The sequence below is a fragment of the Gymnogyps californianus genome, chromosome 5 (assembly GCF_018139145.2).
Source record: "Gymnogyps californianus isolate 813 chromosome 5, ASM1813914v2, whole genome shotgun sequence".
In the NCBI taxonomy this organism is placed as follows: domain Eukaryota; kingdom Metazoa; phylum Chordata; class Aves; order Accipitriformes; family Cathartidae; genus Gymnogyps; species Gymnogyps californianus.
Window position 1 is genome coordinate 15,645,800 of NC_059475.1, and position 136,532 is coordinate 15,782,331.

The 136,532-nt window shown below is 38.8% G+C and overlaps 3 protein-coding genes across 5 annotated transcripts; 1 reads left to right on the forward strand and 2 right to left on the reverse strand.

Annotated features, from left to right (window-relative positions):
* Positions 1-2,414: 2,414 nt before the first annotated feature.
* On the reverse strand, positions 2,415-6,846 carry RPS13 (ribosomal protein S13). Its single transcript, XM_050898211.1, has 6 exons — positions 6,790-6,846; positions 6,282-6,330; positions 4,687-4,765; positions 3,652-3,821; positions 3,181-3,281; positions 2,415-2,493 (listed from the first exon to the last, which is right to left on the reverse strand). Exons 1-6 carry the CDS (start codon positions 6,810-6,812, stop codon positions 2,460-2,462), a joined length of 456 nt encoding a protein of 151 aa, XP_050754168.1. The 5' UTR covers positions 6,813-6,846; the 3' UTR covers positions 2,415-2,459.
* A 353-nt stretch (positions 6,847-7,199) lies between these two features.
* On the reverse strand, positions 7,200-84,681 carry PIK3C2A (phosphatidylinositol-4-phosphate 3-kinase catalytic subunit type 2 alpha). 3 transcript variants are annotated; one of them, XM_050898198.1, is made up of 34 exons: positions 84,624-84,681; positions 80,354-82,074; positions 50,380-51,554; positions 44,438-44,538; positions 42,571-42,728; positions 39,409-39,529; positions 38,581-38,692; positions 37,898-37,977; positions 37,730-37,793; positions 35,038-35,181; positions 32,815-32,857; positions 32,514-32,727; positions 32,307-32,429; positions 30,485-30,652; positions 26,996-27,104; positions 26,079-26,221; positions 25,238-25,426; positions 24,661-24,754; positions 24,303-24,397; positions 23,801-23,981; positions 23,093-23,197; positions 21,954-22,046; positions 21,485-21,614; positions 19,796-19,932; positions 18,944-19,113; positions 17,669-17,825; positions 17,135-17,244; positions 15,658-15,865; positions 12,516-12,640; positions 11,992-12,109; positions 11,814-11,895; positions 11,249-11,358; positions 10,884-11,009; positions 7,200-10,307 (listed from the first exon to the last, which is right to left on the reverse strand). In XM_050898198.1, exons 3-34 carry the CDS (start codon positions 51,487-51,489, stop codon positions 10,125-10,127), a joined length of 5,103 nt encoding a protein of 1,700 aa, XP_050754155.1. In that variant the 5' UTR covers positions 51,490-51,554; positions 80,354-82,074; positions 84,624-84,681; the 3' UTR covers positions 7,200-10,124. The 3 variants fall into 3 exon arrangements, with proteins under 3 accessions (XP_050754155.1, XP_050754157.1, XP_050754156.1); XM_050898200.1 differs by lacking the exon at positions 84,624-84,681 and adding an exon at positions 51,788-51,830 and having other exon boundaries at positions 80,354-80,365; XM_050898199.1 differs by lacking the exons at positions 80,354-82,074; positions 84,624-84,681 and adding an exon at positions 63,414-63,450.
* A 3,180-nt stretch (positions 84,682-87,861) lies between these two features.
* NUCB2 (nucleobindin 2) lies at positions 87,862-114,966 on the forward strand. The gene is made up of 13 exons (XM_050898207.1): positions 87,862-88,000; positions 99,420-99,563; positions 100,231-100,338; positions 101,664-101,790; positions 105,101-105,204; positions 106,900-107,085; positions 107,735-107,825; positions 109,380-109,438; positions 110,963-111,055; positions 112,098-112,187; positions 112,769-112,939; positions 113,267-113,348; positions 114,814-114,966. Exons 2-13 carry the CDS (start codon positions 99,420-99,422, stop codon positions 114,924-114,926), a joined length of 1,368 nt encoding a protein of 455 aa, XP_050754164.1. The 5' UTR covers positions 87,862-88,000; the 3' UTR covers positions 114,927-114,966.
* The last annotated feature ends 21,566 nt before the right edge of the window (positions 114,967-136,532 follow it).

Genomic DNA, 136,532 nt, shown 5'->3' on the forward strand with positions numbered 1-136,532 from the left:
TGAGCTGCCCGGGGCAGTCCTGGTGCTTGGCTAACGTGGGAGGCGACTTCAGAGACTACCTGAAAGAGTTTCACTCTCACCCAGGCACAGTCCTGTACCACAGCCCCAGATGGTAAACTTACCTGATACTTCCACAGGACCACGTTCCTCCTGGTCCCACACTCCTCTCTTCAGGCACACACTGTAGGACCGCATCCTCCAAATGCGTTGCTTGGTATCATGCTTCGTAGGGGTCCACTCCCCAGGGAGGATTTACCCCTGCCAGTGCCTTGGCTCCACTGTTCCCACACCTGGCCAGGCACCCACTGCCCTGTGGCATACCAGCTGCTCAGCAGACAACCCGCATGCCCTGGGGCAAATGAGTTCAACTGATGGTGTACCTCTTCTAGCAATCAAAGGGGTAAGGGACTGACAATAGTAATGAGAACAGACAACTTACTTAACCTAGCCTATATGATTTACAGGAAATACACAATCTTTAGCAATGCAAGTAGTAGAAATACATGTGCGTAACAGTACAATCACAATACCGTTACCTTTCTTTGACAAATGATTGCCAAATTCTACAGGCAGTAAATACAGTGTACCTCTTTCTCTCTGTCCTCAGGAGTACCTTCAACACCTGGATCTGATCTTACTGCAAGCCCAGGATCTATCCGTGGGCAATTTCATTCCTGACAGTACACCACAAGGAAATTATTTACATGGTACTCCCCCTCTCCTCCATTCCTGTGAGGCAGGCCCCATCGCTGTAACAACGCCTGCCCTTCCCTCTTCTTCTGGCAAGGTCAGGAGCTTTCAGCACCACTGGATGGGCGAAATGCCACGAGTACAGCACAGCCTGCTTTCAGCCTCTCTAGCAAACCAGTGCTCGAAAAAACACAGTACAGAATGTGTTCAGACCGGAACAGCCCAGTAGCACGAAATACAAGAACTGTGTAAGCTTCAACACGCCTGTGCTCAAAACCATTGTATCAGTTGGCACCACATATATAGTACGACTACAATTCTAAATATATCCTCTGTTCACTGGCTTGGACCGTCAGCCTTGACACTTGACCTCTAGGTGGCACCATTTGCAAGAGAACTTTTTAAAAACACTAATGTTTCAAAGTGCCATCTGCTGGTACTTTCATTATTTACACATAGCTATTTCAGAACGAGTAGTGAAAGCGTCCGTGTGCTTTTCAGTTGGCAAGACCTCCAACCCCAAACTCGCAACAACTTTTTTTTTTTTTTATATCATGAAAGTGGTTTATTGCATCTACATCCCAGAACACTTAGCATTGTGAGAGCCTGGCAAGTAATCACCAGAGGCTTTCAGAAACGAAAGCAAGTATTTTGACAGCATATGGAGGCTGCTAATTTAACTTTTAAGGTGGACCAGACAGTAGCACTGTAGAGTTCAACTGGAATACAGTGCTTTTCTTTTAAAACTCTTAATCACAAGTCTATATTTAGCTTCATAATCAGGGCAGAGGAATCCTGTCTTTCTGCAAAATTAAATCCAGAAATTACCAGGTTCCACTGGTTATTATCTAGAAAGTAGCTACTACACTTCACAAAAATGTTAGGGCTTATTTAAATTTACTTAACTTTGTAATACGGTAAAAGTTAAGTAATGCACCAAGACTTAGAAGCAACAGTCACAACAGCTCAGAATAACTCCATTTATAATCTTCTCCTAAAAAAGGAAAAAGCTGTCAGTCAGTTCTCCACACTTCTCCAGCAGAAAGAGGATTCTTAAGGTCAAAGCTATTTAGAACCTGTAGGCACAACCTCAGCAATAGTGACCACACAATAGCTACTGCCCTTTGGGTTTAGGGAAAACTACCTAACTAAAGATGTAACATCTGAGGAGAGCTAAACTGTTGTCTGCGTTTACCCAAATCTCAAAGATTATTCTTAAAATTACTTACAAATGACAGCAACAGTTACTGTCAGGAACTGGTTGAGGTCTGCTTACGCTTTCTGCACAAGGAACAGACCCACATTACCTGCAATGAATTAATCAGCCTCTCCAATTTTGTTTCCCTTTCCCCCCCTCGTACTGCCTAATCCTTTCTGCATTTTCTAAATTTCCAATTCTTCCTCCTGTCATCATTTTCTTCCCCAGTTCTTCCTGCAGGACACACAGAGGCACAGCCCCAGAAGAATAAAATACATTTGCTGTGAATGACTAGGTCACTTTACTAACTTGAGGCTATCAGATCAAAAAAACAGTTTAAGCATAGACACAAACTGTACAGCTGGCCTAGAACAGCAACAACCACTACCCAGATTTGATACTGTAGGATAGCAATATGGAAACCATGGCCCCACGTCTGCTCCACCCCAAAAACTTCCCATTTACATGCAGCTTCCTGAAACAAGCAGAAGTTTCTAAGACACCAACCATTTAGAGACAACACAAACTTAGTTAATGAAAATTTATTCTTTCAGTAAGTCATAGCCAGCCCTTATGCGACCAGGGCAGAAGCTGTCGATGATTCACTAAAAAGAGAGAAGAAAGAGAGAAGAAAGAGAGAAATATTAATTGCAGGGGCAGTTTTTCAAACTAGTTGTCAAAAATACTTCTTCAGTTCAAAGCTTTAACTACCAGTCCTGAGCTTAATCATTACCTGTTTAAAATTTTTTATGGCATAAAGATTTCACTCTTCCTTTTAAAATACACATACTAGGATAACAGCACAAAACCGTATATTCAAAAACCTGGCTAGCTGCACTTGAGTCTTTTCAGAAAAAGCAAAGCTAACCCTAACATCTATGGGAATTCTATGTTGGCTACATTTTCCTAGAGAAAAACTACAAATTACTTTCATTTTTGCCACAGATACTAAGCCCTCTCAATGAATTTTGAAAGTAACATGAACTATAACAGTATCCGAGTGAGCACAGAGACTGCAGTTTCTATAAAGTGTTATAAAAATTACCTAGTAGATAGTGACTTCATTTGTTGAGACAAAGATTTTTTTCTAAGTGTTGTGACAGTCATTTTACCCAGCAATAAGTTTCATTAATTTATCAGTTAATATTTATGAAAATACCTATTCTTTGCTGCCTGGTTTACCTATATGCCTGATCATAATGCACTCTTCACCCTCTGAATAACAGCCCCAGCATATTGTTTACAAAACCTATAAGACTTCAGTGAAAATAGTAACATAAGAGAAGACTTACTACTTCCAATTGGGCGGCAGCACTCTCTTAGTTTTGTAGTAGCGAGCCAACCTATGGATTCTGCTTTCAATCAGAATCAGGCGGAACTTGGCATCTTTATCCTTGAAAAGACAGTTACATTACAACCAAGCACTACTTTGACTTCTCAATGATGTACAGTTCAGATGAGCTTTAGTAAAGTAAGATATTCACAGCTACTGCTACAAACTCCACATTCCCATTACCAAAGTCTGATGAATCTGGTAAAATCAGAACAGGACCAGAAATACATAGCTTAAGCAATGCTTTTAAGATCCTCTTCACAAAGACCATTCTCCTTTATCAAAATGCCTCCCAAGCCCCTAAGTTTACTCAAAAGGGGTGGCTAACAGGAAGTACACTAAGAGTCTTTGCTTTGTCAAGTTGTAAATAAACTACTGTATTATTTGAAAAAACAAACATCAAGAGTTACCTACTTAAATTAGCACTCACCTTTCTATTTCTCTCAAGATGTTTGCGAACAGCAACAGCTTTCTTAATCAAGTGATAAAGATCCTCTGGAAGGTCTGGGGCCAGTCCCTTTGATTTAAGGATTCTCAAAATTTTGTTGCCAGTAACAAAGCGAACCTGGGCAACACCATGGGAATCCCTCAGGATCACACCTGAAACAAACATTTACACCTCACACTGAGAACAAAAACCTTACGCAAACAAATCTTGTGAAACCAACCTTACAGTTACAAGATATCCAAAAAAGGTCTTCTCTAAATTAAAAACCTTTCTGGTGGAAACTATGAACAAATGGTAGAGAATGAGTGAGCAAAATACAAGTTGCAGAAGCTGGAACACTTTATCAGTGTGCTACAATATTATTGGGAAATTTTCAACAGGACTCACTAAGGCTAGGTATTCAATCACCCTTTTCTCTATGGTTAACAAAGATGTCATAGACAACTTTACTCTAAAAAACTGTACTGTACCATAGGGATCATTAATACTTTCAGGATTACAATTAAAAAAAAAAAATCATTCACACAGCACATAATTACACTGCATAGCTCATGACCACATAAAGTTGTAGCATGCATACACTTAAGCAGAGCTCTAGCGGGGTCCAAAGTACTGAGAAGTAGTCTATTATGCAGCTACAGCGCCTGGCTCATTAAGCTCCTAAACACAGGGCTGCCGATATTTGAGATGAGACGTCAAGTTTTTCTCCAAGAAACTGGGCAGACTAAACTTCCCTATAACATCTGTTAGTGGCCATTCCTAAGGACAGGTTATAAGATTAAACAGATGCTTCACATTTTCTGCTTGAAAACTACTCAACTACTTCACCAAATATGCTTCTTGCAAGAATGAGACATATTACATTTTTAGTGGTATCCACACAGTCAATACATAGGTACATGAGAAAAATCTGTATTTTCTTAGCATGTTATTTAATATAGGTTCAAGGAACAATTACATTATTACAGTCAGAAAAATGTGTTTTGTCTCCATTTAGGAGTGATTCGTAAACCTTACCAATTTGCGAGGGAGTCAGGCCTTTTTTAGCCAGCTTGTAGATCTGTTCCTTTACATCATCAGAAGTAAGTTTCAGCCACTAAAGAAAATTAGAAAAACAACAACCAATGAACACTGCTTAATACAGAGGCATAGGCTAGCTATATGAAAGGTTTTTATAAATGGTAGAAAAAGATGCTTTGCAATACTTGAAAAAAACAATCAGGAACTGAAATTGTACTTCTAACGATACAGAAACTTTTTTACATATTATGAACCTATACAGCTAGTGAAATATGGTGGGGGAATGCAGAGCTGAAGGAAGAAAATCTCTTTAAAACATCGCATATAGCCTCCAACCAGCTGCTTTATCATCAGTTTACTTTAACTGCCACACTGGAAACATGAATACAAATTTACAGAGGAAAAAACCACTGCCATTGGGAAAGAAGTCTTTAATTGGGCCTTTGACAGAAACATGAAATTGAGAACCATTTAGCCACCTCTTGGTAAAGCACCTACAGAGATTAGTGAAAATCTGACCTTAAGTACACAAATTAATTAAAAAACGAAACAAATGGATCTCTTCAGATAGGACTGTGCCTCTTCTATTACTTCTATTTTAAACTGTGCTGACAGAGCAATTGCTTCCATAATTATTAAGGGGAAGACAATACCAACAAGCTAGGTAATCCTCGCTCTTTCCACAAGCTACAAAAGCTCATTTTTTTCCCCTTTTTTAATACTGTCACAGTATGAAATAGAAAAGCACAGCAAAAATTAGATTTGTAAGTGCTCTTTAGATTACAATTCAAACCAGAATACAAATAAACCTAAGCAAAAAACCCACAAGGTTTTTAAAAATAAGTATAGCATTTGAGCATCCTAATCATTATTAAACTGTTTAACCATCAGCAGTACTTCAAACAACTTCACATTACCTTAAATTGTATCTCTTTATTTTTATATTTTGTGCTTTAATTTCATGTTTCCATTTAACTGTTTTTCAGTACATGCTTTTCCACATGCACCACAAATTGATCTTTCTGCCAACACACAGATCCTCCAAGACATAGTCTTGCAAAGCAAGATAGATTAAGCAGCTGCTCGTTTAGCTGACAGGTAAGCCTTTTAAGTGGAAGTGTCCTGAATGAACTAAGGCCATGCTGAAATTACTTAAGTTAGTGCTCTGACCAGCGAATTACTGTTGTAAATAGTTTAGAAAACAGTCGGTTTATTTCATAATGGCAAGGGCCAAACTCGAGTATGAACAGAGTAATTTAATCTCTAGGAATTATCAGCATACAGACTAAAAATAATTAAAGTAGCACTTAAATAAAGGGAGATACAAAGAGGAAAAGATACTTTTTTGCCCAACAAATCATGTGGCCAGGAAGCGATACTTGCTTCCTCAGTATCCTAAACACCATAGGCAAAGGTCGTATTTTATCAGGCCATAATTTAAAAATGATGATACAAAACATTACTGCTCTCTTCGTTTTGTTTCTTTTCCTGGGCACTGCTAAGCTGCACTATAGGAACCAGACCCTGCACTGAACGCCACAAGGCAGCCGCCCGGGCCTCCGAAGTGCGCACGGAGCATGGAAGTTACTTACCGTAGGCACGCTGCGTCTGTAGGGCAAGGCTGACTGGGACAAGCCCTTTCTGTGTGGAAGAAGCAGATCACATGCTAAGCGGAGCCGGACAAGCTAGACTGCCGCCCTGACCCCGCTACAAGGCAGCCTGCTACCAGCGTTTCCTGCAGGGCCATATCCAGCCTGCATGGCCGAGGCCTGCGGCCTCCCTCTTCGCCTGGAGACAGTGTCACCACCAGTACAGGCCGCACCGGGACAGCATCGGGAACAGGAGCCCGGGCACCACAAACATAACCCTGCCCGGGGCCGGCCAAGGGAACCCGCACCCCAGCACCGGCCCGAGCCTTTCCCCACCCTGCCGCCATATCTCCACCGCCGCCGGCACCCACCCCCCCCATCCCCATACACGCTGCACTGCTCCCACAGCAGCCTTTCTGCTCCCACACCCGTCTGCGGCACCCTTCTAGCACCCACAACAGCCCCAAGCCGGCCCCATACCCCAACCCCGGCCCCTGCGGCAGCCACTTACCCGGGAGCGTGCATGCGACCCATGATGGCGGCGGCAGAAAAGAACGAGCGACGCGAGGCAGCGGCCCTTCCCGCCCCACTTCCGCAGGAAAGGGCGTCCGCGCACCTAGCCCCGCCCCACACCCGCACGCTAGCCAATGAGTGGCGCCGAGGCTGCGCTGCGCACGCCTCCACCCGAGCGCCCGGCTTGCACCGCGCTCCCGCGCACCCCCCCCCCCCCCCCCCCCCCCCCCCCCCACCCGAGCGCGGCGGGCCGTTGGCGAGCGGTGGGAGGGATGAGGTGGTGAGGGGGCAGCGCTGGGTCCGGCCCCCGCCCTGAGGGCGGTTACCGGCGGCGCGGGGCGAGCCCCCCCCCCCCCCCCCCCCCGGCCCCAACGGACAATGAAGACCAGCACACTTTTTTTTCCCCCAGAATAGTGTTTAATGTAGTTGCAGGACAGTTACGGAGTCACATTTAACCCGTTCAGTGCGGGCACGACCGAGGACAATATTGTACATCTTTATTAACGAGCTCGTTTAATTAAAGTATTTGGTTCTTACAGATATATAGACACAGGGAGGCAAACTATTTGCTCTCACTGAATTTCATCACCTGTAGTACTATCTTAGTCACAGTGTCCGAGTAAGGAGCACAAGGGAGGGGAAGGCGGCGGTGCGGCCCTGCCCTGCCGCAGACGGCGGGCCCGAGGAAGAGCCCTCGCGTTAAGGCAGGTGACAGGGATTTCTACGCAACCCTAGCTGTAAAAATAGAGAAAAGAACTTTTATCAAAGATCGCACATGCTTCCAGAGACAGGTAGCTGTAAGATCGTAAAAAGGCAGTAATAAAAATTTCAGTGCAAAGTTCTAGGTTAATAGAGAAAAGGAAGAGGTCTTAGCGCAAGCTGTTACTCTGAAATACCAAAACAAGGTCTATACAGACAATTACATTTCTGGCTGCGTGTCAGATGTTGCATAAAAGATTTTTTTCTTTTCATTAATCAAGATATAAAAAGCTGTTAAAACTATGTTTTCAAGCTACTTAGTGTACTGGTAAATTCCACCGCAACTGAATATTTTCCTCTTTCACATCCATCTGGTTTTTTGTATGTAGTACATTAAAGTCTTATTGCAACAATCACTTTTTTCTGAATTGATAATAGTGCAAAGAGGTGGAAGCTTGGTGCTGTTCCTCTACGTGTGAGGAGAGGCCAAGGCTAGATCCCACAGACAAAATCCATGACCATAAAAAGCTTCAGCCAGTGACTATTTTGAAAAGGAAGGGAAAGGCACAAAATGAGTTAAGCTATGAAGAAGATTAAATCAGAAGTCAGGACATGTGCTAACAATAATACAGTACTATACATTTTTTTCAGAGTCCAGACAACTGTTAAAACTGCAAATCATTTTTTAAATGATTTTAAGTTTATTTGTATTTTGTGCTGTAAGACACTGTGCTTTAATAGCAAACTGCAAAAAAGGCAGTACATATTGCTTTCATTTTATTTCACAATGGAACGTTTCACAAAAACAGTAGTCTACTTTCCTGTGTTTAAGTGACTTGTGATTCTAATGATGGAATGGAGTAAGTCTCAAAAGCATCAAGTGAGCAGGAAATATATCTAGTTAGTTATACAGTTATTATTTACAGGCTATATACTAAATGAAAAATATGCAGAAGATGCCTAGTAAAACTGGGATTTGTTAGCGCCCATTAGTATCAACCCAGTTTCTAACATTCAAGATATTCTTAGCTTTAATTGTAATAATTGCTACGAAATTGGACCGTGAATATTTTAGGCACCAGGAGATTCAAGTTTACTTCTCTCTTCTGTATTGAAGGGAGATTGGTCAGTAGCAGGGGCAGGAAAACCAGATTATGAAATAGGTTTTTAGTGTTGGGTATATAGAAGGCTTTCCCCATATTGCATCTGTGTTCATAGTTGCGTATTTTACTTTAAAATTTCGCTCTAGTCATAGTCAGTGGTGATAGTCTGTCTTGCTTCAAGATTTGGTACTGAAGTGTGCAACTTTATAGTTTTTTTTAGACAACATCATCATCCTAAACACCAAGTAAGGTGAATAAAAGGCTACACCTTTAGTGCAGAAACCTAATTGAGTAACCAGTGGTATTAATAGGAGATGGTAAGTGACATTTGTACTGCACTATCACAATATAGTTCAAATCTAATGTTCCTTGGAATGAAGTATTTTTAGCGGGAGTTAATTCTTACTGGGAGTGAGAAAGTGTTGCTGTGTACTGTTAAAAAAAAGTGACCAAGTTCCTCTCTCAACACTCTGTTATTGCAACTCATTTCTGGCCTGCAATTCATCCAGCAGTTGTGTTTTTTCACTAGAGGCCATCCTTTACCTGGAGGTACAGGTTCAAATGCCACTTGGGATTTAGTGTTTGACTCTGTTCCACGTTTAATCACTGCAGTATTTAAAAGTTCTAGAAATTAAGACATTTCAAAACACTGAGAAGTTGGGCACATTTCCTACAGCACCACTTTCAGCCAGTCTTCATTCAATTTTTGGAGATCATGGGTAGAAGATGGGGTAGAAAAAATTAATGTAAGTTACACTAACTATGAAGATCAGTATAAGTAATGTTATTTGTAAATAACACACCTCAGGAAAAGACTTCCAGTAGGACCTGCAAGGTATCAAATATGAGAACGTTTCCCCTTTTTAAGGAGCTGAAAGTTAACATGTATACATATTTAAATACCAGAAATGAGGTAAAAGAGAAGCATTTGAATTATAAGGCACCATTATTTACAACTCCCATTATTGGCACTCACTCCAATAAGTCTTAGAGAAGCATGGATCTGGGATTAAATGCAATGCTAAGTAATTTTTCCAGCCCTTCAACCTTCATTTCTACAGGTGTGTGTGAAGCCACCAAAATTTTACCCGTTGCTGCTTCTGTGATGTCTAGTTAGTAGTGGGAATGTAATCCTAAAATGTGTCATTTCTTTGATGTTCTCCAGCATCATGCCATGGATGACACAACACAGGTAACAAAAATTAAAAGCAAAAATGCACTATATCCACAGGCCTAATGATTAAGTTATGGTTTAACCAACCAGCATGGTCAAACTGTTCATCTCACTTTCATGGATGGTTTAAAAACCCCTTCCTTTACCCACAACTCTTAAACATTTACAGTGATGCTTTGAAAATATTGCATAAGCATAAACCAGGTTTTGTAGAAATCCTCCAAATTAGGCTACATGAACGTTGGTCCAAATGCAGAGTCTCTTATTTTAAGATGTACAAGTTATCTTCAAGTAGGAAGATGCACAAAGCACAAGTGAATACAATTGTTCTGGTCTTACTCAGGCGTAGAAATGAGTTCACAGATAGGGTACAGCAGTTAGTCGATACCAGTTAACAGTCTCCTTGCTCAAGTTGAAGTCCTTTAGTGAGAGTGTAATTCCACCCAAGAAAAAGTTCTCACGTAACGATTCTGCACTGAGCACACTTAACTGAAGTTCTCTCTGTTTCAGAGTCTCCATGCTATATCCACTGTACACAAGCTAGAAGGTAAGAAGTCAAGAATTTTTTGGTTATCCAAATGAAGTTACACAGATTGCCCTTTCTTCTGACTGCCTAGCCACTGATAGCTGTCTCAACTGCACATTATGACCATTCAGAACGTCTGTTTTCCACAGGATGGGCTGAAGTACATCTGTATTTTATTTTGTGCTCCCAATGTTAAGTGTTTAAAAGGACCAGTGTTTTTAGATGGAAGTACCGTTTACATGCCAAGACTTCTCAATTCATTCTTCTCCACATTATGAATCAGTGAATCCAGGGCAGGGGAATCTTTAGTTTTAAGATTCCTTTCCTTCTCCCCATCACTCCTCAGAGTCAGTCTGAGAAATTTCTGCTTACTTGTAATAGTACATTTATCTACTCAGTTGCTTTGGGCTTTTTTGGGTGGGGTTTTTTTCTGGTTTTTTTGTTTTGTTTAAACAGGGCACAAAGTTTCTCAAACAAGTTCCTTTTTCATTTATATATCTTCACAGATTTTTTAGACAATGTTTTAATTACTGCTTAGAATAAGAGACAACAGCAAACCATAGGGAGTTACTACATAAGTTTTAACTTGCCATTTCATTGAAAGTTGGATTTCTTGTCTTCCGGGAGATTTTGGTTTTGCGTTTGGATGTTTTGTGCGTATCTGGAAGTAAGTATGTTTTTACATAGGGATTTGGATCTGCACCATCTTCTGTAACCTACAACCCAAAACCAAGACAAGTTAGAAAACTAGTTAGTGCATACCTATTTGAATATTTATTTTCAAGTACCTAGACTTTGCAATCAAGCTAACCAAAAGCAGCAGTAATTAAGTTGGCAGTTGGAAAATTTGGAGGAAGAGAGAGAGAGTTCCACCATTCCTGCATCAATCTAAGTCACGAAGGTAATTGACAAAACAGAAACAGTTTTTGGCAGTGAGCTCAGTATCTCTACTTACCAGGTCTTTAATGTGCATCACCATGATAAATAGAGTGCTATTTCTATATGATATGGATAGCTTCACTTCTCCTCCCACTTTGCCCGAGGTAGGACTTGATGGACTTGCATCTGAAAAAACATACAATTATTTCCTTTGTAATATTTGTACATTTACATCAGTACTACACTGACTTATTACATATGGGGAAAAAATACAAGCCTTAGACCAAGTTCAGTTCCTGATTTTATTTCTAGTTCCCTAATAAGAGGGCAAGGCCATAGGTTTTAGAGAGTTTTACATTCTCTTGTAAGAACCAACTTGGAGGTTTAGAGTAAAAACTTGAATAATTTAGTCAAGCCATAAAAAGCCCAAGTGATCACATATATTGTTGCAATTTTTGGTATGTTTTTATTTCCTTGAAACTGTATGCAGGCACATTTGGAAAGACAGTGATGCAGAGTTTTCAATGAGGGAAAACTACAGTTAATTAAAAAAGGATATTTTTTTTTTTAAAAATCACATTGTAAAAGGTGTCGTACTATAGCCATCCAATTTATAAACACCACCCAAAAACATTACCTACCTGTAGGCCTGGCTATTCCATCTATTCCTTCCACTTTGTCATCACGAAGTAACGGATGGAAAAAAGTATAAACAAGATCACACTAAATTTGGAAGAAATGTTACATATTAGTTTAAGTGTTAACAAGCACCAAAATCTGAAAACTTGCACTGGATTTGCTTAAGTTACTTGAACTCACTTCTGCCACCTCTGAAGAACTGTTCATCAGACTCTGTATGTAGCTGTTGAGCTCCACTTTTCTTTTAGCTGCTACATCTTTTATATGTGTTCGTCCCAGAACCATCTTATTAGGAAAGCTACAAGGGGAGAACAAGATAGAGTTTTCAGTTAATTTCTCTGAAGTAAGAACAGTTAGATTTCATTGTCATTTCCATCCTGAAGTGCTGACATCCATTTTTTTAATGTCAATCATGAGTGGAAACACAGCATGCTAATAGGTAATGACATTATAGAAAGGCAGGGCAACATTTATAGGTAATTGTTGTAAGCAATACGACACACAGATTAAAAGACACCGAGTTGCTCCTCTGGCTCTCATCCTTAAGACTTAGAGACAACAGTTTTCTCCCTTAATTGCCAACTTTGAGGTCTAGTTTGCCCCTCAGCAGTTTTGTCTCCATTTCAAGGTATTTCTTCCTCCACCCAGCTGGGAGCAGTTTTGTTGCTTCCATTGTAATAGTGATGAGTGAGTTAGGAACATACCCTGGTAACTTCCAAAGAGGAAAGAGAATGCCAAGTTTGTTGTGGAGCTCCTGGAACTCATCAAATGTTCGGAAGACAAACGTTGGCTCAACTTGCCCTTCTCTCAGAACTCTCACTACATAGATCTGCCCAAAACACAAAAAACCAAAGATAAAGGTAGTAACAATATTATAGAACTGACTTAACGATATAATTTTCTTAACAGTTAACTCTTTCTACTATGGTAATCGTTCTCCTGCATACATATCCCAGTAACAGCATTTGCATTTTATAGTAGAGTTCGAATTATAAATAGCCCTACTGTAATGCAAAGTAACATCACATGATCTTCCCATAACACAGATCCACATCTGACGGGATAAAGGTAGTTAAGGCTAAGCTGTCCGCATTCTCCCTTTTAAGCCTCATTGTAAGTTCATACCATATAGCAGGTGTACAACATTTTAACACATCAGTGCGGGATTACATCTAGACATGTATCTGTGGGGCCAGAACTACCACAAAACTTTTCAGGTGTGGACTATAGAGGAAACTAATGCCTAATTTTTTTCAATCTAATTCTCTCAAGATTCTAAAGGATTCCACTTTTAAAGTGATAATTTGGTGGGCAGATGCAAGTGTACTGCATTATACAAAAGGAATTTTTAAAAATACTGAGGGTACAGTCCCAGGATGCAGTTATTCACATTATTATGAAAAGGAAATGTAGGCTGAGAAACTGCACAGAAAATTCAATTCAGTGGACTCATTTTATGGGCAGATAAGTTAAATGTATATTTAAAAAATGTGCAACTGAGAAGAGGTTTAAAAATCTAGACAGAGGGAGACTACATCATCTTAACAGTTTCCTGGAAGATAAGAGGCTGTTTTGGCTTAGACCAGGAGTGCTCAAATACACTTATAATATAGTGATTCAGTACAAAGCTGCTCTTCACTTCTAGCGTTATTTAGCTTTGTTCTACCTTCCCTAGCTGGTGTCTTAGAGATTAAGACATTTACAGCAAATACAACTTGGAAAGAGATGTACATCTGCATATATCAATATAGCTCACTTTTTAAACAACTTGAGGAAAACGTAACTTGAGCTGACTATTCTAGGCCAAACAGCAGTAGAGAAGTAAAAAAAAAAAATAAATTGAAGATGGTTGCACATCTGCATAGGAATATGAATATTAATACTAGTCTTAAAGTGTAACCCAGGTCTCAAAATCCTGAGGGCAAATTGCAATGTTTGCTGCCTCTAGTAAGACTAACTAGGAGTGTAGGTGCATGTTCTGGTTTCAGCTGGGATAGAGTTAATTTTCTTCATAGTAGCTGGTATAATGTTGTGTTTTGGATTTAGTATGAGAATAATGTTGATAACACTCTGATGTTTTTAGTATACACACTACTTAGCAACAACTAAGTCAAAGGATTTTTCCACTTCCCATGCCCAGCCAGCAAGAAGGCTCGAGTGACACAAGAAGTTGGGAGGGGACACAGCCAGAACAGCTGACCCAAACTGGCCAAAGGGATATTCCATACCATATGACATCATGCCCAGTATATAAACTGGGGGGAGCTGGCCAGGAAGGGGCGGATCACTGCTCAGGAACTAACTGGGCATCGGTCAGCAGGTGGTGAGCAATTGCACTGTGCATCACTTGTCTGTCTTGAGTTGTATTTCACCCTCTTTTTGTTATCTTCCTTTTCATTACTATTATAATTATTATATTTTTTAAAAAAAAATTCTATTTCAATTATTAAACTGTTCTTATCTCCACCCACAACTTTTACTTGTTTTCAATTCTCCTCCCCATCCCACCGGGGCAGGGAGGAGTGAGTGAGCAGCTGCATGGTGCTTAGCTGCTGGCTGGGGTTAAACCACACCAGTGCATTAATGCAGGAAATGATGCTTTTACTTAGGAGGAGCAAATACAACTTTAATGGAAGGTCAGAACAAAAACAGAGTGTTTGACTTAATGACTCCTATTCAGGAAGGAGCCATTTTACAGAAGGTGGCTACATAAGCCCATAAACATGACTCAAATCCCCATTTTTTAAAATAGTCTCCACCAATACTACTTCTAGATCCTTTTCAAGAAGTGTCTTCATTTTGAAGAATATTATTGGATGCTAAAAATACCGATCTGTACTTTAGCACTCCTGTGGCTGGTTTACCCTGCGCAGCAGCTAAGCACCCACACAGCTGCTTGCTCACTCCCACCCCCTCACCAATGGGACAGGGGAGAGAATAAGAGCAAAAGTGAGAAGACCCATGGGTTGAGATAAAGACAGTGCTTGGGAGGGGAGGTGACGCAAAGACAATCTCTCACCACCTCCCACAAGCAGACACGTGCCTAGCCAGTCCCCAAGCAACAGCCACCTTAGAAGACAGCACCCTCCCGTCCCCCGCCTTCTTCCTCTACCCCCAGTTTTTATTGCTGAGCATGACATTATATGCTATGGAGTATCTCTTTGGCCAGTTTGGGTCAGCTGGCCCTGCTGTGTCCCTTCCCAACTCCTTGCCTACCCACAGCCTACTCACTGCAGTGGGGGCAGGGGCAAAGTGGGAGAAAGAGAGAGTCTTGACACTGTACAAGCACTATTCAGCAACAGCCAAACCAACGGTGTGTTATCAACACAGTTTTAGTTAAACATCCAAAACACAGCACTGTATGGGCCACTATGAAGAAAGATAACTCCATCCCAGCCAGAGCCAATACAACTCTGTTCTTCTCCAGGAAGCAAGCAAGCTGGCCCATTCCCAATAAGATCTAGATTTCAATTATGGGTTTTGTTTTTACTTTCAAGTCATCCACAGTGGGGCTCAGTCTTGGTTGTCAACATTGGTGTAGGTTTCTAGGCTCCCATTACAGTCAACGCAGGCAGACTTCAGAGAAGTCTTCAGCTCATCCTGAATCTGACATTAGTGCCTAACTGAACAAGTAAGTATCTATAGCTGTATTTACTAAGTCTCTGTCAATAAAGGGAACCTAGTTGTCTACCTCAAAGCCAGCTACTTAAGGCTAAACAAGGCAAGTCTCCCCTGGACTAATTCTCTGCGATTAAGTACTGAACTTATGGCAAGAAGGAGAATGTATCTTGTTGGAAGAAAATGCACAGTATCTTCACTGAGTGGAAACAGATTCCACATACTTACATAATGTTTATCTGGGTTATATCTCTTCTGATATGTAAACACAGACACTTGTTTAATTCGGCCATCTTGTTTAAGAGAATATGTTTTAGCAGAAAATGAGAGGATGGGCTCATCATTAGAAGGTAGACCTGAGAAACGCAGCTGAGCCAAATTGTGAATGAAGAAATTAAACTTTGTGGCAACACTTCCCAGACTGGATTCAATCAACCTAGAAAAGAAAAAAAAAAAGTCAAAAACCACAAAAGGGGTTCTGTCAATGAATCAGACTTCAGTCTAAGAAAAATAAAAACCAATTTCTTACTGACAGAGAAACAGTTCTTAAACTAAGTGTCATCAATGGGCTATATAAATAGCATCGTATCAGCATTTAATAGAAGATTCAGTATCCAAACTTTGGAATAGGTTGTTATCCGAGAAGTGAAGTTTCCAGAGTTGGTTAAAAATCCTTGAGTACTGTGTCCAGCTCTGGGGCCCCCAGCACAAGAAAGAGATGGACCTTTTGGAACGGGTCCAGAGGAGGACCACAAAAATGATCAGAGGGATGGAACGCCTCTCCTATGAGGAAGAGCTGAGACAGTTGGGGTTGTTCAGCCTGGAGAAGAGAAGGCTCTGGGGAGACCTTATTGCAGCCTTTCAGTACTTAAAGGGGGCTTCTAAGAAAGATGGGGACAGACTTTTTAATAGGGCCTGTAGCGATAGGACAGGGGGTAATGGTTTTAAACTGAGAGTAGATTCAGACTAGACATAAAGAAGAAATGTTTTACGATGAGGGTGGTGAAACACTGGAACAGGTTGCCCAGAGAGGTGGTAGATGCCCCATCCCTGGAAACATTCAAGGTCAGGTTGGACGGGGCTCTGAGCAACCTGCTCTATTTGAAGATGTCCCTGCTCATTGCGGGGGGGTTGAACTAGATGACCTTTAAAGGTCCCTTCCAACCCAAACCATTCTATGATTCTAAATTGCACACATACTACTGCAGTTTCCCCCATATATTTAAAACGAAGTACAGTAACACATAGCAACGACGCAGTTACACTACATACACACCCCCACTTGCTACAATGGGGCATCATCCCTCCCTCCCCAGTGTGCAAAAGCACTTCTTGAAAGAGAGAACTTCTTTACAATGCATTACAAGGTTCCCATCATATACACCGCTATTAAGCAATTTAGAAAGTATTCAAAATGCAACTCTCAAACAGCCAGACAGTTATCTACACTCAGTATTTCAACCAAATTTTTTGCACAAGGTTACTCTTAAAGGCAGCAGAGTATTTTAGCGCAAGCATTAATCTTATATGAAACTGATCTTATTTATGTAGTTCACTGGCTAACTTATATTTTATGATTGTACAATGTAACTATTCAGCTTCTACAGACATGTTTGTGAACATCCTTAGTACATTTTTTCATAGCAGAAAGCTCCCATTAAGAGGATGACGCTGGGAGATATTTTAGTTTTCACTTATCCAGTACCTCGTAAAGAAAATGGTAGCTTCTGCATCTGTTGTTTGCGGCTGGAGAGCATCCTGGACATACTTCAAGTCCTGAACCCCACTTAGTTCTGGTAACCCAGAAGAAAGCATCTGCAAGAAATTAAAATGTACAGTTTTAGTGCAATAAAACCCAATATGATCTTACATTGAAATGATTAAAACTTAGACCTTCAAATTCATTTGAAGCTGCACTAAATTGCTAAATGCTAACAGTGATAGCCAACAGTTACTTATAATCAGCAGTTATTCACCATTTCTGCTGAATTAAAAGCAGTTAAAAACATTTCACAGTGTAATTTATGGTATCATCTTAGTTTTAAATTTTCAGGGAACAGGTAGGTACTAAAAAAAGCTTAAAAAAATTCCAAATACAGCCTTCCTAAAAAGTAGATCTGGTGTTTCTGGCTTTTAAAAGCATGCATTAAGAGTTTCTGCAGCATAAGAAGCATAGCATTTAATACAACCCAACATGACAGATCTATCAAGTTTCAATTGAATTTAATAAAATGATTACCAATGAAAGTAGGTTAAGGAAGAGGCTTGCATGTTTTCTTATCAAATTGTAAGCTTGACAACAGAGATCCACAAACAACTGAAAGCGAATAGTGGGTTTTTCACCACCATTAATGACATAAGCCATATCCGATGTTAGCACAAAAGGAGCTCGATCCCTGTTCAAAAAGCACAGAATTCGTAAGCTAATTATAAGGTCTATTCACTTTGTTATGTGCTTCCTCCTCCCCTCCATCCCCACCCTGAGGTAATGATATTAAATAATCCATTAATGCCATTTTACTTTTTTGGGTTGGGTTCAGCTCCTTAGTCCTATCTCAGATTCCCAGCACATTCCCATGGTACTGGACCTACAGCAGATCTCCTGGAGCAACACTTGGAGGCCCGGTTACCTTACAATGCCTTCCATCCCTCATTTCTGGAAGCCATAACACACTAAAGCAAATCTAATGACTATATTATCACCCGACTAAAACATAACTCCTCTATCCTGGATATAGATTATCTTCCCCTACACAGAGGGGTAGTAAATACAAGCTTGCTGTTCACTCTTTTCTATAACATTGACATGCACTACTGTTTTTATGAGCCAGAGTCTGTTCTCATTTGTTTCACACTCAGATATTCAGATAACGTAAAGGTTCTGGCACTCAATTTCTCATTCATTGATACAGTTTACCTAACAAGCATGCAATATGTAATTGCATGAATATAGCTAAAAAGGTGAAACTACACTACAGTTTTATCCAATATTCCTGGAAAAGTATGGCACCAAGATTTGTTTTAGATGTAAGGCTCCCAAATATCAATAAAAAGTTATATGAATCTTCTCCTGTACCAAAATACTTGGTTTTCATAACTATTGTAATGAAATTCCCATTGAGATTTGCCAAGGGTGTATAGCACAAAGTCCTTAAGGAATGAATGCAGTTTGGAAGCACTGAAGTTAAATGATGTTTAGGAGACCAAATTCCTTATTTCAATCTACCAGTAGCTAGAACGGTAATTTTATTTGAAAGCTATGCCTATGTGCTTTGACTTAAAACAGTTCCAGAGTTCAGAATATGGAAATAGGAAGCTGGAGCCTTTTCAAAATTAATTTTATACAGGTAAGTTTGAATGCATTCTGGAAACTGTGGTTAAATTGGAAGATATTGGCTTCATAATGAGAACAGCAGATAACAGGAACTTAAAAGTTAATGCTTAGAATTATAATGCTTACAAAAATATACTAAAAATCACTTCACTCTCTACATTGCTTAGCTACAGAAAATACCTTTTAAAGCTACCAAACATTTGCGCATGACCCAAAAATTTTCCAAAGTCAATGTGAAACATATGCCCTGTGTTTCGGAGCATTATGTTATCATTGTGGCGGTCACAAATTCCCAACACGTAAGTAGCCACACAGCATCCTGCACAAGAGTAAATGAAGTTTTCTGAAGCCTGGGAGGGAAAGAAAAAAAGTGAATTGAGATCAAATATCAGTCGGAAAACAGCAATCATGCATTCAACAGTTAATCTTGACAAGTGTAAAATCCAAGCCAGACAAGACAGGCCGTAAAATTTGCTTTTTTCCAAAATAGTGTTCTTCAGATAGCTTTGCAAAAGTCTTTAGATATCACACTTTCCAGCAAAAAAGGTTGTTTTGTTTTTTTAAATAAATGAAAGAGAAAAGAGGACTTGGAAGACAAATCACAAAAAGAAATAAATATGTTAGCAGAGAAAAGAAAAGGGTATAAGACTTATTTTTCCAATGTGTTGTAACGGCGTTGTAGCCAAAAGAAAACATTTTTTGAATCCCATGTGCTTGTACAAGAAGAGGCCACTGCTCCTAAACCACAATTACGAGCAGCCACCATTCCTCCCTATCTTAAATTTGAAGTACATTTTTTCTATATCCAATAAAAACTCCTGATGTGAAACCTGAGAATCCATCTGGCTCCTTTTTAGTTATATAAGGGATTTTCATTTGCTTTTTTCCAAGTATAGGAAAAAACTAAGTTTCCTAAAGATATAAAACAAAAATTTCAATGGAAGATCTGGAATAAGAATTTCATTCTTTCATAAGATGGTATTTCTCCCTTTTAAAAGATCTTCAAAAAAGAATAACACTGAAAAAAGTTACCTTTTCATACTCCTCCTCTGTAGGATTATACTTTCGCAACCATTCTGCCAGAGGCTTGTCTTTAAAAGAACCTGTCACTCCATATTCCACTTGAATTTTTCTAAGCGTATCTGAAGCAGGAACAAGCTCTACCATGCCTTTATATAAAATATAACAAAGGGTATTTAACCATCTCCTTAAGTTATACTGCATTTTCATTATTCAGTAGAAACCTCCCTGACAATGACGGATTTTATAATCTTAGACTAGCCTTTTTCAAAACCCAGTTAGATGTAAAAATAGTGCTATCAGTCTACTAAGCATTTCCGCAGACTATATTACAAAGCATACCATGAAACGCATATAGCAATCCAAGTTAGGCTTACTTTACTACAATTAGTTACGGTTGCTAGAATGCACATATAAATTATACTTTGAATAATTACTTTCTACTACATAACTAGTATTGGTCTATAAGCAATAGCTGCAAAATATTTTGATGCTGACATTTCTCATAAACTGACACTTAAGTAATCTAGTAACTTTAACTGCTGTCAAGTGTTGAAACAGACCAGGCTGTTGCTCCAGAAATAAGGCAGTGGGCTTTACGGGTGGCCTTATTTTGGAGATACCATTTACTAAAAATATTTGTACAGCTAAATTATAAAAGGAAAACATTTATTTGATTAACAGAATTTTACTTCTATCTTGGCAAGAGCTACTAAAGGCAAAGCTGTAATTTACGTCCATTATTCTTTTCCACTTTAATCCGTCAAGTACTTTAGGAATACTAGTATCAGCGGCAACAACAAAAAAAAAAAGTAACATGCTATGCAATCAAGTCATCGTTCAAAGCAGGAAGAAAAGCCATCTGTTTCTCTAAAAAGCAAGTCTTACACAAATAGAAGCTTTTTGCTTAGTTTTGCCAACCTAAATTTCCAATGTTTCCATGTATTTAAGAGTTTTCATCATGCTGTTCTAGCATCTGACTGAAGAAATATTTAAGTTATTGTTCATCCTCTTAAAGATCTTGTGGTTCCTATTGGCTAGCTCTAGAGAATTAGTGAAAACTAGCAAAAAGCATGTTCAAGGTGCAGGGCAGTATTTTACACTCAAACTTAGAGTTCTGTGACCTAGTTTCAAACCTAAAAGACAGCCTCGTACTGCCAAGGAACTTTTACCAGCATATGACACTAATTCTCAGGGACAGTGTGTGTGTGTGTGTGTGTGTTAAATTCTTCTTCTTTTTGCATGTTTCAGTACATGAATGATACTCCCCGACTCAACTGCAGCAGATTCCAAAGACTTTAGAATTTCAGTTTTGACTTAAATACTTTCTTTCACCATAACTAAGCTTTCAGAATCAGGATTGCTATGACACCATTATTTTCTTGTGTTGCAGTAAGGACATCAAGAGAAACCTTAGCTTTCATCATTATATTTACTTGTTTGCACCACTGTTCATTGACAACAGAATGCATAAGAATCTTAGGACTCAAGAGAAGAAACACATTTAAATGCAACTCAGCCATCAGGAAATTTAGAGCAATTTAACTTGCTGTACTCTCAAGTACTGAAGTTCCTTGCATGGAAGGCTTTTAGCCTTCCACTCTTTCTTGGATGTGCCTCTACACAGAAATTTTTCACTATCAGTGTGACAAGAAATTGAAGTGGGGGAGCAAAGATTATAGGCAGCATCTGGTTTTGCACCTCGGTCTTTTCCAGTTGAGAGACACTTGAAGATAACCATCCGTAAATCCAGGCCCTCCTGCAGCCAGATCTTATCCATAATCTTAATCATTTGTAAAGCCAACATATCTTGTCTCAGATCTTCTCCAACCTTAAATGGAAAAATAAAAGTTAACTAGAGACATAATATGCTTCCAGCAAAACTAAACTTCACAGATTTTAATTGCTTTACATCTCTAGGAAGTGATACATTATGCTACTTCCTTCCTCATAGCTGCGCACTTAAAGAGAGAAATAGGCTACATTTAAGCTTTCACATGTGGTAGACTTACTTTCACATTTTGCAACCTGTTCAGATGTTGGTTTCTAGATACACAGGAGCAAACTCACAAAATAACTAAGCTTACTGATCTATGCTAAAGTTAATCACTATTTCATTGGTATCAATTATAATTCAACTTTTTTTCTCCAATACACATGTAAGGCCTACCTTAAACATCACATTAATTTCTTCTCCCAGAGGGTCTGCATTTATCAGTGCAACTTTCAGTGGTACGGCATTGGAGCTGAAGAAAGAACATGCCTACAAGTAGATTTAGTGTTAATACTGAAAAAGGACTGCTAGCCCAGAAAACAAGACATTCTGACAACAAGCAGGTTTGAAACACAATGTGTCTATTCAGACTTTTAGCATTGCGATTGTGGCGAATACGTGCTTCCTTTGAATAAAGAGCTCTTTGGCTGTTATTTGTTGAATTCTTGTACAAAAGCCAATAGTGCTGCACAGTGATGTTTTATACATTTTGAAGGGAAGAGTGAATAAAACATGGATAAATATTTTAGCAGCTTTTTTTGAAATCTTTGTATCTTCTAGATACAGAAAACCAGGTATTTGCATGTTTCACAGTATTTTCTCATTTATCTGCTTTCAAGTACATACTCATGATTTAATAGTTACAGTAGAGAAGGAAAGCAAGATGAACTGTCTCTCCACACAGGATTAAATCCAGTGTTCACAGAACTTTAGGTTCTCAGTCATGCATGATGATATAGTCAAGACTGTGGTTGAGCGGTATTGTCAAATCTTGCAGAGTTCTGGAAAAATAATTTACCTGCTTCTCCTACATTATTACTTGCTGGACCTTCACAATAAAATAAAGCTACTGTCTGCCTGCCTGGATTCAGTGCATCTCTTAGACACAACCAGTAACAGGTAGTTTCACCAATTTCACGGTATCTACTCATTGTTTGAGCTTTATAGCCTTGCCCAATTTTCTCTTTTGATTACTACTGCAAACAGGACTTTTTCATGCACTTTGAATAGTCCCCTGCTTTACTATAACCATGATTGTTGGTCTCAAGAGAGACAGGGTCTGAAGATATAGTAAGTTACTACAGATATATATATATTTTAATACAAGTACCTTCATTGGTTTTACACAAGTATTTGTATAAATTTTACCTTTGCTCAGCAAATTTCACTGCCTCGTTCAATCAGAATTTTTAATTAAAACTCTCCCCCTCAGCATAAAGAGGTTTCAAGCACCTCAATTGATTTTTTCTATTTGTAAAAGCTTTGCCTATATGTAATTTTTACAAAAAGGTTTTGAAACTCTGAATGTGCAGTACCTTAATATTTAACTCTTTTGCCACAAGACTGGGATTGAGAGGCAAACGGCATTTGTTCTTCAAGAAAAATAACTGCACACGTTCCATACCATTTTGCAAGGCAGCCTGCAGACAAAAAAAATTTCAGCTGACATTTTTCTAACTGGAGCATCTACAGAAAACTTCTGGACAAAGTTATCCTATAGCCAATGTTTTAACTCCTCAGTGTCAAAGGAATGCTAGAAATTATAACTGCTGTTTTAGCTGTTAAAAATACATAAGCCTAGCAGTACAACACTAATGTCACACAAGTTCGTGGGTTTTTTTGGATTTCTTTTGACTGAACCAGATGATAGCATCCTACTCTATCAAACTGTAAGTTCATACTATTAGCATATAAACAGATATCCCATTCTTTTGCATAATGGGATCATTCTTCAGCAGTAATAGGTTTAAACCCAATTCCAGTTTACTGTACACAGAAACCATCCTACTTTCTTACCCTATCACCTCACACAATCTTATGTTTCAGATGACAACAAATTTGACAAAAACATCAACTTCATTGAGCCATTAACTTGTTAAAATGCAGAACAATAGATCCATAGATCTTCCTATATATTACACATAACATTTTGTTGAACTTAGACTAAAAAGGCAATTAAGTGGATTGTTTTGAGGGTATACGCAGTCTTATCTTCCTAAAGAATATTAAAAATATATACACACCTGCCGAGCAGATCCACTCGTTTGCTTTACTCTTTCTGCTACCATTCCCAAAAGCTGCACTAGTCTGGTCTGCTTCTCCAGCTCTTCCCTCAGCCTTTTTCCACAGACTGAAAGAAAAGCTCCAAGAATTTGCTCATACCTTACACCAAACTTTGTATCATACAGTGTATCCTTAAGAAGCCTGAAATAAAAGGATTTAAGTTAAATTTTCCTAAGGAAAATACTGCAAACAATGCAATACTAAGACATTAAAGTATTTGAATGAATCAGTACTATACATATCTGAAGTTACTGATAAACAGGCTATAAAAGGCAAGAAGTTTGTGCCTCATGGAGGCACTGTCTGTTTTTTCATAAAAAAAACAGGATCTATATTTTGTATGCTCTCCGTTCATAACATTCATTGTTATGAACTATGATATTAAGAAAGAGTATTTTTTTCTGGAAATATTAATCTTATAGTAAACACATTATGTGAACAATGGAACAAAGAATGTCTCACCAATATAGGTAGTGCGCTATGCGAACACTTCCCAGTGCCCGAGCCAAAAGAAATTTGACAAGAGCACTGTCCAGGTAGGTTTCATATTTCAATGCCTAAATACAAAGAAAATGAAACAAAACGGGTCTGGATTTAATTCTAGATGAAGACTGAGATTTTATGACTAATGCACAGACAGAATCACCACAAATCCATACGACAGTCACAAAGCGATTATTTCCTCAAATTGTTTTCCCTACTATGCATTAAGGTTAAGTATAGAGGCATGCAATTGCACTTCTGTTACTCGTAATCAGCAATTCCTTTGGGTTTTCAAGAGCAAAAGAATTCAAACTTCAGTGTAGGCAGAAAGTCTTACCTGTACAAATTGAGGGAGGAAATCTGTTAACTCATCATCACTTAAAGTCTCTATCCAATTCACAGCTGTATTTCGTACTTCCTGATCAGCAAACCTAGAAAGTCACCACAAATCCACATTAAGTTTATTCTGTTCAGGTAGGATTTTTTTTTTTTCCCCCTTTTTTTGAGATCAGCCAGATATAAAAGAACCAATATAAAGTCTTTAACAGCTCAATAAAGGACCTACAAGTTTGAGGCCCTTCATTACCTAAGATGCAAACACATGTGTGTGTTTAGGACAAGCATACTAATCTCTCAAAACTTCAGTCTTGATAGCCTGGCTGTATAGCTTGCTGTCCTGTCACAAATTAGATTTCAGAATCCTAACCACTATTGCTACTCTTTCACTACACGACTTGGTTAATCCTACATGAATAAAGCAAGCACATGTTCTTTAAAATTCTAAGAAAATTTAGCTTTTGCTACAAGAAATTCAGCAATATTTTCCACAAGAATGTCATTCAGAATCTTCTACTGAAGAAGAGTCATTTAATGCACAACAGACACACAGAACTTATTTACGTTGTGTTTCTTACTTTGAATCAAGTAGTTCCAGTGCAGCTAAGGGTGATAAAGGAGGCCACTGCTGAAGTAACGAATATATTTCTGGAAGACTTGCCCAGTCCCAGTGAGGGGCACTAACCAATATTTTTGGTAGGCTACTAGTATGACTATGACAATGATGTCTCTTCTCCCACAAAAATTCTTTATCTTCTTTTGATAGCCTGCAGACAAAAGCATTTGTTTATAACGCACATTACAGACCATCACCTGAATAACCCCAATGCTACTGGTCCTTGTATATGTACAGATAATTTAACACACAAAATGGAATGACATTAAAATGGCTATTTCCTCCACAAAAGTCAAAACGAGAAGCAAAATAAAGCCTCAAACATTATGGAAACAGTTGTTCAAAGTTATAATTTGAGCAGGACAAAAGTAAGTTTTAGTATCATCTGAAATAAACCAAAACGTTAAATGTTAGTTTGGCACAGATGAGTGGGAAAGCCTGCCAGAAAAGCTTTCATGGCATATGAACAGCCACTGCTGAAACTGCCACTGCTCCCTGTAACTGAAAAACTGCCAAGCAGAAATAGGCATATATAACAGGCAGCCAAAAGGGTAGCAATCTTGTAACAGGAGAATATTATGACACCAGCCATGGAAAGCACAAGTAAATTCATTAAGTCAGCACCATTATTTCGCAAGCTTAATTCAATCTCTTGTTTAAGTCTCTACAGGTCTTCAAAATATACTAGAATCATATTAAAGAAATTTAAGAATAAATAAGCATTCCATACCCTAGCCATAAATTGTCACCTACAAAGAGACCATAGCTAGAAAGAGATCATAGCTAGAAAGAGATGAACGTACCCAATAGTGTTATCCTTGGAGAGAATGGCAAGGAGACGTTCTCTCAATGGTTTTTCTAATGTTTCTATGGAATGACGCACAGTAGTCTTTGCAGCTTGAGGAATTTTATATTCAATATCAAAAGCATGGGATGGAAAGTCAATCTAAAAAAAAAAAAAAAAGATGATGCAAGTCCTTAAGAACAGTACAGAAAGCTCACCCTTCCAGCAACCTCAGATGTTTAGGCATCTTAACTCTTTAGTTTTACATGTGTAACAGTTTTCAGATACTGTTTCCTGAATTTTTTTTCCATCTCAATTCTTCTACATAACTATGGTCCTTAAACGTATGACAACTGTGTTGTTGCACAATCCAGTAGTTGGAGTACTCCTCAGAAGTGAACTGAGAATGCTTAGAGTGGAGACTAATCACAGAACTATTAAAATCCACACCAGTGGTTTCAGGCCAACCACCAGCTCCAACCATGTTTTGGGACTGCTAAGCCATGCCTAACAAGATGCCTTCTCTTCGGAGAGAAATTTGGACTCCGGATTTAGAATGAGAGGTGCTTATGTTCTGTAAAGAAACTGGAATTGCTATTGTTTGGGTGTAGACAACTCCCATCTCAGCATACATTTCTATAAATTGTTTTTCAAAGATGTTCTCTCCTAGTGCTGATAGCATGTACTACCAAGGCATCTCCAGTTTCTCTTACTTCAAGATAGTGATTCAATAACTGACTTGTATACACTTACAGCAGCTTTCCGTTCTTTACCCTTAATGTTTAGTAATCACTATTCTATACCAGTTTTCAAATATGACTTAGAAATATTTACACTCTCCTCAAAACATAAATTGATCTATTACCACTCATGTAAGAGTTACAAGTCACAAATATTCACACAAAACAGTCAGATCAAGTCAGAATTATATATAACCTGCAATACTATTCTTTCCGTATTTCCTTTCTTACTGGCCATCACTGATGCATGATGTGGATGTGACGAGGTCCAGAGTTGTAAAAGCTTTGTCCCACAAGTTAACAATCTGAGAAAAAAGCACGTACAGGTATTAGTGTCACAATCTGTTCACTTCAACAAGATATTAGTTATTAAAATACCATCTGGAGAAGATCAGTGGTCACTACAAGGAAACAATTTCAAAGTATTAGTGTGGTATAGGAGGATAGTTCAAACTGAGTATGTGTTTCTACTGCAGAGGTAAGAATTTATCTTATGACAAGTATTTCAACATTGACGTTCAGAGAAGAACACAGGAAATCAAACTGTACTAGCCAATACAATTGGGAGCTTAAAAAAAAAGGGAATTATGATCATCCAGTGTCAAATGAATTTATTTCTTTTCACTGGATGTCTTCTGTACTTTAAGTCCTTTAAAACACTGCATACAACTTTTAGGTGGAAAAGGCAAAGGAAAAAGTTCAGTGCTGACACAGCTAAATTAAGTGCTCCCTATTTCTTAAGGGAGAAAATGAATACTTTTGCATCTGAGGAATAAACTGAACAAAACACACCTTCCTATCTTCTCAGAAAAAGAGGCACAGGCATATGAATATTATAGACATTGCCCTTTACCCGAACTTTCCACATAACTAGACTCTGCAAGCGCATATCAGATGACATTTGTATTTGCCAGTTTATTCGCAATATTAATACCATTTCCAATTGTAGTAAGGCACAACTGAGGATACTTCATAAATCAGTTAAGTGCTGAATGTTAGGTACTGAAAACTTCTATCAGTCTTTAAAAATTAAAATAGAGTCTCAAAAGATTGCTTGAAGGCCAAGCCTTAAGTATATTTTGAAAGATGTTTTAGGGTTTATGTGTTTCAAAGAAAGAACAGTTCTTTATATGTAAATATTGATTAACTGGGAGCTTATGATGCCAATAAAAATTACTAAATCATGCCACTAAAGCATAACTGAACAGCTTGTTCTTTTTAATAATTCTCCAGTTTAATATACTTGCCACAGCCTTCTGTCTCATCCACAAGTAAAGATATTTTAAGCCACTCCACACACACTTCATCTGAAGGGATTTTAACTTGACTACAGATTCTTCCAAAGCACATACATGACCTTTTATTCTTCCTAAGTTTTAGTTAGCTAAAGGTTTTAGCTCCTGCCTGCTATTGATGCTATTCTCAACTGTAACTGGAATATTTGGCTAGTATCTTTAATTACCTAGGTCTGGGTTTAATTTAGGCAGACTGCAAGTGGATTAGACCACTAGCATCTCTACAGCTGCCATATACAGGCTGTTCAGTAAACTCTGGCACAACACATTCTACTGTAGTGCTCTGCATAAACAGAAAATACAGTTTTCTCCCCAAATTAACTACTATGAGAACACCATACATCATGAAGATAAGATAAATTTGCAATTCAAATCAAAAGCTATGTTTTCAATCAAATACTGTGAAATGTGATATTTAGATAGGAGACTGAAACGCAACATTTAAACAGAAGGCTGAAACGAGCATCATTTATGAAAAGAAATCCAAGTTTCAGTGGAGACTGAAAGCAGCTGCAGGCCATCTTTACAGTGCAGGAAAGACTAAACTCTTAAGCATCCTCAAGCTGTTGGAATTGTCACCATACAAAAGAGGAAGCGGAACAAGTAGAGCCATATCTAGAACCAGAGGACGCAAACCACATGGAACAGACATAAGCAATACATAGAAATAACTGTCCAGGAAAGACTTGGTTGTCTTTCTGCAGCCTTCGTTGACAATTAGATAATTTAGGCTTCCAGTAAGACCTAGAAGTCAGAAGCGCACATAAATAAGAAATCTTAAGCATAAATCTTGAAGCTATTTTGCAACGGTGTGATCACTTCTGCAACATCATGCCTAATTCTGGAATCCGTGGTTCAAGTCTGTTGGTTAATGTTTCACTGAATAGCCACCAAAGTGATAAGTGTTTTGGAATACACTTCGTAATGAAAGTTTCAAGGACAAGGCAACTTGAGCAAATCCAGGAACACTTAACTGAGGAAAGTTACAGTAGGCTTTACATTCTTAGTGAAAAAGTTATAACAGGATCCATCAGCTGTACTTGAAGGAAGGCCAGTTCAAACTAGAAATATGCCAGAAGTTTAACACAGTTGTTAATGATCCCTTTATTTTAATTTTTTTAAATAAATTCAGCTCTGAATCAAAAGGAATAATTTCAGAATATCCTGGGACCTCTATTACTCAGAAACAGGCTGATGGAAGAAATGGCTTATTTTTCCTATCTATGAAAATACACCTGTATTTTAAAATATATCTAAATTTTAAAAACAGTATTTTGATTCTCTTGCTGGCTTATATATTACAACCCTATTATCAGATTTAGGAATTTTTAAAAGGATTAAAGAAAAATATCAGTATATCCAAAATTCTCCAGTTTGGCTCCTGCATATGTGAACTTATGAAACATGCAGCATTGAATATTTTGCAGCCAAGGCAAAGATGCCTCTAAAGAATAATAGTACTTAGAAATACTGCAGACCTTAAATTAAAGGTCTTTTATTTCTAAAAATTGGAGTCATCACCATGTTTTGCTCTACAAACAGGACTGGGTGAAGATAAGAGCTATTCTTTCCTATCTTAAGAAAGTTAAAAAAGAGCAAAAGTGCCTCTTTCACAGTGACACGATGGAAGCATAACACATTGTTTACCTGCTGTCAGGATTCTGTTCTGGTTTTTGTTGCACTAGACACTATTCCTGCTGAATCCAAGGCTTGCTGCAAACACTTTCTTTTGCAAGTTGCATTCTCTATCACCATGGCTTATGAATTGGCTGAGAACTGGCTGTTTACACTTCATCTGCTACAACATATATGAATACTGACTGAACTGCCTCTAGCCAACATAATGTACTTTTAGATCTTCTAATCAGGATTAGAACTCATGAAATGCCACCTGCCAGGACCATACTCCTTCAGTAGAAGGGAGGCTATCGATTCAGTAGACAGTGACACCTGCAGATACTTTAACTGCATATGACTTATAGGGCAACACCTGAATGTCAGTGGATTCCTCAGAGGACAACTTGAGTTATACTTACAAACTCATCTGCTGCATACTTACAAACAGTTGGTACTAACACGATCTCTTTTGGCCCACATTACTATGAATATTTCCTGCAAATAAAACCGCTTTCATCCAAACAATATTCAACTTCCTCTAACAGGTAAGTTTTTTCAGCCAGTTAGATAGAAATACTACAACACAGGATCATGTTTTGTACCCTATTTAATTGAAAGTATTATTTCTGTAACAACATAGTTTACAATTCTTACCTTTATCATGGCCTACTACATTCAGTGGCAGAGAAGCAGTTTCTATAGTTACGGGAGTGGAGTAAGCTTTATATAGAGTAAATCACATTCATAGTCTTACCCATATTTTGGATACTTACCGCCTAAAATCAAAAAGAGGTAGAGAAACTTGACCCAAAATTTCTGGGCCCTTTCTCTGCTTATTTGAGTCAGGAGAACTCCCACTGCTTTGATTTAGGATTCCAAACAAAGTCAGACATAAGACTGATTCCAAAGGCAGCTGTGAAATTTGGATGGGGAAAATTATTCTGTAAAATAAAAGTATTAAAAATAAGTCAGAGGAAAGACAGTTGTTAGTAAGTTACAGGCTTATCCATATAATCCATCTTGCTTTCAAAAAGTTAATTAATATCAAAGAACAAGTGTTAAATTTCCTCGCAATCATATTTCACTCCACTTCATCTCCCATACCAATAGCTTGCAACACCTGCTAAATTACACTTCTGCACTGTAGCCAGATTTGGAACAACCCTTTTTAACCTTTGTCTATTAAATCACATTCCTTACACAGAACTGCACTGTCCAGCATAACCAGTCTTCCCACTCTACTCACTAGGATGACACACACAATTCCATGTTAGCTGCCTCCTAATCTCTCAGATTTAATGAGTCAGCTGACAATAGTTTCCCATCCAAACGAAAGAATCTATCAAGAACTACTGAAAGCTAAATTCAAATGGCATAATATCGGTATGGGTAAAATGGGTATGGGTAAAATATGGGTAAAACCAGCACCCATAAAGAAAGCAGCTGAGGAATATACACCTCACTCAGCAATTCAAACTCAGATTTTTGTTTACACTGGTTTTATTGCTTAAAATGGTCAAGTTTGATTTTTTCTGTAACACATCAAAATATCACTCTGAAAGTGATGACAGCATATTACTGAGCCAATTACACTATAAAACACTACAACTATATTAAGTAGCTTATAAGCAATCTAACACATCTTTCGCTGTAATACACTAGTACTTGCCAGCAAACGATCTGACAATTAATCCCTTGCATCATCGGGGAAAAAAGGTAGTTGGAGTGCTCTCCAAAGGCACGAATTCTAGAACCTGAAACTCTCATTCCTGGTCTGAAATAACTTGTCACTGTAGACTTTCAGAGTATGCCTCAGGGTCTATCTCCGACCTTTAAAAACAGTCAGGAAAATAGATATAGGGCAACGTGGAGCTCACCTAATGCTCCAGTTATGACAGGCTGCCTGATAACTATTAAGTGGGAAAGAGTAAGCTGTGCATAGATAATGAAAAATATTTTTCCCTCTCAGTTATCAGATATCACCCGCCATCCTCTCCCTATTTCTTCTCTGCATGCCCTTTCTTCTTCCTTTCTGAAAAGAAACTGAAGTTTAATAGCTCAAACCAGACACTCATATGCTATAGACAGATACTCTTAAGCACCTATGCATCTGCTCTCTTTATAGAAATAATCCTAAATTAGATTTTTAAATTCAGATAAAGTTGTTACAATGTATTTGGAACAAAAAATGGTTGAACATGAACATTAATAACAGTCAGTTGCTTTTCCTCTCCATTTACATAATTTGAGCACTGCTTATAAGCAAGCTTTATTCATCATTCTTTGAGCAGCACAAGCTGTTCCCATTACAAGGAATGCTATGACCTTCCCAACTCCTTATAATTGTATACTACAAGCACATTAGCACAGGGCACGTGTCCAGCATTTCCATTTCCACTTTTAAAATCAGTAGTGAAATACCATTTGGAAAAATATCTCTGATTTTGGTCAATAAGTCTCATACATTGTTCTTTCAACACTTCAAATGGAATCAGAAGCAAGAGTTGCTTGAATGACTGTATTCAGCAGTTAGCTAGGTAGGTACTAGCTAAACCAAAATATTTCAGTGAGTTTTAACATGCTGAAGTCACTTACAGTTCATCCCATTTAATCAAGTAGAAGAAGTTCTTGTATGTGCCAACCTTCTTGGACTGAACAGGTTTAAACAGATCTTTTCCATTATGGGTCAGAGAACAGATCAAGTAGTATTTTTCATAACTGGACAAGGAAAAGAAAGTAAATTAAACAAACAAGCAGAAAAATCTATAAAAGGATGAATTTTACAATTAATAAATTACTCACTTTGATACCCAACCAGGAGAAATTCCATGAGCAGCAAATATTGTGAACTGGAGATGTTCTGTGGCAGTCCATGCTTCCTTGGTACTCTTACTATCTTTTGGAGAAATTGGTGCAGAACTGCTACATGAATTCATGTGGAGTCGCAGAAGGGCCTCAACTGCTCCTGTTAACTGGTCTATACTCACTTTCAGAGGGTTTTCAGGCTGCAGTGAACCTAAATTATAATTTATCTTTAATGCATATCTTCCTAAAACAGCCACCTGAAAGCAGTTTTTAAATAAAATCGAAGAACTTCACTCACCAGATGAGCTCTTGCTAGTGTCATCACCACATTTTAAAGATACCTACACAGTAAAATTAGAGCAAATTTCAATACTGAGAAACCCATATTAATTTTCTTAAGTATCTTGTACAGAAATTAAACAGCTGAATTAGGCCCATACTTGGGTTTATGTAACACATCTTTTCACTCAAAGCTCCTCAAGAGTTAACTGACAGCATCACAATTTCCGTATCATGCAGCAACTATTCACCAAGTTCAAAAGCTCATGTTTTGTCAAGTCACAACTATTTTGACACCCTTTATGAACTCTTAAAAGACACAGTACATTGGAATATTGCTCAGGATACTCTAACTTCTCTGAGTAGAGATAAAACTCTGGCAGGGCTGTTATGGATGAAAGCAGAAGCTGTTAGCTCTATTACCTAGTAATTTAAGTCTGAACAGCTGTTTTGTTTGTGGCGTTTGTTAAGGTATTTTTTGTAGGCAGAGTTACGATAAATATGTTAAACAACTGAGAAAAACTGAACAGTAAGTACTGTTACTTTGTACTACCTGCTGTGTTTGCTTCTTGGTCTGCTAAAATGGAAGCCTAAACATGATACAGTATTACAGCAATGTCTAGTCTCAACAAGGACACCACTGAAGCCAACAGGTGACAAATCATGGGAATTTACTCCCTTCTAATACGGGAGGGTTTCATGCCAAATTCAACTTCTGATAAAACTAAATTTTTTAATGAAAACTAAGTTTGTGATTTAAAAACAAAACCCAGTGAATTCCTAATACTTCAGAGAAAGTCTAAGAAGTTTGTCACAACTGCTGCAGAAGAATGAAAGCTCTCCTTACACTTTTACTGTATTAATTGAGCATCTTGTCAACATTAAGTTTTAACTACCAAAAAACTTCACATTCTTATTAAAAGCATGCAGAAACTTGGGGGGTGGGGGGGAATCACATCATTTTCCCCTTTCAGAAAAACTGCCGTATGTTTCCACCATACTTCCAAGTAGTCCAAGTACTTCTGGTTGACAGGATGCCAAACTGTTGAAACAGCACTATACGTGCAATTTTCTACTTGACAATCTACTGTTTTCTTTTACTTTTTGGCCACTTCTTCCAACCACACAACAATTACTTTAAAAAACATAATCAAACAATATCTTACATAAGGTTTAGATGCAACTGGCTCCAATCTTTACAACAATTGTTTCTGAAAGCAATCCTATATGCCCTCATACACATTACTGTTTAAGCCAATGTTCATCACAAGAGAATTGCAGGGGTTTACTGATAAAGTACCACCTTTTTCAAATTCTACTGGGATAGCGTTATTTTTGGAACTTATTTTTACACTGTAATCTGATTATTTCTACAGCTTTCTCCTATCAAAAAAGCAAACATTGAAGAAATATTTGATACGCTGTATTTCACTAAGTTTTCTTAATATGTCTTGTGCACTTCGTTGCAAGAATTTTAGTTCTTGTGACAACTATATTTATTTGGTCTGTGCATTTTGCAAGACTTCTGCTCAGTATTACAAATATATCACTGAACTGATGAAGCTGAAAGTGAATAGAACAGCACATGAATCGCCAGTCTAGTAAGGCAGCAGGACAACAGAAATAGCATTACAAGACTACTTAGCTTTTTTATTTGCACACTTCTCCATTTAATGACTGTTTTTGAAACTGTGACTCGAGACCAATTCTGCTCAAGCAAACTGTTCATTGCAAGGTAGTTCTCTCATCAAAATCTGTGCTATTTGAAAGATTTTATTTTTGTCCATATGCTCAGGAATGCAGGAGCATGAACTGTTAAGAGTTTTAAGATGCTATTGCTATTCACATAAATACTGCACAGAAAATACATGATGTGAATTCCTCCCTTAAGCATAACTGCATTGATTTTAGAGGGCACGAGCTAGCTGCTGTCAGTTTCCCTCAGTCAGATTTAGTAGCATCTGCTGTGACACAAGTCTGTAGTTACAGAACCAGAAAACAGTATTTTAAAACTAGTTTTTAAAAAGTCACTATTTAGAACAGAAAAGGATTCCAAAAGCAAGCGATTAATGCATTAACAGCAAAGAGATGTTAAAATAAATGGAAGATATCAGGTAAAATAAAAAAACCATAACCCTGACTGAACTGTTGCTGGCATTTGCAACTACCAAAGATTATGAAACAGTATTTACCAGTGTTAAAAAGCGTACCTCAGAATGCAATTTATAGTGTGAAAGTTTACCTCAGCATTTTTAGTCCTTGGAAGATTAACAGCCCTCCTTAGCTTCTTTACCGATTCCGTTATTGCGGGAGTCTCTACACAATCCAATGTAGAACAGATTTTTCTGACAGTCTTAATTACGTGATCTACTGCTTTATGCTGGTTCTAATAAGGAATGTATGAGAGAACAGATTGATCTGATCACAACTGTGAAACCCAGAATTGCTTGGATTTTTATTTTTTTAGAATGAATTGCCAAGAAAATTTCATTATGAGATGCATATCTCAATTACATTAAACTGTGGTGTAAGAATTTGATTAAACAAAAACCTCAGTATTGAGAACTTCCTTATAGCTCAGTTACCAATGCCAAAACCATAGTAGTACGGATTCTAGAATGGGCTCCCAGGAAAAATTAGGAGGTTTCCAACCATTTTTCTATTAAGCTGTTGGCAGACATGTATTTTCTAATGAGACATTAAGCTCCAATTGCCTCATGGCATAAAAAGAAAGTGTAGTTTAAAAAAAGATATTCAATTGGTGTGAGCAAGGAATGCTAAAGAAGCAGTGTTTCAATTTCAGCCCTCTTAAACATATAGGTTCAAATTACACTTACACTACAGTATAGCTTCCATAATGGAACTTTATCTTTTTTATTTCACCTTCATATACTTCTGAAAAAAGTTGGTTGCAACTTTTGCCTTACATATTACTTAATTTAAATGGTTCTTCCAGATGAAGCAATTGCAAACTGTCACCTTGGACAAAGGAAAGGAAGGTGGGTTGCACACTTAACAGGAATCTTTTTTGAAAGGAATAGATCAGCTTCTTATCAGAGAACGAAAATGCTGGTAGGCTGCTTAAGACAAAGTTCAGATGCTCCTACTATTCCCTTCCTTCCTCTTTTCAAATCGAAAAGCCACTGAATTTAAGTCTAAATTATCTTAGGTTTCTTGGTTTTTGTTTTTTAACATAAGCAAAGTCTTCATGCAATTTTAAAGAACGCATGTAGAAAATGAAAATACTTGCTTCAAAATAACAGTTTACTTTTTAAAGGCTTAATGTATAGGTTTCTTTCACAATCACTTATGAGCACTTACAACTAAATAAGAGGGATTAGTGTAACACCTTCTCGGTAAGATGTAAGCCAATTCCCATACCCCACCCTCCCCACCCCCCAGACATACTCTCATGACCTTCCTACAAATAGATAGCAAAGCAGCCATTTGAATCAAAAAGGTTTTGGATTAGGAGTTACCTGGCAACAATTAACTTTGTCCTGGTAAGAAAATAACCATAGAAGTCAGAAGACATTGCAAATATTTAAGCCATACTTTCAAAGCTAACACTTTGAAGGTAACAGCTGTTTTGACACATGAAAAGCAAAATTTCCACTACTATTTTCCTCACAGGCTCTCAAATTAATCTCAAAAAAAAGACAATAGATAACTTTTAAAGTGTCCAATGATGTGAAATGAAAGGCTACGTATAAGTTATTTACGGATTACTTTACCCTGTTTCACTTTGATTGGCAAGCTTCAGCTACTGAATATGTACAGGAATTCACTTCAGGAAGTAAAAAAATTTCAAATGCAACAACTGCTGATATTTGGACCTCATCATCATCACCTACAAGCTACATCTCCCATCCTCAAAAATACTGTAGAAAGAGTAAAACATTAAGTCTGAATTGAGATGTTTTGCATTCCTCACCTCAGCCTGTGAAATCAGTTAAACAAGCAAGCTGAAGCAGCTGCAAGAGCAAAGCAACAAAAACACCACCATATCAAGGAGCAGTAACATCTCGCTCTTCTACATAAAGATTGTGTTCAAAACTACCCTTGAGAACATGGTGAATCACTATCAAGGGAATTCAATAACATTAAGGGAATATGTAAATAGTGGACATCAGCTTGTTCAGACCTGCATTCCCGGAGACGCAAACAAACATAGTGGAAATGAAAAGTATTGTAATTAAGTCATTCATTTCAAGACTGTTCTTGCAGAAACTGTTTAAGAAACATAGTAATCTAATGTTTAAGAATTTAAGTCTCCAAGTTACATTACTATCAGGAGTTAAACTAAGCTTCTCCTTTTAGAAAGGAGTAAAGCAGGTTATCTTCAGCTAGCTTTTGCATTTGGGAAATCACTCTGAACTACTCCACATGCAAGCTGTTTTAAGCTACCTATCATACACTGAAATAGACAATGGTTCTGACAGTGTATTTTAAATTAATCCAATAGTGCAGAATAAGACATTATTACACTTTGTGTAAAACTCACTTCTATGTTCCAAACATGCTTCAGTTATAACTCCCATTGTACACAACTATTACTGCTCACTTTTGTGTAGATTTTTATCTGTTACCAATATATCATTCATGGCTGACAACTGACATAGTCAGGATTCAGACCATTTCCCTATTCCCCTAAATTAATCTCTTCCAGCATTTTTGAGGAAAAGGTTATTTTGCACCACAGGACTTGGTAGATACATTTCTAATTGTGATGATTAGGTAATAATTAGTTTGCAAGAAAAGCTAGGAAGAAAAGAGAAAAAGCAATCTAAAAATCCATGATTCCAAATTTACATTTGACAGCTTGTTCAGATCTCAGTTTCCCCAGGAATACCTGCAAGTCTTTTTCCCAACTGTCTCATTAGTAAACTTTCTCATGCTACTTTTGGTTCAGCAATCATTTATGATGACCTTACCTCATTTTTAAGAGCTATGTTAACTTGCTTGTGATACACATCAAGAAGCTCTTCAATAGAAGACCTGCAAGAAACAGTAGTTATTGAACACAAGTGCAAAAGCATAACATAACCTTGGTCAGAAACTGAGCAGTGGGCTTAATTACTAAAATAACCACATAACATTACCTTATGATAGGTTCTCTGAAAGGCTTTTCTACTTTGTAGAGGTGTTTGGTTAGATCTATGGGTGTTCTGTCATCATCTTCCTGCAATAAAATATTAGATATTAAGTCCAGTTCTCACCTTTCTATAATTTGTAATACATTTTAGAAGTTTCATTACTAATACCTGTGGAGTAGGAAGGGAATGATATAAGGTGATCTCTTCAAAGGGGACAAGAAATAACTAATTAATAGCCTATGAAACATGTACACATTGGGACAGCGGGAAGAAGGAAGAAACAGCAATCAAGTACCTAACTATGCAGACATCACATATTCCTCCCTTCCTCTTTGATGGTTTGATACATATCTAATTAAACTCACAAAATTGTTCTCAACTTTTATTTAACTCTGAAATTTGTTGCTTCTCTTTCAGGCCTCAAGTTTAGTCCAAATGCTTGCATACTTTTTCCAGCTATAGTATTTGGTCTAATAAGAGATATTATCCATATTTATATTATTTGCCTTGTGAAAATTCAGTATGTATTTCACTTCCTCTTAGTATAAGAGAATACAATTCCCAACACCAAGCAGACATACTAATTTGTTAACAACACAAAAAGGTTACACCTCAGATCCATCAACTCTGATGCAAACTCTCAACCTGTTGAAGACTTACATTGCTGCTGCAGTTTAGGAGGTACTTACTGTTCGTGCCAGATCTCTGCATATTACACTATGGGTCAAGAGCTGCAGTTTGATTTCTGTATCCCACTTCCGACAGTTCTGAATATATTCATGACTTCCTACGCAGTGCTTACTGTTAAAACAAAAGAAAGCTACAGTTACACCAAAAATAGGCAGTGTTTTTCAAAAAACTCACATGGAATATTTAAGGCAACCTGTTGACTCAAAACAAGGAAATGGTAAATCAACTTCCACACCATACTTCTTGATCTGATTTTTACTTATGCAGAATTTTTAGGATACTATTACAGATACCTATACTTTTGGTAAAGCTCTTAACTACTGTGGCTAAAATTGAAACCAAATATTCTAACCTAGAAAACTAACGGAGATTTGTAAACCATTAGTTTGGGGGAAAAAAAAAAAAAAAAAACAACCACCAAACAAAAAAAAACCCAAAAACCAAAAAACACACCACAAAACACCCCCACAGATTGTTTCAGATTATTAGAAACCATCAGCAGATTTTTCTTCCTGGTTGCTGGGATTGAAGAGCAGCTGAAAACTACAACATCCATCTGCAGAAATGCTCTATAAATCTGCATTCGAAAAAAACTGTGTTGAACACAACAGATGGCAGATTAGAACAGATTTCTAGGAAGGTGCTGAGAACCTACTTTGCTGTATCCCAGAGCGACTTTAAAGACTTCTGATCTGTGTGCAAAGTGTGACTCTTCTACGTTTTTAAGATTTCTGCTTTCACATATTTAATCGTTAAAGATGTACTTTCCAGTAACTGTGCCATGAAAAAGCATGAAGTTAAATATTAATGAAAAAGAGTTTGCTTACTTCTGTAAAACTTCTTCTTGGCCACAGACTTTCAGGATATAGCTGCCAATGTCCACTTCATTCAAGTCATCATGGACCCAACAAAGTGCCTGCATTATTATAAGCTCAACAGGGGAACTCACTGTTTAAAGAAATTACATCTAAAAGTTAAATACAAATCTATAGCAAGTGATATTAACCATTGTTCACTCACAAATTGTAGTTATTTAATGAAATCTGTTTTTGTACTTGTAGGGAAGACTCTTATGCTTCTAAAATCTCCTAAATTTCATACTTTGAGATCTTAACTTTTTTCTCGCAAAGAAAGGCATCTTATAAAACCTGCCTGTAGTTTAAGAAATCAATAAATCCTTTTAAAATTAGGATACAGTGTAGTTACTTGACCAAAAGTACAAAAACAGTCTGCGGTCTGTTTTCCAGGAGTTTTTATGAGGATAGCCTTTTTTTTTTAATTATAAATTTGCCTTATTTAGAAGGACTTCAAATAGGTAAGTGATCCCAGAGCTGCTTAGAGTTTAAAAATCGTTATCTGAAGAGTTGGAGATGGAACTTCTCCATTTGTTCTGCTTTTGAGGAAATGAGTATCAGCTGTAGCAGAGGCAAATCCTACTGAAAGTCCTTTTTTGTTTTTCCTTTCCATTTGTCTAGGGCAGTTTCCACATTGTACAGACCAGATCTCAGTAAGCATCACCAAGCCTTTGCAAAAAGCAACTCTTAACTACCAGTACTTTCATATCAGGCTCCAAACACTTTTTTGAAAACAGTCTCTCTCTTCCATCCAGCAGCTACAGAGCAAAAGAAGGAATCCCAGTCAAACTCAAAATCCATTCCCCCACAGCCACCAGCTGTCACTGATGAAAAATACATAAATATGTTTTAACACCACAAACGTTTTAAGTACAAAATGCTCTCTACCTGTCCCTACCCAGTTTCTGATCTTCTCCTTTAAATCATTTGCAACCAATATCACTAAGTACCTCAAAAGTCTGTAAAAAACACTGTATAAAAGCATTTTATTTTTTCATCAGTACCTTCAGAGTGTTTTTTTTTTCCCCTCCAGGGACCTTCTTAATTTTCCTGAATCTTCTTTTTTTAAGAAAGAAATGTTACTACTATAGTGGATACAGAGAGGTAATGCCACAACAATATTTTCCACAAGATAACACAAGTCCTTCATCTCATTAACAGATGACTAATTATTACAAGCATAGAGGTATTTGATAACATATGAAGAATGAGTATGTGGAATTCAAGAACAAGGAATGAAAGAAGTATGAATTCAGAAACACTATTTAACTCATTATTAAGACTATTTAACTTATTAATCTAGAGTGAAACTGCTGTACTAACTTCAGCAGAGACTATGGTGGTTGATAGAGAAAAAAGGTGCAGTAACAGTTTATGGGCTATAGTCACAGGCTACATTGGCAAAGGTCTGCCAGCCCCGCAAAGCCTGGTGGAGTAATGCAAAGATAACGTTACCACCTTTTTCCCCACCCTCTGTCTTATTGAAAGACGTTCATTTCTTGCTGACATGCAATGATTGCTCAGGTAGACTTGTACTACCATGCAAAGCCTAATAAACAAATGCAAAATGAATAGGTATACCCAAATAAGCTCTAAAGTTCATCTGTTTCCCTCCTGGGTCCTTTCTACACATTGAGTTGTCAGAACACTGAAAGGCTGCAGTTCCTTCTGAGCAGGACTGAAAGCCATACTAAAGTAGTTCTAGCATTAGGATGCTAAGGTATGCAACAGTTTGACCAAGAATAGAAGGAATTGAAGGAAGAGAATAACTTTAAATATGCCTATTACTAGTCACGTATGAGCTACAGATACCTATCTTTCACTAGCTACAGAACACAAGTAGTGTCACTGTGATTAGTTTCAGCATCAGAAAAAGGAAGAGAGCAGAAAGCGCAAAGAATAAGATATGTGGGGCTAGAATGCAAAACACGTTCCAAGGTATCCGCAAAGACTTTTAGAAATAAAGGGCTTAGCCATAACATTTTAGTTATGCTACCAAAGCCTTTTGTAGGAAAGGATTAAGCCTGTAATATTAGGAAAGTGTAATCTCAAGGATGAAGAGCAGAAACCCTTCCTAGGCTACACTTACAGTCCACCTCATTTCTTAACAAAAGAGTATTAAATCACAGCAGAATAACTATAAGGCCCAGCAAATAAATACAGAATGAAAACACTTATGCATTGAGAGCTTGTTTTCCAATAGAGCAGCTAGTTTAAGCGAGTAATAGAACAACTTCATATCTTTTGAGAACAACCAACTCTAAAGCATCTACACTGTTACAGATAGAGAACCAAATGATAAAAAACCACCACAGCACAGATCCACTACCAGGTGACATGGTCTCGGAAGGGGAACCGTCACAAGGCCTAAGAGACTACAGCAGTATAGAGGCTAAAAAGTAAGTTGCTCCCGAGGTAATTTATTATCAGTTATTTTATCACCAAGAACTGCCAGAAGTTGACAGCATCCAGAGTTACTGCCTTTAATACAAACATGCTGTGCAGTTTTGACTGCACAGAGAATATGAATTTATGTACAAGAACAAGGCAAACCTAAAAGTTCCACCCCAAACTAATACTCCTGGTTACCCACAAAACTGGGCCAACTGTCACATCGTGACAGTATTAGTGTTTGTGTTCACAAGCATATATTGAAGTCAAGAAATAGATAATTTCAGTATTTATTCTTATTTCCCAACAGCAATTTGTCTGATTTTTTAGATAGCCTGCCAGAGTTTATTTAAACATGTTAGAGTGTTGAAATAAAAAATTAAATTAAAAGTTAAGAATCTCAGTCGTTGTCCCCTCAATTGCCATAAAGTAGGTCAAACTCTTGAAAAACTGTTTTAACATTCCCAGCTGTGGATAAATTAGTGCTTCTGGTTTGCTTGGCTTTCCTTTTTAAAAAAAAAAAAGTTTCACTTTGTCAGCTTCCAGATATTTTCTGGTGGAGGCACTGACCCAGAATTAGCTTCTTTCTTCAGTGACCTTTTCCACATTCCCCACAAGCAATCCACGCACCTGAGACCCAGGGATTACAAAAACTGAAAGCCATTGGCCTAGACTGAGTGTACAGTCTTAACCCACCATTCTAAGTCTTACAAGCAAACTCCAATTTAAAAAGCAGAAACATACCATCACACGTAAAAGTTACTGGTTGCTGGAATTCTTCGATTTCTATAGAAACCTTGACACTGGCACTCTCCCCACTTATATTTCTTTGCAGCATGACTGGACTCAGCACAAAGCCTGGATTTGTTTGCTGATTAGCATAAGGAAATTTGGTCCTCAATCTGAAAGTAGAGAAGATTTATGAAACATTGCAATGGATAAGTCTAATACTAAAGCAAAATAACATGGTAATAACCACAAGCCAGACCAGTAAAGACTACTTTTGCTCTTTACCTAAATTGTATGTACAAAACACCGTTTAATTTTTCTTCTCTCAACAGAACACTGCCCACAATAATTATACAAGTAGTAGTTAGATGTGGAAAAAAACCCCTAGCTTATAATTAGGCAGGTTTCCCATATAGCTTAAAATATTTAATAGGTCAATGCTTACAGGACATATCTAGCTTCTGTAGAAGCTGTAAAATAGTTTTTAAAAAGCTAATCCATAGAATTTGCTAAAAATGAGTTTAAAAAAGAGTAATTTCTTTTATGTACAAAAGACCACAAAACTCTTTACATGTTTCAATTTTTGGAAGTCTAATCTGAACTTAGATACTATGCAGAAGGTAGTTATTCCAAGTTGTGGAAGTTGAGAGAGAGGCCTAAATTAAGGGAAAGGCTTTTATTTAGGACACAAACAGTATAAAACATTCACCTACTAATGAATAGACAGTACTTTGATAGCTGCTTTTTTTTTTTCTGCTATTTAACATAGATAAAATAATTTAACCTTAACCTTCTGCCAACATTAAAGTAGCATTATAGGAGATTAAGAACAGGACTCATCTATAACAGTCATCTATTTCACCATCTTGATTCCTGATAATAGCATGAATGGAAAAAAAAAAAAAGGAATCCCTCTAGCAAGGGCTGTCCAGTCAAAAGTCCATCAGCATTTTAAGCACTGGGTCTTGAAAAAAAGGGCAACAATTAGATTTAACTAGAAACTGCCACAACAAGCCTATTTTATGGAGCTCTGTCTTAATGTTGTTCATCAGTAAGTTTCACAGGTATATGACTTCTCATTGGTTTTATGGAGTTGGCTTTTCATTTCATAAACATTGCTGTTTTAAAAAGTAGCTGTTATCCTTCAGATTCAGAGATCTATTTCCCCCACTATTTCTCAGATTTTGATCTTGAGAGGAAAAAAAGGCAAGACTCCTAGTTTGTCTTCTCTAGGAAGAAGGAAAAAAAAAATCTCTCTCATTAAATTGTGGCAGTAAGCAAAAAAAAAAAAAAAAAAGAGCATTCTGGGCTATCAAGTCCCATCTTCTTTGATATGACCTTTAAGAAACTTCACCATCTGATCAAAGCAGGAACAAGTTTGAAGGTTTTATTTGTTACAGAATTCCAGTTGTGGAAGCAATAAAAGTGAGAGCATTCAAGGGTTAGACATAACCTTAGTGACAGGATTTAGTGAGGTGCATCACCTAAGAAAAAAAGACTTCAAATTCTTTCAAAAGAAATTGTATTAAAAATAGATAGGAGATACAGATATATAGAAATACAGAAAAATAGTCTGAGGATAAAAAAGTATTATAAAAACAAGGAAAAAAGTGAGAGGAAAATCAGAGGACCAAAAGAATAAAGAGGACATATGATAATCCAAAAACCTCAGTACTGAACACCTTACCAATTCCATTGCATTCTTGAAAAAAAAAAAAAACCAACAGGAAAAACTGGGATAAGAAAAGGGAAAAGGACACATACTGAAATCCACCCCATCAAGCAAAAAATGTAGGACTAGCCCTGTCAACCTAACTGAAAATGAGTTATTTAGCTTTTTTTTTTCCTTCTGAAAGCTAATTTGTGTTCAGTAATTTCTTACTTCATAACCGCTTGAGAAAAAGCTGACAGTTCTTGATTCTGCCCTTCAACTTCTTGGAGAAGCACGTTTTCTGTCAGCATGCCAGTGGTCCCATTGTCTTTCTGCAACTCAAAGATAATACAGTATTTAAATAGCTGCAAACATATTCCTATAGCCACCAAAGCCATGTGTAGATGATAGATTTTCAGGAGTCTGAGGTTTACTATTAGTTTTACATCTACTGCTATAAGGAGAAAAGTGTATATCATTATTAAGTTGAAAAGTAAAGATTCACTGGACCAGTGACTCCTTTACAGAAGGTAATTTATTTGACAGCATCATTATCAGTTAAGATTAAGTTGCAAGCATAACAGTTCCTGAGCTCTCAGCAGTGATCTGTTGCATTAGAATTTGGCTAGATTGTGCTGAACCAGAGGAGACAGACAGACAAATGTTTTTTCCTCCACTTCTGCAATTCATCCTTCAGTATAGTCCCAGAAAGAACCATTACACATCAGTTCTGCCCATGATTACCTTTTTCTATAAAGCAGGACAGATAAATTGTACACTGGAAGGAAGTAGCATTCAGAACACTAAACTCAGAACTAATCTCATGGTATCAAATTATTGCTGTTTTAATCCCTTATGCCATATGCACCTGCCAGCTCCCAAGAATGCAAACCATGATCTTTGAAGTATCCAATCTAAAAAAACAATAGGCAAAAGAGAACTGCAGTTTCAAACAACAAAGTCTAATAAACTTAAAAAAAACCCACAAACAAAAAACTGCAGCAGTTTTTAATCTGTATCTGTTTCTGATCTAATTCACAATAAAGCCATACAAATGCTAATGCAAGCAAAATGCAGAGAGCAGCTGGAACAACCAGTGGGGTTGAGGTGGAACTCAATTGTCTGTAGTCTAACAGCCACCGCTAGCCTGAAGCACTCAAGAAACTCCAGCCAGATACTTCCTGGAATAAGTTGATCTTGAAGAGTTTGCTCATGTCCAACCCAGGGTCATTGCACACAGAGGATAAAGCCTTCTGACCAGTTACATTTTACATCCAGAGCTTTTACAATGCTTATAGAAACCTTTAATCCACCCAGGAGTCCAGAAAAAAAGCAGAATGCACTAGTTTTTCTGAAAATCACAATTTATTCATATTTGAAACAGTGATTAACCACTTAACTAGTATGTGGGTTATTTATTATTAGCTCACAAAGTTAGCTGAGCATCTAATTTCATTAGAGCATATCAGACAGTAGTCAAATTAGACTGTCTCAGAAAAGGGGTCAAATCTGTAACATGCAGAGCTAGGGACTGTCAGGTCTTTTCCTTTTAGCACTTTTTTTTGCTCAAATCAGCTTGTTTAAGCAGTATAGCATAAACTTAGAAGGGATAATATACGGAACCCATAATTGCCACTTGAATTGCATTTAAACCTAGTTATTTCAGCTAAAATATTGGTTTAATGAACACTGATCAGTTCAAAAGGATAAATTCTACATAATTGAGGATTAGCCATACCATGGGAATTGATTAGAGCAGGAAGCTATAAAGCCACAAAACCTGGAATGAGATTCAGGAGCATGTATAATACCTTAAATTTAAAAAGGTTCTTCTATTCTAACATCTCAGACAAGTTCTATCACATAAAGATACTTCCGGGCAACTGCACAAGACCTGCTGACAAACCTGTGCAATTGTATCTAGTACATGTATTCTTTAAGCAATTACACAATAACAAAACAAAAAAAATCAGACAAGGAAACAAGAAGTTAACATACCAAGTGAAAGGTAAACACCTTCAACTAACTGCTGGTCAGCACTCCACACGAAACTCAATCATTTCAAATCAAGAAGCTGGCTATACAAATGTTAAATTTTCTCTATTTAGGAACTCTTTTTAAAGAAGTTCAGTAATACTACAAATAAGTACTCAAAGCACTTCGCAACCCTAAGCACAGTATAAAAGCACTACACAAGTGGATTACTTAAAATCAAGTCACACCAGTGATGCAACATTCCCACTTTATGCCACTACGTGACACTTTTGAATTCTTTACAGCAAAATTTGCAGGTTATTCTGCTGTTAAGTTCAAAGAAGTTTAGGGAACTACAAGGCATTTGTACACATGCAAGCTTAGCCAGGGTAAACAATAAATTCTAATGTAATGAGCAAAGAAAAAAAAAAAGGTTTATTTGGTTACTCATAGTTGACCTCAGGGTCACATTTGGCTAAGGAGAGAAACCTAATGTTATTACAAATATGTATTGCTGGAAATTACCTCCTGGTGGAAAATTAAGAACATTAAATACCTCCTTGCTTTTTTAGTTGAATTTCAATACTAATGTTTGATCACTTTTTGGAAGATAATTTCAGGAGGACAAGCTTTGACAGACTAAGAAATCTATTTAAAATCCACTGGATTCAGATGATTAGGGTTTTGAGCAACAAGTAGGATTTGAATTTCTTTAACTTCCAGATGAGCAAATCTAAGAGGTGCAGAAGCTATCAGTCAAACAGGAAATAACTTGTAAGAAAGGACTTCAGGCCAAACTAGATAAATAGTTCATATCAGTACAGCCTGCAAAAATGGAAGTGGTCTGCAAATACAACTGCTCTTAATAAAAAACAAACCCAAAACCCAGTAAATTACCAAAAGTCAAGTTAAATTAAATCCCACGAGTATATAAAGCCACAAGACTCTTCAGCTCCGTGGAGAGGAAAGGTAGAGAAGACAACACCTAAAATAGGACAAAATTTTATTTTGCCTCTGCTTTCAGAAAGGAGAGTGACAAACACTGAAGTATTTAAAGGGGAATACTGAATACATAGCTACTTCATCAAATATGAAGCAAAACTCAAAGCAATCTATTGATTCAAGGGATTAAATATAATACGATAGAATCAAAATATATGACTAGAAATTTTTACTAATAGTTTTGTTTAAAGGGGCAGTGAGACTGAGTTATTCAGGGGAAAAAAATGATCCAGACTAGTTAGGATGCAAGACTTCAGAATATACTTTGAAGGAAATATATACCTGGAGGTAAATGGGATAAAATACAAGAGAACTGCCAAAAATAGAGGCTACATAACTCAGCTTCCTACTATACCAGACAGAAAGTTATTTAAACTAGAAAATAAAGTAGTAGCACAGGATGGGCAAAAGACAAAGCAAAAGCCACAGGTTATGTTGAAAGGACATCCATTTGAGAGACTTGTCTTTAAATCTATTTATTATCTGTTTTAATAACTCAGCACAAGCAGCAGAAATAACCCTGCTGATAATTTACGGTCTTGTATCAGGTAACTTTATAATACAGACTAGAACTGGAGTATTATGCCAAAACTAGTTAACTACAGACTGGAGGAACACAAGTGGAAAGTAAATCTCAAACCTTCACAATTGGGCTTTCACTGCAGGAGTCTGCTATAAACTAAGAACCTGTTTGAAAAAGATGGTGGCTTAAGAAAATCTGATACATTAATTGACTACAGGATCAGTATGTGCTGTTGTGATGCCATCATGAATAAAGCCAATGCAATAGAAGTGTATCAAGCAGGATGCCCCTACCTGTAAGGATGGTTTATTCATGGCACTGTACAAGGCACATGGTACACTGTGCTCTAACGTAGAGTACTAAAATTGTCATAAGCCATCTTCAAAAAAAAAAAAAAGGTGACAGAAAAGAGAAGCTATCACACAGAGCTTGCAAAGAAAGCTGACAGAAAGTCACTGTGTCTTATAACATGTTGAGGTAAACGTCAAAATGGTTCTTTATCTTAAATACCTGCTGTTCCATCTTGTTAAGAACGTTTGCTAAGAGCTGGTTATGAATGCATTTCTGCTGAAAATCAGATGACAGATGAGTACAGTGAGGGTCTGGAACAGCCTTTAAATCAAAAGTAGCAGGAGGAAAAGACCACATGTGAAAGCAGATCTTGAGCATTTTATGAATCAGTTAACACGTGACCTGCAAAGAGCATGGGATTGGACCCGATGAACAGGAAAGACCCTTTTAAATCCTGCACTCTTGAAAAAAACTGGAATTTATAAAAACAGATTTCATTCAGCAACAGTCAAATATTACTTTCTACAGACAACACCTCAGAAGCACTGATCCACTACAGTCTAGCTATTCCAGCCAATAGTTACATTACAACCAACCAAACATCACTGGAAAACTGACAAATACATCACTAGATAACATGACAAACTGAAGCAGCAAACTGCTGTAAAGCCCAAACTTACATGTCTCTCCAAACACTAGGAAATAACTAAGCTCACATATCGGGGGGGGGGAAGAAGTTAGACCCAAGATCTTCACACATGTAATGTTAAAAATGTGATCCCTTAAAAACAGAAGTAAAGGGGTTTTGGGGGATTTAGGGGTTTTTTTTGGTCCTTCTCCACTGGCCACCTATTAAACTTTTGCCAGAATACCAACAACTAGCCCAGAAAAAACAGGAAATCCTTCAAATGAGGGGCCAAAAATTTCACTTCCATGGAAATTTAGACAGCCCTTTAAGCCAAAGTCTAGTAAATACTCCTTTTTCTGAGAAAAAAACTCCCCCAGCTCGGGGGGGAGGGAAGAATTAAGGAGCAATTTGGAAAAACCCTTGACTGATAACAGTTGTTTCTTATGGCATGTCCCTAGCCTATTAAAACACCTAGAAAGACAATACCTAAGATTCAGAACAGCTGCAATCCAAAGTCTCCAAGGCAAACAAATCTTTTACTCCCCCCCCTCTAACCAGTTTCTACAAATACGATTTTTCCTGCCATTACCACCCTTGCCAGGGTGTTGACTTTTCCACTGAAAACTTCTCCTTCAGTCTTTGTACTCTCTCTACCAAAACCAAAACAAAACCCCAGAAGTATTCATATTCACTTTCTAGTGAGGTGACTAATATTTTAAAACATAATTTCTTGTTTTATGATGGAATTATCACAGAAAGAATTTTAAAAGATAGGAAAAGTTAAATAATCTACAGTCATTTACTGGATCTGGAAAAGAGCAGGATGCACTTATGGGGGCATAATCAACCAGATGAGATTGCTACAGCATTGATCATCTACAGTACAGTTTAGTTTTGATACAAACTGCACGTGCTCAACATCCAAAAAGATGAGTGTCATAACTAAAGCCTCCATTGACATTTTTGTCTTGCAAGTTTGATGAAAGTGATCCTGATCCTAGAGCAGAAATCACCCTTTTGCCCTGCCTGATAAAAGTAACATCACACAAAGATGGTTTTCCTTCTTCCAGAACAGAAGTACAGGGTTTCTGACCCAACAGGCATCCCACCTTCCAGGACAGTATAACCAAAAGGTTCCATTACGATCTCTCTAGCATTCCTGCACAGAAGGAGAGCTTTCTACCTATGAAAGAGAATTATAGTGGTCCTGTGAAAGACTGCAAGTGATACTGGGAGAGCAGAAAAGAGTTTTGACTATGCCACCTTTCTATTCTACCTTTTTTTTTGGGGGGGGGAAGCTGACAGGTTCAAATATAAGGCAAAAAATGTTTTTTTTTTCAAAATCTGAGATAAAGGCTGCTCAAGATGAAGCTTTCAGTGTCTAACTCGTCATCTTTTTATTTTGTAGTATCATGTGAATTGCTCATTAATTTGAATATTTATCAATATGATTTAAATACTTAATTGTTCTAAAGATTATTTCCATTTCTTTTTGTAGTGTGTTGAAAAACAGCAATTTCCTCAGTAAATGTGGAAAGATTACACAAGGCCAGAGTTATTTTGGGATTTAGTTCAGTAGTAACATTCAATTTTCTGAATATCACTAATACATACATATGCTAGTAACATCACATTATTTGGGCACTGCTCAAGCCAAGTAATATTTAACAAACAAATCCAGACCTTAAAGTGTCTTTAAATACTGTGATTAATCTTTACTATTACACTGCAATTTAAACATACTGATTCACATACCTGTGATGTTTGGCCCTGTAACTTTGCAAGTTGAGTTGTTCGCATGTTTAAGGACTGGCTCCTTGTAACTGTTGCTCCAGAAGATTTCCCATTAACTTTTCTTTCCAGATGACAAGTTACTAACAGCTTTTCTTCTAACAGCACAGCATCCCATGGATCTTCAGCAGTCATACTTGAAGCCCTCTCTCCATCATTCTCTGCCTTATTTAAAGTCTCCGCACTATCCACTTTTGGTTTACTTAGGGGATCCAAATCTAGCCAATCAAATTTACTAACATCCCTGCAACTTTCCGAGGCTGGTAGGTTAGAAACTGCAGACTTTATAGCAGTCATTTCTAAGTTTGTGCTTGACTTCCCATTTTTCAGGAATTCTGAGGTGCTTGCAATTTTGTCAAATACTTTTGCCATTTCTGGTGTAAGTACTGGAGGATATATAGGTAGGCTTCCTTGTGGATGGAAAGGTGTAGTAGCTGCCAATGGGTATGAAATGTATTGTGACTGTCTTGGAAGACCAAGATAAATAGGTTCTCTAGAGCGATAGGACGACATACTTGGATGGAATCCATTCTGAAATACACCAGCCTGTTTTGTGTAGGAAGCTGAGGGGTAAATAGGAGGTAAAGTGCATGTCACAGGTGCTGGTATCCCAGGCGTCCACTGTCTTCTCTGACCCATAGGCCCCAGATAAAATTGCGAAGACATAGATGGGCTCAAAATAGGACTTACTGGTAATGTAGATACTTTACTAGATTCAAAACTGTCATCCAGCAGCAGTTTCTCTAGTTCAGCATGAGTAAGCTTCTCTATGTCAATGGTACTCAGTTTATCTTCCATGCTCTTGGCATCAGACTCTGGAAACACCATGAGATCATGGTCCTGTTTGTTATGAGTCTGTGCTTTTTGTCTCGTGCTGCTTAAAGAATGAAAAGTTTGTTTATTACCAGCTACACCTCTTTCTTTCTGCATCTTAGCTAATGCCTCAGCTTCCATCTGCAATGCCTCCTCTTTGTCCACATCTTTTGGCCTTGTGGTTGCCAAAGAAAGTGATGAGCGCTGTTTAAATCCATTGCTACTGGATATCTGGGCCATACCGCAAGAGCAGGTGTCCATTTAAAGAAGCAACACTTCCCGTGTACTGGTTGTCCACCCTTGGCTTCGGAATAGATTTAGCAGATCTGAAAAGGAAATTAAACATTAGAAACGCATAAAAGAAATCATATGTGGAGAACTACTAAGTCACACATCACCAACTGAGAAGGTTGCATATGTCCTTCAGAAACCCAGGACATTAAAATTTTAAGAGACCGATTTTTTGGGGGTGGGTCAAACTTAAAGAGAGAAGCCACACAATTAAATTCACAGCCTTTGAATTATGGGAGACCCATTTATTTTTCTTACTAATACTTACCAGTAGGTAGATAAGTACTTGGTTCCTTTGTGCACCACTAAACCTAGGACACAGAAAAGCTACATTCAGGTGCATAACTGTTTTCAGATTTGAGCAATTCTGCACACTTAGCCAGGTTCAGTCTGAGAAGCAGAAATCATTCTAAAGACTATACAAATATCTAGCACTGATAAAGCACATTATCAAGAGGACTTCCAGTTTACTTCAATATATTACAAAAACGATAGACCTATCAAACTGCTGTACCATGATTATGATGGTCATAATGATGCTGAAGAACCTCCCTTCCTTTGGAAAACATCATTGTACTTTACCCTCTTAAGAAAAATAATGCTTATGAAATGCTGTTTCTTGGACAAGCAAAATAAGCTATTAAGTACAGCTGCTCATTAAGTAATCCCTTTAACAGTGCCTTAAAGGAAGTGTCATTCATTACTAGGTAAGGGAAGAAGCTCTGAAAGGTCACTTTTGCTTAAGGCCACCACCAAGAAAATGACATCTTACATTGCCCCAGTTCCAATCTTGTGCTCAGTACTATTATACAACTTCCCGTATTCACCACAATATCTATGCCTCTTTATTAAAATAATCTTACAAGAGATTACCACAAGAACTACGTTATTTTTCAATATTATTTCTACTTTATTCTACAGCTTTTACACACAGCCAGGTTAAAGTTGAGTTCAGGAGATAAAATGTCTTCCAGCAACAGCTAGTATGCATATGAAGAAGCAAGATAAAAATAATGAATAATGAGTTTCTGCTAGGAGGGTTACATAAACAGCAATCCTCATTAAAACACAGTTTCTCTGAACTAGATGAGCCCTTTAGATGTAAATCGTCATGGGTTCAAGTCATGCAACAATCTACAAATTAAAAGAGTTCTCTGCAGCAAATAATGTAGATAACGCAAAAGTCTGTCTTTATGTTCCCTTGCTATTCATACCCATTAGAAGGGGGTTTTTGGTTTTTTTCTTCCTCCTTGAATCTGACCAGAGATATGTGCTTTAAACAGACTCTACTTCTGTGGACTCGCCACACAGACAGCAAGATTCTTAACAGATTTCTAACAGATTCTTTAAATTCTTTAAGCCTCTGGCCAAGCTTTTGTTTTATCTACTTCGTTTCAGTGGCTTATATTGTGAAGTACAGACATTTTTATAAGAGGTTCTATACATTTCAACTAAGTCTGAAAACATAAATTCAGGTGAAACCCTTCACAAAGCAAGACTAAACCAGAACTGATGTTACAGGTACCAAGACAAGATTTAAATGAAAGTGGGTCTCTTCAGAAGGACTAAAACAGTGACAGACTAACAAAATTATAAAACCCTGAAAACCACCAACTAGAGTCCTGGGGAATAAAGTCTTAAGCAAGAGCTTTGGAGGTTACTAGTATGTATCCATTCCACGAGATAATTATATTCAACACAGATGAAGTCTACAGAAAAAAGCAGACACCAGATCCTTTTCCATACAAGATATTAAGCTGCAGAGTTTGACACTGATTAAAGCCACAATTTTTGCTTTAGGAAGAAGTCCTGTCCTGTCTACTGCCTATTTGCACAGTTGAGTGTTGAAGCCGATCAGGGAATGGATTAAAAAAAACCCAAACCCCAAACTTCTTTGCTGGGTTCCTATATAGACAGAGCAGGTCCCTGGTCCCATTTACAGCACAGCTGTGGCCTTCAGTGCCATTCGGTTATTTACTATCCTCCTGTTCACAGGACAGTCATTCTCAACCTCCTCCTAAAGATGTAGTGAGCATTTTGCAGATGGTCTAAGCCATCTGTGGCTAGTAGCCACAGATAACACCCTAATGAGAAGTCTAATATACTTTACACCAACTGCTCAGACTGCATAGATATCCAAGCAGGCTTTAATCTCTTTATTAATTATGGCTGGTTAAAATTGCTATATCATATTTTCAGATGCAAGAACACCATGACTTATGAAGTCCTCTCAATAATTCCTACTTGGCTTTTCCAAGAAGCAGCAGCATGAGGTAAGTGCAGTTTTCACAGCCTTGCTGTTGCCTAAGGTTTCTAAATAGCAGCAGGATTTTTTTCCTGAATTTTATTCAAAAAACTAAGATAGGATCATACTTTCTGAGACTATTCAGAACTATTTGGGCTACAACTTTGAAGAAGATTATCAATGCATTCTGATGCTGCTTGATAATTACAGCAGCAAGTGATTTTTCTGAAGGAAAACGTATCAAGATTATATGGTCTTCAAAGTAACTATATATAACAACTCTGGCTCCTTAAAAAAGTAGGAAGCCTTATTTTTCTGCTGAAATTGACAGCTTTGATCTCCGTACTCGCCAAGCAGTCTCCTACTCACAAGAAGTCACTGTTCCACAAAGTCACGACTGCAGATAAACATACATTCCTTAGCACTAAGAAACATGGTGCACAGCAACTGCAGCACATTCATTTGTAACATCTAGAGAATCCCAATCACTCAATAGTTGCTTGTTTATTTTACTATTTCACATTACAGTGCTGTATTTTTGTCACTGTATGATTGCACACTTGCACTGACAAATCCAGTGACTTCTAGTATTCAAGACAGAAGAATATTATTAATATTAGTGGTTATCTGAAAAGTTGAATTTTATTTTTATATTTGCAAGACAGTCTCATCAGCATACATACACTTAATTTGGTCACTATATTTAAGTTCTGTCCTTGGGAAACTTCTAAAATCAAATCAGTGTATAAATTTCCGTCAAATTTTATAAGCAGACTGCAGTTTTCAAACAGTTTGAAGTTAAAAACTGATTTAAAAATCTGACAAATTTGCAATAGTTTTAGCAAAACTTTATACTGCATGCCAGTTCTAAGCAGCAAATTCACATGATAAAACATCAGAAGAAAAGCTCCCTAGGCGTAAGCATGATTAAAATAAAGATAGACCTTGTTTTAAATGCTAACTACACCGCATCAGTTAACATTTTCACATAAGTTTAGCTTCACTTTGAACTTCTGACTTTGTAGCCATCTAAGTTCAAAGGCGGAGAGCGAGCAGAATTTAAACTTCTCCAACATTTACAAAGAGAAGGGCAAATTCCATTTGGACCATCTATCAGCAGGGAACTCCTCTCAAACGCTCAGAAGAATATATTTCAATTCAAATCCCAGAAACAGGAAAACCAGATACCTGAACCATTACTGACCATACCAAGTTTGCAACAACTGGAAGTCATCAGAAGACCTAGAAGTAATCCTTAAAGTCAGGATTGTTCTCTTCTCAACTGCTGCACGCTATTTTAAGTAACAGTAATAATCAGTTTTCAACTGTCAATCTGTTCACCTTCAAGAGCACAACTCTTTCCAAACACTTAAAGAATGGGTCAAATGCTTCTTTTTTTAATTAAGAAAAGAAACTAGAATCAACTGAAGGGATTATAACAGAAATTTGAAAGTGATAAAACAATCTCCTATACCACTTATTTATCCCCTAAATTTGAAATTAAATGGACACATTCATACTTTACATGAAGTCCCCATATTTACACTGCCCTAGCAGTAACTCACCAATACTGCCTGCTTCATTTAAAAGCAGGTCTGAAAATCTCAACCACCCGATTCATCTACAGCCTTGACAAAAGGTAATCTGTCTCTTACAGTGAGACTTAGTTAACTTTAAGCAATATTTTCTTTAAGTATTCGACCAGATGTGATCAGACATGAGTCTGCAGACCTCCTTCTTTGGCTCCAGTCTAGCAGAGTTTCCCCAAGAGCAACACTTCCTTGGTGGCAATTTTTAATAAATGTGTTTAGAGTCTAAAGTTAATTTGCTCAGTCAAGTACCTGTGTATTGCTACGTAATTTTATTTGAGTATTGCTCATTATTCATTATTTCAAAGGAGTAAAATGCTCTGTTAAAAAAAAATTGCAACAACAAAACTTTATTAATATCAAGAACCAAGAAATAGCAAGATATTCGACCATCTCCTTCAAATCAAAGCCTCTACATGGAATGGAAATTAATTTCAAATCAGATTTTCACTTACAGAGGCTTACATAAAAACCCCAAAATATATTTACATATGCAGTAATCTAGCAAATACATAAAATTGAATCATGAAGAAATTTTTTTCTAATGAGGAATTTACAGGTTTTTGGTAAGAAACTTCGGGAGAATCGATACAGGATATTACATCTCTACCAGGACAAAGACTCCCAAAATCTAAATTAGTTTCCTATCTTAGTGAGCAAGGGATGACTCTATTAGAGATAAATCCTGTTACCTTAAGCAGAGGTAATCTCACTATCTGCTCATGTACACGTTAACATTCTTCTCTACTTGAGTTGCACAAAATTTTCTTTTCAAAAAAACCCAAGGCTTTTAGCATTCTATTTATAATTTGTTCTAGTGCTAAACAAGCACAGAACATATTATTTGGCAATTCATTCTTAAGAAATACTTTATAGTTATCACAAATCAGTGCACATAAATTCCCTAGAGTCCAAGCACTAAATACAGAAGCAATGATAACAAGTCAGACCATTTCCTGCATTCCTTATAAAGTAATGCCCTGACATACAGTAGCGAGAGCTTCCTCAAAACAAGTGTAATTTTCACAATAACTCTGTGGTTACTTTGCCATTAATTAAAAAAACATTTGAGGCATTTGCCTAACACTGAGTGATAGCTAACTTAAGAATTAACAAATCTTGCCTGCATACCAGAGACGGTAGCAGTTTTATGGGATACCAGGGAAAACTTAGCAAAGTAAGACAGCAGTAATATACTATGGAAAGTACTAATCATCTGGAAAGGAATTCATAGCAAGACATTTGCCACAGCAGGAAAACTCCTTAGCAAGAAAAAACACAAGAACTTTGATGTTCAAAAGCCCTCTCTGCCAGATGCATTCAGATAGCTACAAACCGAGAAACAACTGAACAGCTACTTCAAGAAGTCGTCATGAGTAAGTCTGTTATTTTTTAAAATACTGTTAGGTTTAAACTGGAAGGTTTTCAATAATGCGTACATAAGTAGTCCTGAAAGGTTAGTGTTTCAGGTATATAGTTCTATCACGCTATCTTTCCACTAAAAACTTAGTAGCTTCTTTAATCCAGTCATCTTAGCAAAATTAGAAAGTGCCCCCCTACAGATGCGATTAACACAGTTAACTGAAAGACTGAATCCATTTCATTTTGGGTCATATCTACAGAATCTTCAAAGACAATTTCACTAGCTTAAATACAGGTGCAGCTTCTAATTGAGCAAACTCTGAACCAGCACTCATTTCTGTTTTGCCCAAATCATTCAGCTCATAAATACCTAAGCAGCTGTACCAAGACCAGCAACTGCATCTCTTAACTTCAATTTTGAAATTTCATTTACATCTAAAAAGTACAATTCCATCACAAAACCTCTGATCTTGAGAGCTAGGTAAGAACAGGGTGTTTCCAGTACTAGAACAGGAAGCGTCCGGGAATGCTTCAAGGTCTTTCAATATTGGCAACAAATCCCTTAAAATCCAGCCTCAGCTGTTTCAGTGCTTATAAAAACACTTATGAACTCTTCTACTTAAATCAATTTCCATCCAGGCCACTGTGCAGAAGACTGTTACTTTTTTTATATATATACATATACTTTATGGCATACTTTCTAACTGTAGAATCTTGAGGTTTTTGATCAGTGTTCCAAGAGAGACAAAGAGTGGAAGCATCCGTCGTGATGTTCCAGCCAAATCTTAGTGTAGGCAGCTACAGCTACCTACAGATCATATGTTTTCCATTGCCACAAAGCACTCTTCCCGTTCTTGAACCAGTGGTTTGTACCATCAGCCACTGCAAGCCACTCCACCAGTAGATGTGGATACATGCAGATTTGGTACAGTATGTTTGCAAGCTTCTTCGGCATATTTGTGCTGTTATACTCCTCCCCTCTAATTTTGAACCCAATCACAATTTCATTTAAGTCTGTTGAAGAGATAGGGGTCTTAAAGATAAAAAAATTCCATAAAAGTTTCATAAAAACAAGCAACCTGACACCACCAAGAACACTAGATGTCACAGCTAGAAGAAAACAGTAGTATGAGCTCATATTATTGGGCACCACGGATTTATTACCAGGATAATCTTTATAAATGCTTGAATCATGGCAAGAAATCCTTAAAGCCAATCAGCAGAAGACAGAAATCAACAGGAAACTTGACATTGGTTTCATCAGCTGTAGAACTACTCACCAACTTTTGTATCTCTGTATTTCTCCCTACTTTTTTCTCAGCTCTCTAACAGCATACCTGCAATTCTGTTCCTGCCCAGTATTTTCTGGATGCAGATACCAGAAAAAAGCAATAATGAAACTGATGGCATCCCAGGCTGTTTCATTCTGATGCACTTGGCCAAGATTTTTTTTTCCATGCCTTACAGCCAAGCCTATTACCAGCATTGTTTGACAAAGGCTAAGAATTTTAGTTCTGTTGCAATGTTTCTCCTTACAGAATAATGTTTTCATATCCACTCCTGTTTCAGAAGTTTGCTTTTAAAAGCTTTTTACTGGGTCTCTTGCTTTTCAGCCACCTCTAAAGTTGTGCTTTTCTCCATGTCACCCTTACGATTCACACTCTTTTCCACCAATCCCTCTTTTCAAAGGGTACTTGAAAACACTCATGCAATACAAAATATTTCACACAGAATCAACATTAGCTACTGTTTAGGATTTGGGGGTTTTTATTTTTTAAGTAATGCCATCGCCCCAAATATTTTGATTCCCCAGCTGAATAATTTGAGCAGTAATCCATGATTTGCAAAATAATTTTACTCTGGAATATCACTTTCATGGAACAATTAAGACTGGAAGGGACCTCAGGGGGTCTCTAGTTCCATTACCTGCTCAAAGCAGGGTCAGCTATGAGAAGGTGACAAGGATGCTCAGGGCTTTATCCATGCAGCAATATCGCAAACAAAGATTTAGTTATTCATACCGTGCAGGCCTGATCACAGCAGAGCGTGACAAATTACCTGGAGCATCTATCTATACTAGTACTTTCAATAATCCCAATACCAGTAGTACTAAGCAGAAGGTAGACAACATTTTAAACTACACAACCAATTCAATCAAAAACACAGAAAGTGTCTAGAGCGCGGGGAGGACAGAGAAAAGAGGAAAGAAATATTTGTGCTGCCTGCTCTAATTACCCAAATAGAGAAGCCCAAATACCTTCCATATAGTTTTGTAACATTCTACAGCATAGACAGAGGACCATAGTAAAAACCCAAATTTTAAGTTATATGCCTGAAGTAAGCCCTGCAAATATCCTCCTCGTGTCACAAAGCATTCAAAACGCAGCAAAATGCAGGAAGTTCATGATGCAATGTACAGTGGCTATTAACGCAGGGAGATGGAAACAACCCTCCCCCACAAAGATCCTACTCTAGTCCCTGTGCAGCAGTGCACAGTATACACCTTCAACAAAACAATCAAAAACATTAGTACCGTAGGATAGAAAAACCATGTCACCACAGCTCTGTCCCAGATTTAACTCTATATCACTGTATTAGTATCAACCTACCAGTCTAATCAAATGCAATTCTGCTACAGTAGCCAAATTATTTCTACCACTTGCTTCAGCAGATGAGTTTCCCCTCAGGCAGGAAACTTGCACAGTTTCAGTTATAACCAGCAGATACTTCTTAGCCATAAACCTAGTATTTATGCAAGTATTAAGCAGAATTGTTGATTATTAATTGATAGAACAAATGCACTGTTCACATGTACCTTTTTGTTTTACACATTAGAAAATACTAAATGCTTATTAGATGTATTGATTCAATGATTTTTTTTTCTTTTTTTTAAAACACTACACTGGTAGAAAACTGAACAGGATGGCTATACTCAGTCAGACCAAAGGTTGATCTCATTCTCAACTTGTCTCTAAGGGTGGCTTCAGAAATGCAAATGGAAAAAAGCTAAACCAAGGCAAGCATGTAATGACACTTCCTCAAAATACTCTTCTAGTCTCCACTAATTTGCCACTCAAGTACTTCCTGAATCCTGAGGTAACTTCTCTAATATTAAGCCCCCTGATGGATATTTTCCTCTAGGAATTTGTCCAGCTGCATGCTGAACTCATTCAACACTCGTCTTATAACTCAGCACTGTCACCACCCTCTGCTTTTCTGCTGTGACTACAATCTAAGTAGAAGACCGTATCCGTTATCGATGACCTGTTCTCCATGTGTCTCCTATAACTACTAATATCAACTACACTATTGAAATGTACAAGCTACAAACTCTACATGGACCAAATTATTTCATCTAGGTCATCATGCAGTAACTAACCTCTAGATCTGAACAAGTGACATACTCTTAACTCAAATACCATGAGGTTCTCATACACTACATACTGCAAGTTTCCAATTATGGTTGGTTTTTTGTAAGTGATGTTTTGTTTATAACTTTAATGCCACACACCTGAAAAATTACAAGTTACATGAAATATGCAGACATACCTTCACTCTCTACTTCATTTTCTTCAATGAAAGCACTCGGAAGTGACCACCACTTGGAACAAACTAAACTTACTCTAAGTAAATAATTTCAAGTTGCATTTCTACTAAGGTATAGATCAAAGTAATATTTCTCATAACTTTTTTTAATGTGAGCATTGAGGAAAACATTTTATTCTAAATCTTTTATAGATTAAGTGAGGTTTATCACTACTGGCACACTTTGAAACATTTCCTCCTTCACTCATCCAGTCTGGAAAAAACACTTCTGCATTCTTCCGCAACAACTGACATCACAGCAACCTTCTCGTGTACAAAGGGGCTGGATGAATGCTGTATTAGATGACTGATGTTATTGACCACTGCTGATAAAAACTGAACTCTGGTTCTGGTAAGTAATTACATATCCACATCATCTACTTAAAATAGAGGAATATGTTTACAGTTACACTTCCACAAAGCAAACTATTTACATTTGTGCTATACTCTCTCATTTTTAAGTTTGTTGTACTATTCTATAAATAAATAAATACCACAGTAATTTCTGCACTAACTGTGGACACTAAAAGGCAATATTTCTAAAATTAAAAAATGGAAGATCATTACCTGCATGTCATTAAGGCTGACCTTAAAACACATTTTATGTGTGTTTATATATACTATAAATATATACTATATTTTATGAATTCCAGTCATGTTAGCATTATGCTTATACTGTCCTACCTATCAATGTTAATTTATTGCAATTTTTAAAGCTTCCATAAGATAGCCTTAAGATTGTTCAAGACTTTAAAGACAAACAACATGCAATCCTGCTCTAACCAAATTCAAATCTAGCATTCATTTTTCTAGCCCCATACTGGTCTGGTTTTGGTCCCACATCAAAGCCTAACACATCAAAAAAAAAAACCCCAAAACATCACCTCAGCATTTTTATTTTTTAAGCAACATTTTAATTCCAGTTTCCTCAGCTAGATAGCAGATATAATAGCAGCACTGGACAAGAAATATCAGCAGTTTCAAGTTAATTTAGTTTGAGAAGTAAGAAACAGAGGAACACAAATTCAGAAAAGATTTTTTTACGTGACATTTTGAAATGCATCATTTTCCATTTAAGGCATGCAATTTTCTTTGTTGCTACATAGAGAGCTACTCAAAAGAGATAAAAATAACTAAATCATCAATTTATATACAGTGATTATCTGTACTGATGAACCTTTATGTTTGAGTTCTTAATGATGACAATAATACTCCAAAAGGAAAGTGGAACCTCAACTATCTAAATCAGGATTACTATTATGTTGTAATTAAATAGGACAAATCTATTTTATTAAATCAATCAAAATTTTAAATCTTTGAGACCACCTATGTATTTTTTATAAACAAGCATCTTTATGTAAAAGACTGTTCAAATACAGCACAACATTTAAGAAGGTGGGACTACAGTTTATTACTTGTTTGGTTTGTGGGTTTTTTTTCCCCCAACAAAAGGCCATTTAACTTCAAGTATTTGTTACTTCTCCCTGTGCTTTCTCCCACTGCCTTTATCTTTTATGCAACTTTCTTTCACTGTCCATTTATTCTTACTAGTTTTGCTTCAACTTGCTTTCAGTTTTAAAAAAAATAATTAACCTGGTGGGCATTATAGTCCCTTTTTGCCGCTCCCACAAATGTGGTAAATGAGCCCAATTTAAGCAGATTCTTTTCCTCCCAGACGCATAAAGAAAGTTTTTTCCAGGCCCACTCTCAGTGTTGGGAGAATGAAGGACACAACTGCCTTCAAATCTAACAAAACCAACTAACAAAATACTTCCGTCTGTCAGATTTCATTCCCCCAGCCCCATTTCCGCTTTCCCTTTGGATTCTTCATAAATCATCCACCACTACTACTCTTGAACACAGTTTATAGTCTAAGTCGGTATTGCACAACATTTTACAAACATCACACGTTTTTTCTTGAATTTTCAGTTCCCTTCGGAAAGAGATTTGCATTAAACATGCAAGGCTGTTATTTAAAACCTCTGCATCTCTCCCCTATCCCAAATCAGCTTAACTGCACTATGCTCTAGAACCACATTTGTAATAAGTAATACAATGATGAGGAAGAGCATCAGAATCTTTCCTTTCTTCCAAGCTCTTTTTTTTGAGTGCATCTTGCTACCATATTCTCTTTCCCCAACAACAGCATAGCTGTTAGTGGCAGGTTACTTGTGCTAACAAAGATGCAGGTGTACCTTTTTTTATTGCATTCATGCAGAATAATAAACTCGATCAAGTTGTGAACAGTAAGCCAGTTACACGCTTCCCTGTACTACTTCTAATATCTGAAAAGCTCCTGGAGGAAATAGCAGAGCTGTTTAAGGACCAGCTTTGTAAACAGCCAGCTTCTCTGGAATCACTGTAACGCACCAAACCGAGGTTAGCTAACCCACTCAAAAAGCCAGTAAGAAGATGAATAAAAAGGAACTGTAAATCTGGTGGGTCTATGCAGCGACAGCCAAGGTCCCCCCTACAGAGGGAGAGCACTCCGGCTCCCGAAAGCCTTCCCAAGCGCCTCCTGCTCAGCGCCAGGTGACAGCTACGTGCCACGCCGAACACTTCACCCTCAGGTACAAAAAGCACCTCTGAAACCTGGAGTGTTATGAAGCGCAAGCAGCCCCTCAGACGCCTCGGAATTACGGCTCCGCGTCAGAAGCAGCACCGCTCCAGCGCTTCAGACAACGCACTTAGCTGATGAAGTACTTTCAGCAGGCAGCGCCTTCGTCGCCACCGCCTCCCGGCTCGCAGGAGCCCGCACAGACACGAAGAGGTGGGGACGAGCCGTGCGGGCAGCGCTGACCCCAGCCCCGCTGCCCACCCGCCACCGCGGCCCGAGCCCCGGGCCCCGCCGCTCGCAGGTGCCGCCCCGGCAGCGCGGGGAACACCGGCCGCCCCCTGGCCCGGAGCCGCGCCGAGGCCAAGCCGGCAGCGGGGAGCGCCCGGAGGCCGAGGGTCGCGTCGCGGCGACCCCTGAAGGAAGGAAGGGCGAAGCGGGGCAAGGGGGGGGGGGCGGGGGAAGCAAGCGGACACCGGCAGGGAGCGACAGGACCAGCGGAAGGGAGCAGAGCCCCAACCTCGTCCCGACATCCAGCGGCGGGGCTCCCCGCGCCTACCTCGCAGCGCCGCCGCCCCGCGGCAACGGCCATTTCCCTTCTTCCCTCCTGCCTGCCGCCGGGAACGCGCGCACCAGCCTGGCGGCAGCCCCCCTCCCGCCGCTTAACCGCCGCCGCCGTGCGCTCACTTCCGGCCCCGGCCCGCAGCGCTGGCGCTGGCGCGGGGGAGGGGGCGGGGCGCGGCCCTGAGGAGATGGGCAGGGGCGGGGCGAGGCGGGGCGGGGCGGGGCGCGGCGCCGACCGCTTCGCCTGGACCCTGCCCCGGGCGCCCGGCCGGCCGCCACCTCACCTGTTCCCCTCGCCTCCTCCCCGGGGCCAGCGCCGCCTCCGCCCCGGCGGCGCGGCACGCTGCGGAGCCCGGCCGGCGGCGGGGGTCGACCCCCGCCGGGAAAACGGGCCGGTAACTGCCGCGCGGCCGGTGGGGCCCGGCTGTAACCGTCGCCGCTGTGGCGGCCGGGCCCCGTGGGCCACGGCAGCGGGGGCTGGGTGGCTCTGGTGACTCTCCGTCATTTCCTCCCCTTATCGCCCGATCTTCCTAAGAACGTTCGGCATGACTGGAAACTTGCACAACGCACCGAAAACGTCCGCCTGGGCGGCTGGAGCTGAGCCGCAGATACAACGAACTTCCTCTGCCGCTGGCCGCGGAGGAAGGGTACTGCCCGCGCCCGCCGGGAACAGAAAATGCATCGGAGGACGAGGCTGAGAAGTGACGCTAGTGAAACGAGGCTGCTCCGTAGCACATGGGGTTTAGTTGTAGACGGAAATAGTTTCATCACTTGCCAGTTGACGACTCCAGTGGTTTGGAACAACATGTTCCACTAAACAGAATTTTGCTTAATTTAACTTCAGAAACTCCTTCGCCGGCCCCGGCACATCCCTGTTGTCAATTCCAGCCTTCCTGACATACTAACACGTTTCAAAAAGATAATATTTTGGTTTGACCTTCACAATAGCTTCAAAAGAATATAATGCTTTGACTATGCTCGAAAGTATTGCATGTGGGATTTTATACAAAGTTTAGACAATGGGCCTTTCATAAGATCAAATAAAAAGTTGTAATGGGCATTTAAAAGTAACAATACGATTTCTAATGTAGATGCAAAAGAATTCCAGAGAGAATAACTTTATATTCCGTCGATTCAGGGGATACTACTTAAAATAATCAAAGAATTCAGTTTATGCCTACTGGTATTTTATTCAGCACTTTTAGCACACCTAAGTTCCAAAAAATACAAAATGCTTAATGAAGCATAGAAGACACCTGAAAAAGTGTCAGTTTAGAAGCTACAATATAAACGAATTAATAAAAATAAGTAATAAATACATTGCTGGCAGTGACATTTTCTCTGTGATTATATATAAACCCCACCATTTTAGCATCTAAGCATTTTCTATCGGATAAATCTTGACCTAGCACCATTAAGGTCAATGAAGGCCCTTGCAGGTGACTTTAACAAGAGCAAAATGGAGACTGGGAAGGCTGACACGAAGTCTGTTCCTGTAGAAGCATCATAGGCGTGACTCTCTAATTACACAGACTAAAAAAATTACCAGAGTTCTTACTACCCTTGTGATCTAAGCCATCAAGCATTTTTCAGGTTGTCAGTTATTAAGAGGAGAAATCGACCCTTTCTAATGCCGTTCCAGTACTGACAATCAATAAGCCAATTCTGCTCCAATTTTGAACACAGAACGGAGCATCAGCAGAAGACATCTACTCTGCTCTCAAGGTCCAGGTTACTTTCCAGACTGCCTGTCCAAAGACACTTTCTTTTCAGATTGCATTTTAGTTTTTTTGTCCTGGCAGTCATGTCTCCTGGCCACCTCTTCTGTTGGGCTCCTGTAGTGATCCTGGCCAGGAGACCACTGTACGTGGAGGAGTTAGTGACCCACATAACAATTAGACGGAGGCCAGTGCTGTGCTGTGCTGTGCTGCCCGTACAGCCTGGCCTTCAGACCTGTGTTCTGCTGTGCGTATCCCTTGGCCGCAGGGTCAACTTTGCAGCTCATTGTAACAGGAGTCTGCAGGCAGCTCCCACTTGGTACCGGCGATTACACCACCTGCGCGTCCTTGCCTGTATCTAAAAGTGCAGCAAGAGGTTCCCACGTGAACACCCTTTCTGTTTGGCAGTAGAAATGATGGACAGAATTGTTTTCTTGTAAGAAAGTCCTATAATGACTGACATGGGAAACCCTTTTCTACAGATGGGTCTGCAGAGTGTGCTGCACCCATTCAATGCTGCACAACTGAGGGTTCCCAGCATCTATAGAGGTGTAGGATTATCTATGCTATCCTCTCTTTCTTCATAGTGCTGGCTCTAATAAACAGCAGTTTAAATGATACTTTACAGAGGTGGAGTGCCTTTCTTACTGGGATCCTAATGGACCAGCACCTCCTGGTGCAAAACAGTTCCCATGGTGTTTGTGCTGCTTTCTCCCTCACACACAGGTCAAATGAAACTGCTCTGGATTACACCTCCGACTCACTGCCCACAGGCTTTAGTCCTGGGACAACCATTTGTCTATGTTTCATCCATCACTAACCAAAGGTGCATTAATATGCTTAGCCTAAAAAAAGGGCGGCTTCCACAGCCAACAATTTCAACAAGATCATGACTATCTGACTGACCAACCTCCATCACGTTACGTAATATATGACAGTATGACCAGATCAAATACGAATCATAAAAGTTGAGATAGGAAAGATGATTTGGTTCATTCTAGGGATTAGGGCAGAATTTTAGACTATTATCAAGCCTGCCTACCAGTACCATGATAACTGCAAGAACCTTCTGTGCCTTTCCTTAGAAATTATTTCCTTCTTGTCAGAAATTTTTCCTGCTATTCTGCATTTATTTTAATAATTTAAGCCCATCCTTTTTAGCAGTATCTCATTTTTGCAAAATATTCTAAAGGTACTTCATGTTAAATAGGTACTGATTTCCTTTTATCACACTGAATACAAACTGAATATGCTATTCCTTCCTTTGCTTTCACCCCTTACACTGAAGAGCAATTCCAACATCAGTACTTTTGCCTCTGCTTTCATTGTTTCTCAGCTACATTCACATTACATACATACCAATTATTGGGTGCACTCTAGAAGCAGTACCAGCCAGTTTTAGAAATAGCATTTGTATATCAGATGCCACGTAGCATTCTCCATAGCTGGGCAGCCAAAATAGTTCTGCTTCAAGAGAAATAACTGCTTGCAATTGTGTCGTGGTTTAAGCCCAGTCAGCAGCTAAGCACCACACAGCCGCTCCCTCACTCCCCCTCCCCGCTCCCAGCAGGATGGGGAGGAGAACTGGGAAAGAAGGTAAAACTCGTGGGTTGAGATAAGAATGGTTTAATAACTAAAGTAAAATATAATACTAACAACAATAATAATAAAATATAGTAATAATAATAATAATAATAATAATAATAATAGTAATGAAAAGGAATATAACCCAGCCGAAACCAGGACACATTGGAAGCCCAGCTTCTAGGTAAAATGACACTATCCCCTAGATAGTTGAGTCAATGAAGGGAACAATGACATAGCCTGCAGACTTGCTTATGAATGGATAATTACAAGTCACATCCCCACATGAAAACATTACATCAGTTTTAAAGTATTTCTTACACAGGAAGTTATTAACATGTCCATGTAAATACAATGCACAGGGTGTGTGGCTCAGCAGTCTCACTACCTTGCTACTATATATGTTGTCTGTGATACATTCACCAAATGCCACAGTTCCCCTGAGTTTTCAGGACACACTTGGCAAAGCTATGTCTTGTTAAAAAAAAAAAAGTGTGCTGCAGATAGACAAGCAGTAAAAATCCATACAATTTTATTAAGTAACATTTTTATTAAAATTTAAATTGCATACTACAGTCAGAATAAACATGAGAGAATTTGGTCAAATACTTGGAGAAAGTAAGAGCTGTGCTCACTACCCTGATGATACTCAAACTTCAACAAAGAATTCTGTTGTGGTTTAACCCCAGCCAGCAGCTAAGCACCACGCAGCCGCTCGCTCACTCCTCCTCCCTCCCAGTGGGATGGGGAGGAGAATCAAAAACAAGTAAAACTCATGGGTTGAGATAAGAATAGTTTAACAGCTAAAGTAAAATAACATATAATACTAACAATAATAATAATAATTGTAAGGAAGAGGAATATAAGGAAAAAAAAGAAATAAGACCCAAGGCAAAAAAATAGTGATGCAAAATGCAATTGATCACCACCCGCTGACCGATGCCAGAGCCGCGATCCGCCCCTCTGGGCCAACTCCCCCCTGTTTATATACTGAGCATGATGTTCTATGGTATGGAATATCCCTTTGGCTAGTTCAGGTCAGCTGCCCCGGCTATGCTCCCTCCCAGCTTCTTGTACACCTGCTTGCTGGCAGAGCATGGGAAACTGAAAAGTCCTTAACTTAGGATAAGCGCTACTTAGCAACAACTAAAACATCAGCGTGTTATCAACAGTATTCTCACACTAAATCCAAAACACACTGTACCAGCTACTAGGAAGAGAATTAACTCTATCCCAGCTGAAACCAGGACAAATTCCAACACAACATATGCAAAAATCAAATCAACTTGTGTAACTAACTATACTGACACTAGTATTAACTGGAAATATGACAAACTGCAGCTGGCAGATGCCTTTTAAAATAATACTTGGGATACCAGGAAGCTTGATGTATACCCAGATCAAAAGCATGGCTACATGTAACAAAGCATAACAAATGTGTTTTGGTGAAGGCAACACGTGGGAAGTAAAAACAAACAAACAAAAAGAAAACAACCCAAAAAAATCACTTTAAAAACAAAATTGCCTTAATTTTCTTCTCAGCCTAAAATGCATTTATGTAAGCCCTCCAAATTTAACAGATGAACGCCTTGATTCAACTACTGGAATTGCTACTTGCCTTTAACTAATTGGAAGGAATAAACTTGATGTCTGTTGTTAGAGTATCCTTTTTGTGAATGAGAAATTGTTAGTAGAAGCACTGGGACTATTAAAGGACAAATGTGTTTCCTCTGACAATAGGAAGATGGAGCATATCATACCAAGGACAAAAATCTCTTTGCAGATACCATGATGTGTACCAGAACATGGTACTTACTTTGTGCAGCACGCCTGTTCCATGGAAATTCCCAAACATTTGTGCATCGGGGTGGGGACTGCAACACAAAGTTCACCCCCATCCCGCTGATAGACTCTCCTTGGCACAGACCATGCGCGGGTGTCTCGCTGCCCTTGGAGCGGTCTGGGGGAACAGCACTGTGGGGGCTCGCAGCTCAGCAGGGCGGGCAACGCTGCATTTTGGCCAGGTGTGAGCACCCATCCCGGAGCAGCCAGCCTCAACAGCACAGTCCCTGCGCAATTCAAAGAAACCTCATGCAGTTGTCATAACTGGCGAGCTATGCTCAGTGCTGTAGCTATTCTTCTGTGTGTGGCCTTCAAAAGCCTTATGGCCTGTGACTTATATTCATGGAGCAGTTTAGAAACTCATATTTGAAAGAAATTAGAAACTCATAATTTGAATTATAAAGTACGCTAACTCAGACTATGCAGGAAAGGAAAATTATGCATCTACACTTACGACTCCAATATTAGGCTGCTCTTCAGGACAGCTACAAGATTCAGTGATGTTTGAATTAAAGGCTAAACAGTTTAAATTTATCTTGACTTATATTTTCTTAAAGATGTACATATAAAGAAATCATGTTAAATATACTGAGAAACTATTAACTTAAACAGAGTAATACTACAAAAACCTACCAATCCTCAGCTAATGAAGACAGGTAGTTCTAATGTCCTCAAGGGGACTCCTATGTATTTAAAAGCAACAAGTTTTAAGCCCTAATTCTGGAACATCTGGTAATTTGTATCAAAATTGCAGCTATGATTTTTTAGTCTCTATAAACTCTTTTTTTTTCTCTGAAAACCAGCAGAGGGAGACAGGTTCTTTTTTACTCCCAAAGAAAGCAAAAGATTGTCTTACTTCCTCAAAAATATACCTTCTGAAAATTCAGTATGATTTCCTAGATTAGTCTCACAATGCCTTTTCTTGGTAATTTTGAACTTTATTATTAATACTCACTTTTCTTGTTCTGAGTGTTTACTCAAGCTTAAATGGCTATTGCTTACATCTGCAGATGTTTATTCAACAGTATGTTGCTATTGATATTTCATTGTTGATTTCTTTCAGGGAGAAAGGGGATATCAGTGTTAGTAATGAACGAAAGAGAAAAATATGCCATAGTTATTTTTGTATTCTTTCACTGTTATGCAACAGCTTGCATGTGTTTTCAGCGTGTGTAAGATCTGCATATGGCTCTCAAAATCTATACAATAATTTCAGCTGACTATATATATGAGTTACATATTTAAGGCTCAAACATAAGAAGAAAATTCTGCTCTGCAATCAAAAAATACTGCTGATAGTTTCAAGTGCAAGTAAAATCTTCTCTTGGGTTAATTTCTTAGGACCCAGGTCCTGTTTCAGTAAATGGGAATTTGGGCACTAGAAGCCCAAATACTACTACAGATCTTGGCACAGAAACATAGGTATGTCCCACACAATTTAGGCAACATTCTCTACAAAATGGCATGACAGGGCATGCATTTGAAATTCATAAAAGATTTTTCATATTTACTCCTATTATTTTCCAAATACATTATGGCCAGAAGAGCTATTAGAACATGGAACTGAAGAACAGAAACAATATAACATATTTCACTACTTGTTTTACTGTAAATACTTTGTGATAACTTTTAATCTATTTTTTCATATAACTTCCTTTTACAGATGGTTTATATAACCAGAGAAGAAGTTATAAGAAATGTTTTTTGGATAGGAGGTGTTCTATGCGATATGCACGATTTCTATCATTTGAAGGCTTTAAATAAAACGAAGCTTCTGAACATTCCTAAAATGGAGTGGAAGTAGAAGAGTTAGAAAACACAGGCAGAAACTGTGTCAGTGCTGCAATATACTCAGGAGGTACCGTGGGATAGTTGTTAGTCTGTAGTATGCTTTGGTAAGGGCTGTTAATATAAGAATGATGCCAGAAAAACCTGAGGGAGAAACTGCGGGCAACAGGATGCGTACCTGGAAATAGCAATCATTCCCTGGGTAAAGGTAATTGAGGTAATTGGGAAGCCTTCTGGTATTTAAAATCCCAATCACAGCAAGTCATGCTTAATCAGACATCCAAAGGCAGAGGATGATAAAACCTCATGTTGACTACTCACTTGAATTATCCCATATCGAAGAATTAAAATACAGCAAACAAAACAAAACCAGCCCTACCAGGAGGAATCCTAGAGCAAGAGACTTCCACAGTGATCTCTTTGGCAGGCTGCTAAGAAAGAGGCTACAGGGTCTTCTCCCAGCTGCCCAAATTCCTGCAGCTCCATGGAAGATCCAAGCCCTCCCCAACAAAATCTGCTATTTCCTTTCTGGTATGAGCTAATTGCATAAAGCTTCTTGTAGTAACCCTACGTTCATCAGTAACACAACTTCACAGTTTTTTAAGCATTGCGAGTCAATGGAAATATTCTACTATTAAAAAAAATTGAACAATTCCTTATGTCATGCATTTATTTGTAGTAACACAGTGTATACTGCCGAAAAGAAATTATCCTATCAAGTACATTCAGTGAGGTAGTTTTCATATCCCTGTGTAAGTCTAATTCTGTCATGGCTCTGGCCCTTAATCTTTGTATTTTGGTATACAATTTTTTGTAGTTTTCATAGGGGAAGTTAAGCGGACAATGTGTTTCCTGGAGGATATTTATAAAACTAGTTTTCAGGTTAAGGGTCAATGATTCAAATTCAACAGATTTTATCTAATGGATGTTCTGGAAGCAGCAGAATTAAATTAAAATGCCTGAAATCCTTGCCAAGATGCTTTAATTGGTAAATAAGTATCTTCTACTTAGGAATGACAGTTATGTAAGAGTAGAGTACTGGCACATTATTCAAAGGGATTTATTGCTTGCCTTTGCCATTTACATTCATGAGCAGAAAGACACCCATGCTTGAGGGACAAAACCAGATATTGTTTTAATGAAAATGATCTCCGAGTCTGGTGGAAAACTTTTCAGATAGGATTGCAGTAGTCAGCCCCCAGTAGAAAGAAGCCAACAGCATTAATACATGTCACAACTCACTTAAACAACTTGATGCAGATCTTGTGTGCGTGGGAGGAAAAAAGTAGCGTGTGTTCACATATGCACTGCTCACTGAGAAACTTCAAGGACGAGGACAGCTAATCAGTGTACCGCACAGTTCTGGCCTCATTACGAACCCTGTCTTTGTGGATACTCCTCATCCATCAGAATAGTTCTACCGAATATATCAGGAACTCTGTCAGGATCAAGCTTATGCACCCAAGTGTGGGTGTGCAGAACACGTTGGGAACATCACTTCTCATCTTCCAAGGTGTCAGAGAAATCACCTGTCAGCAAACCTTCTCGGGATCTACTGTCATCCTTCTGCAATGAAGCAGTGACACATCAGGCCATGGAGAAATACAGCACTCATCCTAATTAAGAGCAGGGCTCAGGCAGTATTGAAGCATTTGCAAACACAGTATTAATGTTAAGAAAATTACTTATTTTCCAAATATAAACATAATACCAAGTTTTAAATAGTAATGGTCCTTAGCTTGAGAAATATACTCAAGAGTAGCTGAAGGATATGGAAGAGGATGCGGATAAGGGAATGGCACTTCAATATAGTGTCATGGGCTAACTCTGCCTATGATACCATACCTAATTTGCCACAGTGCAGCAAGTATTTAAGTTTATGCGTGTGTGTGGTGAAAGCATAGAGTGGTCTAGTGACTCTTTGAAATTTCTTAATGGAAAAATTTTTAGCTACCTCATTTTAACTAAATCCCAAGCCTTTAAAAAAAAAATTATTAAATTGTGTATGTCACCTGCAAATATTACTTCCATTAGAATACTATATAGTCTTTTGGAAGAGAAGAAATTCATCATCCAAGTCAGGAATCTCATCACAGTAGCATTAAGCATTATCTTGGGTTTGTATTTAAATCAATGGAAGTTTTGCTCTGGTTTCACTGAAAGCATAGCCTAAAAAGAACAAAATCATCTTTGCTTCGTCCCACTAAAACCAATGGTTGAATCCACCTGGAATGTTTCGGCATCCCCCAAAGGTACCTGGCTGAATCCTTGACCTGTGAGAGACTACGTATTAAAATACCGAACTAATGAAAAGCTAGGTCCTTCAGCTATGTGTTCATACTCTGTTAGCAAGGTCACCCTGTCCTTCTTAGTCTCACATTATTAAAAACAAGTCCAACTCTAACCTGGTCATTAGATTATGAAGTAAATTGCCCATCTCCTATCTAATATTAAAAACCTCTGGAAATCCACAAGGTTTAAGTCAGAAAAGCCAGAATTTTTCTAAAACCAAGCAATCTTTATAAAATTTAAAACCTGAATAAAAATTAACATGCTAGTCTTATAAAATGGCCCTACTATGCTGTGAAGTATTATAAATTTAGTTCCTGGCTACTACTTTTTCCTAAAGCAGCAGAGAATACACAGTACTGATCATCTCTGATCTCTCTCTTTGGTTGAGAAAGACTTTAATAGCTTGTTCTAAAGACAGACAGAAGTGGACTTTTTTCAACCCTGAAAATACAAGAGACATTCCCAGGCTTTTAGAGAATTCCCTGGATATCTTTGAGTGTGCATACAGCTTTCACTAAAGGGGTAATATATGGATTTGAAACAGATGGTTTTTTTCTTTTCCAAAATTATTGTTATCACAAATCCTACAGTTTGGAATAGTCAGGCTAAAAATCCTATTCTCAATTATACCACTTCTGCGTGCTTAGTTTTTCTCACATCAAAGTTTCATGAGCTTTACAGTCACCACACAGTTTTCTAAGGAAAAGGACAGATAGCCTGACAGCTGTAGAGGGCTTACACTGCAAGTATTTAAAGAATCCTTCTTTAATCTGATTTTAGCGGAAATTAAGCTTTACCCATTTTCTATTTGCAACAAAATTAACAGGGTTGATCTCACAGATAACTAAACCATTCCCTGGAAGTCTGGAATCTGTTATGTGCAGTCTCAAAAGCTATTATTATGTTGCATACAGAAGGAAGGAAGGAGGGAAGGAGGGAGAGAAGGGAGGGAGGGAGAGAGGGAGGGGAGCAAAAAGCTGAAACTATCTGTTTCCATGACAGTGTGTATCATAATGTAATTTGTTAATATTCCATCTGAGCCCTCAATAAAGGGGATTTGCAGCAAACCCTGGAGTATATTCAGTCTCTGAAAACCAGGCCACATGGTGGGATGTGGTTAAGACCAGAACTCGGGTATCCAGCTTCCCACAGGCTCTTCCATAACTATTAGATTGTTCCCAGAAAGTCCCTTTTAACCCTAAATTACTTTAAAAATACTCATATTTCTTTAATCTCCTTTCAGATATCACAATTCTGAGAATTCACTAACCTTTTGGAGTGTAATCACCAATAACATTTTTCCACTACGGTATTTCTTTTCCTTTTTTCCCTTTCTTAAATAAGCATATAGGTTAAAGAAGCTCAAATAAGCATGCTCAGTTATTTCACCACCTAGTATTTTAGTGACCTACCCCAAGTCATTTAGGGTCAAAATAGAATTTTATAACACTGAAGACTCTGCAACTCATTAGAAACCTTTAGTGCATCAGTAAAGAACAAATGCTGTATTATGCTCTCAACTAAGCACACACATGGAGATTAGAGACTACTAATAGAGCATGACTAGCACCTTTGCAAACAAAGGACTGCACAGATAAATACACTGCTTGCCTAATGGCAAAAGGCAGACAGATGTGATGACAGAGGTAGAGCTTGTACTGAAAGCTTTTTTTTTTTTTAAACCCATGCTTAAACTGTATGTCCCTCTGTGATCATTAAGCACTGGGAATGAATGTTTTGGGTGGTTGTTGTAAATAAGGATTTAAAAAAATCTGATGCTGATACTTTTAATGGCTTTGAAAACCCTTAAATGATTAAATAACTTGATTGCAGTCTACTACTAACCCTTAGTGGTATAAAAGTCAGAATATTTTGATGCAAGACATCAATTCTTGCCCAAAATTTGAGTCCTATGAGGGACCCTATGTCTGAAGTCATTAATGTGAAGGGAGTTTTGCCTTGACCAGATGATAAAGCCTTAAGACTGTGTTTGAGTATCTAAAAAAAGTTTTGTGCAGCCACTTCAGTTGGTAAAGTTCCTTAAAACCTCAGAAAATAGTATTAATTTAAAAATAACATGGGAAGCAATATTTGTTTCCATCTCTCCGAGTACAGCAATTCCACTCAACACAGAGACTGTGTGATTTGTTGGGTAGGTTGGGGAAGGATGACTCTTCAGGAGGATTTGCAGGGGCTCCACATGTCCCTTTGCACATGTGGTGGGTTGACCCTGCCTGGATGCCAGGTACCCACCAAAGCCACTCTTATCACTCCCCCTCCTCAGCTGGACAGGGGAGAGAAAATATAACAAAAGGCTTGTGGGTCGAGATAAGGACAGAGAGAGATCACTCACCAATTACCGTCATGGGCAAAACAGACTCGACTTGGGGAAAAATTAGTTTAATTTATTACTAGTCAAATCAGAATAGGATAATGAGAAATAAAACCAAATCTTAAAACACCTTCCCCCCACCCCTCCCTTCTTCCCGGGCTTAACTTTACTCCTGATTTTCTCTACCTCCTCCCCCCGAGCGGCGCAGGGGGACGGGGAATGGGGGTTGCAGTCAGTTCATCACACGTTGTTTCTGCTGCTCCTTCCTCCTCAGGGAGAGGACTCCTCACCCTCTTCCCCTGCTGTGGCGTGGGGTCCCTCCCACGGGAGACAGTCCTCCACGAACTTCTCCAACATGAGTCCTTCCCACAGGCTACAGTTCTTCACGAACTGCTCCAGCGTGGTTCCCTTCCATGGGGTGCAGTCCTTCAGGAACAGACTGCTCCAGCGTGGGTCCCCTGTGGGGTCACAAGTCCTGCCAGCAAACCTGCTTCAGCATGGGGTCCTCTCTCCACGGGTCCGCAAGTCCTGCCGGGAGCCTGCTCCAGCGCAGGCTTCCCACAGGGTCACAGCATCCTTCGGGCATCCACCTGCTCCAGCGTGGGGTCCTCCACGGGCTGCAGGTGGATATCTGCTCCACCGTTCACCTCCATGGGCTGCAGGGGGACAGCCTGCCTCACCATGGTCTTCACCACGGGCTGCAGGGGAATCTCTGCTGGGGTGCCTGGAGCACCTCCTCCCCCTCCTTCTTCCCTGACCTTGGTGTCTGCGGAGTTGTTTTTCTCACATATTCTCACTCTCTGGCTGCAACTGCTACTCCCCTGTAACTTCTTTTCCCCTTCTTAAATATGTTATCCCAGAGGCGCTACCACTGTTGCTGATGGGCTCGGCCTTGGCCAGCGGTGGGTCCGTCTTGGAACCCGCTGGCATTGGCTTTATCGGACATAGGGGAAGCTTCTAGCAGCTTCTCACAGAAGCCACCCCTGTAGCCCCCCTGCTACCAAAACCTTGCCACGCAAACCCAATACAGCACAAGAAGTTTTGGGGGGAGGCTCAGACATGCCAGAGAAGAATGGATGAAAAGGATTTGTTGCGAGACAGGCCTTCCAGTCCCCTGGTAATGAGGCAACAGAACCTGCACCATTTCTTAGATGAAATTATACATCTGCAGCCTGAGGCCCACAGAAAGAGTTTGATAACACTTTTACAACAGATACAGTTTTTTTAGGCAAACCACTTTGTCTTGGCTTCAGTTCACCAGCCTGCAAAATGGACGTTATCTAACTGTGGTTTTGTGAAACAAGGAACAATTGCAGAGTGCTTTCAGATAGACTGATGAAAGCTTTTACTTTGTACGTTACATTTTTATTGGTGGAGGGATATGGAAGGATGTGGGAGTAAGGCCAGAAGATCTGACAACATAAGCGAAGAAAATAATGTCCAGAAGAAGAATTGTTGTCGCCCTGATCTATTTTATAGGTCAGTCTGTCTCTCAGACATTTCCATGTCCACTGTCTTTTACAACTGTAAACACCTGCAGCAAGTACCATGAAGAAAGGCAGTATTAGCTACCTTTAATCCAATGTCAACATCAGAAAAGTAGGCAGCACATAGCTAACCAATTCTAGGAAGCTCTTAGGTGTTGGTTCACAGGGCAGCTTTTCCACTTCTAAGTTGTATCAACAGATTTGGAATCAAAGCTTCTGGTTTTTATTTCCAGTGTGGCAGTTGCTCCACAACAAGGAGTAACTTCTTTGCTTCACAACCTATGAAACCCTTGGCTTAATGTTTACCTATTTCACAGAATAAGTATGAACACTAACCACTGTAAAATATTTTATAGTAAAACTGCCTGTAAGAAAAAACAGTGCCTAAGTAATTAAAGTGTGATGGCCGTTTAGTTGCACAATTGATTTGATGTTGGTCTTCCAAAATTATTTTAAAGGTGTTACTTTTACGTTCATATCACTATTTAATTCCTGCTTCTGCAAAAACATATTAAAAGTGAGTGTTAGTTGCAGGAGGATGTAGCAATCTTGATTTTCTTTCTCCACAAGGCTTTCTGTACCCTTTGCTTCAAACTGTCCTTCTCCCACTTCCCCCTTGTGACGTAAGTCAATCAGGTCAACTATGTAACTTTTCATCCAATTTAGATACATTCAGTAAAATTACCAGTTAGATACCAAAGCAAATATCTATATAGAGTCCATCTTTTGAAATAAAGCTCAAGCTATGCAACAAAATGTTATACTGATCTGTGAGTTTTCCTACTCCAGGATATGTAACTTCTTTTGAAAGAGCTTGCATTATGATTTATTTCCATTCCTCTGCAGTAGGTAGAAGCCTGTATTTCCATTTTCTAGACACACAGCTTGGCAGAGGCAAGAAAATTACAAACAATGCTCTTTCAAATATTCTCACCCAGCCTTATTTTTATGAATACTTTTGGAGATGAGGAAAAATATTTGCAATGCAGTATTAAACATGTATGAATTGACAAAGAATAAAGATCAATGGCTGATAAAGTACAAAAGGTGACAGAAGCAGAGTGAAACAACTTCTAAGCTACTTTTATGTTTAGCTAGGGCTTATGCAGGTCAATACAAAACATGCAAATTTGCCCCTGGCACACCTTTTGTAGAAATCTCTTTTTAAAATTTCATCAAAGAAAGGAAAAGTTGGGATGACTTCCCTTTCTGTAATGAAGTCGCCCCTTGCCACATATTATTTACACATCTTGCTCATAATACTACTACTGAAGAGAAAGTGTTTCATCTCTGAAGTAGACAAAATGTTTCCTGATGGCCAGGGTCCAAAACAACGCAGGATGGAGTAGAACTTGCAACCATATCCTCCCATTCTTGTAACATTCAAATCTCCTCAGCAAGTTTTTCAGGAAAAGATAATGCTGGGGTCCAACAAGGACACCAACAATACTTTTTGCTAAATACTGTTCCTTTTTTCAGTGTGAGGAAACAAATACACGTCCAGTCTGTAACTAACTGTTCCAATGAGCACAGATACATTTTTTGGTGTGTTTTATTTTCAACTTCCAAAACTGTAAATAATGTCAGCACTATTCTACAGATGTCCACAAACATGCATTTTTCATTTCAGCATAACCAGATGAAACAGTGGACAAAAGGGTGTTTCATGCTGCGGAGAGTCTAGAAAGGTTGGGGAAATGGCTTCCAGACCAGAAGTGGTCTTGCTACTCTTTCACTGGAAGATTCAGTCTTCAGCACACTCCCCATGGAAGAGTAGCAGGGAAAAACGAAGACTCCAGACAGGCGGGGGACTGGGGAATGAGAGCCACCTCTCCTCAAACACCTCTGTGGAGCAAAAATGAAAGGCCATAAATTCTGGTTTAAATCCTCCACTTCCATATTTCCTGAAAAACATTCAATACACACACTCACCTGTATGCTTGCTCACGCTTGTGCATGCTCATACTCACTTGCACACTCACCAGAATGTATACACACTGATGCATCTTTACATTCACTCACACGCCTCCCATATGCCCATTTGCTCATACACACTGACTCCTGCTCCGTCTCACGCCCATGCTCACATGTACTCACTCACACTCACTTGGTCATACCGCTGTACCCCCCTTGCACTCACCTGTGCTTCCCCCCCATCCTTTGAGATTTTTCTTCCTAGAACAACTAATCATTCATTCTTCGGCTATGCATTTTGTATTTTCAGCACCAAGTTCTCCTAATGGCACTGATTATTACTTTGTCTGCACTTAAAGATCAATTCTCATCAGGAACTAAGCACCATAATTTAAAAGCCTAAAGGAAAAGGAAGACCTTTGGTTCGTACAATTCATGACAACACAAGGTAATAGCACTTTTCATCCACAGTGCCTAAAGAGCAGAACTGTACTTTTCACAACATGCATAGGAAAGTGAAAAGTGTGGTCTAAACTTTAATCTCTCAAAGATACATCAGATCCTACCTCAACTTTCTCCACAAAGCAGTTAAAAAGCTTATACTTTAACTCTGATTTGCAATCCAGCCCAAAAGGTGGGATAACTTCACAGAGCAGAAGACAGTTGAGAAATTGCAACATGCAATACCAAGGAAAGACAGGTAGCAACGTTCAGCATGTACCTTTGAATCTGCCACCTGATCTGACTGCTTTTTTCTTGTGTTATGAGAAATAGTGACCATTTCTATCTACCGCCAGCATGCCACTCATTACATTACAGGAGTAGGCCTGCATGTCATATTTACAGTACAGGTGTACAATGGATTTATGCAGTAATAACAGTCCTTTGCATTTTATGCCACCATTTTCCTAGCAATTCCATTATTCCTAATACTTGCCATTTTGACCACCACTGAGCATTGCACTGATGTTTTCACAGAACTTTCTTATTACACATCCGCAACCTGAGCAATCAGAGAGTTAGTCCAGAGCTTGCCATTTTAGGTGGAAAAAAACCCAAAAACAAGAACGCCTTTTCTTCAAGGCAAATCAGTTTACTCACATAACATACCATTTGCTGCTTTATCACCCAGCTACTGAGTATCATGAGATACTCTGCAGATCTAAAGTAAAAGGTCAACTTTCAATTTTATTATTCTAAGTAATTCCCTGTCATCAGCAAACTTTCTCACATCATTTTGTACCTCCTTTGGGATAATGTATGATAACACTGAAGCACAGAGGCCTGGTACAAATTCCTGGGAAACATCACTGCTGACTTCCCCCCATTAGTCCAAGGTTTATAAAAAAATAATAATAAATAAACCAAAAAACCTAAACACCACAAGAATAAAACCCCCATGTTGACTCTCCCTTTTTTCCCTGCAATAACTGAGTGATAACCACGTGCATATAATTATGACAGGACAGAAGTAGATATAATTCTAAAAGACAGGCTTTTTTTAAAATTACTACCACAATCTTGTAAATATCTGGTAGATACTTAGCCTTTGCCTAATGTTCAGAGGCTACTCATCTGCTTTATGATGACAGTGGCATTATATAAACTGCAGATGACGTGAAAAAATATGTAATAACATATTGATTTACACAAGAAATCAAATAAAAACTGCATCAGGAATAATGTGCCACATTTTCCTTTAATGAGACATTTATGGTACTTGTTCCGCATGTGATTTGTGTGATATACATACACTGTATGTTCTTTACCACAAGACTTTTTTTGTACTTATTTAATATTTCCATCAGTGGAAATGAGAAGCCAAAAAAGTGCTGTAAGTGATACACTTCTTGCTGCAACCACAGTACCCTACCTTTTACTTCTTGTTTTTCTTGCTGTTCGTTATTATCTCATTTCCAAGCCACCTTCTCTTCAGTTGAGAATACCAAAATAGCTTGTACCATCTTAGATGTCTTACCTCCTTCTTCAGCAAGACATCATTCCTCTTCTGTCTTCTCTTTGCAACTTTTCCATGGTGCTTCAAGTCTGAAATTATCCTCATGTCCTGTACCAGTATTCATATTTTTCTACACCTTCAATACAGTGAAAACTTTTTTTTTTTTTGAAACTAGGCTTTCTTCCTCAATTTACTCTGTTCTTTCCTTCTGAATATATTATCGGTCTTGCCTCAGTTCTCACTATAAGCATTTTGGAGCCAAGATTGCACCTGTTTCTCTGACCACATCTCCTTCTTTGTTTCTAAAGCACCCTGCATCTTTACCAGGTTTTGGTAAATGTGCATGTAAATAATATTCCTCTACAGAATAAAAACTGTCTATTTTCTTTTTTAATCAGTGTAGAGCTGAAATTTTCAAGGAAGCCTCCCTTCTCCGATCTCTAACCTAAAGTCCTGAGTCACTGGCTTGCTCATTTAGAAAAATATATTTCATAAAATCTTACAGAAATGTAAACAAATCATCAAAAGGAAGTAGGCATAGACCTAAATATATGATTAAACATTTTGCTGCACCAAGGCCTAAATATTCCTGTTTCCAAATAAAGTTATTTGGCTGATAAATTTCTGTTTAAGAGTTGCTGAATTTAAAAACTGAATCTGATTAAGCATGTTTACCTTTATAAAACATGTCCAATTGAAACAGAACCCTCTTTGATCAGACTAAGATTTTGTTGTTGTTGTTCTAGTGTAGCAACCTTATTAAAATTCAGTACATAAAATTTTCTATTATGAAAACATTTATTTCTCTTCATCCTTTCCAAACCTTTCTAAGTTCGCAGTATATTTTATTTTTCCTTTCATTTACAATATACAGAAAGAGAAAAAATATTTTTTTATAATTTTAAAATTAGAAAATCAGTTTGAAAATGAATACATCACTCTGAACTCTGCAGCAGAAAGCCAGCTAGGTACATGCCCAAGAAAGGACAGGCAGAAGATGAGACAATATAGGACAGCTTTAGACTTACAAACTTTCACAGACAAAGAGCTCTCTTGTTCTGTGTCTGAGCTGTTCAGTACCTAACAGAAAAGGGACCTGAAGTTTCTACTACTGCAATATAAATAGTTGCAGTTATACTGATAACTCATCTTTATTCTAGAATTTGGCTTTTGGTCAACATTAGAAGACAACAGATTTTTTTCCCTCTCCAAATTAACTAGTGTAATGGAATTCTCCTCAAGAGTTGCAATAAATAGGTTCTCGTTATCTGTCATTGAATAGATGAATAACACCAAAACAGGAATAAGAAGTCTCTAATAAATAACCAGAACAATCCATCTAGTTTTTCATTTCAATTAATCACATGACATGACCAGAAGTGGATCTACCAAGGGACCAAACTGCAGGCACTCCCAGTCACAAACAGGCACAGATCCCACCCCATGGCTATGGTCACGCTGCCAGATGTGCCCCAGATCGTGGGAGGGGGCACTGGCACAGCCCCAGAAAGCTGGGGACCCACCCTACCCAAAGGTTCTCCACCCTTCAGTTAAAGCAGGTTCCAGCCTGACATGAAAGAGCCACATTGCATTTGGAGAGAGAAAAATAAGTAGCATAACTAATTAGGCTATGGTACTTATCAGCTTGTGAATGAGAGAAGGTGAAAACAATCTTGAAATAGTCAAAGCAATGATAGAAATCTTCTCCACTCCAAGCAGCAGGCCTTACAACAGCATAGGACCTGCAAGAAGGAAAAAAAAAAAAAAAAGATATTATCATATTTCAGCTGTTGGTTATTTGTTTCTAAAACTACAAAATCTTGCTGCTTGTTTTTTCTACTAAGGGGTGAGGTATCTCAAGTTTAGCATAGAATAGCTGCCACAATGTAAGACCATGTTGTGGTTTAATTCACAGCAACTTATTAATGAATTCATACTTTTGGCTTACGAAACAACAGGTTAGAAATATTCCCTCCTCCCAGCCTGGAAGGGGTTCTTAAAAGTGACTGCAATTTTCAGCTCTGAATTGCAACATGTGGATTAGTTCTATACTAAGTCTTTTGTTCTATCATTTCCTAGAAAGGTTTGTACTAGCCAAAAGTAATATGCAATGCTACTGCAATTCTACAACAGAAAGATGTATCTTGCCTCAGTAAATTCATCTCATTTGTACAAGGAATAACAAATCAGTCCCATATATCAGCTACTAGAGTAATACTGTCTATGTATGAGTTAACAACAGATCTGGCAAACTTTGAGGCAAATATTCTTCCCTGCGTAAAAGAGACTACGCAATAAAAAAAATTGCTAAAATTACAGCATAATTCCTCTACTCCCTTTTTAGTGAGGATACTCGTACCAGGGTTTAAATGTAAGGAAGTAATTTTGTTGAGAGAAAACGTAACCCTGTCACAACAGGAGACAACGCCCACAAAATATGTAACTCTGGTACAGAACAGTCTCCTGAAAGCCAGGATATGGCCATAACTGATAAGCTCATGGAACCAATAACTACATTTGGATAAAGAGTTTCCGACTGCTTACGTATATAAAACAAAAAAAAGGGCAGTATTAATCAGGGAGGACATGAGCCGTACTTGTTCAAACCGGGCAAAAATTCCAGGCAGAGGTCTGCCAGAGAAAGAAAACTTGTGGGCCATACACTAAGCTAAGTAGAAACTCATATAACTCCTCTGAAACCAATGCCTCCTCAAGGAGACATAAGCCACAGCAGAGTCTCACCAGTGAATTAATTGCATTCTTGCCTGCCACTTTCATATGAAGTCAACAGCCCGCCCACACCGGATATATTAGGCACTCAACCATGACACTCTTAACTTTACAATCACTATTTTATTTCCATTTCAGGTCTGTGGTTATGTCTATTAACTCATTGCTGTTGGGAAACAGCAAATGACTTTAACAGCCTCAGCTTGTGGCCAGCACATACTTGTACACATCACAGGAAACCACACGTTGCGCTAGTTAAGCACGAGTTTTTCAATACCAGCATTGCCATGACCATAGAGGCATGGAGAATAAACTCTGTTCTCATTTCTATGTGTTTTTTTCCTAACTCAAACGAAACGAGTTATAATACGGCTTCTGTCACTACTGCTTCTTCTGATGGACAGAACTGGGGGTGGGGATGGGGGAAGTAGCACCAGCCTTGACTTTATTAGCTCACTCTATGGTTAAAACATAAACTAATGCTAGTAAGCTAGCCTTTCTACCCACTTTTACTCTGAGAAAATAATGTTTGCTGCTGCCAACGGCAAAAGTAGCATTTGTCACTGTGTTTCCCAGAGCAGAGAGGCAGAAGTGGGAGATTTAGGAGCCAGAGTTTAGGACTACTGCTTCAGAGACATATGACTACCTAACTCTTCATTCTGCTGATGGGAGTTTTAATATCAATAACCTTCCACAAAATAAAAATAACAACAAAAAGTTATCAAGGGCATGCTGGTATATAGGAGCCCTCTTGAAATCCTACCGATTTTTACAAACGTACTGGAACAGCGTAACAAAACGGTAGCCAAAGACAGTCCTTTCTTCCGCTCTGCCAGGCTATGTCCAGCATTAAGAACAGTGTTTCTCAATTTCAGATTAAGGTAACTGCTTCCGTTGCAACACTAAAATCCTTAGCAGTTTTCAAACCTTGCAGCTTCCTGCATGTCGAAACTGGAGTAACGTTTAAGAATCCAAAAAGCATCTTCTAAACCATCTAAAACAGTAATCAAACAGCTTTAGAAGCTGTGTGGCTAAAGCCAGGGGAGATCTGAGCTAAACAGACCCAAAAAACCAACATACAAAGCCAAAGGAATTAAGTGAAAGAAAAAAAAATAATGGCAAGAGTCAGAAAAAGGAGAATCAATCTCAATAAGTGTAACACCATCTTGTAACTTAGAAGAAAAAACTGCTTTAGAAATGTAGATAGAAATTTAGAAACTGATTTAGAAATAAAGCAGGAAATCATAACAGAACAAACCCTGTCATTGCATTAAAGTGAGTGTATTTTAATCTAATGGTATACACCAAGATGAATTTTCTTGCATTCAGACATGCCAGGGCTTCTCACTTATTGACCAGTGTCAGTACAGTGATTGCACCACTGCCTGGGTGCCCTGTTGGTTTACAGGATGTTTGCATAAACTGGCCATGGACATTTTAACCATTATATATTCTAGATCAGCCGTTGAAGAGCTTGACATCGTGCCTGACTGGGGAAAACAACATTGGATGTCCCATATTACCATTAGCATCAAGGGCACAGCTCCACACAGCTTTTTACCTCTTGATGCCAATACTTGTTTAAAGAATTTCCATCTCTCCCCCATGCTCCCCTTCTTCACTGTTGCTAGTAGAGGCAGAAAGAAAAAAAAAAAAAGCATATATTTTAAATACCCAGCAGCAAATTGATGTATCCTGCAGCCTTGCAAACACTTGTTCAAACACAGAAGACAAAACAGTATGGCAGAGCAGCACGAGGTAGGGTATACCCTTAAATGAGATGCAAAAGGTGAGGATGATCGTGTTCCCAAAAGGCCAACTAAGTCAGTTATGGCCAAACACCACCCAGAGCACTAGAGGTTTTCTTTCCTGCCTCACCACATAACCGGCTCCTGACAACACGTAGGTGAGGATGCTGGGTCACTGCCACACAGGCAGAGCGCAATCTCCCTGCCTACAGCAAGTCATACTTGTGGAGCCTGTGAACTGTGTGGTGGTTTTGGCTGGGATAGAGTTAATTTTCTTCATAGTAGACAGTATGGGGCTATGGTTTGGATTTCTCCTGGAAACAGTATTGGTAACACAGGGCTGTTTTAGTTACTGCTGAGCAGTGCTTACCGAGAGTCAAGGCCTTTTCTGCTTCTCACACCACCCCACCAGCGAGCAGGCTGGGGGTGCACAAGAAGCTGGGAGGGGACACAGCTGGGACAGCTGACCCCAACTGACCAAAGGGATATGCCAGACCATAGGATGACATGATCAGCATATAAAGCTGGGGGAAGAAGAAGGAAGGGGGGGGGGGGGCCAGAAACGACACACATTCGGAGTGATGGTGTTTGTCTTCCCAAGTAACCATTACGCGTGATGGAGCCCTGCTTTCCTGGAGATGGCTGAACACCTGCCTGCCAATGGGAAGTGGCAAATGAATTCCTTGTTTTGCTTTGCTTGTGCACGTGGCTTTTGCTTTGCCTATTAAACTGTCTTTATGAGTTTTCTCACTTTTACTGGTCTGATTCTGTCCCACATCCCACCAGGGGGGAGTGAGCGAGCAGCTGTGTGGTGCTTGGTTGCCGGCTGGGGTTAAACCACGACACATGTCAAAAGGTCCGGTCCCAACCGGCTCTCCTTGTGCAATGTTGCGGTTTACCCTGATAAAATGCAGAGCCGCAAGTTTACAGGTTCTTTTTGCACATATTTGTGGCATGTTTTCAACTGAACTTCAAGTATCATTGTATGTTTGTTTCAACTGTTCCCATCAGAACAGCTATTTATTTTTTTGCCATAAGTTGTTTGTGATTACTGACATGTACATAGGAATTTATGCTTAATAAATTCCAGTGCTTCCAGGTCCCAAAAACGATAGTCTACAAACTAGTGAAGAACGCTAACTGACCACAAAACTCTGTTTCTAAAGTGAAAAATAGTGTAGGAAAATGATTTTATAGTATTGAACAGTATCTCCTTGAGAGAGAGGGAAAGCTCCAAGTAGTGTCAGCCCTACTACTTTGGTAACTTTCTATTATCACAGATGTCATTATAGACAGTTTACATTCCCATTTTTCTTTCACATGCATAACCCAGAAGCTACAATTTCAACCACCACTTTGGACTCCAATTCTCATTATAATTAAGCATTCAAAACCCCATGAGTTTTCAGTATCTTGCCTAGACTGCACAAATCCCTCAATAATTTATTTTTTTCCTCTCATTTGTATAAACTATTGCAACAGTTTCTTAAAAAAAACATTAACTTGTAGATACTTATCTTGTAAATCAGAATAACAGAAATACGATGCACAGTGATAAAAGTTTTTCAAGAATTTGTACACGTCAATACATCTTTGTTTAAATATGAGTACAGGCTCACAGTATTGAAACATATTAACAGGTTCCAACTAGAATCTATGCTTATTCCAGAAATAGTTATTTTTATAGGAACTGTAGCATATTTGCTATGACAGCTAGTATTTACCTACCCACTAAAAATAACTTTCCTGAATAATTTCTGAGCACTTTTAGTGCTGAATAAATGCCTAGAACGCACAGAAGACATTAGTCCAAAAAAACAGGTACCATACTTTGAAACAGGGTGGGAATGGAAATCCACAAATCAAACCCCAAGCTTACACCAAGCATAAACAAATGTGCAGGCTGAAAATAGTTTCCTAAATTGTTTAATCTGCATAAAGGTCAAGATTTTTTCCCCCTTTTTCTCCTCTGTTTCTAAGAGGAAGGGAAAACCAAGTCTGAACACAGTAAGGCTCAAATGGGTGAAAAAGAATTAGCAAAAAAGAAGAAGGAGCAGTCCTGGAAAAGGATGCCTGAAAATACATTTTCAAATTCGCATATATCAGTTCACGACTGGACACGTAATAGTAACAATTTACTGCAACTAAGAAGGTTTGCACAAAATGCCGTTCGGTGTAAGGAGTAAATTTTCACAAGAGGTACCGCTGGAAGTGACAGCGTTCCCACAGAGGACATGAGAGAGAAGTGAGCTATCAAGAAATAGCTCCTGTCACTGGGAGCAGCAGCAGCTTTCGACGACCTCGCTGCTCCTCGCAGCAGACGCGCTCCTGCCGCAGACCGAGCGAACAGAAACACCTCTTCCTTTTGCAACGCAGCAAACAGGAGGGCAGCCGGGGCGAGGATCAGTTAACACTTACAGGCGGGGGGGGGGGTGAGGTGGGGGGTATTTTTAAAAGACGGCACTGTGCCCCCAGCCCGGGCCCGGCGCATCTCACCGCAGAAACCGCAGGCCGGGGCTCCCCTCAGGACCACCCGCCGCTAACCGAGACGCGCGTTACAAAGCGGCCTGGGGCCGACGGCCTGGCGCGGGGCTGAGGCAGGGCTCGGGCGGCCGCGACAGAGGGTGCCGGCGATGGCACAGGCCGAGGGCCGCCCGGAGGCCCATCCCCGGACTAACGGTCCCCTCGCGGCTGCCCAGCCCCCAGCCGGCCGCGCCACAGCCCGGCCCCCCCGCGCGGCCCAGGTACGTGCCCGCGTCCCCACCTCCCCCGTGACGCCAGAAGCGCGCGGCCACAGCCCGCCCCCGCGGCAACCGCCACGTACCTTCTCGGCGCAGGCGGCCGTGGTGGCGGCCCGGCCTCTCGCGCAATCTCGCCTCGGCGTCCGGCGCTGCCCAATCAGAGCCGTCCGCGACGCCCGGGAGGGGGTCAGTCCCGGCCAATCCCCACGCTTCGAGGGGCGGGACCTGTCCCCATGGCAACGAGAGCCGGGGCCGCCGGAGTGCTGTGGGGCTGTCGCGCCGTACCGCACCGTACCGTACCGCGCCGTACTGTACCGCGCCGCGCCGGGCCTCGCTGCGGTGCCGAGCCCCGCAGATCCTCCGGAGGACGCCCCCTTCATCCCCGCGCGCAGGAGACACCTCGCCCTTAAGAAGCAGTGGCTCCTCTCCCGTCGCAGGGCGACCGAAAGGTAGCATCGCCCGTCCCAGGCCGCCCCCGGGGCGGCGGTGCCCCCCTCGGCGGCGAAGGGGGCCGGCGGGAGGCGCCCCGCCGGCGCGGAGCGGGGCGGAGGCCTCGCGGCGGGGCAGCTGCTGTCAGGGAGAGCTGTTGGCCGGCGCGGAGGGGGAGGGGGATGCGCGCTCTCCGTCGCGGGGGTTTAACTGCCCTCCCTCCTGTCAGAGTGGAAAACACGAAATAACGGTGATGCGGGGGGAGACGGTGCGCGCGGTGGTGCCGGGAGCCGGGCGGGCGGGAACAGCCCGCTTGGCGAGGGGCTTTCTCGCGTGTGGCGGGTGGAGGTGGCGGGAGAGGGGAGCAACTGAACTTTGGCCGAGTGCGTCCTGCCGCCCGCCAGGAAGGGGGCTGCCCAGGTTTCCCTCCCTCCGGCCTTTACGCGCGGGTGCCGTCCGCCGGAGTCCATGGCTTTTCAGGAAGTAACACTTTAGCGGCCCCGCTGATCGACGCGTAAGCGGTTAGCTTTAAAGCACCAGGAGAAATTAACGCATACCTGGCAGCAGCAGCAGCAGCAAAATCTTGACGGGCTGGTAATTGCACAACCGCAGGAAAAACTTCGGCTGCTTTGTCCAGGAGACTAGACTGGTTTCACTAGAAAGGGTATAGCTTTTCAGCGTTATGCTTACTATAGTACCACTGGAGGAGCTAGGTAAAATACTTTAGCGTAAGGCTAGCCATTGTACTCAGAAAATATTCCAAAAGAGGAAAAGGTTGAAACATGGTTGTAGAGAGGTAACTTTTTTCCCTGAGAAGAACATGGCTATGGTTTTCAAAAGAGTTCATGTTTGGCAACGCTTTTTAGTCAGCCTGTAGGAGAAAAAGCTTCTGTTGAGTTGTAAGTATTTGCTGTGGAGAAATAAGGTCCAGCATTTTCAAAATTAGACAATTACAGTAACAACAATGAAGCACCAGTACACCGTGGTATCAAGTTCAAGGTGGAGGTTTGCTTTGGGTCTTGTTTGTCATCTTGTTTTCTCCCACTCTAAAGAAAAGAACTGTAGTTGACTCAGTATTGGTGCAGTTCTACCCCGAATTCTGAAGTGACTGTCCCTCTCAACTAAACAGAGCAGCATGGGAAAGATTCCAACTCTAAAGACTGCATAGGAGATGAAGAGCCACTCAAAAATTGTTTGAAACCAGGTTTTGCTGTAACCTTTACTGACGTTTGCTTAAGACTCACAAAAGGTTTATGGGAGAAGCCCACATTTCTGTGAGCACTTAAGATCCGCTTATCTCTCTTACTGTCAGTCTTACTGTCAGCTACACAATGATCTTGTACGGTCACAGTACAACATCCACCATGGGCCGCAAATTATTAACCTCATTACATACAGTAACTCCTAATTGTGATTATGTATTTTCACTTTTACTCTCTACTGTAATCTTTTGGACAGTGGCAGTATTTTATTTTAGAATAAGACAGATAATTATATAAAAAAAGTAATAACATAAGTCTATCTTTAAAAAATTCAGAACAATGTGAATGTCATTCACTTCTAACCAAGATAATTAACATAGACAAAAAAAAGGTGGAAACAAAATTATAAATTAATATTGCTCATTGAGTCTGCTTAAAAATTCCATTAGCTATTGGATGCAAAGGTATCTAATGTAGGCATCTGAAGTAAATTTGCTTGTGACTTGATGCTATAATACGGCTTGACAGATCATTATTTGATATGTGAAATTATATTCAGAAAACCCCATTAAGCAAATAAAAACTAAGCAAGAATGACAAAAAGGATTATTTTTGAATAAGACTAAGAAGTTTCCATACCTTGGCTGTGTAGTAATGGTAGTATTGCTGAACATAAACTTTTGGTTCATATAAACAAAGCTAAAGGTTTTCTGTCAAAAGCTGCCCCCAAGTGATATGTATATAACTTAAATTGTAATAATGAAAAAGGAGAGCAGTAGTTCTCTGGGATAATAAAAGATGTGAAGTATTATTCTATTGACTCAAATGTCAGAGGTGTAGAAATATCGACCCATGCTTCTAGTGATATACTGACTAAACAAATGCGCCTTAGGGTTGAGCAAATACTTTGGTTGCATGTAGTAGCATATTTGAAACGAGACTGCTTTTTACGCCAGAACTGACAAAATTACTGTTCACATTTATACAAAATGAATTTGTGAGATTCCAGGTGTGCTGTTGTCTTCTGTTCTGTATGGGAACTGAGCTTATAGCTTCCTCTACTATATTTGTAGTGGTAATTTTTTTTTTTTAATTCGTTTTTGAAGTTGATAAGAGTTTTATCAAGTATGCATTGAATTCAATACAAGTTTTTGCTTGAGTATTGGCTTCATAAATTTTTTTTTTTTGAGCCAACTTTATTGGAAAGAATTGATAAAATCATGCAAGTTCCTTTTAAAAACAAGACTAATATTTCAGCATTCTTCAGTCAATAAGATAGCTTTGTAGACACTGATATTTATTTTTCTGAAATGATGATGGGGAAGTTCCTTGGAGGCAGGTAGTATTATAAATATGTATGTGTATCTGTGTGTGTGCACACAGGTTTTTAAATAATGAACCACTAACATTGCAACAAGAAGAAAAACAGTTTTCTTTTCAAACTTTACTTATGACAGAGCTAAGCTTGTGCAGCAGCAGCCATACGTTTTGTTTCTGTGCCATCCTTATTTCTGGACATACAGTTGCATTGTAAATAGTACTTGATTCTTTCCCACTTGAGCATTCGTAGTTTGTGTTACTATATAGTATCCCCTAGCATGTGGGTGACTCATTTAATAAAAGGCTGAAGTGTATCTTTTTTTAAAAAAGGTTCTGTCAGCAAATGATGTGCTACACACAGTTGAGGCGTGCTGTCTTTTCTGAGAAGCTGAAGAAAGAAGCTGTTCTATCAGCCAACTTTTAACCGTAAAGAGAACGAAGCAGATAAAGTGCAGTGAGAAAAACGTAACAAATACAAGTCAAAAGAAAAGAATTTAAGCAAAGTAAACAGGATGAGAAGAAAGGATTCTACTGCCTTAATGTACTTAAATACTACTGTTTTATATGAAACTATATTTACGTACAGTATTAAAATGCTTCTTGAAAAAAATAAGGAATGTCTCCTGGTGCAGAGAACTGAGTGGGATGTACTCTAACAAAAGATGAGGACAGCATGTCCAGATTGAAACCTGTTGGATATTGGCTAGGAAAAAAGAAGCAATATCTGAATCATGGGGTTAATGGACAACTTTGACAGAAGAGAAAAAATGCCTGAAGGATAATGAAAGGAAAACTGTTGCTACTTGTGTGGGTGGGACATTTACTGAAAGAGGAGAGAGGGAAAAAATTATGCTTACGTATTAACTTTTAAAAGGATGAATTCTCATTTGGGAAGAAAAGTATGCAGGTGTTTCTGTATTTTGAAAGATAACTCGTAAAGGGAAAACTATTGCAGATTGTAGCCATTTCCCTTTTCACATTGTTTTCTGCTCATGTCTTCAATCTATATATAGAGGAAGAGAAATCTATATATAGAGGACTGGTGACCTAGTGAAAAGACATCTTCACCACAATCAGAGGTTTACCGTAGCATCTTGAGCTGAAACAGGTTTTTGCACTTGCTTCTCAAAATTTTTGCCAGTCCTGAAAGAACAGGTAGGAACTAACGCTGATATTTCAGGTGTTTCCAAACAGAAAATATGACAGAAAACTAATCTGTTTCTGCCTAATTTCAAACATTTAATGTATTTTTTTTAAGATTTTATGAGCTAATAAATTTATATCTTTGTAAATAATTTTTAAAGAAATGGAAAAACCCATGGAATTAAACATTCTCTATTTAAACTGTGATATGTGGACGGGTATATCACTGTTTCAGAGAGGTGAAAACAGATTCAAGATTCTAGATGGCTAGCTCAAACTGCTGAAGGAGTACTTTACGTAGTTCAGATATAATATTTGTAATATTCCCATTCTAGTACTGAGGTTAGAGTATTCTTAGAAAGATGAAGATCAGTAGATCTATTTTGTCTCTTTCCTGGTTTTTTTAAATGCAGCACTACATATGAAGATTGTTCACTTCTCCAAGGTACAGCATTAAAATAGGAAGTCACAGTACGGTCATGACTATAGAGAATATTGCTATCATCCTGCATGTCTGCACTATATCTCACACAGGTTTAGTTACTTCCATATCAGATACAGCAGGTGTGCATGAAATTTTATGAATAAGTAGGCTTATTTGTGTGTTCTATAAGTCTAGATTTATGTTTAGATTGCCCATCATGGTACACATGGGTTTGGCAAGTGCAAACATGCGATATGACATTTACAGTGTTGTGCTCTCTTGCTTTGTAATCATCCACTGAGCTTCTACATGTGCAGACACTACACACTATACACTGATATCACTATATGTTTTTGCCTATCTCAGTTTTAGAAAATTTGACATTGGGTGTTACTTCTTTAAAAATATTTGTGCTTTGCTAGGAAGGTGATGGAGACATCAGTACCAGAACTATGCTGTTTTCTGGGCCATAGGAGTTAAGTTAATGAAAAGTAAATTTTCAGGTTTATATTATAAACACCTAGCAGTTGTGTAAAATCGGTTTGTGTCGTGGTTTAACCCCAGCCAGCAGCTAAGCACCACGCAGCCGCTCCCTCACTCCCCCACCTCCTCCCAGTGGGATGGGGAGGAGAATCGGGAAAGAAGGTAAAACTCGTGGGTTGAGATAAGAATGGTTTAATAACTAAAGTAAAATATAATACTAACAATAATAATAATGAAATATAATAATAATAATAGTAATGAAAAGGAATATAACAAAAAAAAAAAGGAAGAGGGAGAGGAAAAAAAAAACCAGTGATGCACAATGCAATTGCTCACCACCCGCTGACCGATGCCAGAGCAGCGATCCACCCATCCCGGCCAACTCCCCCCTGTTTATATACTGGGCATGATGTTCCATGGTATGGAATATCCCTTTGGCTAGGTTGGGTCAGCTGTCCTGGCTGTGCTCCCTCCCAGCTTCTGGCACACCTGCTTGCTGGCAGAGCATGGGAAACTGAAAAATCCTTGACTTAGGATAAGCGCTACTTAGCAACAACTAAAACATCAGTGTATTATCAACATTATTCTCACACTAAATCCAAAACACAGCACTGTACCAGCTACTAGGAAGAGAATTAACTCTATCCCAGCTGAAACCAGGACAGTGTGCTAATGCCATGTTTAGCTGCTTGTATTAATGTTGCTAGAACAAACTTTAGAAGCTGCATTTTGTACTTATCTTTCAAAGCCCATAGCTCTTTCTAATTCAAATGTCCGATCCTGTTCCACCGAAGTTGATAGGAATTTGTGATTAACTTTAGTGGGATCAAGATCAAGGTTGCTGGCAGACAGCCTGCTTCTTTTCTTTTCTAATTGTATTTTTCTGTTCGTGCAAGTACATTGGTGGCTCTATTTTCTGCTGACTGTCTCATTCTTTTAGCTCTTGCTCTGTTTTTTTAAAACACTTTATACTCAGAGAGGTTTTTATTTTTCGTTTTCCCTGAAAGCTTAGGATATTGGCTTTGTTTATAAACTAAAGAATTTGTCAGTTCTAGAGCACTACTTTTATGATTAGTTCTCTTTATGTATTACAAGTAGAAATGTTTGTTTATCCCTCCAGGAAAGATGAGATTGATTTCTGATACAAGCAGATGAGAGTTGTGCTAACTTTTCATCTAGGTGGGCTACATGTCTTTGACTAAAATCACTTAATTTCCAGATGACAATTGTAACACTAGCTCTATCCATCTGTCTTTAAGAAAGTAACCAGTCAGCTGAGCAGATTCATGACAATTTATATTTCTATTAAACTATATAGCAGAAGGAAGAATAGTAATAAATAATAGGCTCAAGCGACGCACCCATGGCAGGGCACGAGGATGTATGCTGTACATTATGTACCACTGATGACAATGATCAAATTGATATTGCTCCTCTTCTGCAGCACTGTGATTGTCTGTTGACTAGGTGTCTCCTAGTCCTTACAGAAGAAACCACATCCCTACGTCAGACACATAGATTCACCATAAAGTGCCTGGGAAGGGATGGGCATCCAGGAATGGGTTTCTCAAAAGTTGGGAACCGTTGAAGGTAGCCGGTAACAGGCTGAGAGTGGGATGAACTCATAATAGTAAAGTGTTTAGTGGAACAAAAACTGGAAAATCCTGCCTCTTGTCGCTCTTCCCTCTAGTTGCTGAATTTGAGATTCATGCTGAGTTTTTTTCTTGTAGCTGATTAATGTTAGAATTTGCAATGGGCCTAGTTTCTGTCTTCTAATATGTGTCAGAATAGAATGTGCTCAGTGACTCATTTGTGACTGTCACAGTCTAAAGGTTGACGCATGTCTTACCTGCTTTTATTGAGGAAATTTTGATGAGTATAGTCTTGGACTAATAGATACCTAAATACAGTAACTCTGCCTTCACTAGGTAATTATTTTTTATTCTAATAAATGTATTTCTAATTTACTTGTTATAGCACAGATTGTATAAACTGTTGGGTTCCTCAAAATACTACTGGAAGTCATGTGTTAAGCATAGTAGTCTACAAAGTCAGCTGCAACAACAGAGATATTTTTTGCTTATCCATTTTGGTCTTCTCTGCTTTTAATTCTTCCTGGTACTTGTGGATTTTTTGGCCTGTTTTATCAAAAGGGCTACAATAAAAACACCCTATGCACAACCTGAAACAAGACTGCCTGATGAGCAGTAGATAGCCTTCTTTTCAGAGTAGCTTATTGCATCAAATAGACGTGAAGAACATATTGTGATATCATCCAGTCTTTCCCATTATGTATGACAGCGTGTAATTACAAAGGTTGGTATTTCCAAGGGAACCCAAATTGCCCATGAGCACAAATCCCACAGAAAGTCAGCAGACCCAGTGGCACTTAATTTGATTAGGGCTTTTGATAGATAAGCTCTGCTGACTACTGCAGAGGTAGTTTAAGATGATACAACTCCAGTTGCCCATCCCAAATCTGCTGGAGATAAGTGCTCCCTCATATGAGGTTTGGCAGACCAACATGTTTGCTTGTACATCAGTTGTTTCAGTTCAGCGTAGACATTTTATGTATCAGTTTTCCTGAGTAGCAAGGAAAAAAAGTCTTAAAAATTTAACAGTGTGTCCCCCTTCGGCCTAAACTGACAATCTCCATCTCCACAATTATTGATGTGACTAGAAATTGTGGGTCAGCAGCTTAAAAAACATTATTTATGTCTTTAAAATGGATCAAAAGACCAGGTGTCATTTTTGAAAGTGTTGGCTTTAGTACTTGCTGTAGGCAAAGAATGAATCAATGCCATAACTATGGCTAGCACTTGAGTTTCTGGCTTCTCTGCCATGGTTCAGCTCACTCCATGACCTGTTGGTCTTACGTGCAATGAGCATGCTCAAATTATAGCCACATATGATTTTCAAAAACACCATTTACACACCTTACATAACTAGAGTGGCTTATGATATTATTGAATTACCTTTATTTCTATAATTTTGTATATATGGAAATATTTCAGTTGGGAAAATATCCATCTATCAGGGTTCCAAATTTTTAGCATCAGAAGCTACAGTTTCTTTAAATGGATATTTCAATCATACATAACCTTTTAAAAAAACAACATTTCTAAAAATACAGAGAGTATGTTTATTATACTGATATACTTTATAAGTCTTTTGCTTTTTATTAGTTTTGTTTTATATCCATTGCATACTTATGGCCTTTCACTTACCAGTTTACTAGACTGCCCCATTCATACCCTGCTAAAATTTCAGCAAGGTGGATTTTTGTTTTACCTGTAAATTTTTTTGACTGTGATGCTCTGTGTTTAGAGAAGTTATTGCCCAGGCTGTTCATCCAGAATCTTTCAGAGTAGATTTTGAGGTTCAGTTCTCCCCTATTCATTTTTTAAATACACTTAGCTGACAGATACTGAATTAAGTGTTTGCCTTACTTTTACTTTCTTTGCTGTATTTTTCATCTGAAAAGGAAAGTACAATGGCTTCCTCACAACTGTGTATCAATCTGCTTTGGAAGTGAACCACCACCTTGCAAATATTCTCAGTCCTACCTATAGAATTTGTAAACCTTTCTTGTTCAGAAGCAGTGCTCTGATAAAATCTGTAGCATAGCCTAGGCCTCCCGAGCTTCTTTTATTTCAAATGGGATATTAAAGGACTGGAAAAGATTCAGGGAAGACTAACAAGCACGATCAAAGGTCTGGAAAAGCTTCTGTAAAAGTAATCAGTAGGTAAGCTAGCACTCTTTAGGCTAGAAGAGCGAGGACTGGTGTGTGATTACTGTTGGAGAGCTATAATATGGAAATGGCAATTAAGAAGAAATTGTTTACATCTCTTCCAATACAAGAACTTAGGGTATCATTGAATGAGGTAAATGGATGACAGGTTCACAGCAGAGATGGTTCACACAACATGTTATCTGTGGAACTACTTGCCATCGGGTGTTACAGATGATACAAACTTTTTGTGGTTCAAAAATCAGTTGAATAAAATACCGAAATACAAATCCATAGAAGTAAAGAAAAGGTGCAACCCGAATGTAAGAAAGGCCAAAAATCTCCAGTTGAGGCAGTCTAGAAGTGACACACTGTTCTCATGTCCTTCCCTAAGCACCCGGCACTGCAGACAGGATCCAGGGCTAAAGGGTCCTTTGCTCTTATGGAGCAGAGGTGTCATTATGCTCCTGAGGAAGCACATTGAATTATAAAGATGATGAGGGCTGGTCATATTATAGGTAGTCTGTTACAGAAACACTGTTTTCTATTTCTATCCAACCTGCTGCATAGGTTAAGCTATTTCCACTTTCCATTTGTTGTATTCAAGCCTACATGGTGATCTAGCGATATTCGTATGTTGACAGGTATATCAAAATGCCTTGGTAAGGATAAAATAACAGGCAACAGTGTTCAGAGAATGACTCTGATGCCAGACATGGCAATTTACTTTTGGAAAAAAAGAGGACAAATTAGGTGATCTTGTCCATGCAAGACAGAAAAAATTGACAGTAGGGTGATGGTTGTCTGCCAGATAAAAGAACTGATGGCCTGCATAACATATATTAACTTATTAATGTTATCCATGCCACTGATACATAAAATGAGCTGTGCCACTAACAGATACAGACTCAACTGATAGCTCTAGTTCAGGACTTCCCAGCAGCATTGTTGATCTGCCCTAGTAACCTAGCCTGGTCTGAAGATCCAGAATGAGGACAGGAAGGGAAACTTCTGGGCAAGTCCATTAACTTGGTGATTTGGTTTATAGAAGTCATCCAGTTAGTACTCAAAAATATTCAGTCTTGGCATCTACATCAAGATTAGGAGACTTGAAAACCTAGTATTTGTTAGTTATTATCATTTCCTGTGATTAAATCCTGTTGAAATTACAAACCTAGGCACAGCATTTATATGACAATATTCTGTAATTAAAAACATCTGAAGTATTGGAACTTTGGCATTTTTAAAAGTGATAGTGAATAAACTAACTCCTCATTCATCAGCTCTATAAAGTGACTGCAAGCCAACAGCTTGTGTAGAAGTATAGAAATTAATTTACTAGTTCCAGCAAATCAGTCTGGGTTTGGGTTTTTTTTTTTGTTTGTGTGTTTGCTTGTTTTAAAGGAATGACCTAGGCAAAGCTAATCTGACTTACTATTGTGGATCTGACAGTACTGCTGACATTGAATCTAATACACTCAATATGGCAGCAACAATAGCTCCTTCTATTCCATCTGGTAATGATCAGATGTTAGTCATCTGATAACAGGTATTTGGTATAACTAAGCAGAATCCATTTAGGCTCTTTTTGCTGAAAATGTGATTCAGAAGAAACAGTTTCAGAGAATTCGTGTCATTCTTGAGCCTTTGACATATGAACCAAAAGATGGATAGGTGGATATATTTTTATCTCCAGCTATTCCCTCATCCCCAACAAAAGAAGGAATATTTCTGCACAGCTTGTATGCATTTCCCATTTTTGTTCTTAATAAGAGTGCTTTCTTTTACATAATACTTATATGAATAAAGGGTGTCAACAATGCTAAATATTAAGTAGCTACTGTTATCTACATTTGTTGCCTTAGTAAAGGGGCAGCTTAATTCAAGCAGAAGTAATGCTTCACTGTCAAGTACCAGAGCATGTAGTAAGGAAAACTGGCACTGACACCATAATTACAGTTTGTCCCTCCCACCCCCCAGAAAAATAAAGGTTTGCTGCTGGTGGACATAAGTACTTTTGATAGAATTACTTGCATGACTATTTAAAGCACTTGTACAGAAATTCTCCTTGTAGCAGGTATGCTTTTGATTTGACTGCCCATTTCTTGAATATTATGTCTTCGACATATCTAAGCTAATTTTAGACAGTATTTGACTAGCAACTTTCACTTTCCAGGAGATGATTTATATTACTAACGTAACATTGGAGTTTGCTCAAGCTTTTTATAGCATATGCAGAGACTGTGGACTGTCATAGGCTCAATTGGCTGAATTGTCTCAAGAGCCTGACTTTGCTGTCAGATTCTGGATTACCATCATTACTTTTTTAGCTCGATTTCCTGTACTTGTACTGTTTAAGTATTCCATCTGATCAGTTTCTGAATGAATTGAGCTGTTTTCAACCAAATTTGATAGAGAGGGAGAAGACAGAGGTCAAGAACTCTCAACGTGCTCGGTGCTCATCAAACTGTGTGCAAGCTGGCCCCATAAAAGACACCAAAGAAAGTCTAAGGGAGACTGGCTTAATAAATCCCCAGACTCAGCAACAGTTTCAGGTGGTGTGAACACTTTTTTCAGGAATCTCTGTCAACTTGAAATACGGATATAACACGAATTGTAAAACATTTTTCCTGCAGATAAATTTTGGAGGGGATCTTGACTCCAAATTTGGCAAACTACTCCATTGCTGAAACATAAAAACTACTGGCATTACTACACTAAGGTCTGATTCAGTGTCCAGGATTATCTTCAGGAGTTTGCCAAGACATGATCAGAGTAGGAACGTCAGTATTAGTTATGCAAGACTTGGCCATCCTAAACAAGTGTACGAACATTGGGTGTTCCCACCTGTTCTGCAGAGCCATTGATAATACCACAACATGTTAAAAACCTCTCACCATTTGCAGTACGACTTAGGTTTGCCACACAACTAATCTGAGGAAATCTGCTTGTGTAATAATGGCCTTTAAAAATTAAAGCTGTATTTAATTCTTTGCGTTTTAGTGTTCGTTGAGAGCAGTAGAACATGTGGGAAGTGGGTTATTACAGGTATCTGTGTAGGAACATCAAAAAATTCTAATCAGTACAGTACAATAACATCATTTATATTAGTTTTTGTGACTTGGTCTCATTTCAGATGAAGTGGCAATCTGTCCTGCCCCAACAGTGTATTTTGCTGATGACGTGTCTCCTAATGGCCTTGGAAGCTGTACCTATAGACATAGATAAGACAAAAGTCAAAGGAGAAGGCCACGTAGAAGGAGAGAAGGTAGAAAATCCAGTAAGTATAATGAAATTTATCTGATTAAGTATTTTTTCCTAATTCTTAGTAATCTGGCTATAGCAAACTCCCTTCCTGAAATTTAGATGTTCTTTACTGGAGTTACTTGCGGGAAGGAAACTAATATTAGCCAGTATTGTCAAATAGTCTACCATCTACTATGGTGAGGTTCTGTTTAAATTTGTTCTCTTTTATTTTCTTTCCATGAGCTGCTAAAGGTGAGGTGGCACATGGAAGGAATTCCCCAGCTTACAATAGGCAGAACTGCTTACTGTTCCACAGAGACTTCTTTCAAGTGATTGAGTGGTGGCTTAGGAAATTCCACTCAGTGATTCCAGTTCAGCGTTTCAAATAGAACAGTAACAAATGAATTGCACTGTTGTGAAAAAAAAAAACCAAACCACAACCTATATTAACATGACAGATGCTTGTGTATGACATGGATTCCTAAACACTTTTGTCCTCTTCCTTGTCAGTTGCTGAAATAAATGAATCATAAGAATAAGTTGTTATAGGGCAATGATGCAAATCAGAAAAAACCAAGATATGTAAGAGAGTATAATGCCTGTGTTGCTGAGATTTGAGTTTCAGTTTAATTATTGTATTTAAACAAAATGAAATGTTTGGTAGTATATTCTTTTCTCAATTTCACATTCCTTTTTTGAAGGATACAGGACTTTATTATGATGAATATCTCAGACAAGTAATAGATGTCTTGGAAACAGATAAACATTTCAGGGAGAAGCTCCAGACTGCTGACATAGAGGAAATAAAGGTAGGTACAAAAAAAGAGTTAAATTAAGGTTAATTAAATCCATAATCATGAGCCATGTATGTTGTATTCTTTCTTCCTTTTCTTTTTGCGTACTCCTCTCAATTTTTGTGAGCCTAAATTTCCTCTCATTTTTATTTACTTAGGTATTTAACTGTTACTAGATCTTTGTCTTTAGTCAAGGGACAGCAGAACTTCTGTTCATTAAAGAATATCCCATAGCATTAAAAAACCCCCAACAACGTATACTTGAATGCATAGTTTCTGCCTTCTGCCTATCTACTAAAAAGCCAGTTTCAGACTCCATACAGTTATTTGAACCTTCATGTACATCAAAACAGCTGCAAGTGTAGCTCGCACTTGCTGTTGCCTGCTGAGTAATTTGGAACACTGTTTTGAACATAGAGGTATATCTGCTTTCTGAGATTAAGATTGTGTCACAAATGAATACGATGACATGGAAGAAAACTACAAGACAGTCAGATTTTAAAGTTTAGGGAAACTGAGGAGTTGTTCTAGAGTTAAAGTCAGTGTATATAGGAATAAAATAGACCTCTGGCTTTCTCCGCTGCTGTCCTTTCTTTTGTGCCAATCCACATAGCACTCTTTCCAAAACCTCACCACATTCTTGTCTTTTCTACTTTAGTTCCTGGCTCTAGGTGGTGGCTGTTCTGCATTCCCCTTTATGAGCTAGAAATTCAGCAAGGGACAGGTAGGAAACAGTCTAAAGTGACAGACTTAAAGAGGAGATCCTGCCTTTTGCATTTCCTTTAATCCCTCATGTTGCCATTGGCAGCTTTTGGCTCCTTTTTCTTCTGTGCTACCTCTACTGTAACCCTTGAAGGTTACTATTCATTTCCAGATCCTGATAAATATTCTTGCAATACACATTGGTGGCTGTTGCTGTGCTTGTCTTACAAGTAAGACTTCTCTCAAGTCTTACAGCCATCTTCAAGTGGATGAAGAACACAGCACTCTGTGTGCATCTCACAGTTCTTTTGAACTAATTTGAGAACATTTGATCAAGAAATTTGTCGCTTAAACATTATTAGGTATTGCTGCTTCAAGGTCATACTTTTGCTCTTTGGAGGAGCAAGATACTTAGAAATCCTCTTTTCAGAAAGCTTTTAGGATTCCTCTCTGTTTCTATAACCATAGGCTTAAAAAAATTTGAATCTACTCTTTGGAAAAATTTTGAGATTCTTAAGGTGTGGGCTACAGTATTGCCAAAGACTGCCACTAGCCTGCTGTCTTGCAGCTCATGTCTAATGGGAATCCTAAAGGCTACTTTCTTCTAGTTTTTATACATAACTTTTGTTTTTTGACAGAGTGGAAAACTAAGCAGAGAGCTTGATTTAGTAAGCCACCATGTGAGAACACGGCTGGATGAACTAAAAAGACAAGAAGTGGCAAGATTAAGAATGTTAATTAAAGCTAAAATGGATTCTGTTCAAGGTAAGAATACAAAATTTAACTAGGTGAGTTAACAGATGGGGTTGTGTTGGAGAGGTGCCCAAAGTCCATCCCTTATGCTTTGTTTGTTGTCAACAATAATGACTGTAAGCTGAAAGTGAGTGTCCTTTCTGAGCTGGCTTAGGGCCAGTAAAGACCTATCGTTATAGGAAACTGGGGACAAGAGAAAAGCCATCTGTATTTTATAAATAACTAAACTTGATTCTGGCAGTGGATTTTTCAGATACTTCTAATCCTTTTTCAACCTCTTTTTTTATTTTTGTAGTGCATCAATTTATAGATTACTCACTGAGAACTAGTGGCATAGTAGGACTATGTTTAAGAATACAACATGACATAACACTTCATGTCTTTACAGGGTAGAAAATGAATTTTTTTTTTTTTTTTAGTCAGTTAAGACAAAAGTTTTCCTTTTTCTCTTTTTAAGCTTCCTTTCCACCAATTAGAGTTATTGTACGGATTTATAACAAACATTAAACATTTCAGTTTAGAAGATTATTTTTCTTATTTTCGGGGGAAATTTTAAGCTCCTGAATAAAGAAAAACATTTGGAGTGAAAAAAATTCTCCATAGCATTTTCTTAATTGCTAATGAAATCGTACGAACTCAGGCAATTTCTTTTAATGAGTGAAGTATACAGGTTTATAATGATTGATTGCTGTATGTTTGTGTGGGAAATGGAGCTATCCCTTTTTATTTCTTACTACTGCAGAATTTTTGAAGTTTGCATTTAGAACTAATTCTGTAAATTTCTTGTTAGTGGTTTCTTTTTGAAGAGAATTAGTTGCTCAGAAACAAAGATCCTAATGATGGACTGAATGATCTTGTTTCTGAAATGTTGTTTTTCACAAAGAAGCTCTAATAAAAAGGGCTTAATTTGCCTATGCAGATTATTTTATTATTAAAAACCTTTGCAAGTTATGGGGAGGGATCCCACTGAATTGAATAGGTAATGTATCAATTTAAAATACTCCAAGAATAAGGATCTGTCTTCTAGGCTAAGCTGAATTTAGAGGTGGCAGGTAGACTGAAGAAGTATGCATGTACAAATATGTGTTTATGGGGATGTCACTAGGGAAAAAAGATATTTACAGTGTAGTACCTTTCCAGTGAAGTCTTTAGGTGCTACCATGGTATAATTAATGAATAATAATATAGAGTTGGCTGAGGGCGTCAGATCACCTTTCTGTCCTTCGCTGTCTTTTAATGAAAGTTCTAGTCCAGAGAGTACAGTCCTCTGGTAGCTAGACAGTGCAGACCAGCGGTAGCCCCTCCACAGGAGTCAGTGCATTGCCTCACATACCTGCCAGACCCCATGTTCGTCGTCCTCAGGCAGCTCTTTAGCTGCCAAGAGCCTGGTCTCATGCTCCTCTTGCAGGGAAGCGGTCCAGTGACATCATGGTGACACTCACAGTGAGCTAATTGACAGCAGCTAACGATACCTGATTGTGTACATAGTAATTTTGTGTATTTTGAAATTTTTTAATTGTTTAACGGACTGATTACTTCTAGCCGTCTCTACTTCCGTAAATCAAGAGTAACTAACAGAGCATGCTTTAGAAAAATAATTCCCCCCAACAGATCAGATCTGTTACAGTATAAGTGTGAGATCTTACATTTGGGAAAGAACAAGAACAGATTATTCCAGTTCAGAATATTCAGATGATTACTAAGATGTGAAAACATTGGGAGTGAGAAAACATTTTGTATAGTATATCATCAGCCCTGCCAGTGGGTACTTCACATCACATACAACAAGTATGGCCAGATTATCTATAAAATACAGCTGCATCTTTACACCTAGGCAACATCTTGGAACATGTACAAAAGAGCATTCTATAGTAACAGCAGGCAGAGCTGTTTGATTTCCTTTTATTTGTTCTGTTGATCTTCTCCCTATAACACCACAAAATATCTTAGTCTTCTACCTGATCTAAAAAAAGAAAAAAAAAAGCACACAACCCCCCCTGGTTTCTTCCCTCTCAGATGGATCAGGTTTAAAAAGAAAAACAGACTTGAGATTATATTCTGCATATATTCAGTCCTGATCCAGATGTGTTTTTAAACATTTTCACCAAGATCCTATAGACTGATCAGTACAGGACAGAAGAATGTTAGGGGTTGGGTCACAGATAATACAGTAATGTGGCAAGTAAATACTGTCAAATAGAATGAGTCTTTTTCCATAAATACAAGAAATGGAGGAAAATGGGTTTGGGGGCTGGGTTTTTTTATTTGTTTGGTTTGGGTTTTTTTTAAGCCTGTTATTACACTTCTAAAAATGTTTCAAAAATAGGCTAAGGCGCATATATTTCAACAGAAATTATGGTCTCACCAGGGAGGAGTGATGGTTGAAATCTGCCCCAGCCAGTGTTTGCTGTTTTATGATAAAACAAACGCAGCATTGAGTGTAAGACAGAGAGTTTGCCAAATAATAACATGTTCAAAATTGTGTTTTCCAATTGTTTTTAAACAAATAAAATATTCTTTGCTAAGCCATCTAGTAAAAGCTTGTCAAAATTGTTATACATATCAAAGTGTGTGCTGCTTAAGATAGCATTATTATCTAGCATTAGCAGTCAGAAACCATGGCAACAGCTAGAAAAGCCTGTTGTAGAAATGTATGTCGTTGTTAGTGCATTGTGTATTGATACTGTTGGGTATCATTCCTGTCATAAGGAAGAGAGAAATGTTTGCAGCTTTTAGACATAGGACCTGACTCTCCACTGTCTTGCACTTCTTGTTTTGCACAAATGAAATTTGAATATCTGCTTATCTGATTTGATACAATTTTACACCATATATCTGGCCAAAGATGTACGTACAATAAGTCATTTGCAATATGTACGGGGCAATGAAGAGTCAGACTTCTCCCAGTTCAGGAAAAAGATGCAAGTTGTTAACTTTGATACTGCACATAACTTCAACTATCTCATTTATATAAAAGAAAATAAAATGTTTTTCTTAGTTTGTGAAGCTCAAATTGATTGTACTTTTCCTTGCTGAAAGACAAGCCTTAATTTGTGCATGTTAAATTATTGTGTGCAATGCAACACTGACTCATCAGAAGGAATATAGTGCAAATTGCTATCAAGTTTGCCAATCTCCTTCAGGAAAAGCAACTTTAAGAAGTGTTGCTATAGTTTCCTCCAACAGTGAAAAAATTATCCAGTCCTTAGGGAGCCTCAGGTACTTACAAGGCATAAGCTCCCATATGAAAGTTTTTAACTTCCTGATCTTACTTGATTTCAAACTTATTTTAATGTTTCACATTTGTACCTTGTTCTTTCAGACACTGGCATAGACCATCAGGCTCTCCTTAAACAGTTTGAGCACCTGAACCATCAGAATCCTGACACGTTTGAACCTAAAGACTTAGATATGTTGATCAAAGCAGTGAGTGCTAGATATAAACTACTATGGGTTTTTTTGGTATTAATTATTATGCTTTTTTTCTCTGGTAAAGGCAAATCCTTTTATATATACCACTTTTTTATAAATGACATGCAATTTTCATGTTCAGAGAAAAGTCAGTTGTCTCCATTGCACACTTGAAAACTGGTTGTCAGTGTGCATTATGCTAAAGAGCCCATAAATTTGGGGGTGGCATCTTAACAGGACTTGCATTCATGTGCCAGTACAAACAACTTTGGGAATAAAATATGCATTTCTGAGAGCCTTTAAATTAAATACAGTTTTGATAGGGGTACATTTTTCCCAAGTGTATTTTCTGATTTCTATTTCTAAGTGATTTAGTTGTCTTACAGAATGACATAAATAATCATCCCTAAACTAGTCATTTGAATTTTGGGATCTATTATGTATACATCAAGCTACAGAACCACAGCAGAGTAGAATTTAAGATATCAATATTAGAAATTGCATATGCTGGACATGGCATTCCGTGTCTATTTAGCAGATTCAGTATCAATCACAGGTGTGGGGGCGGGTTTCAGTGCATGTTTATTAAGGGAATGCAGTTAAGCTAAGCATGGCATGGCTTTTTCCAGCTGCTGGAAAAAATACGCTTCCCAAGGGCAAAAAAAAGACTTTAATCTCAGATATGCATTAGAGAGCACTGCACGTCTGACATGAGAATTTGACAGGTTTTATATTTTCAAAATAAATTGAAAGATAAGGTATATTTTAAGCTTTCTGTAATTTTTGTGGATTTTTTTTTACCCTTGGAAAGTTTTATCTCAATTTTCTGTAAAATTATTTTTTGTATAGATATTGTAAAGTTTCTTGCCATTTCTGAGCATTACTTCTGGGAAGATTCTGGTTGGCTAGAGGAAGCATATCCTCAACGGGGCAGTTCTTTCTCTTTTTTTTTTTTTTTGTCTTCTCATTTCTCAGCTGAGTTATTGACAGAGTGTAATGGGCATTTTAGGGGGTCTTTGCTTTGGAATTGTTTTTGAAAAGGTACAGTGAATCTGAAAATTAAAATGTAAATAATGGAGAGACTATATCAGGTATAAACATGTGACTTTGAAAAGCACTACCAAAACATCCTTTAATACCTTGAGCTGTCTGAAAATGATATATCTCTCAACTCTATACAAGTACTTGTTAGAAATTCTCCCCTCTCACCCTTTCTCTCCATATAATTGTGTTTTTTTATTTAATCTGTATTAAGCTACTGCAAACTAACTCCCATTATTAATGAAGGCACTTTTTTCATTAAACTGTAGGGTAAGCTACAAACGTTCTTATTCTGAAATAATCAAGGAGTTAATGGTACTATTTGAAGCTGTACTTAATTAGTATGGGACTTAACTTGAGTTAATTTATTATTAATTGATGAGAAAGAACACCTTGATGCCTTCTTACAGTACTGTGTAGTTGCAAAAATTGTCTAGCGGTTGAACCCTTGCAAATTAATTTCCGTGAAAATAACAAAGTGAGAAGAGATGTTTCTGCATCACTGTGACATGAAAGGAAACCCCCAACTAGTCTACCTCATGTTTAAAAGGAGAATGGCAATATGGCCAAACTTGCCCACAGATCTGAACAATACAGTGTCTTTAACGTCGTATGTGTTAACATAGTCGTGTGGCATAATCATATGTCTACGTATATCTACATTTTTAGGCTACAAGTGACCTGGAAAACTATGATAAGACCCGCCATGAGGAGTTTAAGAAATATGAGATGATGAAAGAACATGAGAGGAGAGAGTATTTAAAAACACTGGATGAAGAAAAGAGACAACGAGAACAATCAAAATTTGAGGAGATGAAGAAAAAACATGGAGATCACCCTAAAGTTCACCATCCTGTAAGGCCACAGTCTGTTCTTACATGATTGGGTGGAAGCTTTGCTTTCCAGAGAGAAAAAGCTAATAAAGGGAAGGGTGTATCTTGTTTATTCTCAGCATTTGCTTCTTCTCATTGATATGGGAGCAGAGTGTGGGAACAATGCTGAGAGCATCACAAAACCCATTATATATACCCCCATTTTTTCTGTACAAGTATGCTATTTGCTGGCAGGATTATTATTTACAAAGAAGCTAAAACTCATGAGGAAGAAGCCAGAATGGTATTCAAAACTGTAGGGGATGCCTTCATGGTATGCCTGGCCTGCAAGGAACTGCGTCACAGCACCATTTGCTCTAGAAAAGGCAAACTAATTTAACTCCCTTCAGCTATTGTTTCTAGATGAGTCTGTGTGGCCATGACTGATTATTACAGGTGTTCCTTTCCACAGAATATACATTTCCTTGACACTCCCTCTTTCCCTGGGCCTTTTTGTCTAATGAAAGTATTAGACCTGACCAAAAGGGAATTAAAGAAAATTCCATTGATTCCATTTGCAACGTGACTAATCAGAAAATAAAGCCTTTCAGAGAAACTGTAATGCAAAGATAATGCAGAAAAATTACACTTAATCATCTTTTGAATAGTTTTTCTTTGTAACCAATCTATAGGGAAGCAAAGATCAACTGAAAGAGGTGTGGGAAGAAGCAGATGGACTAGATCCTAATGAATTTGACCCCAAAACATTTTTCAAATTACACGGTAAGAGGTTTAGTTTAATTTACTGAACAAATTAAGTGACTGTTACCTTCTGCTGAGGGCAAGTTTGTCTTATGCTAGGGTGAAGTCTTATACCTCAAGCAATTTGGATGAATCTGAAGGGTATAGAGGAGAAAATATTTATGTTATTGTTTGTAAATTTACTGCAAAGTTTTAAATGGGGTTTAAAAGTTGAAAACAGTTTTGTTTAACTACTCGTAAAATCATACAGCCAATAACCAGTAGTTATTCCTCAGGGAAGTATGGGTACTTAGAGGGCTGTCTGTAGCTATAACTTTGCTTACACACTGCGTACTAGGAATAAATCCTCAGAGGTGTGTGTGGGAAAAACCTGCTTTCTCATGATCTCTGCAGATAAATGCCAGGCACCCCTTATCTTTGGAATGGTCGTAAAAGTGCCAAGCATCTTTAGAAGTTGCAAGATTCCCTTAAAACAAAAACCAAAATGCCCCCCAATCCTGCATATATTTCTGAGCAGTGTGCACCTAGAAAAAACAAAACAGTAGCAGAGATGTGGATGCATCTCAATGGACATTTTGCTTAAATTGTGATTATATACATGTGTAACCTTATATTCTGACATTGTTAAACGCTTCATAATAAAGTACCCTCAAGCAGATCCTGCCTGGCACTGGGCTATGAAGGGTTGAACAGCACATAGAATTTGACTAATCCCAAAGATGATAATTTAACTGAAGAAAAGTGTTCTAGCTTGAGTCTGAACTTTTATCATGGTTTGTAAAATATATAAATATGTGTTATAGTTATTAAACCTTATTTCTTCTTTCTAGAAAGAGATCTTGAAAGATAATTTTCTGAAAATTTTTGGTAGCTTTTTTGTGCAAATCTTACCAAAACAGAAATAGCTGAAATAACCTTTTGCTTTAGAGCTTAGTATATAAAAAACACTTTGAAGCAATTTAACAAAAATATTGCATAATAATACTCATTTGAAGTAGACATTCTCTTTCAGTTTCAGAGGTAGTATAACAATATTCAGAATGTAGGATAAAAGATGGATTGTTAGTTACCAAGTATTCTCCTCTTTGCATTTGTCATGAAAAGTCATTTTACAGTGATCTCTTCTCAAGTGCTGCATATTTATATAGATTTTCATATAATTTTTTACTTTTTTTGGAGAGTCATACTGTTGGTTAACAAAGTTTTTCTACAGATTTTTGTTGCTCCTGAATCTATGTACAAATTTAGTTGTTAAATTGGGACAACTTGTTCTCAGTAATATTTTTTGGCAATTGCACTCTGTGCAATCCTGTTGTGACCTATTTCAGTTTGCTAATCTAAGAAGTAGGGAGATTGCTCCAGGCTTGTCCAACCAGCCAACCAAAAATGTCAATACAGTTCAGCCAATGCCTGATAAAAACCTGAACAAAAAACCCGACCTATGTAACCAGCATCTTGTTAAATGAGGTTTTTAATCCACGAGATGTGTATGCTGATACTTAACTCATAGAGAACTATTACGTGTATTACTTTCTGTACATATTCAACTTGTATTTTCAACACTCCTTTTTGTAGATGTCAATAATGATGGTTTCCTGGATGAGCAAGAACTAGAAGCCCTATTTACTAAAGAGGTAAAAACAAAAGTTCAGAAACTTAACTTGTTTCAGTTAATGGCTGCAGGGACGTTTGTATTATTTCCAAGTGTATTTGGGGGCTTTGGACTACAAATTAAAGTATTCATGCCAAGTGTTGTGCACCCTTAATGTTTCTACAAAAGTGTAAAAACATATCAGCAGGGAAAATAAAGTAGTTGAAGCATAGGACTCAGACACCAGAGATCTAATGCTCATGTATTTCTCTGCCACAGGCTTGTTTGAGATTTTATAATTAATCTGCAGGATGGCTATACCTGTATAAATTGCAAAGCAGGGAGCTGCACTCCTGCTCTGGCTAGATGCAGCCTGGTAGAGGTTCTGAAGCTGGATAGCTGTGCTCATTCAGTGCTAATCTAAAGTCATAAGACTTGTTTAGAGAAAAAGGGTCATGCTTGTGCGAATTGGCTCAAAGACAGCACGTTGTGGAAGTGGCTACAGAAATTTCACATATTTTGTATCTAGCTAGTTTGTAGCACATGTACATCTGATGAGTAGACAGGCTCTTAGTTTCTTTAAGCCTTGGTTCATTGTCTGTGAAAACACAAATGTTAGTAGTACTTTGCTTCCCAGAGGGGTAACGATAGCAATGTACTGAAATTCTACAGTGATGGGAATTGCAGAATCAATGAGTAAACGGAGGGCCTTGGTCTTCATTTTTCCAGTAGGTTCTGTTTTGGTATAGCAGAAAAAAACCCCTAAACTTCCCATGCAAAGATCCAGTACTATGGCTGTCAATATCTAGTCTTACAATTTTTTCTAGATTTCATGAGTCAGGGAGGAAATGTGCTATACAGTGTACATAGAAGCTTATAAATTCAAACTACTGTAAATTTTTGAAGAAATTAAATTTGCAAATACAGATTTCTAACAATACTTTGCCATAATCCCCTCTAATACAACGAAGATACATGGCAGTCTTTTGACAGATATGTCCCACCATTTTGCAGTTTTGTAGTTTAAAAACAAATAGTCTGGGGCCTTAAAATTACCTATGGCTAAGCAAGCGAACCTAAATGACTAAGAAAGCTAAGTAGAAGCAAATAAGCATGAACTCACCAGAAAGACATTGTGCAAGAAGAGAAGGGGACCATTAAATTAAGCATTCAATTTGTCTTGTGATATCCTGAATGCTTACAGGGTCAGCTGCATGCTCTGGTAAAAAAACCTACTCTCTCCTGTCCCAGAAACCACGTGAAAACTCTGCCTGCTTTGAATCAAAAGTAGGATCAGACTGTGCATGCCGAGGTCAATTTTACTGTAATGTCCACAGCACTGAATTACAACAGACCACATGAAAACTTCATTCTTAGCAATGAAAGGCTCACTTGTTACTTAAATACTATGCTAAAAGAGAATTGCACACACACACTCTCACTCTATTGGAAAAATAAATGGTGAACTCATGGTTTTAGCAACATCTCATGCTACTGTTCCAAATATGCTGTCATTTGAATAAGCAGCCCTTTTTCCAAACTAACATCTGCTAATTTTGAATTTCAGCTAGAAAAAGTCTATGATCCCAAAAATGAAGAGGATGACATGGTTGAAATGGAAGAAGAAAGGCTGAGAATGAGAGAACATGTAATGAATGAGGTGGGGACTGATGTTCAGTAGAGCTGCTGTTTTCCTTCTATGTTCAAGAAATACAGTCCTCCTAACATGAAGGGTTGTCCAAGTACAGCAGAAAGGGATGACCTGTCACACTGCATGCTGTTTGTGCTGGGATTCACATAAAGCTACAATTCTCAAGCCCTGTCCCCATATTCTGATGTAAATGCCTCCTGACTAGTTTTTAAGAAGTTCCAGAGAAGGAATTGTGCTGTAGCCTCCATCTTTTGCAGATACTGAGTTTCAATAGAAATTCCCTGTGAATTTTGTGTCAAACAGGGAAGACTCTAAATGTGCTTTTGCACTTGGCAAATGGGTAAGATTTAGGTGTGAGAAGAGGGAGTAGAGCAATGTCTTCTTTCATGTAGCTCACCTTTGTCCCTTCAGAAGGGGGCTCAGAACTCAAGGTATCGCCTATGACAGTGAATACCTTTACTAGTTCTGATAGGTTTTCAGCTCAGGAGACAGAGGAAAGGGAAGAGGATGTTTTGAACCACTGTGCTTTTCACTTGTATCTTTTCTGTATTCAACTATATTCCTTAAGCTTGAGGAATGGAGCAAGCCTGGTCTTCTATTAGTCATAACGGGAAGCATTTCCTCCCTTCCCCTGAAAGGATTCTGACACAATTCAGTTGGGGTTTTTTTGATGTTTTAAAACCTCCCTATACAACAGTGGAGATTACTCTGACTCACAGTTACAAAATTATTACCAGAAAGCTACAAAACGTTTTTCTCGAAAAAATCATGCATGCCATTGTTAGTGTTGGGGCTGTGACCACAAATAATGTTTCCAATAAAGCCAATGGATTTTGAAGTAAGATGTGAGGATTTACTTTTTATTTCCATTGTTGTTAAGCTATATGAGCTTGTGAGAGAAGTTTTCAGAAGATGTTGCAGGTACTCCCTTGAAAATGGGACAGTTTAAAAATGAAATGGTTATATTTGAAGATATTTGCATAATAGAATTAAACATTAGCTCCACCAAAACCTGTACTTTAGGTTGAGTTTAATTTTTTGCTTCAAATAGGTTGACATCAACAAGGACCGGCTAGTGACTTTGGAAGAGTTCCTGCGAGCTACAGAGAAAAAAGAATTTTTGGAGCCAGATAGCTGGGAGGTAATGAGAATGCGTTCCAAGTGCAACATACTGTATTATTACCATCACTCTAACCAGGAAACCAAATGGCATGTCTCTGACCTTTGCTTTTTTTCAGTCCTGTTTTGGTATGTGTGTGGTTAAGCGCCTTAGCTAAATGTAATGTACAAAATGTAGCAGACTAATGTAATGCAGATGTAATCTTTATGGTCCACACACAAACAGAAACAGTCTTGCGCCACCCTGTGGATTCTGGAAGAGCTTTTCCCACGCGCTTTTCAAACCGAAAATGGACATTTTGTTTGTGAATCACTTCAAAGGGAAGATAAGAGCTCAGCTGGAAGCAAGAGGAATTTTTTTCTCCTACCTCTAAATCTGTAGTAGAATTTTGCTGAGAAAATAGCTGAGAAATTACTATTTTGGTGTTTCTTACAGTGAGTGTACTAACCCTTTACAGTGTCATGTCTGGGTATTTTGATGAAAATTCTGAGGATTGTTTGGTGAACTGTAGAATTCAACTAATAGTAATTTCAGTGGGAAGATAATAAAAATATATATGCGTTCCTGCCTAAGTATTCACGTTTATATGTATTTTCTTGCAGACACTAGATCAACAGCAGCTCTTCACTGAGGAAGAGCTGAAGGAATTTGAAAGTCATATTTCTCAGCAGGAAGATGAACTTAGAAAGAAGGCAGAAGATCTTCAGAAGCAGAAGGAAGAGCTACAGAGGCAGCATGACCAGCTTCAGGCTCAGAAACAAGAGCTTCAGCAGGTACACTTATGAGAACAGAATTTTTTTTTTTTCCTTTTCTGTATCCTTATATATGTAACAGCTCATGACAATCCCTGACTTGAGCATTCTTTACCTTGATTTCTCATGAGTCCCAGCTGAATTCTAAACTAATGGTACCCCAGCAAAACATAATCTGGTATTCAGGATTATAGCAAACAAGGCAAGCATCTCAACTCACTAGTATACTCGTTAACAAAGACTTTATATAATGACTGCAAAATTTCTTTTAAGTGTGTTCATTTATGTCACATCAGAGAAAGTTGACAGATTTAAGTTTTTCAACTTTGGTATCTTATTTTTCACCAGGTTGTAAAACAGATGGAACAAAAGAAACTACAGCAAGGAAATCCTCCTGCAGGACCAGCTGGAGAACTGAAATTCCAACCCCGTATGTGTCTGTCTGTGTAGATACACAACTTTAAAATAAGATCTCCAATGTAAAGGTCACCCTCTGTGGCCAATTTACCAGCAGTTAGGTACAACGTGACGTGACAAGTTAGTTTTAGACAGTATGAATGACCAATTGCTTCAACACCCTTAGAAGAAAATAGTGTCATAATAAATCATTGCATTTGCTCATTGGTGGCAACAAAATGGTCAGGTATATATTAGCACTTCTTATCCACACATTGTCCATGTTTCTTTTGTGCTTTAAAGGGGCTCCGCTTTCCCATACTTCCTAACTTAGCTGTTTTTCCCCCTCCAGAAAGGTTGAAACTAATATGGCTTTATTAGCTTCCGTGTTCATGTGCTAACTTTATCAGTAGAGCTCAAGAACTTCTTGACATTCATCTCAAACATAAGGACTATATCCAGGCAGCCTTTTGAATACTGGAAGCTCTTAACTGCTCCTGCAGGGCCAACAGTGGGATTTCAAACCTTAAATGCTATATTCAGTGATTACAGCTCACTTTGTTGAGTACTCTGAAATTCTATCCCTAAGACACTCAGTTCTGTGAGGAGAAATAATGAAATTTCAGTACCAATTTAATTTTGTCTTTCATTTGCTTCAAACTGCCTGTGAGTAATTTCTTTTTATGATCCTTAGTTCTGACAGCCTCACTTCCCCTCACCTTCAGTAAAAACATCATGTGTAATAGCAGATGCCCTGGGAGTTGGACTAATAATACATCTTTTGATACTGGCAATATTGTAGCAGATACGGTTCTTAATACAGGTATTATTTTCTGTAAAAACTTTCTGCAAAGTCATTTAATCAGGTGTCATAAGAATTCCTTATATTAGCCAGAACTAGTCACTACTCATTCACTGAGTTAAGGAGATCCAAATAGACAATATTTCTAATCTGTAGGCTACTGGAGCTACTAAGGGTAATTTAAGAGAAAAAAAAAAAAAAAAATCACAAAAATGCAGCTGCAAGTTCTGAAATCTTCAGGAAACTATGAAAATTAGTATTATTCAAAGGTAGGCAAAGGGAGAATGTTTTAAGTGTTGTCGATGCAGTGAGGAGTAAGATACAGGAGCAAGTTGTTCTTTTTTTTTTTCCTCCCAAGCTTCCCATATTGGGATTAAAGGTTTCATAAACACATAATATATTTCAGAAAGAACAATCTCCAAACCGATGTGTTATGTAAGTAAAAACATTTCACAGAAAACAGAAACAACTCGTAATCTAAGAGGAAACTCTAAATATTATTATAATGAAGCGTATTAGGTAATCTCAATCCGATTTCATTGTTAGTCACAGACAAAATTCTTGATTCCACTTAGAAACCAAAAAATAGAAGGCTTTGATTCATTGTCCCTACACTAGAAACTTTCCTTCAGAGACTTTTCACATTTGGGGCCAATTTAATTGAGAAGTTACAAATGGTTTTATTCTTGTTTTACAGCTGGGGAGCCCAAAGTTGGAGATGCACCAAAACATCCTGCGGGAGGTGATCAGCCTTTACCACCAGGACATGTCCAAGAACCAGCTGCTAGAACTGATCAAGTTCACCCTTAACCACTTGTGCCTCAACTTTATAGCATCTTTATTATTTTGGGGGGGGGGGGGGGGGGGGGGGGGGGGGGGGGGGGGGGGGGGGGGGGGGCGGGCACGGGCAGGAAATCAGAGTGAAACATGAACTCTCCACTTTCTTCCCGAGGTTGTAAAATCATTGGGAATGTTAGAGATGAATTATCAATCAGATTTGAATCATAAATTAAACTAATTTTCTTTCCAATGCATCAGTGAGAAACACAACAAGGGGATCATTGAGAGGCTATAATGGGGGAGGGAATTAAGGAAACTATTAATACTAAAGGGTTTTATGGCCAGGGCTGAGCTGTTGAAGTCTTCTCTTACAAAAAGGGAGGAGATATCTGCCAATCTGTGTTTAGGCACAAATCGGAATCTTCGCAGAGAGGAAGCAGGGAACTGGCCTGAATGTCAAGTTAGGTCTAGTTTTATGTGGAAACTCTTTCCAGAAATGCTGAGAAGCAAAATATGGGGAAAGAAGGACCATAGATAAAGGCCTACCATTTCCAGCACTACCAAACCCTTTCTTCTTTGAGACCAAATAAAAATCAGACTTCTAATCCTTAATCACAGAAAATTTGCACTTCGTAAAATCTAAACACAGCAAAGAATTATGTGGAACAGTGAGTATTTTTCATGTTTACAGAAACCTAAGAATTTCACTGTAAGCCTTCAAAAGGAATACTGTACTTCTGGTGTATTGATCTGAACCGTCCTCCTTGTTGAGATTAATTCTGTGTAGCAGTTGAATACTTGGCTGCTCTTGGGACAGTACTTTTGTCCCTGTTTCTTTCATCATGTGCCAGCTGATCTCAAAATTTTGCATGTTATTAAGTAAGCTTTTTATGTTGATGGAAATATTGTGCAAAACAGAACAAGACTCATTGTCTTTTTCTGTGCAGATTATCCTACCTCCTGTGATAATACCAGATTTTTTCAAACTGCACCATGTGCTTCAGAAAGCTCTTCTCAGACATGAATCTTGGACTTGTTAAGAGTCTCACTATTAACTCTTACTAGTGTTTCAGCAGTTGGTGTAAGTTTATAAAGTGTCCTAAAACAGGGGTGCTACTTGATTGTACTATTTTGGTATTGAACCAGGATAGGCCCCTAATATTGTAAGCCAAGATTTTACAAGAATAAGCTGATTTTCCTGTGGGTTTTACTATAATGTTGAAAAGTTATGTGATTGTCCTTGCTTGTCATTCATTTCAGACTGAAAGTATCCCAAAATGTAAACCCTGTTTGGGTTTTTTTGTTTGCTTGGGTTTTTGTGGGTTTTTTTAAACATGGATTGTTCTTTATGTATAATGCTAGCTTTGAACTGATACACACACACACACACACACCTTGGCAAGCATCCTTTGCATTTCCTTCCTGTTCTGTGGCTAACTGCTGACAGTGTCATTAAAGGAGATCATTTGCGTTTTGAGCAAAGAAACAGAGGCAAGCCTCTCTTATAGAAAGATGTTCCTTTCAGAATAAGACTTGAATATTTTGGGCAAACTCAAAAAAGACAGGAGGCAATTACTAACATTTTGTATTGATATTTGGGAAGTTTCTCACTCTGAAGAACTTTGATTGATAGAAGCTAGGCATATTCCTTCCATGTTTAAGGCTTCTTTCATCAGGCCTGAGCATATTCCTGTTCTCCACACAATATAATAGAACTCACTGCCAGAACAGATTAGGTTTCCTTACCTGTTTCATCTTGTTAGTTGTCATGTCACAATTTCTTCATTTATACCACTCAAACAATTGGACTTTTTACCTTTTTTTTGTTCTCTACAGAAGTGGTTAACATTTTAATTTAATTTCCAAAAGCAGTGTCTCCACTGTTTGTCATTTCCATGCAATTCTAACATCAGTTTGATGATGTCTTTGTCAGGAGACTAAAATACCTTTCAACAACTTCATCTGTTTGCTAAGAGGCCCAGACATAGTTACAGCTATCTCCAGACTAACAGATTTTCTCAGTGCACAGCCCTGGCTTTGGAGTTGTAGCCTGATAATGGGTAACAGAGCGAGGAGGGAAATAAAGAGGGAATTACTCAAATGTCGTGGAAAAGGTGAGGGGAAATTTTTTTTGTATTCTCCATATCCCACATGAAAGTTTGCAGAGGACAAACAATACAGCCGCAGATATTTGTAGAGAGTCAAGGACTGAAACCTTTGGTGTGAAGGCATTTCTACCATACAAATCATTCCTTCAGGCTACATCTGCCTCCTAACAAATGTCATTATATGTAATGCCATGCTTTGTAATGTAATGCTCACGCTTCGGTTTTGGTGCAACCTCTTACATTTTGATTGTAAGATCCTGACTCTCCCTGTTGTTGGAGATGGGCATTATATCCCCCTTATCCCATTCACTTTGAAACATCCAGAGTTTTGTAAAGAACTGTTGTAACTTGGGTGCTGAACTCAGCTTCTGCTCGCCACTGTGTAGTGAGTGTCAGAGGTGACTCTGAGGAAGTCACTTGTGAGAAGCCAGAGTTTTCACTTGTCGTTTCATCGTGAGTTAGCATTAGCAAAAGTTCCTCATTTTGCATTTCAACTAGCCACTGAGGTGCATTCAGTGTAAAACGGTGCGCATCTTTCCTTCAGTTGCTCTCTGATACCCAAGTGTTGTTCCTGTCAGTGTTAATTTAATTAGTAGGCTTGCAGTGTAGCAATATACTACAGACTTTCTGTTCATTTTTTAGAAGTGGAAAGAGGTAGTTTTTTAAACCTTAGGACTGGTGATCGGGTTTATCTGTAACAATAATCAAGGTTTAGTCAAACTGACAATTATTTGCCCTAAGTTATGTGGAAGTCAGAGCCTCAGTCCTCAATAACGCTTAAGTTATCGAACTGCTACTGAACACATCTTAAGTTTGTTGCGTAGATGTTTTTGAGATGAGAGCCCAAATTAGAATTTCATGCTCGTCCACCCAATTAAAAAATCTCATATGCATGGGTACCAGTGTCACATGTCCACAAAGATAGGAAGGACTGAGTGGATGTTCTTTCAAAAGATAGTCTGTCAGGTCTGGTCTATCAACAGACAATGTTCACCCAATACTGTCCATCTCATCCTCCTCTGTAGAGGAAGGGTATCATTCTTCAGGCCCAGGCTAAGAGAGGTCTCCATCTGAGTGTAATAAAGTCACCAAATTATTTTTGTGGATAAATTCTGAAGTGTGGTTTAAATAAGTTCCCTCACTGTGAGGAACATCTGCCTTAGAAGTTATGCAATGTGCTGAAGTCATGCTTACACATGAAACGTTTAGCAGATTTGTTGCTTTTTAATGTGTTTGTTGTTTTCAGTGCTGATGTCTTCTTGTAATTGGGTTCTCTCTTCCATAAAACAGACTAAAAGTATTAGCCACTAAAAGCATGTTTCTGCCATGGTACTGATTTCTCAGGAGCTTTTTGAAGTTGAAAAAAAATTATTAAACTAAGCTTACAGCTAAGTGAGGAAGTAGAAAGCTATAATCACAGATAAATAAGAAACTGGAATATCATGGGCACCAGTGCTTTCACCTGTACTCTGCTTTTCATTTAGGAGGTGATTACAAGAAAACTGAATGTAACTTCATGCAGACACCAGTTCCAAGACAAAGACGCAGAGATTTGGTTTTGTACTTGGCTGGGATTTCAGTAGGAGGATGAAGGGGTAAGATTTGGTCAGTGTTGTACAAATTCATATCCTCCAGTGCAATATATGTAGGGAAAAAAAAGCCCCACTGTACTTTGTATAGATTAGTTTTTAACTGGATTAAACTGAAATTCAGCACAGTGACAGATGTCTAGTGTTTTATTTTAAGCAGGCGGCAAAGAGATGGGTTTAGATCTTGTCTATATGCACAATTTTTTATTTCTGCTTAGAGGCCCTTCCTGTTTGCCCTCTGGAAAGATGTGAAAAGGGATTTATAAAAAGATATAAGTATCTTGTGTGCTTCCCTGGCACCAGCTGCCTCACTGCAATAGCTATTCACTAATTAGGTACTTGAATGCTCAATTTTCTATATTCATAAAAATACAAAACCAACTAATTGCTACTGCAACAGCATTACAAACTCTTGACAACACCACACACTTCCCTGACTTGTTCAAATTCAAAACAGAAATCCCAGAGAAGGTGAAGCACCCACAGGTTTAGTAACAGATTTTTCTATAGGTTGCTTTCCCTTTGCTTACAGATTTTGCCTTCAAAGCCAGGTGTCAGCCATTTCAGGATGTGAGAATGGCTGTGGCAATGTGTCTCTTGGGGAGATCCACAGGACACGATGCCATATCCAGCCACATTAGACTTTTCCATTTTGTAAATGTATCTTGATTAAGAAAAACTTGATGTGTGGTGGCGTTTTGCAAAGAAGTGAAGCTCTGAGCTATGGATTGTCCTTTTGTAATTTATGCAAAAGTAGGTAGCAGATGCCAGGAGCTGTCCCTAAGGTTGGCCCCAGAAGTACTTTCTTGTTTACGTCCTCAAGTATCTGTTACTGAAATTAAGAGGTAGTTGTACCAAGGTAGTGAAATAAGAGTCCCATCTCAAAACATAGCAACACTGACTGTAGTTTAGTTACATTTCTAAAAATGAACTTTTTTTTTTTACATAATGGGAAATAGAGGACTAGCTTGAGTCCTATTATTTATGCATCCACAGATAGCAAGTATCAAAACCATCTACAGTTATGCTAATGTTTTCTACTGCCTTAAAAACTATACTTCCCAGAATCACTTTGTATCCAATAGTAACACTTTTTATAGTTATACTATCCAATACTATGCTAAGTAACAGCCTGCATACTTGCTTGTGTAGTAAAGTACAATATCAATGAGGGAAAGGAATTTTTTTCAGAGATATAGTAGGTTTAGAAACTTGGGTATTTTTCAGTGACAAATGCAGGGATACAGCAGCACTACAAAGCTGACCTCTCCATTCTTTGCACCTTGTCCATCAATTCAAGAAGCTGTTAATCTGAATGGCTGCACAGCAACTGCTGTTCAGTCTCTGTTGCAAACAATTTGTATTTACTCAAATGTGCATTTCCTTAACACATAATAGCTCACAGTTGGTATCTTCTAAGAAACTGCCCATAGAGTCATTTCTGTGTTATAGGAGTTGATGGTGCATACAATACACAGAGTTTCCCTTCTAATATCTCATTTCACACCCTCTCCCACTAGCTTATCATTGCTGATAATACTACATTTAGAAGACGACTTCAATTTTTGTGCTTCCTATCACCAGTGACAGTGCAGAAAGTAGGATGGAGGTGCAGGCAGCCCTCCACCTCCACTGTGCATCATACCAAGCTACCCCACTGCGAGAATTCAGAGCCCACCTAGGAGGAGAGGATGAGTTATTCAGCTGTGGAATAGAGTCCTATGCAAACTTGTATGTATGGAAATTTCCACAGTCACAGAAAGACAACAGATACTTCAGTAGCAATGATTGAAGCTCCCAAGCCCACATCTATTCTACAGGCTGTGCAGACCTTACTAGTGCATTTAGTACCATGGAGAAGTGACACAACATCTATTATAACACACAACGATTTTTCACATGATCAGCACATACAGTTGCATACTGTTTCTTCACTAGAGGGAGTCTAAGACAAGGATTACTGAGCACTTTTAAAAGCTAATTAAGCAGAGTGGTGGCATAATAAAATAGAATGTTGAAAACTGAATGATCCCTCAGAAGCCAAAAAACAACTGCCATGTTTCAAAAGGGCTTCCCCCCCCCCTTTACAAGAATGCATTTCTTACACTATGCTGTTTCCTTTTGGAAGAGACCCTGAAAGTGCAAATGAGCACTAAGCTAATGATGTTCTTCCTGAGTACAGTTACCTCTCTACCATGCTTGATCTCTGAGTACAGTACACCACAACTGGATAACAACAATATGAGAATCACTTGGTATTTAAAAAAGCAAGATACTGACCAGGAAAAGATACTGTTTACGTTTATAGCTGGAAACCACAGTCCTCCTAGAGTAGGATCCTACATGTTAGACAGTGAAATAAAAAAAGGCAATGCTGCACTATTTGTGCCAAAAATACAGCTGGAGGAAACAGGATTATACAGATGCCAACTCATTCTCACTCCTGATGCTGCTCAAGGAACAGCTTCTTTGGAGGTAGTTGATAAGTTGTTTTATATTAGCTTTTTTGCCAGGAATTCTAAAGGTAAAAATTGCATATATCAGAGCCAGCTTAGGGATGCCAGTTCATTCAGTCTCTGAAGCTCCCAGGGAAGTATGATCACCAATGAATAGCCAAGCAAACTGATAAAAATCATGATGTTAAATATGAAAACTGGGATAAAGGAATAGGGTGTTGTCATCCAGGCATGCCTTAAGTTTTTGATCAGTTTCCTTGTATCTCTAGTTTAATTGTCTGTGTTCAATGTTATGCTGCTTACTACACATAAAGCCACAGCTCATTTTCAATTACAATAGTTTTATAATTCTTAGTCTAAATACAGTCCTTCTATGCATTTTATTTTTTAGCAAGGAAAGAGGAAAATCAAGTGCTGTAAATCTTCACTTATTTGTGTTCACTGAGTATAAAATTATCAAGAACTTAATAAATCACATACGCTATTTATAGTCTAAATAAGTATCTGTATTTTAACTTTCTACTGTGTTTGCAGTTCTCAGACAAGAAAAATAACCAGCCAGTCATCTGCCCTGATGGGTAGATTTAGTTCAATCTACAGGTAATTACAGTATCATCAGAACAGTCTTTATTAATTTATCTATTAATTATTGACAACTCCCAAGTTGCATTTTAGTTGGCTCAGTCTTTGGATTAACAGCTGCCTGCCTTTTTGTTGGACTGATTGCTTTCCTGTACATTAAGCACTATAAACCACATAAGTGGTTTCAAGTGTCTAAATTTCTATTTTGATTGTATTACAATTTCTACATTGAAAACTGTTTTCGCAAATTATTTTATTCTAAGGCTAATAGGAGGCATGAGTGACTACAGCCAGCACTGGAATACTCCTTACCACTATTGTGATCTTTAGCCACTGCTCCCAAAAGCAACACTCACATGCTTTCGTTCTCATTTGCTTAAAAGCAATGTTTTCATTTGGTACTTTGGTGGCTGCAGGCAGGCTGGAGATCGCTAAGCCATCTGTGCTGTTACGTGGCACCGCAGACCTGTGCTGGCTGGATTCAGGTTGGATCCTGCGGCTGTCTGATTGCCTGCATGATGCCAGCCTTACGGAGGGCCACGGATCACCAATCGGCATCATATCCATTTGATCTCTGCCAGCTTATACATGCTTTGTCATAGCTCATCTTTCGGTCTAGACATGCCCTAATTGTTTCAGATGTCTCTCGGGCTCCTCAGGACAAAGCCAGGGTTGCACCAGTGTTGCACCAAGTATGCACAGAGCATTTTTTAAAATTTATTTTAAAAAACCCCAAAATCGCAACATAGTAGTTATGAAATAGGGAAAAATAGTGCTGGGATTAGATGCAATGCATTCACATACTGCCACAAAGGACTAATTGAAAAGATGCAGTTTGACTCAGAAAATGGCTAATACACATCATCCTGCCCACGCCTGATGCGCATGTGTCATCAGTAGAACTTCAAAGTGGTAACTCCCAACTGCTTGATGATATGGTTTCTTCATTATTAAAAAGAAACAGTGACAAACTTACGCATCTAAATAACCCTTTTGCAAACAAATTCTTGAGGAAGAAACTTTGGAGGCTGGCTGGCTGTAGCTGACTCTACAGTCACATATATGGCAACAGTGGTGGACTAAACATTATTTAAATAATTGCAAGTCTTCAATCAAGGGAATTTAGTTGCATGTTTTAAGCAATAAAGCAACAAAATATTTTTATGTACTATCACAGTATAATATCTAAACCTTTGTAAAGTGAGGAACCAACTCATGTTTATGAGTCGAAAAAAATAAAAGCTAACTCAAGCTTATTTTAGGCAGCCATTTGCACTGTGTAAATGCAGCTCAATTCTCACATAGCTGTTCTCCTCGGTGCGCAGCGCCTCAACGCTGCCCAGAAGCTGGCTGCAGTGTCCAACGCTTGGGGCAAGCTCCTGGGGCAGCTCCCGCCACTGGCTTCCCAGCACTCTTGCAGCTGGAGAGGGAGGACATCATCTGCCCACAGCAGGCAAGGAAGGGGCAAAGCTGCCCTGTGGTGCAGAGGGCAGCCTCCTGCCACATCTTGGAGATGCAGAGCCTCCTGCACATCTTGGGCAACAGAGGAGACCTTTCTGGCACAGCATCACCTGCCTGGACAGAGGCAAGGGAGAAGCAAGTCGTGTACCATCCCAAGCCCCCAGATAGCATGCATACTGCAGTCTGTGTGTAGCTCATGCAGGAGAGAGAGAACAATTAGCATTCATTTCTTTTTCTTGCTCTTTTTAATTTAATGTGCATCTAGAAACAAATGTATCCCTTCTTTCCTTACAGTTCCTCAAAAAATAGTAGCGTTCAAAGGAAGCATAGAAACGAAGCATTTGGAAGAAGCTGTTTTGAATTACCAGATTGTGGGCTTTCATCCCAAACCATTAATACTAAACTTTTTATCTGAAGTATCCACAAGAGAAAGGTACAAATTTTCTTATGGAGTAACATGCAATGTAACATGCAACGTAACACTGAAAGAGAAGAGAAAGCAATTCTGCTAAAGGACCAGGAGGATCTGAAAGCTTTTCAGATTCAGGTGCACATAGAAAAGAACAGCACTTTCATGGCTCCACGTACTGTTCATGTTTCTCCAAATGTACGTGAGCATGACAAGGCAGAGCTTTCCATTGAAATCATTCATGACGCTCTTAAGCGGCATCCTCTTGAGAGTCATCCACTGACTGTCATAGGTAAGCAAACCGCTTTGCTATGCGGTGAGGGTACAGTTTAATTTCTGGAAGACAGTAGCTGTCTGGATTTACAGTTGGTAGGGCTATGATTGGTGTTAAAACAGGTGATTTTTCAAAGCAAGTGTCTACTTTAGGACTCCCAAATTTTCATCTCACTGTTACAAGGACGGGTATTATTTGTCTCCAGAACTGTGACAGTCATTTCTTCTAACCCAGACACCCTCACATGAATACGCAGTTAATCCTATGTGCTCACACAGAATTCTCTTAGTAATACATATATTTTCTCCAAATAGCTGTCTTAACCACTACACTCAGTTCTCCAACAGCTGGTCATTTCCCTCACAGGCCCTCAGGAACTATGAGGATGCAAAGCATTTCCCTAGATCTTATTTAAGATGTCTGGAAACCATTTCACCAAAGAAAGCACGTTCTGTTCACAGAAGGCAGCTTAATCTCTCAAACACTGGTTGGTCATAGTCACCAGATCTCCTAACTAGGGAAGCAAATACCCTTCAAACACATCCTTGGTTATTCTTCAGAGGAATTTCACGGCTGCATAGGGTGCAACCGTGAAACCCATCCTTCCCCAACCCTTTTCTTTTTGCCTCTGTTATGGGCTTCCAGCATGGGTTTCTCTGGGGCTCATGGTGCTCAGGATCTGGGGGAGGGAGAGGGGAGAACCCCCAATCAGCACCTTGCAGTGCTGTATCATATATTGGTAAAATTTAAAGAAATCAAGTGATTTGCTTTTTAGCCCTACCAGCGCTGGGTGCAGTGCAATGTTTAACAGACATGCCAACTGCTGTGGAGTTGCTCACTTTAAGTTGCAGAGCCCATTCCTTCTTTCCTGAAGGAACTGAACTCTTTAGGTATAAAAATGATGAGTAGTTCTCAGAAGGATCCTTCACAGATGCTGAAGTTAAAAACAAAGGGTCTCTTGATGATGGAGACAAAACTGTATTGCAAAGAAAACCAAATTACATTTACATGACCATGCAGTGCAGTTCACTGCTGACGTTACACATTCAAAGAGTACTACAAGGAAATCCTATTCTCTCAGTTTACTAGGTGACTTTTATCCTGTGTTCTTTGGGCAGTATGTTTATGCTTTCCACTTTGGTCCACTTGAAAACATCTGGAGAGGACACAGTGCCTTTAAAACTGTGTTAGCGCTGCCACGAGTCAGACTCGCTCTGAGTCTGCTCTGGAGTGACCAGTGTAGCTGTGTCCCGGGTGTCCAGCTTTATATGCATAGATGCGCCAGAAATAGTTTTGAGAGGGCTGAATCTAAGGAGCAACAAAAGTACTGCTCCTGATAAAATTTCACATGCTTTGTCACAAACTATCTTAATAAAATATTAAAAAAAAAAAAAAAGAATCCCACCCAGATCTGATTGTTTGTCCCAATGTGAGGCACCTACACAGCACTGCACTTGCAAACCAATGCACGCAAAATAAATGAAAATGTTCCAGATACAGATCTAAATCTAGCTTGAGGTCTAGATTCAGTTTGAGAAACAGAGCTAGCCTGAGAATTTCAAAGTGTCCACAGCATCTATATTCCTGCCTACCCCACTGGAAATCAGGGAGCCTAATCCCTTGAGCAGACTTGACGGTCTCGATCTCTTAGAAGGTTTTCAAGAAACTCTTACAAAAAAAAAAAAAAAAAAAAAGGGAAATAATAGCTCTTGGCTTTTGTGAAGTATTTTCCTGAGAAAATATTTTTGAATAGGATAACACTGATTTACAAGAAAGTAAATAGATTATTTCTCCTGCAGCAGGGAAAGCACTTGTACTCCATAGTTCACCACCTTTTAAATTGTGCTGGCATAGCTGTTTTGGAGACTGCAAGGAGGACTAACAAGGGGAAACTGGGAACTTCATAAGCCAGGGAAAATATAGTAAAATATACAATTACACGTTGCATTTGTTACAGAAGCCCTATAGCTGGACAAGTACTAAATTATTATAAATAAGTACATTTTCATATCCAGAGGACTAGAGGTTCGTTGTGTTTAAGCTGTCAAAAGAACGTTATTTCTCATACTTATTGCATTCCTCACTGAGACTGGATCCCTCCTGCTTCCTGTATAGATAACCAAATATATAAATACCAAGGCTATAAAGAGCTGAATAATCAAGTTATTTGGCCTCCTTTTCACACCTTTTTCTGCTTATCTAGCATTCGCAGATACTATAACATCTCTCTGTGCCTGTGTATGTATAAAGTAAGTGATTTCTGCCCTGAAGAGATTCAAATCCAGTGATTACTGGAGGAGGATATAATCAAGGATAACGTCAGACAAGAGAGAGCTACCAGGCAACTCAGGTGACTGCTTCTACCTACAATCTGTGCTTCAGATAACACCTACAGCTTTCATGTTTGGCAAAAAAAATTGCTTTCAAAGTAATGTACAAAGCCTGGAGGAACCCATCACAAAAGAGACATTTCTAAGGCTTCCAGGTATGTATAATACATCTATGGGTCCTTTCACTTTAAGGGCAGTACAGAGCACTATTTGATGTAACTTGAGGGGGAAAATAATTTTGTTTCAGGTGTACAGAGTCGTTTGGGACAGGAAGGTGTAACTTACGAGTCACTGTGCAAGCATGATTCAGCCCCAGGAGACCCTGGCTGTAGCTTGCTATTGAATTAGTCCACTCAGTGCTCCAGTAGATATATTCGCTTGGCATGTTATTTTTGCCACTGAGACTCTCTACAAAAGTTCCAACAAATTGGTATAAACAAAGGTTGAATTTAAGCTTGGATTTTTGCTTCCCTTGAATTGCTTTATTTCAAAAAAGTGAAGAATGTTGTATTTCCCACTATGAAATTTGCTAAAAGTAAAGTGGCTGGTAAAAAAAAAAAAGCCAAAAATTGAGATTCTGTTATCTTTAATCCAGCCATTCCACTGCCAGTTTGCTTTCCAGGAGATAACCCATCTGACAGGAGCAATTTCACTTTCCCTCTCCCCTCTCAACCACAAGATGTTATTTCCTATTTACCCTGCTGCAAAATTCTAGTGGCAAGAAAGCAATATACATTTTAGATTTCATACTCGAGCAGTGTTAACATCAAACCCTTGTCTGGGTTTTACTTCTCAACTCGTTTGGCATCAAACTATAGATTTTTCTCTGATTTTGTAGCAAAGTAACAGAATATTTTAGTTGGTGGAAGTGATGGTAAATGGGCTGAAAACAGCCTGCTCCAGACAAGTGCTTAATTGCTATCATGTTGACAGGACTCATACTTTGGTCTTATTCCCGCTGCCAGAAAAGAACCACACACCCTTTAACAAAGAGTAACATTTCCCTCTTTTAATATACACAGTATGACACAACCATGTATGTACATACATAAGTGCCGTGTCTTGATGAGTCCAGGTACTGAGGACTCAAAGAACAGCAGGCGTGTACTTTTCTTCTATTCCAATTCTTTCTTCTGTAATAAATCACTCTTGACTTAGTGTTCTGGGAGTATTTTACTGCAGCAGCTTTTTAATAGAAGACTTTCTCTCTTGCTTTAGCAAAGTCTCCTCTTGTCTCCCAGATAAGAGAAATATCTACACAAACCACAGTCAATAAGACTGTCTTGAACTTTCCATATCAAATTTTGTACCTGACAACATCAAGCGTTGTATGTATGTATCAGAGCCACAAAGACTGGACAGAGTTACCTGAAGCCAACCAAGTAATAAAAACTAATATTGGAGAAAATGGATTATATTTTTGTATGAGCAAACTACAGTTCTCTCCAAAGGCATCTGACAATATTAAAATATTAAGATGTGAGGTTTTTCATCCAGCAACTCAACACTGTGTAGAACAAGCCTTTCAACTCGAGCTTGCAGGTAGACTGTATTGTTTTGTTATTGTTTGTTATCTCTTAGAAGGTAGTTTAAATTTGGATACTAGTTTGCTCTCAAGCTTCTTTTAGTGTGGCTGGATAATGGGATAAGACACCTCACAAAGTTACTAGAGGTATTGGTGTCTTACATAAAGGAGATTATCTCTTTAAGGAAGCATTTCTATATGTCAGAATAATGTGGAAGTTATCGAATTTTCCATCCCACAGTTATGCACTGAATGAGCTATAGCTACACCATAAACTTTAAAAATGCACTAACAGAACTTTCCCCCGTAACTCACTGAGGATCAAATCAAACCTCTCAACTAATGCTGATCAGTAATTTTTTTAATTTAAACTGTTTCAGAAAAATGAATGAAATATGAGTGCCAGCACACCATTTTAGTCAGGCATTCTCTGAACTGCATCCAGATTTTTTTAAGTCAGTAAGAAGACATCTGTTGAATTTAGCACACTTAGGAGTAGTTTCTCTGAGAGTCAATGTGAAGACCAGTGATGACTGAATATTGAGTAATGAGAACATACTACTAAAAATTTTGTGGACTTGTGTAAATTTGGCAATACTTTTTAATACAAGTTTGTGGATTTTTCTACGGATACATTAACTCCCTGTATGATGGGTCAGTATAAGGTTATTACTATTGTAAATAATTGTATTTCTTCCTACTTTGTAGAAGAATCTAACAAGGCTGCTAATAATTGTCTCTGACTGCAAATCAGAGCTACACAGAACCCTTAAAGTATTAGTTTTAAAACAGAACAAAACTATAAAGGCCATTCTGACAATATCATTCCTAAGCATGATTCTCGCCTCACCAGGCAAACATTACTGGAAGGTATGATACTGGAAGTGACAGGATGGCTTATGCAGCAGCTTCACGTCCCTGTATCTCCTACTGGACTCTAGGTTTGGGATCAGCAATGTGTGTGTAGAAGGGGAGGAAATAGGCAGGATGTGTATTGTCCACCACCACCAAAGAAGCTGTCCCCAAGTTAATACTAGTAGTTGTTAAACAAAGACCTTTTTTTGGTATGGAAGTCACCTGAAGGAGGCAGTAAGGGATCTCTGGCAGTGCAGACAGAGGTTCACAGAGATACAGAGAAGGTTTTTGAACACACAACAGTTTCACATTGGGCCTGCTCAAGGCCAAGTGCAAACAAGGGGAATAAGCAGGCAGGGAGTCTTATATTTATACTAGTCTCTTCAGGTAGTTATTTAATGTTACGGGACATCAGTGAAATGTGAAAATTACATTTTTAATAGTAGAACACAAACCACACAGCCAACACGACGCATTTATGGAGTGGCTTTGGTGCCAAGACCTTTATCATCTTCTCTGAAAACATAAAATCAAAGATTCTGGTCCGTCTAGCCAAGAAGCAGTTACCACTTTGAAGATAAAGTGCCTTACTGCACATTCAAAGGCTAGCATGGATGTGACACTTCAGTGCTGTGTATCTGGAAGGAACAGAAACAGGGTGAGTTTAGTTACCTGGTTTAAGGGACTATTCCAATTGAGGAAGAAGTAGAAAATAAGGACTATGAGGATGGGTCTGGTTTAATGTCCTGTGTAACTTGCAAAACAGAAAAGCAGAGCAAAGAATGTAGGATCAGATGTGAGGTTTCTACTGAAGATAAAACTTTTGAGGAAACCTACATTTTAAAACTTGATTGAGCTCCACTTAACAAAGGAAACAGACTCTTCAGTGAAGACAGATCTGCACATAACAGTAGAAACACTTGTGATACCATTGAAATATCTTGAATGGCAGTACTGAAATTTAAGAGTTCTGACTGTGGGTCACAGGGCTATGGCATGCTGTGGAACTTTTTATTTTATTTTTTTCCTTAAACAGGTGCTGTTCAAGAACACAACAGTAGTGACGTACTTTTCAGGCTATATACAGTAACGAACAAAATATGTAGGGAAAAAAAAAAATCAAACAAAGGAATAACAATTCTGCCGCAATTAAAAAAAAAAGAAACAGGAAAGAACAATCTTTCAAACTGAATGATCAAATATTACTATCAAATGCATCCATTTAGTAAAGCAGGTAGATTCTAAGTGTAAAGATTTCAGCTATGGGTGTTCAGACAACACTTGATAGAAGAAAATCTGTGAGAAAATAATGGCTACTTCCTACAGAGACATTTCTAAAGATAGATACTGCCTTTGGAAAAATAACTGTTTACTGCCTATAATTCTAGATAAATTCTCAGCAAGCATGAGCTTTCTCCATGGTTGGCAAAGCCAGCCATTAGTTCTTTCAAATCAAGCCACCCTTGTGTATTCAGTGATCAGCACACCCACAAAGTGCTAGTCATCTTCTAAAACATCACTGGGGATGGCTGCACAGGGTAGCTTCTTTACCCTCAAGGTCAAAGTTTACCATCATTTTACATAAGGAAACTGCTCTCTGGGCACTCTGCTCCAACAAAATCCATACATTTTGCAAGAACACCACTCCGATCCTCCTGCTCATCTCGTTGTTGCTCTTCTCCACCCACCCCATGAAAGAAGCATTATCTTGCTAATTTTTTTTCTCAAGTTTTAAAGCTAACGTAGAGCTAACAACACTGGAAAAATGCATCTGGGGCAAAGGCAGGGTATGGAAAATATTGTCCCCATTACTTGTATGCACTCACCAGGAGACAGCAAGACCTTAGAATCACAGAATCATTTAGGTTGGAAAAGATCTTTAAGATCATCAAGTCCAACTGTAAACCTAACACTGCCAAGTCCACCACTAAACTGTGTTCTTAAGTGCCACATCCACACACATTTTAAATATCTCCAGGGATGGTGACTCAACCACTTCCCTGGGCAGCCTGTTCCAATGCTTGACAACCTTTTCAGTGAAGAAATTTTTCCTACTACCCAATTTAAACCTCCTCTGGCACAACTTGAGGCCATTTCCTCTCATCCTATCACTTGTTACTCAGGAAAAGAGACCAACACCCACCTCACTACAACCTCCTTTCAGGTACTTGACAAATGGGGCAAGCTGACCTCAGACCACGACATAAACATTCAAGTCATTCAAATGTCTCAGCATATAGGATTATACAGTATGTACAAGGGCCATATTCTCTCATGCTAGAGAAAAAGGAAATAAAACAGGACTTTACTCACAAGGCACAGGAAGAAGTTCCCAGGAGATACTGAAGCAGAAGGAGACTTTTAACATAAAACGTGGGGAACAGCATCACTGTTGCAGCAAAGGCACCATCAGGGACTATTTGAGTCAGCTGCCCATGCCATTAACCTAATAGTGCCCAACCCTAAGTGGGAAATCCAGGTGCTAATTAACTCCCTGGCAAGCTGTCTTGGATTTAAAGGCCCAGGATTTAACATGGGGGCCTGATTTGAAGCTCAGTGAAGTCAAGGGCTCCTGCTGCTGGCATTGATGCTTACTGTCAATCTCTGTGCCTCAGCTCTGCTCAGGAATAATGTTATTATAACAACAACAATGCTATTTATACACTGTGCCTACCCTCTCTTGGGCAGAGAAAACATAAATGCAAAACAATAAGCAGGTGTTTGCCACTTAAAATAGCAAATGAACAAGGAACATCCAGGGAAGGAAAAGGGTGGCTCCCACCTCCTGCCACAGGATGTGGCAGCCCTACTCCCAGCTCAGGGCCTCGCCACCCTCAAGGCAGCAGGGGCAGGGGGCTGGGATGGGATGCTCGATGCCTCCTGCCAGGGCGGGCCCCAGCTCCTGTGAGGGAGGAAAGAGGAGACATGTGCCTCTGTGGGGCCACCATCACAGGGCCTCTGGGCTTCCTCCAGTTCAGATGGGATTGATTATTAAGGCTGCTCAGCTTTGCAGTAAGGGAGCTGGTTAGGAGAACTCTCATAGAGTTGCCATATGCATTTAAACTCAACAAGTAAGTCAGGCACAAAGTGACAGGGGCAAGTGGTGAAGAGGGGCTGCAGGTTTTGATTTTTGGAAATTACTTTTAAACTGAGTCATTCCCCTGTGATGATTCTTTAAAGTCACACTATGTATTAAAATAGAGGCGTAAGCCAGAAAAACATGCAGCGTACTGTCCTCTGTAGGCACCCAGCAGTGCTAAGAGCAGGATGGAGGCAGCGGTATCTGCAGCCTCTCAAGAATGTCTTCTGCTCTTTTAATAGTTCTCCTTGAGGGGGGTGTGGAGGTTTGTATCACATATCTTTCTCCTGTTGCTGGATCAAAAATAGTACACTGAGTCATTTGTTACAGGCAGTTAGACAGTCACCAGCCACGTTGAGCACACATCCCACCGCCTGCTCCGGTCCAGCTTACCCAAGGCCTCCTTCACACGAGGGTCTTCTCACCTCAAATAGCAGCTTTGCTTGAGTAAGGTCTGCAGCACTGATTAAATCCCTTTTTCTGCTACAGCACATGCTTTCAACAGGTTGGCAGATTACGTCCTTTGATCCAAAAATCCACTGAAATGGGTGAGGATTTTTCTACTGCCTTCCAGGAACCCTGGGTCAGGGCTGTTGGGTTTCAGATGTCCACCTTGGAACGGGACAGCTGGCCCTGGATGAATGCAGGGCCACACAGGAACATGCACTGCAAAGAGCATTGACCTTGCCCATTTTCAGTGGCAACACCAGTATGACTTTGAGCATGGAGAGAGAGAAAGGCGTAACAAGGGAGCCTAAAATGCAGTGATTTTGAGCCTCCTTCTCTTCTCCCTCAACCCTATCCTGAAGAGCTAAACCACTTTCCCTTCTGCAGGGAACTACAAAATGAACAACAGGGAATAATCTATGGTAGTTTATTAATATCCAGTTCCTAGGAATAGATATTTCCATGCTTTGTACAAGGAATCACTGTGAAGGTTGCAAGCTTGGCAATTTCACAGAGGTTTTTGGGTTTCTAATATCTATTTTATTTTTGCATTTTATTTCCCAAAGCACTCTTGCACTTTATCCCAAATCAAAACAATCTGTGCTAGCAGACCTACAATAATTACCTTTAGGGGTGACCGATGTACAAAGAAAGAGTGGAAGAGGAAGGAAAACATGAAGAAACAAATTCAGCTTTCAAAGAACTATTAATTACTCATTATTGATATTATTAACTATTAATAAATAACTAACCACAAGAATCAGCTGCCACAAAGCCCTCCTAACACAACAGGGCTCTGTTGTGACTTGTACCTTGCTCAACACGCAGCAATATTCACCCACTGGGTTGAGCAATGCTGATCATGCCCAGCCTGCAATCTCACCTTACAGGGCAGACCGAATTTTGACATTGACCCCGTTGCTAATCTATGCTAGCATGTAAACCTTGGCCTTGTTAAAGACCTGTATACCAGCCTCTCATATCTGCTTTTTAGGTCTCTGATCGCTCATCTCAGCGTTGTCACACCTTTGTTGGTGTGAAGGGCTTCAAAAGAAAATAGTTTATTACTTCTTGACATTGTCTTCCCACTGTGTCACTTGTGGATTTTAAATGTATTCATTTTGTGTCCCTGACCCTCTTTTGCCTTAATATGCAGCCTCTTGAGTTCACTTCTGGTTTGTATCTATATTATAGGGACATTGTCCTGCTGAAGTACACTGCTATACTACTATACTTATCATGTGCCTTGGGGGATAAAGAGACAAAGCCAGACCTTGTTCTACTCTAATTTTGTATACCTATGTCACTTGATTTCATTAGGAAACGCAACATGAAACTGACACGCCCAGTGGCTGTGTTCTCACCAGCAGGCACTACAAGTATTTTAAAACTATGGCATATAACATAAGTGTTCTCCAGTCTCTGTTTCTGATTAATAAGCTCTGTGATCCTTCTGTCCATGCAAACAGCTTAACAAACTCCAATTCGAATGCACTAAACAGTGTGAACTATGAATATCAACTGGTAATGGTCTCCAGACTCTGAAGCACAGGAAAGGCAATTCCCATGGACGTAGCTGGTTCCACCACACCCTAAACTCAGCAATGGGTTGCTACAAAACCTACAGCTTCCCACTTCTGGTGTCCATGTCTTCCCCTCTCAGGGCAAGCCCCGAGCATTTAGCCGGCAGCTTCCCTCACACTGGTTTCTGTGCAGAGGACATGTGGAGAGGTAGCGGCGGTGGGAGCCACAGCGCACTCCCCCAGCTGCTCAGTAGGATCCCAGCTGCAATATCACCTACCAAAAAGCAGACGTAGGCTGAGAGAGAAAGTTCAAAAGCCCACTCACTTTGGCCTTCAACTACGGAAAACGCAGCATTTGCTTATTGCTAAGAATGAGGACTTTTCTACGTCAAATGATAGCACTGACGCCTTCTTCAGAACCTTCCTACAGAGAACGGGGGCGGTCAGCAGAAGCACAACTTTAAGAACAATTTCAGATATTTGTGTTCCCAAATACTTTGTAAATGACAAAATGAAAGGATCCTCACAAAGAAGTAATATCCCTAGTACAAAATAACTACACTTATTCTTCCTTGCTCTGCCCCTGAAATGCTTCTGAATATTTTAAACGGTGAAAGAACAGAAGGATTTAAAATTACAAGAATACTGAGATTCAAAATCACCAATACTTTGATTGAAATAATTCACTATGGTGATTTTAATAGTACAAATCCTGCCTTCCTCATAATATTACGATGCCTATTTATTGCAAGACTTCAGAAAATTAGGCATATTCTTGTAAAAGAAGTGACATAAAAGGTGGTCCTGAAAGCAGCCCAGCGAATGCAAGCTGTTTCCTCCCATCTTTCCCCTCCCATCTCACAGTGAACAAAGAGAATTTTCTACCTCTCTGTAGCACAGATTTCCCGGAGGAAAAAAGAGGCTTGCATCAGTTCCTGAAAATAGTTGCATGGTAGTGCTGTTGAAACTGCTTCACATTTAGGTCAACTCTTGAAAAGAGCCTTAAAATGCTACCAGAGCTGAAGAGGCTTTACGTGAGAACCTTAAGGTCTATCTTACACATTGAAATAAGGCACTAAGGAGACCAAGGAAAAGCCAATGATTTCAAGTCACTGGAAAGCTAACTCTAATATTTTGTCTATGACTCTTGTAAGAATAGAGCAGTAGTATTGTGACAAGTGATAAAAAACAATGACCTTTCAAAGGAACAAAGGTGTCTAGGAAATGCAAATAGCTCTACTGTAAGTGCCCCTCTGATGGGCAATGCGAGATGGAACAGAGGCAGTAAAAGGGAAAGCTGGAAAATAATGTGACAATTGGACTCAGTCTTACAGAAGAAATTTAATCATCAAAGGCATTTAATCATTCCCTGTTTTAAAAAATAGGATTTTTTATGATTACAAATGTAAAATATGCCTTTCCAAATTTCTTTGCTGACTGCTTGTTAATGCTAGTTCGACTGTCTTTTCATTGTGAAACACATACCACATTTTCAGAGCTGTTCACAGAATACTATTGGTGTATTGGGAATTTGGAAGCTGAACAGGCAGTTATTCTCTTAACTGGCAGTCTGATAATGGTGATACAGGTCTTCATAAAACTGAACTGTATAAATATTGAAAATATAACTACTATTTTATCATTTTAAAACAACCTTTGATTTTACCCAAACATTATTTCATTTTAATATAGATGCCTGAAAATATTCCATAGTCAATATGGAAGTTTTGTCACACTTTTGAATGTTTGTCATATTGTTACACTGACAAGGCATCAAAAATTTGCCATATTGTTGCCAACACAAACCATTTTAAGTGTCTGTCGTGAACTACATAACACACAAGAACTTGATACTGGAAGCTCCTTGAATAATTAAGTTGAAAGTAACTTGGTGCCTCTGCACAGCTTGTGTAACCAGGTGTTGGATCAGTTCTGTAATGCTTATTTAGGTTTTATTTGGACAATATTATCTTTTTTTACTTGAGTGGCAGTTTGCCCTGTTAATAGAACACTGTAGTTAATGCTGCTGCTATCTCCTAATAACCCTGCACAGAAATAAAGTTGCTGCTGTTATTAATATCCCCAGATAGAGGATTTGCAGGAGTGTGCTAAGAGGAATTGCTCCTATTGTCACTGTGGAACTGAGGGGGTGAACATGGCTCCTTCATGTTTGCTGGTAAATGCCAGATCTTGAATTCAGCTAAAAACCAAGGCAGGCACTGGCTGTGTGGGGAGGTCAGGATATAAATGGAAAGGGAATCGTTTCCTCAGCAGGAGTATGTTTTGTGACACAGCATCCCAGAAGTGACCACACTGTCTTACACATCCCTCCTTTCCCTAAGCACAAAAACCTCGGCTTCTTTTACAAAAGGGAAAGGAGTGAAAGGTTTTGCCTGCTGCATGCAGATGTAATTTCAGCATTCAGCATTGCCCTTTCATTTAAAATATCTAATTCTATTTATATTCCCTGATTATCTAACAGAATTCACTCTGACCTCTGGGGGAGATTAATTTTTTTACTGGGTATTCTATTGCCATGTGGCTCTGTGTGTGTGTGGAATGTTGCTTCTCTTTATTTAGAAATTAGAATATAGAATTTTTCCTATTTATAATTAATTTCAGTTGTATACGATCTGCTACTCTTTTTAAAGCCAAAACACTGCTTACTATCAGAAATGTACAGTCCAAAAAGGTATTCCTGAATGTTTTATTTTGGAAGTGTAAAGGGTTTTAAAATAAACAAAAGTAAATATTCAAATACATTTCATATTGCATGTGGTAGGAGTGGCTCCATACAATACAATATGGATGAAGCAAATCTGGCAGTTAATTTCTTTGAGACATAGAGTACAATACATAGACACTTCCAGATCTGGTCTTGTGTCATACATAACATTGCCTGACCCTTTTGTTATCATTTAAATCCAGCCTACTTTATTAATTATTAATATTTTATTTTGCTATATTGATTGTTCAAGTTAGAAAAAAACAGTTAAAA

Excerpts from the sequence above, each read along its gene's own strand:
- RPS13 (XM_050898211.1), bottom strand. The coding sequence starts at position 6,812 with ATGGGTCGCATGCACGCTCCCGG. Across the intron at positions 6,331-6,789 it reads GGTCGCATGCACGCTCCCGG|AAAGGGCTTGTCCCAGTCAG; the intron begins GTAAGTGGCTGC and ends TCTTCCACACAG. Across the intron at positions 4,766-6,281 it reads ACAGACGCAGCGTGCCTACG|TGGCTGAAACTTACTTCTGA; the intron begins GTAAGTAACTTC and ends AATTTTCTTTAG.
- PIK3C2A (XM_050898198.1), bottom strand. The coding sequence starts at position 51,489 with ATGGACACCTGCTCTTGCGGTATGGCCCAGATATCCAGTAGCAATGGA. Across the intron at positions 22,047-23,092 it reads CAAAAGAGTTAAATATTAAG|GCATGTTCTTTCTTCAGCTC; the intron begins GTACTGCACATT and ends ATCTACTTGTAG. Across the intron at positions 10,308-10,883 it reads ATCCAACTTTCAATGAAATG|CTTGTGTACAGTGGATATAG; the intron begins GCAAGTTAAAAC and ends CTTACCTTCTAG.
- NUCB2 (XM_050898207.1), top strand. The coding sequence starts at position 99,420 with ATGAAGTGGCAATCTGTCCTGCCCCAACAGTGTATTTTGCTGATGACG. Across the intron at positions 101,791-105,100 it reads TAAAATGGATTCTGTTCAAG|ACACTGGCATAGACCATCAG; the intron begins GTAAGAATACAA and ends TTGTTCTTTCAG. Across the intron at positions 109,439-110,962 it reads AAGCCCTATTTACTAAAGAG|CTAGAAAAAGTCTATGATCC; the intron begins GTAAAAACAAAA and ends TTTGAATTTCAG.